This window comes from Notolepis coatsorum, assembly GCF_963971535.1.
Source record: "Notolepis coatsorum genome assembly, chromosome: 9".
NCBI lineage: Eukaryota > Metazoa > Chordata > Actinopteri > Aulopiformes > Paralepididae > Notolepis > Notolepis coatsorum.
Genome location: NC_140173.1, coordinates 12,756,099 through 12,889,398, shown reverse-complemented (window position 1 = coordinate 12,889,398; position 133,300 = coordinate 12,756,099). Strand labels below are relative to the sequence as shown.

Genomic DNA, 133,300 nt, shown 5'->3' with positions numbered 1-133,300 from the left:
CTTGGGATTGAGGAACATACTACTAGCCAAAGGAGGAAGCAGAAAAGGATGGATGAGTATGTAGTTAAGTCATCTTGTGGCACAAGCTCAGACCTCAGCTCAGGAGATCAGCTGAGACAGAGACTATCCAGTCCTCGACAGAATGCTGCAAGAGCTTGAGAGCAGGTTCTCATGAGTTGGAGAACAACGCATGCAGACATGTTATCCAGCCTCAGACAAGTTTCTCTCAGTGGAATTGCTGCAACCCCTCGCCACACATTACAATATCCAACTACTGCCAGAGGAGATCACAGTTGCAAAGTGTTTCCTGGCCAGGACAGGCAGAGATGCAGTCCCTACTATCCAAAGTGTCTTTTCCCTCCTGGATGATAATAATAATAATAATAAAATTATTATTTTCAAATCTGTGAATGAAAAAATTATATAGGATCAAATGAAAACTACTTGCTAAAAATCGATGTTTAAAAGTACTAACAACCAAAGAAAAATACCAAACACTAACAAACATTCAGCAAAGACAATGGGGATGCTGCCACCAAAAGAAAAAAAAAAGAAAAAAAAATGTAAATTTTTTTTATTTTTAATTTTTTTACATCCGGGGCTAGGAGAAAAACATCCGGGGCTAAAGCCCCGGAAGCCCAGGGCTAACGACGCCACTGGAGCTAAACCAATCAGAGAGGGTCTTCGCTGTACGAGGGCTAGCCAATCAGAGAGCGTCTTCGCAAACTGCGGCTACGGAAAAAAATCACGCATTCTCTCCCCTAATCTCTCTCCCTGTATCTCTATTGACATCTAGTGGTGGATGCCAGTCGGAGCAGGTCCTTCAGGAATGGCAGCAGCTGAAGACCCTCATCAGGACCACTTTCACAGACAAGTCATACCTAGGGCTGTGGCACAGTGCTCACCAAGGAGCCATATTGTTCAGAGGTTTGTGGGGAATATTTAATATTCTTCAGAATTTACAAAGTCGTGTGTACTCTACAGAATAAATTAATTGAGTTTTACTCCTAGTTACTTGTATGTCAGAACTTCCTGCACTTGGCTGAAATACTGCTTGTGATGCCGATCTCCTCCGCTCAGTGAGAGCGTGGATTTTCAGCCCAGAATGGTATTAAGAACAGCAGCAGCCTCCACTGCTGAAGACTTGATCCGTATCAGGAAGGCTGGAGCAAGTCAACCCGAGCCATGTGGAGCCAAATGGTCTTCGTCTTCTAAGAGGGCCAGGAAGACAAATATGAAAAAGTGGCGCGCACACAGTTTGTTGTTTTTGTTCTATTAGTGATTTACACACTTTCTCAATAAAAAAGATTGTATGACAGATTTAAACAGATTTGCACTGCTAATTTGAAGTGTAACTTAATTAGTTTTATATACAGTTATGTCCCTGCAATTTACCATTATGGGCAAATAAAGAAAAATGTTTGTCTGAAGACATTTCTTGTTAAGGTTTGGATTTTGTGTGCCCTGTATACAATATTAATGTCCTTTGCCAGTCACATACCTATTTAAGTGATGAACTGCACTACTTGTGGTTGTTTTTAGATTTTAAGAGACGTTTTATACTTTAAATTATTATTATATTCATCATACATCATTATTTTGTCTTTTTTTTTATCCACTTTTTCTGTGTTTTTTCTCCCATCCCAATTTTAGTCGTTATGCCAATTCCCCCTCCCCTTCCTGGTCGTTGCTCACATGTGCCCCCCACTGGCCGGTCTAGGGAGCCCTGAAGTCTATCAGATGCTTCCTCCGAGACATAGGAGACAGCCAGCAGCCTCTTTTCACCTGACAGCGCGGACTCTCATTGGTGATGTTGGTGAGTATGACGGCCGGCGAAGCCGGAGGCAACGCTGACAGCCGGATTCGATACCAGAGTATCTTGCGTTGGTGACAAGCATCTAGTCCGCTGCGCCACCCAGCCGCCCATTATTTTAAATTTTTTTATAAAATCTCCTGTGGCCGAGAGGGCGACGCACAAATCACCATCAGTCAGCCTGATGATAACGTTACTTCCACACCTACCATACTGCTTGGCCTTACTCTTAAAACCCACCTTACCCCTGCCCACCTACGGGTGGCTGCAATTAGAAACTGGCCCCGGTAAATGTCAAAATCCCCCCCCCCCCCCTGTACAGTTTATTCCCCTTCGGATGTATATTTTTTAATTATCTCTTTTTCTTACACAGTACCGTATATTTGTATGTCATAAATGTCTTGATGAATTGAAAATGGAGGAGCCTTATGTAAACAAGACGAAAAAGTATTTTTCTGGTCTTCATCCTCATGGCAGTTGTTAGTATTGAGCTGTACTGTATTGTACCCATTCTGCAATCCGTTAATACAGTTTTAAATCAATCAATCAACCCCTAAAGAAAGAACGATGACCCGTAATTCTAGCTTCTTGGAAAGAGACGGAGCCAAAATATCCGGCTCCCTTCAAAGAGCCGTAACCTCCATCACTCCAGATAACATACGAGGCTGGGGCTGAAGTGCACAGGACAGGGGGCCACAACAGCAGACCACTGAGCCAACGACGCTAATGATCTATTATTCTACTGTAGAAAATATCAACTTTGATGGCAAGAGAAATACCTAAATATACTGTCTTACCATATTTGAGTTACTGTGTGGAGATATGGGGGAATGCATACATAAGCACTTTAAAACCATTAATTATACTACAGAAAAAAGCTATGAGAAAATTGTACACAAGGTCAGATCTCGGGATCACACAAATAACTTGCTGGTCAAATGCCTTAAAGCTAATGGACTTATTCAAATGTAAACTGGCAGAGATAATGTATCGAGCAAAGACTCAAGAACTCCCAGGTAACATATATACTCCCAGGTAACATATAATTTTAGAGGTAACTGCAACTTTGATAGACTTTATGCTCGCACCAATCTCAGGAGCAGGTGCATATCATCCTATGGAGTAACTGTGGAATGGGCTAGAACAGGGGTGGCCAACCAGTCAGAGACTAAGAGCCACAAAATGACTGTGGTACCACAAAGAGCCACACCATATACCAGCGTTTCTCAACCTTTTTTTTCAGTCACGGCACCCTTCATGTGTTTATAGGTCTCACCCTCTGAAGTTGCTAATGTCTTTTTTATTTGGGCCTCACAGGGTTAAAAGTACCCTGAGACCCACGGTTGCAAAATTACTTTTAACCATTTAAAAAAAGAACGTTTATTTAAAAAAATTTAAGCACATGTATAGTCAATTGGTCCTGTTGTTCAGCCTCACATTGCTATTTGATAGTAAATGTGTTTATATGTCCCACCCTCTGGCCTCTGAAGTTGCTAAAGTCTTTTTAATTTGGGCCTCACAGGGTTAACCTCTTAAGCCCGAGATATACAGTAAAAGTGTATATTTTCAGCATTATGTTTGTTTACCAATTATTTTAACTGTTATTAGTGAAATATAAGATTATAGAAATCTCAGGGCATTGAGTCGGAAACCGGTGCATATTGACAGGAGGAAGTGGCACAGCCAAAAGTGAGTGTAGTCTTTTGAAGGAAGAGACTCAGGGCTTTCGAATTTCGAAAAACTACCCTACCCAGCTCACACCAGTCCCTGTCAATCATCTGACTTCTGGATTTACTTTTTTATTTCTCTTATTTTTTGGGATTATCTCCCACAAACCTGAACGTCATTGCCATAAAACAGAACACAGTTAGTTTCTCTACCTTTCTGTGAACGTGTTGCAAAAAACGGTGTTGCAATACGATGAAAAATGGTGGAGAAATGTACATTATAAAAAAGATGGCAGAATTCAGTACTGTATCTACAAAACCTTCTGTTTAATCATCTTCCCTTTATTCATTTGCTTAGATTTTTCAGGTCTGGTCAATTTTAGCATGGTGTTATTCACAGTCAAAGATAATTTTATCTTTTTTTAATAGAATTGATATTCTCCTTTGGTTCATTACAATTTACTCAAGCCTAGTAACAGACACACTATTTCTGACACTGATCCATATATGTCCCTAGATTCAGATACCAAGAACATGCAAATGGACCATTTAAAAAAAGAAATTGTAAATGTTTATTCTACGTCCTTATGGAACGACATTAAAAAAATTAAAATAAATTTATAATTTTTCTTTTTTTTTTATGTATGGAAGAGCCGCACATTGACGGGCAAAGAGCCGCATGCGGCTCGCGAGCCGTGGGTTGGCCACCCCTGGGCTAGAAGATAAAATGAAGGAAAGCATCACAGTGGTGGGTATCATATATATCATAAAGGACACAGTGGTGAGTATCATATATATCATAAACGACACAGTGGTGGGTATCATATATATCATAAAGGACAGTGGTGGGTATCATATATCATAAAGGACACAGTGGTGGGTATCATATATATCATAAAGGACACAGTGGTGAGTATCATATATATCATAAAGGACACAGTGGTGGGTATCATATATATCATAAAGGACACTGGTGAGTATCATATATATCATAAAGGACACAGTGGTGGGTATCATATATATCATAAAGGACACAGTGGTGAGTATCATATATATCATAAAGGACACAGTGGTGGGTATCATATATATCATAAAGGACACAGTGGTGAGTATCATATATATCATAAAGGACAGTGGTGGGTATCATATATATCATAAAGGACACAGTGGTGAGTATCATATATATCATAAAGGACAGTGGTGGGTATCATATATATCATAAAGGACAGTGGTGGGTATCATATATATCATAAAGGACAGTGGTGGGTATCATATATATCATAAAGGACAGTGGTGGGTATCATATATCATAAAGGACACAGTGGTGGGTATCATAATATCATAAAGGACACAGTGGTGGTATCATATATATCATAAAGGACACAGTGGTGGGTATCATATATATCATAAAGGACACAGTGGTGGGTATCATATATATCATAAAGGACACAGTGGTGGGTATCATATATATCATAAAGGACACAGTGGTGAGTATCATATATATCATAAAGGACACAGTGGTGGGTATCATATACACTGCTAAAAAAAATAAAGGGAACACAAACAGACAGAGTGGGAGGGGAGGAGGAATAGCAGCCATCATCTCCACTCAATTTGTGTGCAGTGATATTGACCTGGGAAAATTTTCATCATTTGAATACCTTGCTATTGTATTGAAAACAGAACTGCCAGTAGTATGTGTGACATTGTATCGACCACCAAGGTACTCGCCACTCTTCATACAGGAATTTTCAGAACTCATATCGATCTGCATTACCAGGTATGATCGAATCATTCTTAATGGAGATCTAAACATTCATATCAACAAAAAGGATGACCCCAGGGGTTGCGAGTTTCTGAACCTACTGGACAGTTTTGGACTGATGCAACATGTTCACGAGGCCACCCACCAACATGGCAACACTCTGGACCTACTAATAACAACAGGGCTAAACATTGAGAATGTATCAGTAAAACAAATTCCAATTTCTGACCATTATTGTGTGTTCTATGGTACAAGCCTAATATTACATAGGAAATAGCAAATTCCTAGTTCACAGAAGGCTTCTGGACGCTAGAGCTGAAGCAAAATTCTCTAGTATGATGCAATCATATGACCAATGCTGTGAATCCTCCTCCTTAAATCATGTATATAACCTAGTTATATTAGTATTGGCTGAGCGTCCCTCTCTGAGCCTTATGAGATACCCCTTATCTCCTATGATACCTACTGTATCCTCAACGAACAAACTACATGCACCCAACACCTGTATGGGGCCCCGCCCCTAAGGAGGCGTAGCCTACATAACCATGACTCTGGTCACAAAACACTCTTCCTCGCCAAATCTCGTTCCAGGAAAAGATTCCTCAAGAGGGAACTCATGGCCGCGCAGAGCGGGACGCTCAGCCAATACTAATATAACTAGGTTATATACATAACCTATCGTTATATATCGTATTTGCTTATCGCGTCCCGCTCTGAGCCTTATGAGATATGGGTTAGAGCGGACGCGAGACCCGACAGATGTACCCCCTGAGGACCCGTAAGCCCACATCAAGGGGTGCAGGGAGCCCTGTCACCCCATCCTCCCTAACGAAGGGGGGGCGCAGTCAACTCCACCTGAATGCGAACAAGAGGGAACCAGAACCCCTTGAACACACCGTACAGGCGGAACCACGTGTGACTCAACACACTGTGGCCCATACCCATACACTCCTGCTACCCGACCAAAGGACGGGAAGCAGGAAAGGCCACAGACCCCAGAACCGCCTGGGAGACAGAACCCCCGGTCATGTCCATGAGGTAAAACCTTACAAAGGGACCCGGGGAGGACCACGAAGCTGCAGCACAGATGTCCTCCACCGAGGCCCCACCCAGGAGAGCGGCAGAAGCAGCCACCCCACGAGTGGAGTGCGCCCTGACGCCCCCAGGGGGATCCTGCCCAGCCAACGCGTAGCAGAGGGTAATGCCCTCGCACAACCAATGGGACAGGCGCTGCTTCGACAGTGCCTTACCAGCACGAGCCCCACCGTAACAGACAAAAAGCTGGTCGGTAACCCTGAAGTCCTGAGTACGGCTGAGGTAAATCCCCAAAGCACGGACTGGACATGACAGGTGAAGGCCCGCATCCAACTCACTAGTGTGAGGAGGAGGTCGAAACGCCTAAACCACAATATCCCGGGAGCGGAAGGAACTCCGGATATTCTTAGGCACGAAAGCAGGATTAGGTCGCAGAGTGGCACCGCAATCGGTCCGAAAAGACAGGCACTCTGGACGTACCGAGAGAGCACAGAGCTCACCTACGCGTTTAGCGGAAGTGACAGCCAGTAGGAACGCGGTCTTGAAGGACAGCTGTCCCAACGGCGCCTGCTCGAGCGGCTCAAACGGGGCCAAGGACAACCGACCGAGGACCAATTGAAGATCCCAAGTCGGAGCCAAGGAGCGTTGCACCGGCTTAACGCATCGAGCGCCAAGCAGGAAACGCTTCACAAGAGGGTGGCTGAACAAAACAGTCCCCTCAAAACCCTCATGATAGGAGGATATAGCTGCCGCATATACCCTCACCGTCGAAGCCGACAGTCTACCAAGAAGAGACTGGAGATAACTCAGAACAGCATCCAGGGGGCAGGAGACTGGGTCCCAGCCCCCCCCCTTACACCACTCTTGGAACGCACGCCATCTGCCCGCGTAAACCGCGACAGTAGAGGGAGCATGCGCACACCGGATGGTATCAACCACCGAGGGATCCATCCCCTCCAGACTCACCCTCCCACCAGCCACACCACCAGGCGTTGACCCAACACCGGAGGCTGGAACAACAATCCGTTGCGCTGTGAGAGGGCCGTCGCTGACCACGGAATGACCCAAGGAGGAGCGACCAGAAGCTGGATTAAGACCGGGAACCACACTGACGTGCCCCGGTCCGGTGCGACCAGGATCACCGTCCTGCGCTCCCTCCGTATCCGCTCCAACAGCTGACTCAACAGCTGTACAGGAGGGAAGGCGTACAGAAGACCGGGCGGCCACGGAAAGGTCGAGAAGGCATCCACCCCCAAGGAGGGACGATCTGCCCGACTGAGCGAGAACCACAAGGGGCACTTGTGAGAGCGTCGACACGCAAACAGATCCACCGAGGCCTCCCCGAACCGATCCCAGATCTGTCTGACTATGTCGGGGCGGAGTTCCCACTCGTCGTGACGAAGACCGCCCGAGACATTATATCCGCCCCGACATTCTCCGTTTCAGGAATGTGGAGCGCCCTCAGACCGCGCAGTCTGCGGGATGCCCACAGCCACAGATCGCGCGCCGCCCGGAGCAGGCGGGCGGAACGAGTCCCACCCTGCCTGTTGATATACGCCGCCGCCGTCATACTGTCTGTCCTGACCAAAACGTGTTTGCCTACCACCAGGTGGTCGAACCGTTTGAGGACCAGGAAGACCGCCTTCAACTCCAACACATTGATATGCAGGGCAGCCGAGCCAGCATGACCTGTCCAGCTGCCCCCCACTGCATGGGTCCGACACGTCCCTCCCCAACCCGTGAGAGAGGCGTCGGTGAAGACCATGACGTGTGAGCCCCTGCTGCCCATGGGGACCCCAATGGTGAGGGTACCCAGCCTCCTCCAGTGGGCGAGATCCCCCCATATCGACAAAGGAACCGTCAACCGTTTCCTTTTGTCCCTCACCGGATCTATTCTCAAAGAGAAAAACCACCTCTGTACCCTCCTCATAAAGAGGAGGCCAAGAGGAACCACTGTGTGAGCAGCCGACATAAGGCCCAGCAGACGCATCACCTGCAGCGCCGTAACCGCCCCTCCCAGACGGAAACCCCCGAGCGCGCGACGGAGAACCCCCCGACGCTGCTCCGAGAGGGTCGCATTCATGGGCCTCGACCTCAATGTCAAGCCCAAGTACTCCACCTGTTGACTGGGAAGAGGGGTACTCTTCTCCCAATTCACAGCAAAACCCAGGCTGGTGAGGAATTCCACCACCAGCCGAGTATGAGACCTGGCAACCTCCTCTGAACGGCTGAGGAGTAGAATGTCGTCGAGATAGAACAGGACTTGTATCCCCCGACGACGTAATGGCCCCAGAGCAGCCGCCACGCACTTGGTGAATGTGCGAGGAGCCAGAGAATAACCGAACGGCATTCTGTGGTACTCGTACGCTACGCCCTGAAACAGGAACCGTAGGAACTTCCTGTGAGGAGGGAAAATGGGAATGTGAAAATACGCATCCTTCAGGTCTATGGAGGTGAACCAGTCCCCCCTCCTGACAGCAAGCAGAAGGAGTCGGACGGTCAACATCCTGAATGGTCTCGCTACAATCAACCGATTGAACGCGGACAGATCCAGTATAGGTCTGACCCACCCTGTTTTCTTGGGTACCAGAAAATAACGGGAGTAGACGCCTGACATTGCGTCCTCTCTCGGGACCACAACGACGGCCTGCTTCGCCAACAGAGATTGGATCTCGTCGGCCAGGGCTGTCACTGCGTCTAACCCTAACAATAGGGTCGGCACCAAACCCGAGAACGGAGGATGGGGCTGGGCGAACTGCAAAACCAGCCCCGCCTCTAACATTCTCCGCATCCACCGATTCAAAGGGCATTCCTGTCGCCATATGTGAATATAATCCCACAGCGCCCCCGCCGTCAACTGACGCTGGGCCGCAAGGAACAGTAGATAGTTGGCCCGGTCCCCCCCGTTGTGCAAAGCATCCAAGGGGCGACCCCGACAGAAAGGGCCGGTTTGATACGGGAGGAGCTGTCATCAAACTTGTGGACACACACTCGCCCCCTGAACACCCCTCCAGCGCATGCTGAGGAGTTGTTCCGCAGCTAGACACACAAGGCATGAGGACCCCATGGGCTCCTACACGCCGAAGCCCTGCAGTGATATTGCTACCACTCAAATCACGCTCGCCTCTCCTTTGCAGACCACTGCCGGTTTGACGGGAGTGGGAGGCAACAGCGCGATACCCCGCCTGGCGAAGGCGAAGCCGGGGCAACCCCTGCTGAGCATTCAACAGAAGAGGCAACGAGTCCCCCTGCTGACCACTGGAGCTAGTGGCAGCTGTAACACCAGGTTCCTCCCACCCACAACCTGCGGTGTAGGAACCACGCAACGACGGAACATTCTCACGGACAGACCCAGGCTCAGCCATCAACTGGGTGTCAGCCCCTGCCCCCATGAGAAGTGAAGAATGGGGTCGCATACGCTTCAATGAAGGTTCATGGCCCGCAGCCAAAGGAGAACGATCAGAGCCCCGCTTCTGTGGGTAACAGAGAGAGGATTGAACGGGGAGCGGGCTGCTCGCGGCAAAATGACAACGGCTTGTTTTACCAAACTCGAATTCACCCAAAATGGCCGATCCCTCGGCCGCCAAGGCTGTCGGCCTCGCGATACCCTGTTGACTCTCCAACCAGGGCACCACTGGCGGGGGAAACATGGCCGCCTGTCGAGGATCTCGCCACAGTCGTTGACGAGACCGTGCTCCCACCTCTGGCTGCACAGCGTGAGGCGGTGTAGGACCGCCTGCGCCTCCACAGAACGCCCAAAAAGACTATCTGTGGAAAAAGGAGTTGTGAGGAGAGAAAACCTATCCTCTTCCCCAAGAGAAGACTGCTCCAACCAAACATGCCTAACAACCAAAGTCGATAGCATCCTAATCCTCCCCGCAGTTATAGCTTGCGACAGAGTCAAGATCTCCATAACACCACAAACATGAATCATGTTTACAATGCCGGTTGGACCCAAAGTCCTACTACCCGACGCCATTGAGGATAGGAAAGTAGCCAGCTGAGCCATAACACTGGCCGCCGCTAAATGCCATCCTGCAGCAATATACCACTCATCCGTCCATACTGCCACCCTCCGAGCCGATATGCTATCAAGCATCGGCCAGGCGGAACGTCGTTCATCCCCGCCTGGGCACAGAAAAGAAGCTACCTGGCTGCTTAGCCAAGGTACCCCCGGCCTGCACCCCGTTGTTAGCCCCTCCACCCATAAAAAAGGTAAATAGAGCTCAGCGAACCCCCCCACATCCACCACCGACTGACCTTCATCAATGAAGCTGGTAAGAGGAGGGAAAAGCGGTATCCCGCGGCGGGGATTATTAGACATTCCAGCGTCAACATCAGCATCAGCAGAAAAAACAGCAGTAGCATTAGCGTTAACAGCATGTTCCAGGATCGCCAGGACATCGTCCACTGTAGTGGAACGATCGCCAAGCCGCCCCGGCCCTGGTGCCGAAACATACTCCACAGCACGACCAACACCGACATTGATGCCTACTGACACAGACCTCACCTTTGTACAAGCCGACCCGCTAGTCAAACCTTGCACGCTGCCCCTCGGTCCGTCGTCGTCAGCCGAGGAACCATCAGCACAGGTCTCATGTGTCGCCGAAACAAGCTCCGGAGAATCCAGGGAAAAACAATCCTCCGGTAAGCGTTCAACATTACGAATCTTCCTTAATCTTTTCATCATGCTAGTTTACGTATGGTGCACGCAGCCGATACGCTGGAACGAAAATCGAGGAAGAGTGTTTGGTGACCAGAGTCATGGTTATGTAGGCTACGCCTCCTTAGGGGCGGGGCCCCATACAGGTGTTGGGTGCATGTAGTTTGTTCGTTGAGGATAAAGTAGGTATCATAGGAGATAAGGGGTATCTCATAAGGCTCAGAGCGGGACGCGATAAGCAAATACGATATATAACTTCCACAGCACCTTGTCAACAGTGTTAGATACTGTCGCCCCTCTGAAGGTTAAAAAGGTAAAAACTGATAGAATCTCTCCATGGTTAAATAAAACCAATGTTAAAGATAACAAGAGAAAATGTAGGATAGCCGAGCGAAAATGGAGGAAATTCAAACTCACAGCTCACTTTAATTTATACATGGGCGCATACAATAAGGCAATACAACTTGCGAGAAAGGAATATTTTTCCAAAATGATCTCAGAAAATATGGGTAATTCCAGGGTTACGACCGGCTGATTAACATGCCACCCCCCCATATACCGCAGCAATCAGCCACAAAATGTGAAGAGTTCGCAGTTTTCTTTAATGAAAAGATATCTTTGATTAGAGCAAGCATTGCCTCTGATATAGATCTGGCTGTGAGTGGAAACCCACCTGAGATAACTATGGGGGAATTCACATGTATTACATTACCTGACCTCTGTAAGATTGTCTCTGAGTGTAATTCCGCCACCTCCTGCCTTGATCCTATACCAACAGCATTTCTCAAGCGGGTGTTCCATAGTGTCTCAAATCATGTCCTTGAAATCATAAATATGTCGCTTCAAACAGGCACTTTTCCAGATGCATTGAAAACGGCTGTAGTAAAACCACTACTAAAGAAAACAAACTTAGATGTAAACAAACTAAAAAGCTATAGGCCAATATCGAACCTTCCATTTATCAGCAAGATATTAGAAAATATAGTCTCAGTACAAATAAACTCCTTTCTCAAAGATAATAACATCATGGAGGAATTACAATCAGGTTTCAGAACAAATCACAGCACTGAAACTGCCCTTACTAAAATAGTTAGCGACCTCAGGCTAAACTCCAATGCTGGCAAAGTCTCAATTCTTGTCCTATTGGACCTTAGTGCAGCGTTTGATACGATTGACCATAATATCCTGATCAGTCGTCTTGAAAGACTGGTTGGCTTTTCCGATCATGTACTAAATTGGCTCATAACATACATTAAGGGGAGAAAGTTCTATGTTAAGCTTGGAGACAATGTATCCGAGAAACATGACAGCAACTTTGGAGTTGCACAAGGAAGCTGCCTTGGTCCATTACTCTTCTCACTATATATGCTGCCCCTCTGGGACGCGTGTTACTTTTTAACAGCGGAGCAGTGCAAGAATGTGACAATTTGACCATGTGACCGCGGCAACGCGGGAGAGCGGCAGTGCGCCTGCCGCGGGGCGTGTCGCAGCCAATCAGGGAAAATGCGGAAGCAACGGCAGCACTGCTCCGCTGTTATTAAGCAATAAGCCTCTGGGACATCATTCGAGACCACAATGTATGCTTCCATAGTTATGCTGATGATACACAACTATATATCTCCGCAGAACCAAATAACACTACAGCCATACAGTCCATTACAAACGGTCTGTTAGCAATAAACAAGTGGATGAACAATAACTTCCTAAAATTAAACGAAAGCAAGACCGAAATCCTATTGATCGGCCCAAAAGCGAAAAGGGAATTGCTGTGTGAAAACCTGGGGAGTCTGTCATCCTATGTAAAGACTGAGGTTACAAGCCTAGGTGTCATCTTGGACTCAGACCTGACCTTTAAGTCTCATATTAATAAGGCCATGAAAACGTCATTCTTCCACCTAAGAAACATAGCGAAAGTAAGACCTTTCGTAAATAAAAAGGATGCCGAGACACCGATTCATGCTTTTGTCTCAAGCCGGCTTGACTATTGTAATGCACTGTTCACTGGTCTTCCCAAAGCAACCATTGGGAAGCTTCAGCTTATCCAAAACTCTGCAGCTCGATTACTAACTCATACAAAGATAAGAGAACATATCACTCCAGTCCTAGCCACTCTGCACTGGCTTCCAATAACTCATAGAATTGATTTTAATGTCCTTTTCCTGACATATAAAGCTCTTAATGAGCAAGGCCCAAAATACATAGCAAATTCCCTAGTTAGTTATCTGCCCTCAAGAACGCTACGGTCATCCACTACAGGTTTACTAGACACACCCAGAAACCAAAAGAGGATAGGAAATATGGCATTTGCCAACTATGCCCCAAGACTATGGAACACACTACCAACACACATCAGAAACGCCAGCTCCATACACATTTTTAAAGGAAAATGAAAAACGTACCTATACAGTCTAGATTACAAATAGTGTACCATGCCTTAGGGAAAGCGAGTATCTTATTGAAATGTTTTTATTATTATGTTTTTATTTTTTATGTATTGATCTTTTACTGAAATGTTATTTTACTGTACTTTGCCTATTGCCGTACTTTTATTACTGTTGTCTTATTAATGTGATGCTTTATTTTTAGTACCCGGAGCTGCTAACTGGCTAACGTTGCTACCTGCTGTACCCGGAGCTGCTAGCTAGCTGACGTTATGAGAGCCAACGTTGCTACCTACTGTACAAGTGCATTGGTTTAGTGCACTTCCTACTTCCGGTTGCTGCTAAACAAGTACAAGTGCATTGGTTTAGTGCACGTTATGAGAGCTAACGTTGCTACCTACTAGATATTGGTTTAGCATTGGTTTAGTGCACGTTATGAGAGCTAACGTTGCTACCTACTAGTTATTGGTCTAGTGCACTTCCTACTTCCAGTTGCTGCTAAACAAGTACAAGTGCATTGGTTTAGTGCATTTCCTACTTCCTAACTGGCTAACGTTATGAGAGCTAACGTTGCTACCTACTAGATATTGGTTTAGTGCACTTCCTACTTCCAGTTGCTGCTAAACAAGTACAAGTGCATTGGTTTAGTGCATTTCCTACTTCCTAACCGGTTAACGTTATGAGACATAACACAAAGACGCTATGGTTTGGAAAAGCCTTATGGACCCAACTCTTTAGATGAGGGAACGGGTACATACAATACGTGACCTAACGTTATGAGAGCTAACATTGCTACCTACTGTACAAGTGCATTGGTTTAGTGCATTTGCTACTTCCGGTTGCTACTGAACGGACCTGTTCTCCCAAACTGGTCCGCAAATGACTTTTTATTTTTACGTTATTATTATTATTTTTTTTAAACATTGATCTTAACTGATCACTGTGACTTTATTGCTTTTATCGTTATATATGCCTATGTTTGTGTACAGCACTTTGAGCTACATGACATATATGAAAGGTGCTTTATAAATACTTACTTACTTAAACAACACATCCTAGATCTCGATGAATGAAATATTCCAGTTGAAAATCTTTATTCATTACATAGTGGAATGCGTTGAGAACAAAATAACATAAGAATGATCAATGGAAATCAAAATCATTAACCCATGGAGGTCTGGATTCAGAACTAAAAGTGGAAAAATCAGATCACAGGCTGATCCAACTTCTGTGGAAATTCCTCAAGACAATTCTAAATGAGGCTCAGTAGTGTGTGGCCTCCACGTGCCTGTATGCACTCCCTACAACGTCTGGGCATGCTCCTGATGAGACGACGGATGTTCTCCTGAGGGATCTCCTCCCAGACCTGGATCAGGGCATCAGTCAACTCCTGGACAGTCTGTGGTGAGACGTGGCGTCAGTGGATGGAGCGAGACATAATGTCCCAGAGGTGCTGGATTGGATTCAGGTCTGGGGAACGGGCAGGTCAGTCCATAGCATCAATGCCTTCGTCATGCAGGAACTGCTGACACACTCCAGCCACATGAGGCCGAGCGTTGTTCAGTTCAGTTTTTATTTGCCACATGGAATCATACAATCAGAGTTTCTTCATTACACAATCATAAATATCATTCCATGAACAAAAGGAGCAGGAAGAAGAATAACTCTTATAGTTACCTGCCCCTTATTCCTAAACTAAACAAGTATTTACTTAACACAATAGGGACCGGCCACGAGTTTATACGGGTTTCGGTGCCATGCGTTGTGGACCAGAGCCACGTATATAGCCGTGGCAAGTTGTTATTGTTTTATTCCATATTTATAACCGGATCATCATCCCCGATCGACTCTGCAGATATACCCTCGGCAACATGCAATACCTGCCAGATCCTCTTAGGGGCGCCATCGCTCCACTGCAGTATCATTGTGGGCGAATGAAATTTTAATTTTTTTCACCCTCCAACGGAGCCTGATATTAAAGCCACACTATACACAGTGGATCACGTTTCGAATCGCAAATTTCGCCATGGAATAAGAGGATTTATCATCAACCAATGGACATATCGATCTACCAGATGCCGATCGATAACGGGGAAAAGCTGGAGGGGAACCCACCGGGTGACGGTAGGAGCCTTTTCACCTAATTTATAGCCGGATCGGAGCTTGTTGTGCAACGTAAGCAATCGATCTGTGAATGTGGCTACTTACACGACCACTGTATTGGTAATCAATAATACTAATCGACATCCCCCGCCGCCCCCCTTTCATCCATAGATGCTCTGGGACAGTCCGGACCATAAGCAGTTTGTGTTTTTTCATTATAATATATACAACGGAAATGCCGTTGAATATAACGTTAGTAGCCTTTAGCTCTATAACTAGCTTGCCAGAAAATAGATACAAAATATGCGATAAAGCTTATATTCACGGCGCTATAAAATGACAACCTACAGATGGATTTTTTTCTTCTTTAAGCCATTTTGAAGGGACGGTTTATGCACTCAAGTGACAATGAGAATGGACAGATAGCAATACTATAAAGCATAGATATAGCTGTTACAAAACCCACATGTTTGTTTACATTCCCCGGTCCTCTAGCCACTAATTAGACGGCGCCGAACGGTCGTCAGTGTTAATGGTCGGCGTACAACCTAATTTACACAAATAATAATTTATACCATTATACAAGAAACACACAATCCACAGTTAAACAAGAACAAATTTAATAAGAATAAAGAATAAAAGAAAGAGAAAAAAAATATCTCACTATTAAGATCACATTTGATTTTCATACTGACTAAATATATTTTTTTTAGTTTTTTTTTTATTATTGATAAACACTATTACATCCCTTAAGCTCGCTATGGAGAGAATTCCACAACTTTACACCAATAACTGAAGGACACATCTGTTTAAGTGTGGTATGTGCAAACTGATGTTTAAAATTGTATTTTCTCCTACTAAACTCACTTTCTAAATGAAAAAGATTTTGTAGTTTTTCTGGCAGTGTATTATTTCTTGCCCTAAACATAATTAACATTGTTTGAAACTTAACCATGTCTTCAAGTTTAATTATTCTAGATTTAATAAATAATGTATTTGTGTGTTCTCGATAACTCACTTTGTGTGATTCTTACAGCCCTCTTCTGTAGTATATAAAATGGTTTTATGTTGGTCCCATAAGTATTCCCCCATACTTCAACACAATAACATATAAGGTGAGATGAGTGAACAGTAGTGTTCTCATTGCCTCATACTCTAACACATCCTTTACTTTATTCATAACAAAAATACTCTTGGACATCTTTTTTTTAACGTGTGCTATGTGCGATTTCCATGTTAATTTATCATCCATAATCACACCAAGAAAACGAAATTCATTGACTCTCTCTATATCAACTCCATCTATTGTCAGTACTATATTTTCATCTAGTTTTCGATTGCCAAAAATCATAAATTTAGTTTTTCAGATTCAGTGATAGCTTATTTACATCAAACCATTTCTTTAGCTTTGTCATTTCATACACAATATATTCAGCTAGTTCCTTTAAATTATTTCCAGAGCAAAAAAAATCATCAGCAAACAAGACAAACTGTAATAGTTTTGAAACATCACAAATATCATTAATATATAAAAGAAAGAGTTTGGGCCCCAAAACCGAACCTTGCGGTACCCCACATTCAATTTTCATGAGCTCAGATTTGATATCTGCCAACTGCACATATTGTTGCCTATTGTGGAGATAACTACTCAACCATTCTAGAACAATTCCTCTCACACCATATGAGCGTAATTTAGAAATTAGAATATTATGATCTAAGGTATCAAATGCCTTTTTTAAATCAATAAACACCCCTATTGTTAATTTCCTTTTATCTGTTGCCGTTGTTATTTCTTCATCAACTCCATCTATGGTCAGTACTATATTTTCATCTAGTTTGAGTTAGTTTTTTTTGTCATGCATGAGAAGGAACCCACGTCGGTCACATGTGCTCAGTGTGAACCTGCTCTCATCCGTGAAGAGCACAGGGTGCCAATGGCAAATCTGCCAATCCTGGTGATCTCTGGCAAATGCCAATCTTGAAACATGCACATTGGTGGCCTGCTGGAGGTCGTTTTGTAGGGCTCTGGCAGTGCTCCTCCTGTTCCTCCTTGCACAAATGCAAAAGTAGTAAGTTTGACATTTCACTGAATCTTTTCTCCCAAGTGGATTTTCGCATGTTCTCTCGAATATTCTAATTTACTGAATCTCTTCTCACACAGATCACAATGATGTGGCTTCTCTGCTGTATGGATTTGCTGATGAATCAGAAGATGTGTACTTGTCCTAAAGCTCTTCCCACACTGGTCACAGAAGGAGGCTTCCATCCTGTGTGAAATCTCTGGTGTGATTTCAGATGACTAAAGCTCTTCACACACTAGTCGCAGGAGTAGGGCTTCTCTCCTGTGTGAATTCTCTGGTGTCTTTTCAAATTACTCAGATGACGAAAGCTCTTTCCACACTGGCCACAGGAGTAGGGCTTCTCTCCTGTGTGAATTATCTGGTGTGATTTCAGATGACCCAGAAGACTAAAGCTCTTCCCACACTGGCCACAGGAGTAGGGCTTCTCTCCTGTGTGACTTTTCTGGTGTATTTTCAGACTCTGTTGCCGAGTAAAGCTCTTTCCACACTGATCACAGGAATAGGGCTTCTCTCCTGTGTGAATTCTCTGGTGTGTTTGCAGACTAATCAGATGACTAAAGCTCTTTCCACACTGGCCACAGGAGTAGGGCTTCTCTCCTGTGTGAATTCTCTGGTGTCTTTTCAGATGATGTTGCTGAATAAAGCTCTTTCCACACTTGCCACAGGAGTAGGGCTTCTCTCCTGTGTGAATTCTATGGTGCATTCTCAGACTCCGTTGATGAGTAAAGCCCTGTCCACACTGGTCACAGGAGTAGGGCTTCTCTCCTGTGTGAATTCTCTGGTGTATTTGCAGATTATGTTGCCTGGTAAAGCTCTTTCCACACTGATCACAGGAATAGGGCTTCTCTCCTGTGTGAATTCTCTGGTGTGATTGCAGACTAATCAGATGACTAAAGCTCTTTTCACAGTGGTCGCAAAAGTAGGGCTTCCATCCTGTGTGAATTCTCTGGTGTAATTGCAGATTATGTTGAAGACTAAAGCTCTTTCCACACTGGCCACAGGAGTAGGGCTTCTCTCCTGTGTGAATTCTCTGGTGTGATTGCAGATGATGTTGATGACTAAAGCTCTTTCCACACTGGCCACAGGAGTAGGGCTTCTCTCCTGTGTGAATTCTCTGGTGTGATTGCAGATTATCTTGCCGAGTAAAGCCCTGTCCACACTGGACGCAGGAGTAGGGCTTCTCTCCTGTGTGAATTCTCTGGTGCATTTTCAGATTGTGTTGCTGAGTAAAGCCCTGTCCACACTGGTCACAGGAGTAGGGCTTCTCTCCTGTGTGAATTCTCTGGTGTATTTTCAGATACTGTTGCTGAGCAAAGCCCTGTCCACACTGGTCACAGGAGTACGGCTTCTCTCCTGTGTGAATTCTCTGGTGTGTTTTCAGACCACTTCGACGACTAAATCGCTTTCCACACTGGTCACAGCAGAGACCTTTTCTTCCATCCAAGCCTCTTGGTTTCTTCCCAAGCCTGACAGGACAGCTATCTGGATGGAGATAGTGATGGAGAAGAGTGTCAGAGGAAGGAGAGAAAGATAATTTTTTTTATCCACTTTTTCTCCCATTTTCTATATTTTTTCTCCCATCCCAATTTCGTATCATCCAATTCAACCCTCCCCTGTCACGAACGCTGTTTCTTGCCTCCCACAAGCCGGCTGCAATGTGGACTAAGTCATACACAGCACAAGTCCCCTCCGGTACTTGAGGTAACAGCAGTCGCATCCTTTCACCTGCGCAGCTCGATCTCTGTGGCGAGGAGTAACGCGTGGGAGGCTCACGCTGCCCCCGACACTTCCTGATTCCACTGCGCAGGCGCACCAACCGACCTGTAGGAGTCACTGTCCACAACGCCCGATCCCCACCCATCAGTTTCCCACCCCCTAATACGGCCAATGTGTATTAGTGCGGACGACCAGCTAAACTGAAAGCAAATGTGGAGCGCTGGGCTCGAACAGCCGAGCCGAGCGTCTCCAGATTTCGTGGCGAGTGCCTTGCCCACTACGCCACGTAGCCGCGCCTTTAGTTTCTGTATCTTGGTTTTATAGTTTAAGAACAGTGTAGTCCAGAGTAATCTACAGTTATAGACTTAAACCACTTTGTTTCAAGCACCAGTTAGTCAACAGTTTCTGGAGCAGAAGTGGTTATCGTGGCTATGGTTAAGGTCAGTTTAATTTAGTCCAGGACTAAAGCCCCTTTAGTCTCAGGTTATGACAGATTTAAGTGTCACCTTATGGATAAAATATTACATCACACTATGGGAAATTTCATATCGATCACGATATAGTATGTTTTCTGTAAATTGGATGAAACATTTGTCTACAAAATAACCACATAATCCATGACTACTTTTGAATAATCCTGAGTTTAAACTAAATACAAATGAAAGGCATTTTCTCTTTTTATTTGGAAGCAATGTTGAACAGAACGTGATGCTCATGTTTCGTACTACAGACCCAGAACCATGTACTGAATACCTCTTCACCTACGACTGAACTCCTGTACACGGCACCAACACTAGGGCTGCAACTAATCATTATTTTGTTATCGATTCATCTAAACTATACATTTTCCAGAAAAACAACAATTGATTCTATTTCAACAATTGATTCTATTTGCTATTTAATATTTTAAAATGTTTTACTAGTATCCTTATGCCGGCCCGCCTGGCATTTAGCGTTGTCAGTCATCTGTTTTCACTCGACCCAAGTCGTGGTTATTCGTTTTCATCCAATTTTACTTTATCAAGTGGATTATTGTTCATTCATCAGCCTACACTGTAAGAAAAAGTGTGTTAAGTGTAAATGCCATATAAATACAGTAAATTACTTTTGATCAAAATATTAACCACCAGGACCAGTTTAACCTAGAATTGCTAATCAGGTGACCAAAACGTCCTCTTTTGCCTGGACGAGTCTATTCTTATCCTGACGGATTTATGCTTCCACGTTCGCGTTCTGATTGGCCACTGACGTTTATGGTCGCTCCAATCGTGTGACGGTAAGTTCTTTCGCCGGTTAAGCTTAGGCACTCTTTCGAAGTTGGTTAAGGTTAGAGTTTGTCTTAGAGCAGGGCGATAGAACGCCAGCCCTGATTCCAAACTCTAACCTTAACCAACTTCGAAAGAGTCGCCTAAGCTTAACCAGTGATAAACTAGGCGTTAGGTAGTTTGCTGCTGTTCGAGGCGGAAATGGGCGCGTCACGCGATTGGGCGCACATGTCACATGACCAGAAACGTCAGTGGCCAATCAGATCGCACCAGAAACGTCAGTGGCCAATCAGATTCGCAGAACGCGAAAACATAAATCCGTTAGGATAAGAATAGACGCTGCCCGGACACGTCCACTATTCACACCCTGTCCGGGGCGTCCGGTGGGGTTTTCTAAATTCATGAAAATGTCCATCACATGCAAACAGAGGAAGCGGACAGATTTGATTCTGCTCACAAAGCAAAAGCGCAAGTGTACATTTACATTTTGAACTGCAGAGGGAATTCCCAATGTACCGCCCCGGTCGGGACAAGAAGCGGTGTGCAACGCTTGACCATATGTTTCCGTGTCTAATAAAGGTGCCGGAGATCTCAAAGCTCACATGGACACAGAAAAACATGAAAACGCATGATAAGACATTTTAAAAGCTGTGCGAGGCTGGGGGCAGTCAGGTGGCGTAGCGGAGATTGCGTTCGTCACCAACGCCGGAGATGCTGGGTTCGCGTGTTCGAATCCAGCTTGGCTGGCCGTTCACACTAATACAATTGGCAGTATTAGAGGGTGGGAAAGCTGGCGGGTGGGTCCTGGGCGTTGTGGACAGCGACCCCTACAGTTCGGTCGGGGCGCCTGCTCAGCAAGGGTAGGATCTGGAGAGAGGTAGTGCGGCCTCCCACACGTTACACTCTCCCAGTGAGAATCTGCACGGCCAGGCTGGCTGCACATGCGTCGGAGGAAAGCATGCAACAGTCTCCGGCCTCTCGGACCAACAGTAGGGGAAAGTGCGCAACAACCAGGAAGGGTGGGATGGGAGAAAAATCGGAAAAAGGAGGGGGAAAAAAAGATAATAAAAAAAAAAAAAAAAAAAAAAAACTGTGCGAGGCGAGATTTTGACGGCAAAGTTGACATCATGTATGCAGAGAGAAATTTTATTATTGAAAATTATTCATATGTTTTCATAACTGAATAAGCAAACTGGGACCCTGGAACTCTGAAGCTAGAAATCTGAATGAAAAGTTGCTGTTTAACTGCGGACAGGGCCAATTCTCCACTTGCACAATGTGGAGGCGGCATATCCGGTTATGTCACTGTATGCCCTGGTATGTATGTGGCAAATAATAAACCTCTTGAATCTTCAGCGTGTAGGCTTCTTCCGGTCTCATCACAATACATGGACTTTAGCAACTTTTCTCCCGTCAATTAAACAACTTTATCGTAACTTTTTTCTTTTTTAATTACTTTTTTTAAGCAAACATTTGTAAAGTGTTTCTCAGCGGGGTCTTTTAAGGTTTTTGGGCTGTATTTCATGTACAAAAGTGTACTGTTAGTTAGCCACATTAGCATTTAGCTCCGCAATACAACCAACAGTTTACCAGATTAACAGAAAGCGTTCACAAGTTTCCAGAATATCAAACGTGGGTCTAACAGGTGCCACGTCGATACTAATTGAGTAGGGATGCGCCAAATATTCGGCCACCAAAACATATCGGCCGAAAGTAGTTAAAAAAGGCCCTTTCGGCTTTCGGCAAAGAACGTCAAAGAACAGGGTTACGTTCGTAACCTAACGTGTTGTTGTGATGACGTAATCAAAACTTGGCTACAAGCACGCGATACTCCCCAATATTCAGAAGTAAATTAACGTAGATGCTGTTATGCTTAACACCCAGTACTATTCACTTTACTTAATTTCTAAGATTAGATTGGATAATTTAGTCCGGAGTCCGGACTTTGAGAATGCCTGTGTTAGACCTACAGTATAATACTGCCAGCTGCTATAACAAAACCAAAAACTATCGGTATCGGCAGTGTATGGCTCATAGACGATCGGTGGCAAAAAAACGTGATTGGAGCATCCCTAACGCCTAATGATATTGTCTCCGATATTGTCAGGATCATCTCTATGCGGATGACACTATGGTCTATTGTGTTGTTGACTCTGTACAACTACCCATTAAAAATGTACAACTCTCATTTAATACTTTGCAGGATACGCCGTTAATCTTAAACTGGTACTCAAACCAAACAAAGTTCATGCTCTTCTCTAAAGCATACCCTCCAGTTTTTCCCAGCAATACCTACGTATAATAAACAAGCAAAATGAAGAGGATTTATCCATCTGGAGCAGAAAAAATATGGAGGATAATAAACTATGTTTTTATATTTTTATAACAACTGACTCCATCTCAATTTCTACAGCTTACTGTCATGGCTCTTTTAAAAATATTCAACAGAACTATTCGGTACAGCCCTAGCATGTTTTGATATTGTCAATTATCTCACGTTTACTAGGTGACTAACTCAAATATGCGACCAGAAAGGGAAAAAAAGGAAAATGGACATAGGGACGTTTTTTAGTCAAAGGGCAGCAGAGACAAGTGATACAGGGACACAGGTAAGGTCTTACAATGGCTTAGCAGGGCTGTACGCTAAGATTTTTCACTAGGGGCACATTTGCCCCTAAATGAGAAACTTAGGGGCACAGAATATTTTTTTTGTTACCTTAAATTTGTCAAATCACCTAAAAAACGTAAGTATCGTTGTACACGACAGCGACGCCACACAAATCTATGCCAATTAATGTTTTATGTATATCCAGGACTTTTTTTTACAAGAATTGAGAGGCCTACTACGGTATTTGTTAGGTTACCTTTATTTTGAAAACCGTGTTGTGACGCAACCTTGTTTAAATTTGCGCTTTTGACAATGAAATGTTCAGTTCAACTTAGCTCGAAGGAAAGACTAATCAAAAAGGTTTATTTGATCCGTATGAGGCTCTTATGGTGGGACTTTGATTGTTTATAGAAGATGAATGTAATACTATGCAAAACGAGAAATAAACAGTGATTTTACCAGCAGTAAGTTGCAAGCCACTTTCATACGGGGAACGGTGACAATTATTAGTATCATCTTATTTGCATATTGTCTCAGTATTAGATAGATAGGTTGATACTTTATTGATCCCTGGAGGGAAATTTAAGTAGACAGTATTTCATGTCCTAATAGTGGGCTACTCACGGCTGAACGTTAGAAGTGTCCGTGTCCGACTCCCCGTCAATCATCACTGCCAGATCAGACTTAATTTCACCGGCTATGGTCTCTTATCATCTCTCCACATCGGACGTGGTCATAAGATGGACTGATATCCGCTCTGTTCTTCTTGCAGAGCAAAATTAGCGGCTTAAACTTATTGAAAGGAAGTTCACATTCAGTTTTGTTTCGAATGTTCGCTAGGAATTCTGGGATTTGGTGTTGGATGTAATGACTCTACCAGACAGGGACATGGTATTTAATCGCACGATAGACTACAACTACCAAGTATATAGCGTGACCCAGATTCACTTCACACGCAAATCTTTTTTTTCCACACACGGGCTATCGCTATCGGTAAATTCATTCATTGCCGACAGATTTTTTCATAGCACCGTCCGCGGCATTATGTCGCACTGTACAGCCCTGGTTGTAGGCTAATGTTTTACTATTTAATTTTATTAATTTAGGAGTGAAATGCGAATGAAGAGTTGAAATCACTACTCGCAAGGTTGCTCCCAAATATTATTTACCACTCGCACGGGCCAAATTAAGGGGCAATTTGCGATAATCTCGTTGCAGAGTACAGCCCTGCTTAGTGATTATAACAGTGCAGTTCATCATTCAGTAACCCATACTTTTTGTGAACGTGTTTTTGATACTACATTCTGTTGAACACGCACCTCAAAACCATACCTAATGAAAATTGGCTCAATTGCAAGAAAAATAATAGACAGTTATGATATTACATTCTGCTCAGCAAATTTGTATGCAAAATATTGTGGTTCCCTGCTTTAGTCTGTTGACAAATTTGTTTTGTTTTTCATCCACTTTTTCTCCTTATTTTCCATTTTTCTCCCATCCCAATTTCGTATTTCCAATTCTCCCCTCCCCCGTCTTGTACGTTGCTCGACTATGCCTCCCACTGGTCGGTCGTAGGGAGGATAGAAGCCTTGCATCACGTGTCCCCTCCGGTACACGAGGAGGCAGCCTGTGGCATCTTTTCACCAGACAGCGCGGACTCTCAGTGGCGAGGTGTAACGCATGGGAGGCTGACACTACCCCCGCTACTTCCTGTCTCTGCTGTGCAGGCATCCCCCAACCGACCTGTAGGAGTCGCAGTCCACAACGTCCAATCCCCACCCATCGACTTCCACCCGCTACCTCTGCCAATTGAGATAGTATGACGACTGGCCCAAGCCGGAGGCAATGTTGACACCGGGATTCGAGACCGGAGTCTCTTGCATTGGTGACGGGCGCAATCTCCCCTGCGCCATCCAGCCGCCTTCCTGTTGACACATTTCTATACTAAATGCTTTTGTAGTCCTGTGTCATACCTAAATGTCATAAGTGAATGTATATAAACAACTCACCAAAAGTGACTATCACACAACTGATTTGACCAAAAACATCCACCAAAGGGGGGGAAACACCCCCTTTACCCCCCCTCCCTCCCTCTCTGGCAAATCTCCCTTATTTTAATATCCCAATGTTGACAGCTATGCTCTAAAGGTACTGTCTGAACATTTGCATATACTGTATCTACTGTGAATGAGTATTATTGAGAGTTAAAGAATATAAATACTTCCTATTTTCCTATGCTTAGCAGAGGGAGGGTTTAAACTCAACACTTGAGTATCCATTGGTCAGTTTGAATCTATAATAGCCGACCATTTGTTTTAATTAATTAAAATTGTTTAAATGATTTACTTTTATGTTTCTATATTATTTTTGTATTATGTATTGTACCTCTCGACATCATTGTAAATGTTCTTTCGAGATTAAAGATTGAAATAGAAATTATGTGCACCATTGTGGATCGGCGGAAGTCTTTCATCTCTGTGTGTACAACTAAACACAGCCTATTAGTTAGGCCTACTTCAAGGATTACCAAGGATTGGTTGGATACATTTATGTTAATTACTCATTAATTAATATTATAATAATGTTTAGTAGTTGAAGGAATTCAATTGCGATAGATAGACCTTTTTGTCATCAACATCATCACAAAGATGCACACACATTTTGGCAACAGCAGTATTGTTTTTCCACAGCCAATTTAAAGGGAATACGCCAGGTTAGTGAGCTCAAACATGGGATGGGCATTTTAATGGGTTTTAATCTTCAAATATTCTATAAAAGAAAAATTGGTTAATGGTTTAACTGATCGTTTAACAAGAAAACAAAAAGAATAGTGTGCAGCGCACTGATAATTTAGCTACTGTGATCCTCACCTTCACTCAACTAATTATCATAATTGCTACAAATTATCATAATTGTTTTCCATTTAGTCATCAAATAATATGCGACTGTGACCTCAAATCCCCAAAATAATGTCACCACTGGAACCCCCGACCCCATACAACCCTATGAAGTGGTATTGCAAGATGGCTTATGTCAATTATTTTCCACATTTTTGGGATGCATGGAAAAGACCAGGGAGAGGGTTCCGTTTGATGATCTCCTAAAGACCCACAAATCACTCTAAAATCAATCTTAGCATAACATTTGCACAGAATGACAGAAAGTATAACCGCAAAGAACAATGATATACGGCAATGATTATTCACAAATGTGCAAGGATCTACCATGTAGCTTCGCCTTACTCACCATGGCTCTTTGCATGTTTGGGTCGGTCAACATATGCCGTTGGTGACGATCAAAGCATCAAAAAACGACGGCAACAGTTATAGTATAATACACGCATAAGGCTATTCCTTAGCATTACCCCAGACCGATCTAAAAACATACTTATATGCACCACGGTATAATGCGCGAATGTATGCATGGACAAATTATTGACCGGAAGAAAGTCACTGTCAAATGACCATAGTATTGTATCCATAGCTATAATATAGAATATAGTTATAGCTCTACAAACAAGGTGATGGACTCCTTTCTTTTAAAGCGTGGCAGTGCTTAGACGGGGCCCGAAAACAGCAGTCAATGAGTTAATGCTAGTAACACAATATTTATGTTGTTTTCAAGAGCCAGAAATATTGACTTTTAATGTGCAGGTATCTACTGTCAGAGTCACTGAGTATAAATATCTTGGCCTGTGGCTCTACGGGAAATTTACATTTAAGTTCCATGTGGATAATCTTGCCTCTAAACTGCGACAGAAAATTGGTTTCCTGTACAAGAAATTTGGTTTCCTGTACAGAAACAGATAAAAATGTTCCTCTAATTAGGAAAATAATTGTTGTTCTTATCAGTTTTGGAATATGATAATGTAATTTATAGTCATGCTGCAGCATCAGCTCTTAAACCTCTGGATTCTGCATATCAGTCAGCTCTTAGCACATTGGGTGCCACGCCCCTTTGCCCAGATAACCCCTTGAGTGCCAGCGCTTTAGTCAATGGGAGGTCGGGGATATTTGCGAACGCTTAAACTATATCTTAAATTATGGGTCTAAAACAACCCTCGCTTATCAATGACTTGCTTGCAGTCAACATGTACGAAACAGTTTGTTTTTTCATTGGCACATTTCCGTTTTATACCGTTTTGAATAAGAGTATAGTTTCGGAGAGTTCTAGTAATTTCAGAGAAATTCCGCGATAATAGCCCTTTAGTGGAATACACAAAACACGTCGTAATTTTCCGGCTGATTTATGAATCGTTTTCAAATAAACGCTAGATTATCGATAGTATATGTGTACTTATGGACGCTAGAGAAGCGGGCTGAAAAATCTATTATCCATGACCTGGTCAGCGCTAACGTCATACACGCACACACACACACACACAGACACGTTGTGATCGCTATGAAATAAACATCCGATTAACCCAATACTGGTAAAATAGAGTCCTTACCTCACATCAGATGTTCTGCAAAAAGATTAATCCAATTACTGATCGCCATTCCAAATATTGATTGCGTTTATTGATCCAAAGTTATAGTCCGAAACACATAATCGACGCTGCTCTGAGGGTCCTCAGTCAATCTGGTAACACGATACTGCATGCTAGAGATAGGAAAACCCTGAACCGGACTTTTTTTCTGATGCACATGGCCAGCCAATCCAATCCAATGATGTGCATTACCATCCGGGAGACGATAGACGGCGGTATTTGCCCTTTTCGAGCTCAGACCCATTCACAATGATAACGTCAGGCTGGATGGATGAAAAATTAATGGATATCGCTAATAAAAGAACGCATGGCGAGTTAGGACGACTAATCTTGTCGTTAATCTTTAATCTTCCTTCCCACTTCTTGCAGAGACAAGTCGCATTTCTTTCCTCTCTCCCTAGGCCTTCAAGGCTGTTCCTACCGCCGCCTCTACTGCTCCATGGAGCCCGACGCTGCTATGCTCTGCTTCGTGCCGGTGGCCGGACTATACTCAAATCAACTCTAAATGGATCTAATCAGTGGATTGCATATTTTCTTCAAGAAGCAGAATAAGGCTAACCCTCTCTGCCTATTGGGACATCATAATCGGGCTACAAACTTGAAGACGGTCATTTTTGGATTATCGAAGCTTTTGGACTGCAATAAGAAGATTTTGGATCCGTTTACCGCGCACAGGATCTACCAAAATGAACTGATTAAGACACTTGGACTAATAATGCATTCAGTCATTTGGACGGAGTTGTTAAAACTCACTCCACTCAAATCAATAGTTATATTTCACTCTATTCAAATCAAATTTAAAGTGACGTGGCTGGGATAAATTGTGCCAGTCAGCCAAAACAAATTCCTGGACCAAGGTCGAACCAGAGAGCTGTGGAGTCGAAGGCCCTCTGGGAGATAAGAGTGGCGAGCGGCTTCCCCCACCCCCAATCCCTACCTCCCCCACCCAGGACTGTCAAAAAGATCTCAATGTGAATTATTTTTTAAATAAGAGAGAATTTATAGCCTTACCTCCTCCTTCATTCACAGTTCCTTTAAGTCCTGGTGTTTTAATGCAGTCCACCAAGTAGACAGATAGTTCCTTTAGTTCCAACAGAGAGCGGTGACTGCAAGACGCCATCTCCTCCACTGTACTGGATATCAGTGGGGCTGTGGCCTAAAAATACCAGATAAAAAAACAGTAACAATAAGAGTCTTGCAAAGTACAACGTTCACCGTCCGCAGAGTAATTGTAGATGGACAGGTTTGGCTTTTTTTTTTTTTTTTTTTTTTTTACTTAAATTTTTATTGAACACTTATAGACATACAACACAACATATACAATAACATCAATAACACAACAGTACAATGATGTAGGCCCCTTGAACTCGGCTGCGCTCATCTTCCCAGACCCCCGCAAGAGGAACCTCCCACCCTCCCCCCCTAGAAACCGGGCTCCCCCGCATCCCAGGTCCGTCCCACACGGGGTCCAGCACTCAGCGACACGGGCATCTTGAATCTGATTGGGCCCGACCCAGTAGAGGGGCGAGGGGCAATACTCCCCCCCCACCGAGCCAAGCCCGCTACCTCCCATGCCACCAAGCCCCCCACCCCACGCACAACCAACCCACAACCCACGGGATCCCACTCTCCCGGGTCAAACCGCCTAAACGCTGACCCCCACCCCCCTGAGTTGAGCCCATTGGCGCCCCCCATATCTTAGGCCGCTGCGCCCGTAGCCGGGCCCCCATCGACACGGGTCCCTTGAATCAATTGGGCCAGGCCCAGTAGAGGAAAGGATAGGGGACTCCCCCCCACCGAGCCAAGCCCGCTATTCCCCATGCCCCCGAGAGCCCCACCCCACGCCCATCGGCCCCCCAACACACAGGGCCCCGCCGGGCAAAGCCCAGCCTCTCTAATCCCCCTGTGAGAGACCTCTCCCTCCTCCCCGAGAGATAGAACACCCCCATATCCTGGTCCACCATGCACAGAGCCGAGCGCCCACCCACCCCCGCCCGACCGCCAGGCCCACTAGAGCCCCAAGCCCAGGTCCGCAGAAGGTCTAAGCACAGGGAGCGAAATTAACTTTGACTCACCCGGCAAGTGGCGGGTAGATGGGAAGAGTCTACCCGTCAAGCATATTTCTTACCTGCCAACATTTTTTTGATTAAAGGGGAACTATCTTATAAATGGCCTTTGAGTGTTTAGCATTGTTTCCTAGCTATGTGAACTTATATTAATATGATCTATGTCTAAAAATTCTCATATTGGCGCATTCTTCCAATTCTCCTCTCACAATATTCACCCTCACTGAACTGAGTCGTTTGAAAATGTGCCTATATGTGATGTCATATAGTCACTGCTGCATGTTAATGTTCAGGTGACGCCGACGACCCGCAGTGGTTTAGGTGGCACCTGCAGCCCAGACTCAAAACAGCTCGAAATCTTGAGGTAGAAAAATGCTGTTTTTGAGGACTTGATTAGAAATACAAAACAATGAATAAAAAATATATATATATTACAGAGGTGTTCCATAGACTCACAGGAATTGTGTAAAAGTGCCCAAATAGTGAAAGAAATAGTAAAATAGTTCCCCTTTAAAAAAAAAATATATATATATTTTATATAAAAAAAAAATTGAAATAAAATATATATTATATAATCATACTTGTAGTTGTATTATCTGCGAGACATCGCCACCACGCAATAAGTCAAAATGCTTGCTATCTGCAAACAGCTCCACTGTCTGTGTGTATACTTGAGTAGCCTCCAGCTCCAGCAAGGATTCTCCGGCCCTGCAGCTAGACCCTATATTCAGCTAGACCCTACATTCAGCATGCAAGGATTCTCCGGCGATGCAGCTGGACCCTATTTATAACGTTACGGTTCTATTGTCAAATCACATTCAACATGCCCTCAGCTAGAATACGCATTCAATCAATGTTATAAGACATTGATATCAGGAGCTATCTGTAGCTACTGCTAGCCCGGTAGATAACGTTAAGACAATTTAGTTTACTGGGATAGATAAGATCTAACGTGAGCTAGCTAAGCTAGCTAACGAGGGAACGGAGGTATTATGCACTCGAGTCGACTATTGCTGGAGCATTTGTTGATATCAGCAGCTATCAGTAGCTAGCCAGCTAGATACCGTTAGACAATGCCTCGTCATGTATTAAACTAAAAGTGAATAGTTGACTGGGTCATTGTTTAAACAGTAACGTTAGCTCAGCCCGCATATCGCAATGGTGGCGTTTCAGGAAGTAAACAAGCCAAATGAGAGCTTCCGATTGGTCATTTGCTTTCTTTCTCATGAAACCAGTCACGTCACTCTACTGTGATTGGACCGTTGACTTGAGTGCAATGTGGGACTTGTAGTTTAACGATCTCGCGGCGGAGAAAAAAAAGACGAGAGCGGCTATAATCGGTACTCGCACAATCAAAATAAGAGTATCGTTATGAACTACACGTCTACACGCCACACGGCGGGCAGCCCTCGAAGTGTCAAGCGCCAAAGGTAAAAACTGACCGCCCCTTTAGTTTCGGTCCCTGTCTAAGCACCACGCCTCAATGGCCCCCCGACGCCAAGCCCGGTGCCCCCCCGGCCCGACACCTGACCGCCCAGGCACGACGGCCGAGGACCCCAGGAAACCCACTGTACCTCCCATGTCACCGACATCACCGCACACAAATAAAACTAACAATACAATAAGCACACTCTTTCCCTGGTTGGCGGTTTGGAGGGGGATCAGCCCTCCTACTGGAGAAGCCCCCCCCCCCCCCCAGAGACGAAGATACCCCCCGCAGGAGGCTCTCCCAGCCTCTCTTCATGTCCAACATTTTGAATTTTTGTCCTTCATATTTGTCCATGTGCACATTTAAAACATATATACTTTACATAAATCGCCCCCAAGGTGCACGGGGGATCCATAAGTCTCCCCCTCTCCCCTGCTGGTAGGTGCAGAGTATTGGCTCTCTTGTTGAGGGCTCTGCCTAGTGGCGAGGGGTGCCTGATGTCTTGGCCCCCCTTCATCTCACTATAATTGTCCAACATTCGTGTTGTCTATTGTGCTAGAACTCCTGGTCAAAGTTCTCAGTCTGCTTTTCCTCCTGTTCCGAGACCCCCACCTTCCAGTCCTCCCGTGATTCGAGTCTCATGTTCCATTGACTCTCCTTCATCCCAGTCCAATGTGTGTAAACCTCTGTGATTATAGTTCTCCATTCTCTGTGTGTAGCATGTTTACTCCTCCAATTATTCTATGTGTTGTATATTTACCCTCCTAATTATTTCCATCTGCAGTGATTATAGTGCGCATTCGTGTATGTGTTCCATTGGGCATTATTGTCTATAGCTGGGGTGGTTAATCCGTTCTTTATGTACTCCTCTCGTTCGCCTCCCCGTGTCTCACCTCGTCTCTTCCTTCACGTCTCCTTATCATTTCCTTCACCTCGAATCTCAAAAAGTTAATAGTAACCGCTCTCGGGCGCCCCGTGGGCTCTCTGAATCTCCATCACCACATACAGGGCCATAGACTCCCTTTCCACTCCGTCCTCGAATCCCCATAACCGGATATTATTTCTCCGCGGTCTCCCTTCCATGTCAGACAGCTTTTCCTTAATTTTTTCTTGTTGTAGAATTGCAATTGTCAGTACTTCGTGTATCTTTGTTTCCCATTCCTCCGCCTCTGCCGTTCTCCCTTCCAACGCCGCCACGCTCTCACCCTGTTCCACCATCTTTTCATTGACCGCTTCGAGTCCCGCATCCATTTCTCCCCCGATATCCTCCTGCTCAGTCTTCAATTCCTCCCCCAGCCTCCCGACATCGGTCCTTATCGTGTCCGTAATTGTCTGCATATCCGCCAATATTGCGTCCGTCATTGTTTTCATATATGCCAATATCTCGGCCTGCATGCAGACCGCCCATCCTGGCACTTCCCTCGGCTTTGTTTTTTTTTATGTTAGACATGTCTTGTCACTGGTACTTGATGATGAGACACCTTAAAGGGATAGTTCAGAGTTGTGGACATCAAGTGGTATGAAATACTATAGTAGTATTGTAACTGAGGGGTACAATTCCCTGACTGTATTAATCAAGTACTGATATCATTGAATCACTACCGTCTATGTACTCCTGGCCAATACTGTACATAAGTATTTTAGATTAGAACACTCCAACAATAACACGGTTTTCCACACAAAATACTCGGTTAGAATATTTATTACATCAAAGGGAATATTGTTACATAATATACTTTGCTTAGATCGCGCTTATAAGGCAAATAGAATGTGCAGGCAAATCAAATGGTGAATATTAAGGATTATCTCTATGGTTATTCTGGGAAAAGGGGTACTACCGGTTGTAAGCCAGCAGAGGGGGGCAAAGCTCTAGGCAAGTCCAGGGTTCAAGGAGGCGATCATGTCACCCCTGTGTGGTCAGCGGGGAGAGGCAGCCTGATCCCAGGGTGCGCGCCTTGCAGGTGAAGGTAGAAGCCGTGGAGTCTCTGGTACGACAGAAACGGGCTTGAGTGATGTCTCCACGGGCACGTGGCTCCCACAGCAGTGGGTGTAGGCGGTTCTCTGCTTCCAGCAGCTTAGTGAAGAATGAAGAATAATAATCCTTGCCCGGAGAAGTGGCACTGCGGGCGGGGTGTAAATCCTCCGTGGTGCTGCTGCTGCTCCGGTGTAAATCCTCCGGTGCGGTAATGCACGGCTGAACTTGACGTTACTATACTATTAGCACGGGCAATAAGTGCTCTATGTCGACGCACAATTACTCACTCCACGTGGTCTTTGACTCGTAATGAAGGTTTACTAATAAACAGCGAACGATACGACAAACAGACGTATTAGGATAACACGAGACTATCTTGGGGCAATGCGAGCCCTGCTCTGCCCACGTTGCGTAGTGGGTGAGACGTTGCTTGGGTAACTGAACCAGACTGAACTGAAGGCGAACTGAAAGAGGAACTGCAAGGGGGGTTCTGTATTCGCCGCGCCGTATTTATGTGCGGGGGGTAAACGATGGTGCCAGCCTGCTCACTGTCTCGTAGCCTTGGGCGAAAGCGGGCATGTTTGGGCAAGTCCTGGCGGTAGCTTTCAAGTCAGCTCGAGGGGGGTATGGCGCTGGCGCCTAGGGGGTCGCTTCCAATAGGAGAACGAATATTATGGTCTGTCCTGCTACCAGGTAAAGGGATATTCCGTATATATTGTACAAGGAATATACAGGGGATATCAAACGATATACAAATATTATACATGGGATCTCAGGCAATAAATATATATATTCGGTTTAATCTGACCCTTTGTAACAAGTATAGTTGATGCAGTGCCCTCAGTTTACACACCGAGTCTCGTGGTCGGAGTTCTGACAGAAGTTGTAATCACCCACAGCAGAAAACAGCATGCCTCATTTTCTATGCTTCAAGACCCAGCATTTAGTGACTACCTCACACTGAGACTAGTTCAACACATCATGTCACTCTGAAGCATTTAGTGACTACCGTCTACCTCACACTGAGACTAGTTCAACACATCATGTCACTCTGAAGCATTTAGTGACTACCTCACACTGAGACTAGTTCAACACATCATGTCACTCTGAAGCATTTAGTGACTACCTCACACTGAGACTAGTTCAACACATCATGTCACTCTGAAGCATTTAGTGACTACCTCACACTGAGACTAGTTCAACACATGTCACTCTGAAGCATTTAGTGACTACCAGTACCTCACACTGAGACTAGTTCAACACATCATGTCACTCTGAAGCATTTAGTGACTACCTCACACTGAGACTAGTTCAACACATCATGTCACTCTGAAGCATTTAGTGACTACCTCACACTGAGACTAGTTCCAACACATCATGTCACTCTGAAGCATAGGAAATGTTTTCTGCTGTGGATGATTACAACTTTTGCCTGCAGGTTGTTGTGTGGTGGAATAACACTTTTTTGTCTCATGACGTCGTTTGCTGCCTGTCTGAAGCTTCCCGGTTCACTCAGAACGAGGCCAGAACTCGGACCACGGTACTCTGCGAGTTAAGCTAATGGCATCGCATCAACTATACTACTAGCAAGTATTTCATACCACTTAAGAGTCCAACAATCCAAACTATCCCTTTAACTCACAAGTCAGACTCAGTGTTTGGCCATGCCAAGTTTCCCCACATGCTGGGATACAAGATGGGCCAAACAGGGTATTTAAACAGGGGAGTTTAATCAAATCACACTCTCTTGGTGTCAGATTTTAGCATTGGGGAAATCCCCCCCCCCCAATCCCGCTACTCTGTTTTAGCCTGGCATGGCCCGATACCCGTATCAATACATCCCTGGAAGACAATCGTTCACTAGGTCAAACTTTTAATTTGTTCATAACATATTCACTTATGCTCAACCAATGTATTGAAGAGTATACTCTTGGTTTGGGTTGTAATAAGGGGGGGGGGGTGGACAGATAACTGGTTTGCCAGCTAACCACTTATTTAAAATCAACCAGATATTCATAACGGTTCACTTGGAAATAATTTTGATACTGATATCAAATAGATGTCATATCACATTGTAACTGGTATTGGAAAACTCAATACCATAATAATGTCAAAACTAGCAAAGAGTCTACCCAAAAAGAGTAGATTCCTGAATTCCTACAGTCTAAGGTCGCTTTCACACCTGAGCTCTTTGGTCCGCCTTAATCGAACCCTGGTTCGTTTTCCTCAGATAGTCCGGTTGGTTTTGGGTGGTGTGAAAGCTCATTCGAACTCTGGTGTGGACCAAACAAGTTAACTCCGATGTAGCTCTGTAGCCAAAATGGCCAATATGTGCCCACTTCTATCATTGGAGTGGATGCGTGAACTCTGCTTGACTCCAATGGTAGGTGTCTCCAGAAACCCTGAAGTCCTGCATCCACTAGTCAAACCTAAGACATATGTGCTGTATTTTGTTCATCCACTAGTCAAACCTAAGAAAGATATGTGATGTATTTTGTTCATCCACTAGTCAAACCTAAGAAAGATATGTGATGTATTTTGTTCATCCACTAGTCAAACCTAAAAAAGATCTGGTGACATGATATTTTGTTCATCCACTAGTCAAACCTAAGTAAGATCTGGTGATATGCGATTTTGTTCATCCACTAGTCAAACATAAGACGGATATGGTGATATATTTTGTTCATCCACTAGTCAAACCTAAGAAAGATCTGGTGATATGAGATTTTGTTCATATAGCCCAACCCTAAGCATAACAACTGAAGCATAATACCACCTTGGAGAGCATATGGTGTTGGCTAGGACCGGCTATGTGGTCATCTTTCTTGTCTGTACCCGGGGAAACAGCTCCGACACGTTTGTTACAAGATACAAGAGTTTTGTTTGTCACGGCATACAGGTATACAGTGAAATGCGGGGGGTCTCGCCCGCAACGATGTGCATAATACAAGTAATAATATAATATAAGAGTCCAACCAATAGAGCGACATAGTGCAATAAACAAGTAAACAAAGTAGGCATATCGGTATCTGTACATGAGCTATTTACAGAGCATGCCACAGGTCCTGTGGCAGTGCAGTACACTGTTAGCTACAGATGAGGCATTGGGTCTTTATGTACACTGCTATACAATGCTATATTATACAATCTCAAGCTATACTATCAGGGACCGAAACTAAAGCCTGCCGCCCGCCAGGGGCGCTCAGTTTTTACCTTTGGCGCTTGACACTTAGAGGGCTGCCCGCCGTGTGGCGTGTAATCAATCAAGTTCATAACGATACTCTTATTTTGAAAATCTGTGCGGGTCTCATTTCCGCCCCAAGCGCATCTCCAGTCATAATATCGATGGCTCCGGCAGTTAGCAACAATTAGGTTCGTATGATACTCTTATTTTGAAAGAAAACGTGGCAACGACGAGTCATATCCGCCCAGCCCTGCAGCGGGATACTATTGGCTAAGGGCTTCTGCTCGCAGTGCTCGTGTCAACACAGGCAGTCTGCTCTAGTCTAGAAGAGCGGCCCTCCATGAGCTACCGTTACTGTTTAAACAATGACCCAGTCAACTATTCACTTTTAGTTTAATACATGACGAGGCATTGTCTAACGGTATCTAGCTGGATAGCTGCTGATATCAACAAATGCTCCAGCAATAGTCGACTCGAGTGCATAATACCTCCGTTCCCTCGTTAGCTAACACGTTAGCTAGCTCACGTTAGATCTGTCTGTCCCAGTAAACTAAATTGTCTTAACGTTATCTACCGGGCTAGCAGTAGCTACAGATAGCACCTGATATCAATGTCTTATAACATTGATTGAATGCGTATTCTAGCTGAGGGCATGTTGAATGTGATTTGACAAAAGAACCGTAACGTTATACCAATACTATTGGCAATAGGGTCCAGCTGCATCGCCGGAGAATCCTTGCATGCTGAATGTAGGGTCTAGCTGAATATAGGGTTTAGCTGCAGGGCCGAAGAATCCTTGCTGGAGCTGGAGGCTACTCAAGTATACACACAGACAGTGGAGCTGTTTGCAGATAGCGAGCATTTTGACTTATTGCGTGGTGGCGATGTCTCGCAGATAATACAACTACAAGTATGATTATATAATATATATTTTATTTAAAAAAAAATTATATAAAATATATATATATATATATATTTTTTGTAATCAAAAAAAAATTGGCAGGTAAGAAATATGCTTGGCGGGTAGATTCTTCCCATCTACCCGCCACTGGCCGGTGAGTCAAAAAGTTAATTTCGCTCCCTGTATACTATTCTTAAAGGGGCTATGTATTATAAATGTCATTTTTCAGTCTCTAGCATTGTATTATAGTAATAGGAGTTAGTATCAATGTGTTTTAGGGTCTAAATACCATATTGGCGGATTGCTCAGATTCAGCCCAGCCCCTTTCGTCCTCCAGTAAATCAGGTCATATTTTTTTTGAGCGGCCAATATGCGTCATACACGTCGATACACGTCATACGGCCGCTGGGTAGCACACAGTGATGCGATTGGCTCTGTGGTTGGAGCTAATGCCCGCCCCCCTAATGCCCGCCCCCATTCTACCGAGAATACAGAGGTACCGAGAAACCGGAGTGCGGTCACTTGCATATCTTCCACGATGAGCAAACCCAGCAAACCCGCAGGCCTTACAGGACATGTTCTGTTCCTGGCTGTAAAGCTAGTACTACTAATACGTCTTTGCACGCTTTTCCCGTGGATGCCGAACTTCGCCAGCAATGGACAAAGTTCGTTTTTGGGGACCCTCCTAGTTCTGTCGCAACGTCTCACTCTGGTTTGTACTGCACATTTTTCCGCCGAAGACGTTGTCAATCAAGGTCTTTTTGATGCTGGGGCGGCATCCTGGATTCTTCTAAAGAAAGGAGTTGTGCCTACTATTCGGGACACGACAGAAGTAGTAAGTAGATATGTCGTAATTAGTGAGCTAACTAACTACGTTCACTGTTCACGTGTGTGTGTGTGGGGAACCATTGTTTGGGGGGTGAGTACAATCTAACGTTAGTGTGTCTGTGTTCGACGGTGGGGTATATAATAAATCTTTTGATGCTGGGGTGGCATCCTGGATGGTGCTAAACAAAGGATTTGTACCTACTATTTGGGACGCGACAGAAGTACACTGTATATAACGGTATGCTGCTCTTTATAAAGTAACGTTATAGCAAACTATTGAAGCAAGCTAGTCATAATTAAAAACTGCTCAATACAAACACAACTAGTCAGAGGTAAACAAGGTAACGTTACTTATAGCAAGCTATCGAAGCCAGCTGGTCAAGTAAGTAACGTTACTCGCTCTTTTCGGCAAGCCATTATACTAACGTTACATACATACAAGATAAACTTACCAATCGGAAACTATTTGCAAGCCTCGCTGTTGCAACTCGACTTCTTCTTCTGAATCATACTGTGGGTCGCTCTCTGGATCCCAAACATAATGTACAGCCATGTTGTATTAGTTAGTAAAATCGGTATACGTTTTGTGTCGAAATAAAAACCTGAAACCTGAGACCTTCACCTGGAAGGAAGGACGGGGAGATGGGCGGAGCTATTTGGTGGGTGGCTGTCACTCAAAGCATTCTGCTAGTATGGGTGGAGCCAAGCCAATAACTAAGAAATCCTAAGACAGAAAAATGCTGGTTTTGAGTACTTGATTAGAAATATAAAACAATGGTTATTTTTGGAATAAACCTTACAGATGTGTTACATAGACTCACAGGAATTGTGTAAAGTTGCCCAAATAGTGCTAGGAATAGCAATACATAGCCCCTTTAAAGTGATCTTTCCTTCTGTAAAGTGTCCGTAGTGTGACCGTGTGCAGCATGAGTGTGTGTGTGCTCATGTTAAAGTGGCTGCTAGTGTGTGAGCGTGTACAGTGTGTGTGTTGTGTGTGTGCTCATGTGTGCTTGTGCATGGAGAGTTCAGTGTTCAAGGCTCTGATGGCCTGTGGGAAGAAACTGAGCCTATGAACAGGCTGTTGTTGGGGTGGTGAGGATCTTTCATTATCCTGCAGGCTCTGGATTTGCACCTCTTGTTGTATAGGACCTGCAGGGTTTGTAGTGCAATACCCGTGGTACGCTCGTCAAACCCGATCTCACTCGCTGTCGCTGAGTTCTGTCTCAGACACCGGGTGGTGCGGCGTCTGCTCATCCCTCCAGCCCCTCCCGCACTCATGTAAACACAGGTCTAGTCTAGTGAGACAGGACACGGGAGGACGGCGTCTCCCTGAGCTAACGTTAGCTTAGCTACCGTTACAAAATGACCCAGTCAACTATTCACTTTTAGTTTAATACATGATGAGGCATTGTCTAACCGAACGGTATCTAGCCGGCCAGCTACCGATAGCTCCTGACATCAACAAACGCTCCAGCAAGTATAGTAGAGATGTGTATGATACCCGTTAGCTCACGTTAGTGCAAGTTAGTTCACTGTTCAAAACGAAATGTCCCATTGAACTAAATAATTCACTGAGGCGTTGTATTAACGTTATATATCCGGCTAGCAGTAGGTACAGATAACTCCTGATATCAATGTCTTATAACACTGATTCGATGCGTATTCGAGCTGAGGGCTTGCTAACGTTATACCAATAGGGTCCAGGTGCAGCGCCGGAGAATCCTGGCCGTAGCTCGAGGCTACTCGAGTATAGGTTCAGCTGCAGCTCCGGAGAATCCTGGCCGTAGCTGGAGGCTACTAGAGTACACACATACAGTGGAGCTTGTTGCGTAGTGGCGATGTCTCGCAGATAATACAAGTACAAGTCTAATTATATAATATATATATTTTATACAAAAAATAAAATAATGTATATAAAATTATTGTTATTTTTTTTTGTATCAAAAACGATCTGTATCGGCCGATATGGCTCACGACGATCGGTGGCAAAAAACGTGATCGGGGCATCCCTAGACACTAGGCTTGGGCGGTATCCTTATTTTCAAACCGGCAAACCTTTATGTTATAATACCCCGGTGCACGGTATTTGACGGTATGACTTTCATTTTCATCCGCGGGGGGGGGGGGTTACGTGTTACCAAGTAAACAAATCATCGTCAGCTCTCAGAACGGTAGTCCCGCACCGGTAGAAGCCCGCACCGTTTTAGCGTTAGCATCTAGCCTATAGCCATGGCAGACTATTTGATTCCTTAAGGGCTAGAAATTGCCTGGGTTTTGGTCATATGCTCCCGAAATGCTCCCGTTGTTTGGCTACTTCTATGTGCAGTGAAAACTACTCGAATGCTTTATAACCTAGTCATTGATTTAGTTCAGGGTAATCTAAGATTAGCCGCAGAGCTAACGCTACTTAACGTAGTTATTCAAGCTCAGTAGCTCACAGAGAGAGATAAACAGCTGACAGCGGATAGTACAGGACGGTACAAATACAATAAAAAGGCGGGTGGGGCCTGTTGTGTAAACCTTGTACTCTTTAGTTCACATATAATAATTTAGTTCACATATAATAAGAGACGGATTGCGCCACAACAAGACTGCTCTCGTCACAACGCTTTACGGTATTTTCACAGCACTGTCGCAACATTACCGTAAAACGTGAACACCGTTGTGACCCACTCGCTCCACTAGAGCGGTCTCGCCCTCTGCTGGCGCGTGTGTGCACTACACTCAGTGTGTACACTACACTCAAAACTCCGTTTCACTGTTATAGAAACTGAAGCGCATCTGTGATTTTGACGGTGACGGACGGTATTGAAAATCAATACCGTAGGTATTTCTAAATACCCTGGTATACCTTAATACCGTCATACCGCCCAAGCCTACTAGACACGGCTCTGTAAAGTCCATATACAGACAAAATCATAATTTAAAGCAGATGAAACATTTCAGTTAGGCTGTATGGTTATAGCAATTGTACACTAGAAATGTAGTAATGTCATATTACTTTTGCAAAAATATGTAATTTCATAAAGTCTGTAAACTAGGGCTGCAACGATTAGTAGATTATGAAAAATCGTCGACGAGATATTGTTGCGTCGATTAGTCATTAAAAAAAATAAAAAAATATTACCTATCTTTGTGAAAGTGGCTTCTCAGCTCTGGTCCAGCCAGCTGAAGACTTCTTAGCTTAACATAACAGACCGACAGTAAGTTTGGGGGAACTAATGGGATAACTGGGGATGTTGTTTGGTCCTGACAAGAGTCTCAAAGCAACTCTGAGGTCATGCTCAATGTCCAATCTGTTCCTCTGCTCTGTCTTCAGCTGGACCAGAGCTGAGAAGCCACTTTCACAAAGATAGGTAGTTTAAAAAATAAAAAATCTGTAGGTGTGGCGGGGGGGGGCAAATACATTTGTATGCTCCTATCTTACACATCTTTGTAAACAAACTGCTTTTTAGCGTTGCCTCCTTAGAGCTGCTTGTCTGATCATAGTATGGCGAACGTGTGGGTAGTTTTGTTTACTAAAAGGATATAGAATATTAGATAAGGGAAAAGAGTTCAACAATATGTCTTGTATTTATTGAAAGGATCAGAATGACATATTTACGTAGGGTGGTCCATGGAACACTTAAACAGACATTAATGACATGATAGAAGAACAACCAGGAAGGGGATAGAGAAATATAGTAGCAGGGCTGTACGTTAACTTTTTTTGCACATAGCACTGGTGCTACAGAGGTTGATCGTTTTGTAGCACAGGCCAAAATCTTGTAGCACAAGTATAAAATGTGTTATATTTGTAACAGTCACAAATGTGCCTATTGTATTTGTGTTATTTAGTTGCAGTGCCATGTTTGGCTGTCATTTTCATGCTGACAAGTTGACGTCACACAGCCAGACACGTTACGTGTAAGCAATTATGGGATTTGGTGTTGGGTGTATGGACTCTACTAGGGGTGGGAATCACCAGTTTCATCACGATACGATACGATATAGATTCTTTGGACAACAATACGATATTTGCTGATATATGCCACGATATGAGACGATATCATAACATAAGCCCATTTAACACAATCAGTAACATTTAGATCAACTCAAAAAAGGCAACGGAAATATCATTTGACATTTTTATTTTTGACCTCTTCCAGACTTTTAAAGGAAAAACAATCTATTGTTTTTAATACACATAGACCTCCTGTTCACTGTAAAGTGCCACGTTTTGATATATTGAGCTTTAAACTTTAAGTTAAATGTTTTGGAACTCACAACACACAACCGTTTTATGTTGCATGATCATGAATACATTTATTTTGTATTGTATTTTTTATGTTTAAATATCAACATTATCTGTCCACCCTCAGTACATTTACATCAATATAATATACTCGTCTGACTTCATCTGATCTTTCCAAACGCACACACACACACAGAGAAGGGAGAATGTCTGCCCCCTCCTCCTCACTCTGCCCGTCTGCTGTTCTCTCTATATGGCTCTGAACAGCTTGTTGTTAGCTTATGCTAACGTAACGTTCATTTCGGACTTTAACACGACGTGGTCATAAAGGAATGGCGAGGATTGCAAAGCATGTTATATGCATTTGACCCGTTGCCGAATAAAACAGCAGGGATTTGTTTTGGGTTGCGAAAACACTATCCACTAGCTCTGTTTCAATGTCCGCATTCCAAACGCTACTGCTGCTGAGACGAGTCCTGCCGTGTTGTGAGCTGAGCCGAGCGGATATGAGTCACTGTACATTGAGCTCGCAACTTGCGGGGATATTGTTCGCTAGGGATTATGGGATTTGGTGTTTGATATATGGAGTCTTACGCAGAAGGGACATTGTATTTAATCGCACAAGACTACAAGTACCAAGTGGATAGCGTGGCGCCGTGGCCCATTCAATTTACTGCGTCACTTTTTTTTTCTTTTTTCCGCCAGGCACGGGCCATTGCACCAGTGCTACTGAAGTCAATCCTTTCATCGCACAGACTGACGTCAGTGTCGCACTGTACAGCCCTGAGTAGGAAATAAGAGACTAGATGGTGAAAAGAGAGATTAAAGATAGAAGTCCAGAAAGAGAGCATCTGACTCCAGACCAAGAGTGGAGTCCAGCCAGAAAGGACACACCAGAAAGAGAGAGATCGAGCAAATGTCCTAGCCCTCCTTACTTATTATGCTCTGCTCTGTCCATAGGCGTATGTGGTCGGTGGCCAATCCCAAACAAAGCATCTGTGCATTTTCCCGCCAAACCTAGGTTCAAATGCATAGCTTTTATGTTTTTGCTGAAGTGTTTTCTCCCCTAGCCCATTTAGCTACACGTTGGCCCAGAGATAACTAGGGAAATGCACAGGTGCTTGGCCTTGACACTTACAATATGTCATAACTCACTCAATATTCTATATTGATAATGATTGTACCTAATAACATTTAATAATAACTTTTAACTTGAATCAATGTCCCCAATAAGGTAAATAATAAGTACAAAGTCACTGAATATTCTCAAGCCTGATAATAATTTCCCACAAACACAAACGGCAAGTCAGAGCTATAAGACCTACCAGAGGAAGACAGCCGGGGCTATTTTTTTCACAATCCAATATACATTTTGACAATTTTCACTACTGGGGAACCAGGGGAGAAAATTAGGCCCTTTTACTCGCCAAATGCGAGTATTATTTATGTTTGGTGAGTGATTCATGAAGAGCACTCGCCACACTTTTTGTTTGTAGTAAACAAAACAAAAATAATCATTCTGCAATCTGCTGATCGCTCACTGGCACAAGCCGAACTCTGACTCCCCCCTTATGATTCCTCCCATTTGCGCCTCATAATAATCCATAACCAATGAACATCATCGTTGCGCTCTAAGCTCCTCCAATGAACACTTGTTTTCTAGAAGATGCCGCCCATCTAGGGGAAGTGGACAGACCACTGCGGCCCTACAGACTCCTGTCACCGGCTTGACAACGTAGACAAAAACACATCAGTGGATGAAAATAATTGCATGTAGAGTCGTCGCTTTCGGATATCAGTACGGTCTGACATGGGGGCGAACAAAAGCACGCGACGAGTCTCCTTCGAGTCGGATGAGAATGACAAGTGGGCGTGAGGCTAACGATTCTATAGCCCCTTTCGTGACTGCGATACACAGTCACTGGCTCCCACGTTACTAGCCATGTTAATGTGCACATCAAGCACTGGTTAAAGACGAGCGGTGGGTCCAAAATATATCAGATATAAATTTCAAAAGGTACTCACCGTTGCATTAGGGTTTCACACACACGCGCGGCGGGGTTTGAAAGCTCGGCGTTGCTAATAAACATTTTAAATAATTTTTATAAACAAGTAAGAAAATCACTGAGCTAGCCTTGGCTAAAATGGCTGCTACCGCATTTTCACGCAGGAGCGCTGTGATTGCTGGGCGCACCAGGCACGTGACAAAGCAGCCAGCAATCACAGCGCTCCTGCGTTCCACATGAAGGAACCCGGACCATCAACAAATCAATCTTAACTATATTCACAGGACATACTCGACTCCTATAAGACTGAAAAAAATGGGTCTTATACAAGACTCCAAATGCTCCTTATGTACAAATGGGGACGAGGGGACATTTATGCACATGTACTGGGACTGCCCACCAGTTAAGATATTCTGGAAAGAGGTGACCCAGCAACTATCAAATCTCTTAACTTGGAATATACCTGTACACCCCTCTGTACTACTGCTGAATGATGTTTTTGAGTGTGCAGTACATCCACAGCTAAAGAGATTGGTTTTATCGGGTATCACAGTGGCTAAAAAGCTGATAGCATCACGATGGTTCCAACCGGAAAAAATTTGCCGAAAGGTCTGGATTATTACATATCTCGATGTGATCTATCAAGAAATATCTACAGCAAGAATTTTGGGTCTCAATGAATCCAAAATGACATTGTGGTTAGAAGTGGTGGAGAAAGGGCGGTTAGGTGGTCGAGCGGAGATTGCGTTCGTCACCAACCCCGGAGCTGTGAGCTGGATTCGCCTGTTCGAATCCAGCTCACAGCTCCGGGGTTGTCACCAGCTTGGCTGGCCGTCTGCACTAATACAATTGGCTGTATTAGAGGGTGGGAGAAGCTGGCGGGGTGGGTCCGGGTCGTTGTAAACAGCGACTCCTACAGTTCGGTCGGGGCGCCTGCTAAGCGCGGATAGGACTTGAGGGGGATAGTGTGATCCTCCCACACGCTACGCCCTCTCGATGAGAATCCGCGCTGCCAGGTGAAAAGAAGCGGTGATTGGCTGGACGTGTGTCGGAGGAAGCACGTGGTAGCCTCCACTCTCCCAGATGATCTGACTGTGGGGGGTAAGTGCGCAGCGACCAGGAAGGGGACTGGGAATTGGCATACGACTAACATTGGGATGGGAGAAAATCGGAGGAAAATGGAGGGGGAAATAGACCAATAAAAAAAAAAAAAAAATAAGTGGTGGAGAAAATAAAAGCTAGCATATAATGGTAATGTCTGGTTAGGAGCGAGGGAAAATTGATAGATTATCCAATGGGGGGTCCGGAAGGGGGGGGGTACGAGCTAGAGCATATGTGTGTAGGTTTTTAGATAACAGGTATTAAGGGTATATCCTATATAAGACAATTAACTAAAATGTGATTTCATTGGATGTGCACTGACAACTAATGCTTGTATATCTTATCGTGTGTTGTAATGTTTGTTTATGTGTTTGTTTAAAAAATAATCAAAAAAAATACAAAAAAATAAAAAGGTTTTTAATGTTTATTAGCAACGCCGAGCTTTCAATGCAGCCAAGTGACATTTTATTATTACCAAATTATTACCGGGTTTCCCCCATATCACCACTCGCCCATATGCCCTTCACAACGGTGATGTTGTCATACTTGTCATTCAGAATACACCTGCTGAACCCCTAGCGTTGACATGAGATTCGATTCCAATGTATTGTCATCATACAGCACAAGTACAGTACAACCAGAATACGTTTGGCATCCAACCAGAGTGCAAATGTAACAAGTCATGTTCAAGTTGTTTTATTTAGCTATTACATTACAGTGAAATGCTTGGTTCTTTCACTGCCCAGCCCAGTCCAACCTAGACCAGCCCAACTTTCCCTGCCCAGCCCAGCATCTTTCACTGCCCAGTTCAGCCCAACCCAGTCCAGAATAGTTCCCTCTTTCATGTTAATATGTGATATCCTAATATTTTGAAGAGTAGAGACTGTGTGATTAATATATGTTTTATGCTAATATTGTGAAGAGTAGACACTTAATGTTTTATGGTAATAAATATTTTAAAGAGTAGAGACACGGTGTGATTATTACTATGATTGAAAATCTATTTAGACGAAGACATACAAAGAAGTAATTATCACAATTAGCGATTTATTTATGGCTGGTAAAAAATCTGTATGGCTGGTAAAAAAAATCATATACTCGCCAGTTGGCTGGTAAGCCAAAAAGTTCGTTTCCTCCCCTGGGTGGAACGGTACGTATTCGAACCGTACACCGTTCGGCACGACCTCCCCGGTTCGGGGCGTGTGTGTATTGTTCGGTTCACGGGATGAGCAAAAATAATATCCGTGACGCTAAAATGTCCGTGCAGTCCCCCAACCCATAGATAGTTCCAACTCACCGAATTACGTTAATCCACCACAGTTGCACTCAATATTTAAATAATGTCAGTCTAAATAAATGTAGACAGATAATGTACGTATTTTTTAAATAGAATGAACAGAGCAGTGTTGTTTTGAAACAGTACAGTGTGTGTGTTAGTTTATTTATTTTAAATAACTGACACTTTTCCTTTCGATAAGAAATCCAGCCATATTCCTTTCATTGTATTTTAAATACTGCACTTTAATTTCAAGCAGATAACTAATTGTTCCATTAAGAACTGACAATCAGGGAATTTAAACATTGTTGACATTGTTTTTTTGTGTTTATTTTAAAGAAAGGAAAGTCTAGTGCTGGCTGAGCATATTGTTTGTTTGCACTAAGTTAATACTTTGACAAATGTACCCTATATTTTTCAGTCAGTTCGATCTTTGTGTGCCAAACATTATTTAAGGCAAACCACTATAAACCTTTTTTATTTTTTTTATAAATGAGCAGCATGTTTACATTTTTGGAGTGTTACATTTTTCTTTTAATAAAAAACAACGTATATCGAACCAAACCGAAAACAGTTAGCCCAAAACCGCGATACGAACCGAACCGTCGATTTTGTGAACCGTTACCATGCACCCCCTCCTAATGTCCCCTCCCCCTCATATGTATATATTTACCGTTAAGATCTGTTTAACAGTACTGTATATTTGCATATCTTGTATGTCACAAATGTAACAGTACTGTATATCTGTATGTCATGTATAGGGATGGGAATCGCGAACCGGTTCCCGTTGGGAGCCGGTTCCTAATTGTCAGATTCCTGGAATCGCATGCCTCCGTAACTTTCGATTCCTGTATCGATACCATGTGTTTCCGACGTATGACGTAACGCCAGTTTGTTTGGGACCGAAGCCACCATGGCTGGCAGAAAAAGACGTTCGAAAGCGTGGCTGCACTTTACCAAAGTTGATGAAAACAGTGCAAGTTGCAGCATTTGCAAAATGTCTATTTCATCGAAGGGGGGAAATACGAGGGGTACAATTCCCTGACTGTATTAATCAAGTATTGGTATCATTAAACCACTACCGTCTTATGTACATTACTGGCCATACCGTACACAAGTATATGATGAGAACTTCTCCACAATAACACGGTTTCCACACAAGTACTCGTTTAGAATATTTATTACAGCAAATATTATTACATAATATACTTTACTTATTGAATGCACTTGTAAGGCAAAGAATGTGCGTAGGTAAATCAATAATGAATGTTAGGAATTAGATCTCTGGTACTCTGGGAAGGGGGTGTACTACCGGTTGTAAGCCAGCAGGGGGAGGCAATGCTCTATGAAAAGTCAATGGTTCCACAGGGAGCTTCAATAGGCACCTGGAGACGGTATATTGCTCCCTGGCTCAGCGGGGAAAGGCAGCGGTACTCCCAGTGTGCGCGTCGCACAGGTGAAGCCGTGGAGTCTCTGCTCCGACAGAGACGGGCTCGAGTGATGTCCTCACGGGCATGTGTAGATCCCACAGCAGTGGGTGTAGACGGTTCTCTGCTCCAGCAGCTTGGTCAAAGCAATGAAGAATAATAATCCTGCCGAAAGTGGCTCTGCTGGCGCCGGGGAGATCCTCCGGTGCGCGGTGGTCCACGGTTGAACTTGACGTTACTATCCTATTAGCACGCGGCAATAAGTGCTCTATGTAGACACACAGGGAGCGAAATTAACTTTTTGACTCACCGGCCAGTGGCGGGTAGATGGGAAGAGTCTACCCGCCAAGCATATTTCTTACCTGCCAATATATATTTTATATATAAAAAATTTTTTTAAATAAAATATATATTATATAATCATACTTGTAGTTGTATTATCTGCGAGACATCGCCACCACGCAATAAGTCAAAATGCTTGCTATCTGCAAACAGCTCCACTGTCTGTTTTGGCTGTGTTGCTCTTCTAGAAAAATAATCCTTTCAGGGTTGCCTATTGAAATACTGTACACTTTCCTACTGTACACTTTCCTGATTAATTGAAATGGGGGACCCTGATGTAAACAAGACGAAAGTCTTTCTCTGGTCTGCATCCCCTTAACAATTGTGTGTATTGAGCTGTACTGTATTGTACCCATTCTGCAATCTGTTAATAAAGTTTTCAATCAATCAATCAATCACACCTCCAGTACAGAAACATTGTTTGAGTTTGCGTGTCAGGTAGACCATTGATTGACAGTCGAGTATGCCAATTACATCACATCGCTTGCACTCCGGTGCTGCAGCTGGACCCATTGCCCACCTCTGCTGTTGATAACGCTAGCCAAGTTATACACACAGATACACAGTGGGCCAGTGACTTTGGTGTAGGGGTGTAACAATGCATCGATCCTAAGGGGGAAATTCAACTGCATCGATTTGAAAATGTTAGAATAGATTATCGCAATTTTAATGTGTACACGTTATGTTATTGTCATGTCCGTTACAGCCAACACACCGACATACGCTACTGCATCAACGTTATGATTAACAAAGCAAGGCATTCGTTTAGTTGCATTAACGTTATATTACTATTGCTATCGATAAATCTAGGTGTTCTAAAATCTATTGCTATTGGTAAGAGAGACTATAATAAGTTGGTGTCTCGGAAAACGAGAGCCCTGATCGCGGAGTTTCAGGAAGTAAACAAGAAAAATTAGAGCTTCCGATTGGTCATTTGCTTTATTTCCCATGAAACCAGTCACTTCACTCTACTGTGATTGGACCGTTGGCTTGAGTGCAATGTGGGACTTGTAGTTTAACGATCTCGCAGCGGAGGAAAAAAAAGACGAGAGAGGCTATAATCTGTATTCGCACAGCGTGCGCGTAATTGATTTTTACCGTTCGCATACAAATATTTTTAGGGGCCTGCTTATGAACTACACGTCTACACGCCACACGGCGGGCAGCCCTCTAAGTGTCATGCGCCAAAGGTAAAAACAGACCGCCCCTGGCGGGCGGCGGGCTTTAGTTTCGGTCCCTGTAGACACACAATTACCCACTTCACGTGGTCTTTGACTCGTAATGAAGGCTTACTAATAAATAGCGAACGATACGTTGAACAAACGTAGTAGGATAACACGACTATTTGGGGCAATACGAGCCCTACTCTGCCGCACGTTGCATAGTGGGGTGAGGCGTCGCTTGGATAACTGGAACTGAACGAGACTGAACGGGACAAGGGACTTCACGTGTTCGCCTGCGCCATATTTATATGTACGGGGGATAAACGAGTGCCAGCCTGCTCACTGTCTCGTAGCCCTGGGCAGAAGCGGGCATGTTGAGACAAGTCCTGGCGGTAACTTTCAAGTCGGCTCTAGGGGTAAGTCACTGGCGCCTGGTGGCACGCCATCCAATAGGAGAATGAAATATTATGGGCTGTGTAACTACTAGGTTAAAGGGACATTCAGTGTATATGTACAAGTAATATACAAGGGATATCAAACGATATACAAATACTATTCAATATATATCAATCAATAAATACATATATTCGGTTTAATCTGACCCTTTGTAACACTAAAGCATTTATGAACACGGCATGCCCTTAACACATTCCCTGCCATGCAATTTGAGCATCTTATACCACCCTCTGCTAGAGCCATATGGAATCCGCGATCACGGAAGGAATCGCAGAATTGAGCAATAAAAATGGAATAAACTATAAAAAAAAAAAAAAATTACTTTTTTTTTTATGTTGTGGGACTTGTACAGCACTTTGTTCAACTTTGTCAGTGCTGTAAAGTTTAAACCTTTTTAAATCTTAGACAAACAAAACACTTTGCTTTCATGAAATATTGTAAGCAGTCATTTGAGGCTTTATAAAAGCAGCACAATGAACACAAATCTGTCAGTGCCGAGTCCGACCTCATCTTAAATAACAAACAGCATTGCTTGTTGTAGTTAACAAAGAGAGGCAGAGTTGATTTAGCAAAAAAATATATATATATCATTTATATTTTTATATTTTTTAATAATCAAAATTTCTTTTCATATTCGAATCCCATGCCCATCGAACGAAGCTTCGAAGTATTTAAGACAGCCCTATTAAATGGACTGTTATATCTTATTAAATTGTGGACATTTATTCATTCCCACTTATTAGACACTATTTCTGATGGTAAAATGAGCGTACAAAGCAAAATACAGAATTCTGAAATATTAAAACGAAAAAAAACAGAATTTGGGAAAAAATTAAATGGAATTTGGAAAAAAATAAAACGGATTTCATATGGCTCTACTCTCTGGGCTCTGGCTCTGTGGTACTTAAATGGTGAATTTCTTATCAAGCTATCAGAGCAAGAGACACAGACACACAGTGATGAGGAAGAAGAGGAGGAGAAAGAAGAAGAAGACGACTATGTAATAGGGATGTCCCGATCCGATCACGTGATCGGCGCCGATCACGTGCTTTTCAGAGGATCGGGATCGGGAAAGAAAATTAAATAAAAATCGGCAGTCAATAAAAGATTTTTTTTCTTCTTTTTTTTTCCAACAAACATGACCATGTTCACGTCTTAAACTCATACGGAGGCCTTAGTCTTGGTTTTAAATTACATATAATATATCATTAATGTATTTATTGTCACACAGAGCAGAATAATTGTCCACAACAAACACATTCCCTTTCATTTACACCGTTGCAACAAACACTTTCCCTTTAATTTAGACCGGTGTTCTGGCTACACGCTCACATCACAACAACAGTACAACACGTCGCTCCCGAAACACTGTTATCCACTCACTTGAGCAGCTAGAGGTTTGGAAGTTGGAACTAAGCATTTTAAAATAGAAAGTGAAGCCAGTCCAACAGCAATTGCAATGTTTGCAAGGACGACATTCCGTGTGGAGGAAAAATTCAGCAGGCTGGAGCCTGGAGGCGGACTTTTCAGACTAACTTTTCACCTGGATAACGTCAATTATTTGCTGTGACTAAAAGCAGCTAGAGGTTTGGAAGTTGGAACTAAGCATTTTAAAATAGAAAGTCAAGCCAGTCCAGCAATTGCAATGTTTGCAAGGACGACATTCCGTGTGGAGGAACAACTCATGAAGCAGCAGACTGGAGCCTGTAGGCGGACTTTTCAGACTAACTTTTCACCTGGATAACGTCATTTATTTGCTGTGACTAAGGATTATCGTCGGCGTTTCAGACCGTAAGTCGAACACTGAATGTATACTAATGTGCAAACATATATTGAAACTTTTAATATTTCTCATGAAGCACATTTCTCAGGGTGAATGTAATAAGAGCCGCCTCGCTCGCGCCCCTCCAGGGACTATAGCCAACAGAGGGACTTGTCTTGCTCCACCAGTTTCTGACAAAAATGCGTAAAAATGTATTACTAATGTGAAAGATCGGATCGGGAACGATCGGAATCGGTAGATATTTAAAATCACATGATCGGAATCGGATCGGGAGCAAAAAAAGGCGATCGGGACATCCCTACTATGTAAGCTTAGCTCATTGTGATGATCATAGATGGCATGGATTAAAATATTAAACTTCAAACTAAATCATTTGGTTATGGTCCATTTAATTTCAGACTCCACCCGTAAAGCAATACAAGACAGCCTTGGCGGAACTGTTTGCAGAGGAGGACAGAGAGCTGCAGACAACAGTACAACAGCACACCCTGTCCATCACAGAGAGAGTGGATCAAGAAGTCCAGCTGTACAAATGCCTGCCTTCCATCCCCATATCAAGTGACGCTGCTCTCTGGTGGTGGCAAAAGAGAGACACTCTGCCCCTGCTGTCAAATCTGTGTTCAGGAGTCTTCCACCCCGTCTGAGAGGGTGTTCTCCACGGCTGGAGACACCATTAGCCCAGAAAGATCAAGAATCCTCCCAGAGAAAGCGGACATGCTTATTTTTTTGCAGAATAATTGTTAATTTTATTTGCCCATTTTATTTTTGGTTCCATCTTATACCCTTTTTAAAAAAGGAGCACTGTGTGATTTAACATGTTCAAATGTTATTACCTATTTTTTTTCGTTTTGTTCTTAGGTTATTTAAAATGTTGTGTGGTTTACTGTATATGCTGTATGTTCTGTTCATTATTTATTTAGATTATTTAAGAAATAAAAGTAAGTTATTAACACTAATACACCTGTATGTACTCTTTTTTTTCCACCCAACACAATTTATCAGGAATCGATAAGGGAATCGATAAAGAATCGTATCGATAAGCAGAATCGATAATGGAACCGTATAGATAAAATCTTATCAATTCCCATCCCTATGTATGTCATAAATGTCATGATTCGATTCGATTTTTATATCTGTATATCTGTTTGTTGTGTATGTCATAAATGTTATTATGAATTGAAAATGGGGGACCCTGATGTAAACAAGACGAAAGTCTTTCTCTGGTCTGCAACCCCTTAACAATTGTGTGTATTGAGCTGTACTGCACCCATTCTGCAATCTGTTAATTAAAGTTTTCAATCAATCAGCCTAGTTTAACTTGGCGTAGCCATCACTAGCTTAGCCGCCTAGCCCCATAATTGGACATTACCCGAGTAGGATAAATCTGCAGTGCCGCAGCCCGGGGCCTGTACTGTGCGTCGGGGCCTGTACTGTGCGGTGCACTACTGCGCATGCGAGAAACAAAGTAACATATAATATAGGACACTAGAAACATAAAGTAACATACGGAAAATAGGACCTAATGTCCAAAATAGCGAAATAGGTACTTACATTTTCACTGAAAGACATCTTTGGTTCATTTTCAATGAAGAATAATGAATGCTTAAAGTAATACTATATAGGTTAATTAAACCAGAGCTAGAAAAAAAGACTTTTATACCCTCACCTGCCTCCAATGTAGTTTCACCCCCCCCCCCACCCACCCAACCACCTCCAATGTACAGTTTCCCCCCACCTACTTACAGGATTTGTAATTAATTAATCTAATTAATCGCATTTTAATCGGATAACCATTTTATGCCTGATATTCTATAATCATATTTCAAATTGCATGTGTCCAGATGGCAGAATTCAATACTGTATCTACAAAACCTTCTGTTTAATCATCTTCCCTATTAATTTGCTTCGATTTTTCAGGTCCGGTCAATTTGAGCATGGTGTTATTCACAGTCAAAGATAATAAAAAAATTGATTGATATTCTCATTTGGTTCATTACAATTTACTCAAAATAAAATTTTCATTCAATCAATCACCGCGCAGATTGATTGAATGAAAATGTTATTAACAGATTTCAGAATGGGTACAATACAGTACGGCTCAATACACACAATTGTTAAGGGGATGCAGACCAGAGGAAGACTTTCGTATTGTTTACATCAGGGTCCCCCATTTTCAATTCATAATGAATTGTAAGTAAGGGTGCAACTTGCTCCGTGCAATCCATTCTTTGTGGATCTAGCCCACAGTATTTCTCATAGATGTGAAAGATGTCATAGATGTCCCTAGAATCAGATACCAAGAACATGCAAATGGACCATATTAAAAAAAAAAAATCTGTAAATGTGTATTCTACATTCTTATGGAATGAATGAGATACAAAAAGAATATTATAACAAAAAAAACAAAAAAAATTGTAATTAATTTTGAGTTAATTTTCATAACGCGATAATTTGCTGTGTAATTAATTAATCTAATTAACGCGATAAACTGACAGCCCTATTTAGAACCTAGTCATTGATTTAGTTCAGGGTACGGTAATATTAGCCGCAGAGCTAACGTGAGCTAGCGCTAGCTAATCAAGCTCACAGAGAGAGATAAACAGCTGACAGCAGCAGGTAGTGCAGGTACAAATACAACAAAACAGCGGGTGGGGGCTGTTGTGTAAACCTTGTACTCTTTAGTTCACATATAATAAAGAGACGGAGTGTTTGTTTACTAGTCTGTAAGCCAGGCAGTACCGTGGTGCAACATACAAATGTGTCCGTGTAGCAACACAAGCCAATACCTTACAGGACAGGGGCCCGGGGAGGGAGCTCTGTGTGTGTGTGTGTGTGTTAAGGCTGAGCCCGAACCCTGTTTTTAGGGTTCGAACGTTCGCCAGGGTTTATCGAACGAACGTTCGTTTTTTGTAGATTTTTTAATAAAAGTTTTTATTAAAATCTTTTTTTTTTTATATAATTTTTTATTTTTTTTGCATCAAAGTTCCTACTTATGATAAACAATAGCCCTTGCACACCGCAGTCACGTAAGGGGCTAGATAAACAAAGGCATTCGTTTTGTGGCATTAACGTTATATAGTTAGTGTTACACGTTCAATAACAGGCATCACTCTTGGTCGACGGGAAGGAGAGAGGCGCGCGCCTCGGCTCCTTCCACCGTCTACCTCGGAACGGGGGACGGCAGAGAGACAGAGAGACACCGGCGCGGGGGTCCCGCCGGGCTCCCACCTGCCGCCTCGGCCAGAGTTGTTTCCAACGCAACCACCTCCCGCCATGAAGCTCGCGCTCCGTGGCCGAAAAAGGCTGGTATTCATTAATGATCCTTCCGCAGGTTCACCTATGGAAACCTTGTTACGACTTTTACTTCCTCGGCGGGGAGCTAACGCTACGTTAATGCTTCTCTCAAGCAGATCAATGGCGGCATTGCCGGAAGTAAAAAATAATAATAAACGCTTGCCGATTGGTGGTAACAGCAGAGGCGGGTGCAAGCGGTGTGACGTAATTGGCAGAATCGCCTGTCATTCAATCAAAATTGTTCTATTGCATTGGTTGAGACTAGAGCTCTGGTTGAGTATCCAGCAACAGCCCGGCAGAGACCATACTGGTTGAGCCGAGCGACTCGGGGGACGCGCCGCTTCACATCGCCTCACCGTCGTTGCGCCTGCTTTATTTTTTTTCACCGAACATTCGAACCCATTAATTAAAGTCCGAATGTCAGCTTAACGAACGAACGTTCGAACGTTCGGGCTCAGCCTTAGTGTGTGTGTGTGTGTGTGTGTGTGCGTGTGTGTTTGTGAGACAGAAGTCAGAGGAATAACGACCTGTTATCCAATAGATTAAATGAGTTTAAGAATAAAAAAATAAATACATTTTAAGAGAATCTCAAATACATTATTTTATTTAAGTGTAGGCTATAGTTAATGTTTTATTTTTTACAGTTTTTGTATTTTTCTGACATGGGGGCTCAACAATAAATGACAATCAGAAATGTCAAGTTGCATGTTGTTATTCTAACCAGCTTAGTTCTGTTGCATTTCCAATTTATTTATTTAAACTATAAATTGAGCAGGTATCGATAAGCAGAATCGATAATGGAATCGTATCGATAAAATCCTATCAATTTCCATCCCTACTTGCTAACTATCAGTAGCTAGCCAGCTAGGTAACGTTAGACAATGCCTCATGTATTAAACTAAAGTGAATAGTTTACTGGGTTATTTTAAACAGTAACGTTAGCTAGGTAGCTAACGTTAGCTCACAGAACAATGATAGCTAGTTCGCCAACGATAGCCAACAACTGCGAAAAACGCCAAACTGATGATATCAGACGTTGATATAAGGAGCCATCAGTAGCTAGATAACATTAGACAACGCCTCATGCATTAAACTAAAGTGATAGTTGACTGGGCCATTTTGTTTAATGCTTGTTATGTTGAAAGAGGAGCTGCACTCGACTCTTGCCGGAGCAAGAGCATTGTTGACATGGGTCTGTGAGGGGGAGGGGCAAGGCGTGCAGCAGCAGCTGTGTGTGCCTCAGAAGACAGCAAGCTAGAACAGCGCTGATAATTGGATCATGTTTTTCATGCGTATCATCGATCGGCGAAAATAAACCATTATCGGAATTCACCGATCTCATATTTATACTAAAGTTAGTTTAGGTTCGTGTTAACGTTAGATAATGTACAAAATAAACGTATTTCCGCTGCTATAGACGTGGCTCTTTTATTTTGGAACCCCCCCGACCGGAAGTTATTACCCTTACTCTGCTTGAGTGTCCGGTTGTTGGTTTTCGTTAGCTACAGTAGCAGCATATCAACACCAGCCATGGGAATACTGTTTTCTAAATTGGAGAGGCTTTTAATCGTCAAGGTAAGAGGATTTTAAGTCATGGTATCCATAAACTTCAATCGGTTCGGATCATTTCGCGACTGTAGGGAACTTGAGGGTACAAGTCTGACCCACTTCCAGTGATGAAGCTAAGCTAACGGAGCGGGTAGGGGTGCACCGATATGAAAATTGGCCACCGATACCGATACCGATTGTTCAACTAACACAATCGGCCGATACCGATACCGATAATTGTGGCAAAAAATAAGTATTTTTAATTTTTTTTAATTTTTTTTTTAATTTTTTTTTTATTTTTTTAATGAAACTACTGTATATTTGTATGTGTGTTTGTATTTGTAGGCCTCTTTACTTACTTAAAAAAGGAAACATCAAGAAATATGTTTATGGTATCACTGATCCCTCTCCCAGTATCGTCTGGCGGCCTGCAGAGGGATACTATTTTCTCAACCAGAGCTTTCAACCAATGCAATGGAACCATTCTGGCGGCCTGCAGCGGGATACTATTCTCTCAACCAGAGCTTTCAACCAATGCAATGGAACCATTTTGATTGACAGTCGATTCGGCCAATTACGCCACACCGCTAGCACCCACCTCCTGCTTACCACCAAGCGTTTATTCATTTTTCTACTTCCGGGCATGCCGCCATTGATCTGCTTGCGAGAATGCGAGTCAAACTTAGAACCACAACAAGCTAATACGTTAGCTGCCCGGCAGTGCCCGCCGACCAGCGCGCTCCACAGGATGGCCAAACGAGACACAATGATTTTACTGCAACAAATTTTATAATAAAACAAAGCCTTTCTATACATTTGTCTGGTTGAAAACTTTATTAACAGATTGCAGAATGTGTAGTTGGGTACGGAATGAGCAACGGAATGTAACCGAGCTATGCACGGCTTGCTTGCTATCTTCGGGTAAATACTATGCTGATGTAATTGAACGTGTAACTAACTATAATAACGTTAATGCCACAAAACGAATGTTTGTGTCATTTTAACAGCAGATACTTTCTTAAATGCCATCCTCCCGACAGAGCGGTGTTGATGGGGAGCTCTGATGGATTCGCTTGGTTGTGTTATTAACATTGAACAGCTAACCGAAAGCTAGGGTTAACTAATGTTAAAGGTTTAGCCATAACGTTACGTTGGCTAAAGTTGGGGCTATTCTTAATCCAGTAATAATGGCTGCAGAGCTGCAAGCAAAGTACAGCAAGTTGGCAAAGGAGTATTCCAACGTAAATCACATTTTCACCAGTAACGTTAGTCTTCTGCCTCCCGGCTATGAACGGACTCGGAGTAATGCCTTGCTGCTATGGGTAATAATAATATGCTGATGTTATTGTCCGTGTAACACTAACTATATAACGTTAATGCCACAAAACGAATGCCTTGTTAATCATAAATAGTAACTTTGATGCAGTAGCTTGTGTGTGTGTGGGGGGGACGGCGGGCGTTGTGCAGGTAGGTCGCGAGTGAATTATTTTTTTTTGCCTTTTGACGCTACACAAATGGATGGTTAGTTATCGGCGACTGCTATCGGCACATTTGAGCTTATCGGCCGATAGGCCGATAGCAGTCAACAAGGCACTTATCGGCCGATACCGATACCCGACCGATATATCGGTGCACCCCTAGGAGCGGGCGTTCACCAAGCGCACGCACAGAGACAACAAAGGTATGCATCTTCTTGTCTAACTCCAGGGAAGATGGCAAATAAGCTAATTTCCCAAAATGTTGGCGTTTTCCTTTAAGCAATCATTATTCTTTGTTGAAAAAGAACCAAAGATATCTTTCAGTGAAAATGTAAGTACCTATTTAGCTATTTTGGACATTAGGTCCTATTTTCCGTATGTTACTTTATGTTTCTAGTGTCCTATATTATATGTTACTTTGTTTCTCGCATGCGCAGTAGTGCACTCAGCTCGGAACTAGGCAAAATCTGCACATGGCTCACTGACAACAAACTATCATTACACCTGGCCAAAACAGAGTCCATTCTCTTCGGTTCAAATAACAAACTCAGCGAGGCCGACGGCTTCTCAGTAGTAGTGTTGTCACGATACTGGAATTTCGACTTCGATACGATACCTTGAAAAGTATCGATACTTTCGATACCAAAAAAAAAGAAATTTATAATTTTTTTTTTTTTTTTTTTATAATAATTTTTATTTTTATTTTAACAAATTTTGCTTTTGTTGCTGGTTGATTCTCCTCAGCTTCTCTCTGGTACTATACGAGAAGATAAATAGACTTTGAAAACCCTTTGTTTATCTTTAGATCAGAGAGAGAGAGAGAGAGAGAGAGAGAGAGAGAGAGAGAGAGAGAGAGAGAGAGAGAGAGAGATTTCTCCGGAGCTATGCACTTCATGGAGGCGGGGTAACGTTGTGTCGAGTTCATGCGTGTACTGGTGTAGGATGGGCTCCGGCTCCGCTCGACCTAACGTTGGAAACGGGGTAGTTGTGTCGAGTTCATGCGTGTACTGGTGTAGTGGGCTCGGCTTGACGTTACTCCGTTTCCATGAAGTAATAGGTGGCCAGCTAGCTAGCATTAAGCTAACGGAGGAACGACAGCTAACGTTAGCTAATAATAGCGTTGTTTACAAACTGAAGACAGGGCTGCGCTGCCCGGCTGTGAGGGGGAGGAGGCTGCAGCAGCTTGTGTCTGTTGCTCTGAGCGAGGAGGAGGAGGAGGCGGAAGGGCAAGGCTCTGGCAGCGCGTCTGTCTGTCAACAACTTGCGGGAGCAAGCCAGCTGGTACCGATACTGCAGAAAGTATCGGTACTTCGGGAAATTAGTATCGAAGCCGTTTTAAATATTCAGTATCGATATTTATCGATACTTCGATATTTTTGACAACACTACTCAGTAGGGCTGACCTTCGAATTTTTTTTTGGCAATCGAAGCTTCGGGGCCGAGCTTCGATTTTAATTCGAAGCTTCGAATTTAAAAAAAATTATTTTAATATATATATTTTCTTTTGTATCTTATGTTGTGGGACTTGTACAGCACTTTGGTAAACGTTGTTGTTTTTAAATGTGCTCTATAAATAAAGTGGATTGGATTAATGAATTAAGTAGCCCCTTTCGTGACTGTGACGCAGCCAACACGGCTGTGTGATTTAATTCAAGGTGGATCGCTGTTGTCGTTTGAACAACTTCAGATTTCATGGGAACTACCAATCCCCCAAATCAAGAATGTTTAAGATGAATGAAGTAAGATTTTGATTATTTGAAATATGGCCTGTGTAGACTAAACTATGCACAGAATTATGTCAGTCTACAAGGTCCGGATTCTACATTGTCCGGCAATGTAGACCTTGTAGACTCCACTACAGACCAATTATCAGTGAATGTTCATGCATTTTTAAGAAGGGCTACTTCCACAAAAAAACAAAGAACTCACCAAAACATCTCCATAGCACCTTATCTAAATGTTCTATTTCATATATGGAGATTCATATTTATTTATGTATTGCATGCATTTCTACATTTTATTTCCTATTTTGTTTATTCATCCCAGTATCTTTCTTTCTTATGTGTGGAATTCTACAAGGCATTTACATTCACATTTAGTCATTTAGCTGACGCTTTTATCCAAAGCGACTTACAAGTTCTGTATGACAGGTCATCAGGAAGGATACAACTCTATCAGCTGAGTAACAATATTCATCAAAGTGTTGCGTGTTACAGTGTAGGTTAGTTTATTAGGACAAGTGCATGACAGTAAGGTTAGTTAGTGTAACTGAGGGGTACAATTCCCTGACTGTATTGTTAGATATGATACTTACTACCACTACCTCTTGTACTTTAGACTCTGGCCACCCAGTACTAGGTATAAATAATTATGATAAACACTCCCACCTGATGAAACGGATCCAACACAAATGTACCAAGTCGAAAGTCTGCGTTTAATAATAATACATAGCAAAGGGTATGTACAACGATCACTTAATTACATTTATGATTTGAAATAGTATGCACTTTTATGGCAAATGAGTATTCGTAGGTAGATCAATATCGAATGTCCAATCTCTGATTGCGCAGGAAGCAAATATACAACCTGGAATATTTAGGGAACAATAGCAATGATACTTGAATGATTATATAGCTGGATACACTAGGGGGAGGTTCCGACTGCTTGTAGGACAGCTGGAGGGGGGGGGGGGTAGAGTCTGGCTGTATCCCGTCTGGCCGAGGGTATCCTGGGAGAGCCCACAGTCGTGCGACCCGGTGCCCAGCGATCCTCGATCCACAGATGAAAGCAGTTGGACTCTCTGTGGCCGGCGTCCTCCGGTCCACGATGGAGAGACGTGAGGCGACCTCGTCGTGTAGAGCGTCTTCTCACCTGTCGTCCTCTCCGGGGGGGGTATTTCCAACACACCGCAGTGTTGGCCTTTATCCATAGAATAATCAAAGTACTCAAAGCATAATCCAAGCCGGGGAAGGCTAGCCGTCGTCGGTAGAATAATCCAATATACAGGTCCACTCGCTCTTTGGCCTGGAGCTCCTCGGGTGCAGCTTCACGTGGGGTCAACCACCCTGGATAAGCGTCCAGCTGATGCCCGAAACGATGGGGGTGCTGATTACTATAGAACTCTTACCGCACGAGGCACTACATATGAATAGACTATTATTAGCTTAATAGAATACGTCCAACTCGACGATATAGTGCCAAATATGACTATTCAAATATTAATATACACGATGTCTCAATGCCGATACTGGGCCGAATTGGCCTTACTGCCCACACGTGGTTCGCGGGGAGGCTTTTGCGTCTGTCACTCTGTTGGAGGGTAAGGAACTGGACTAAAAGAAAGCTCTACTTTAATAGCGCAGTATATATACGCACTATGAACAAATAGTACCATTAGTGGTGCGGTAGACATATTCCTACGCGGAACTAGGACTTGTCCATACATGTTGAGCGGTACGATTGAACCTGGTCTGAGGGGTATGGCGACCTGGCACCAAGGTCTCGTCCAATGGTAGAATGGAGACTATTATGGGATGTTCAGTAGACTAGAAGGGATATTCAATGCATATTGTACAAGGAATATACAAGGGATATCAGGGGATATACAAATACAATTAAATATATATATATAAATAAATATATATATTCGGTTTAATCTGATCCTTCAGAACAGTTAGGGTTAGATTTTTTATTTTATTTTTTAAATTTTATTTCAGATAATGGTTGAAGAAGTGCATCTTTAATCGACGGCAAAAGATTGGACGGGATTCGGCTGTCCTAACTGGGGTGGGTAGTTCATTCCACCATTGTGGGGCAAGGACTGAGAATAGGCGTGTAGGTGGTGTATATGTGTTTGAGGATGATATCCTTCAAACAGGCAATAGTGATGATATAATTTGGGCAGTGCTGAGCTGGGTTCCTTTCCTCCAGTGTATTTGTCCCCCGGCCCCACCCAATGGCCCCATGCACACACACACCGAAGTAAAAATAAAAATAAAAAATAAAAATGTGAAGAAAAAAAAAACTCAATTTTTTTTTAATGTTCGAAGCTTGTGCCATCGAACGAAGCTTCGAAGTATTTAAGACAGCCCTACTTCTCAGTTACAGTGGGTGACAATATTGTCACAAGGAAAGATGAAATTACATACCTATAGGCCGTGAGCCAGGGCCCCAAATTTGGGCCACGGCTACCATCTTGGGGGACTAACTTTCATAGTGATTTTTGGGAAGGTATACACCCCTGCTGTTAGAAAATATGTGATAGCAATGCAGAAGTTGCCTCCAAATGTGTGCTATCATATCTTTTATAACACTACCAAGCATATTTTTCAGGCCTCCTGTCTGAAATTACATGCCCCAAATGAATCATGATAGCTCCTGAACCATAAGGCCTATATGCATGTGTCTGGTCTCCTTTGATAGGTAACAAGCTAGGACATATGCATCCAGTGTAAGTAAACCCACATATATTACCATTCCAGAGTAAATGGAGATACAATGAAGGAAAACATCATATTTATATCCTCGCCTGGTACATAATCTTGACTACAAATGTAACTCTGGATCTGATGAAAATACACAAAATACAACATTTATGATACAATTTATAAAGATATCCCATTTGATCCATGGACATGACTTTTAAAGGCTGTCTAGATCTATAATTATTATTATTATTATCTGACTCCACCCACCCATATGAACAAACATTTTATTGGATGTCTATAAGCCAACCACTGTTCCACATCATCTAAAGTGGACTGCATTAGAGCCACACCCCTCTTTCAGCAAGCATGGCCGATCGTGATGCTAGGAGAAAGCGTAAGGAACATTTTAATCAAGTAATCATGTTTACATTTTTAACACAAACCACCTTCTACTTCCTTATGCAGTAAAAACATTGACGGGTAATACTGAGCTCATCCAAACACTGAACAAGCTTGGGCATGGGATGCTAGATCCTAATGTGAAACACTGTGATTCTACCTGTCTATCTTTTTATGCTCGCTTATGCCTGTATTTTTTACTGTTGTGAAGCACTTTGAACTGCAACCACTGTATGAAAAGTGCTATACAAATAAAGTTATTATTATTATTATGGGGTCTATTACTCCCAACTTGAAGAGAAGGACACTGCTCTGTGTATCCAAAAGCTAGCAACAGCCTCAACTCAAAGAGTTGTACTTCCACCATCAATCTTGCATGGGACAATATTGATAGACTTGAGGAAACTCACTGGAAAGGGCACATCACATAGAGTCAATGGTATAGTTGTACAGGCCAATGTCTATGGACCACAACTACCAAGAGCTGAGCTTCCACACATTGAGAAACTGAAGCAGAGATCTGTCACCATTGAGGACCAAGAACTGGGAGTATATGTAGCAGGTGCGCGTGTGGGCCCACAGCCTCTCCCAACCAGGGAACACTGTGTCCAGGAAACCAAGGAAGCTGCTCTTCTTGCCTGCAAGAAGAACCTGGTGTGGGCACTTGCAAGGCAAACAGATACAGAGAATCAGACAATCCCAAGCTGGACTGGTTTTAATATCAGCACCAGGGACCAAGAACCAATCTCACAAGATATAGTTGGGTATCTGCCAACCATCAATTCACCAGCCACACAGTTGACCAGTGTTTGAAATCCTGAATCAATCAGAGATAATCAGAAAGGAACTGCATCTAGAATCAATTGTGGTAGTCATGGATCAAGCACTATATGCGAAAGCCACTGAAATTGCCTGGAAGCACAAAGAGCGCTTCTCCAACATTCTTCTCAGAATGGGGACATTCCATACCATACTGTATGTCCTTGATGGTAAACACTATAACCGTGCTGTCAGGGTCCACATGTACATCTATGAAGCACTGATGAGACTCGCATGGGCAGAGTTCAGAGTTCACACTGTGGGTTGAGGACAGCATTCCAGAGAAGAGTGGGATGATCAAATCATTCTTGGACAATGTGAAAGACATGGCCAGTGACTTGAACCAACAGACGGCGAACAATCTGCTGCAAAGTCCACTCTTAGCTGAGCTGATAACCCTGTGGACAGACTTTCTGGAACACCTCCGTCACAACAATGGAGAGCTTTCTGCATTCTGGATGTCATACATTGACATGGTAGATAACGTAATACTTGGCCTTCTGCGTGCCTCTCATGAGGGGGACTGGGAGTTGCACCTCCATGCTATAATAAGCATGATCCCATGGTGCTTTGCCTATGATAAGATACATTATGCCAGGTACCTGTCCCCTTACTTCTCTCAGATGAAAAACCGCCCAGAGAAGCATCCTACTGTGTATGAGGCCTTCAAGACAGGCCAATTCTTGGTGCAGCTGTCAAGTAACAACCCCTTTGGACGGATCCCTGTGGACCAGGCTACTGAAGTCACAGTTAACAAAGACACACAGACTCCTGGAGGCACAACAAGGTTCAGCCTGAATGCTGGAGCTGTCAAGCGTCACTACATAACAGCTGAGCACCGCAGTGCATTCCTGGGACAGTTAAGGGAGATGGTGCAAGGTAACAAATCAGAGGTTTGTCATACAGAGCTACAGCGGCCAAGAATCCAGAAAGATGAGGAAGCAGTTTCAGCAGTGGTTAGCCTCATACAGGAATGGGTCAACCCATTTGCAAAGAAGCAGGACCTCATTAGCATCTCTACAGCAAAGACAGCCCCCAAGGAGATTGCCTCTGACCTGATGAATGCATATGAGATTGGTGAGCAATACAATCTTCAAGGATGAGAGACTGGAGAAAGACCCACCAGCAAAGAAATTCCATGACCCAATGAAAACCAACAGGCTAAACACATTCAGTGATATGTGTAAGAAGAGAAGTGAAATCAAGTGGGAGGGCAATCATCTTAAAAGCAAACAGGTCTTTGTTTGGACACATCAAAGTGATGGCACAAGGGCGCATTCTATATATGGAAGATATCCTTTCCCCACCCCTTGGGCGATTTTCCTGGGCCCTGTCCACAGTCCACACCAGGCGGATTGCTGAGAAAGACAAATAAAGCTACTTTGGCCACGACCTTACAGAAAAATGTAGCAGTAGCAGAGCAACTCCCAGAGAACTCTGCTACAGTGGTTGATGGAATGAACTTGGTCCAAAGAGTGAAAGGTGATCAAGTTACTTTCAGAGATGCTGCCACAACAGTTCTGGGTATGGCTCTGAGGGAAGGCAGTCAGAGTAGCAGAATAGATGTTGTGTTTGACACATACAAGGAGAACTCTATCAAGAACAGTGAAAGATCTCTACGGGGTGAAGAGACTGGTCATGAGTTGCAAGGTATCACAGGTACACAGATGGTGAGGCAGTGGAGGAGCTTCCTGACCAAAGTCAGTAACAAAACTAGTCTCATTAGCTGTATAGTCGATAAATGGAGGAAGGCAGAGTACAGAGCAAAGCTACAAGACAAGATTCTGTATGAAACTGTGAATGACAAATGTTACAGAATCTCATCTCAGGACAGTGAGGAGGTGTCAGCTCTTCAATGCCAACAAGAAGCAGATGGCCGCCTACTTCTCCATGCTGCCCATGCCACAAAGAGAGGGATACCCATCTGTAGTTATCTGCTCAGAAGACACAGATGTCTTTATCATGTCTTTAGCGTTCTGTGACAAGATTGAGGCCCCATTGTTCCAGATGTGTGGCAGTAAATCCTGTGCAAGGCTTGTGGACACCAGGAAGGTTGCTGCCACTGTTCGCGTAGAGGTGTGTAGGGCTCTCATCGGGTTGCATGCATATACAGGATGTGACACTGTAAGTGCTTTTGCAGGCAAAGGGAAGACAAGTGCCCTAAAAATTCTGACCAGCAATAGACAAAATCAGGACACATTCTCAGAGTTGGGTCAGGAATGGGATCTCTCCCCAGAGCTGAGGGACAAACTAGAGGCATTTACATGTCTCCTGTATGCCCCAAAAGCATCAACCACCAAGGTCAATCAGCTCAGATATCACATTTTCTATACCAAAAAAGGTGAACTTGAAAGTGATCAACTCCCACCATGCAAGGACTGCTTAACAAAACATGCACAGAAAGCCAACTACCAGGCTGGTATATGGAGAAGATGTTTGGAGAAGGACCCACAAGTGCCAAGCCCTGTTGGCAGAAGCCTGAAGATAGAGAGAGAAGAGGAAGCTGAACAGTTGGTGGTGGACTGGACGGAAGGCCAGCCAGCACCCGATGCCGTCCTGGATCTACTGGCCTGTAACGGTCCAAATAAATGTTCACTCCCAAGATGTATGTGTTGCAAATGGCCTCAGGTGAAATGACATGTGTAGACTGGCAGACTGTGAGAACCAGGCATCCACCTCAGAGAGTGTGGAAAGTTCTGATGAAGATGTGGAAGACATGGAAGACTTGGGAAATTATTATGATTACTAGGTTATTAACAGTAAACCAATTGTAGAGTGCCACCAACAGCGCCACGGATAGAGACTGAGAACTGTCTGTACTTTCCAAAATAAACAAATATTTTTCTGAAAACATTATATATTATATCATTGTATAGGTCTAACTGGGCTGAAAACATTGATAGGTGACATGGCATGACACTCTGTGGCCCTATATGAATGTTGAATATGCATATTGATCAATATTCAGTGTTTTTTATTATTTCAATGTTTTGGGGAGATTTATGTTTTTGTAACATGGCAGTATTGAAAGAAATAGTGTTTGAGTAAAATTACCAGCAAACAGTCAACATGTAAACGGTAACCATGGCCAAAACATTTACATCATCTGAGTATACCTTTTTAAACTGTATCATAAATGTTGTATTTTTTGTGTATTTTCATCTCATCCAGAGTTAGATTTGTAGTCAAGGAGTAGGAGAACACATTCAGTTGCATTATTATCCATGGGTTATTGGTTATAATGGTCATATTGCCTTTTAAATTAAGATTATGTACCAGGCGAGGGTAAAACATGATGTTTTCCTTCATTGTATCTCCATTTACTCTGGAATGGTAATAGATGTGGGTTTACTTACACTGGATTCATATGTCCTAGCTTGTTACCTATCAAAGGAGACCAGAAACATGCATATAGGCCTTATGGTTCAGGAGCTATCATGATTAATTTGGGGCATGTAATTTCGGACAGGAGGCCTGAAAGATATGCTTGGTAGTGTTATAAAAGCTGTGATAGCACACATTTGGAGGCTGCTGCTGCATTGCTATCACATATTTTCTAGCAGTAGGGGTGTATACCTTCCCAAAAATCACTATGAAAGTTAGTCCCCCAAGATGGTAACGACCAACCCTACTGGCTCACGGCCTACTAGGTTCCATGCTAGAGGAAAATCTTTCCTGTGACAAAATGGCATCCAATGTAATAAAAAAAGTCAACCAACGAGAAAAAGTCAACCAACGAACTCGATTCTTGTACCGGATCTCCTCTCTGGTAAACAAGAATACCCTGAAGACTCTGGCAGGCAGGAGCACTCATTCAAGGGTACTACGACTATGCTTGCAGTGCACCTCATGGTACCAAAGCACCTCAAAGGCACAAAAAGATTAGAACAGTTTTTGCCAGACCTAATAAGCACGGACCAAACTGGATTTATATCTGGTCGCCAAACCCAGGATAACTTAAGACGAACACTACATATTATGAATCAGATTAAACAAACCAACGTTTATTCGGCCTTATTAAGTCTGGACGCGGGAAAAGCGTTTGATTGTGTGAGCTGGGACTATTTATTCTTGGTACTAGAAAGGTTAGGATTCAAGGAAGATGCAATTAGGTGTTTTAAAACACTATATACAAGACCCACAGCGAGAATAAAAGTAAACGGTCGGTTAACAAATCCGATCGCCCTAGAACGCGGTACACGCCAAGGTTGTCCATGTAGCCCCGCCCTGTTCGCGATTTTCATTGAACCGCTAGCCCAAGCAATTAGGGAAGACCCCAATATAACAGGTATTAATATAAAAGAAACGGAGCATAAGATAGCATTATACGCGGATGATGTCTTAATTTACTTAAAAAACCCCAGTCTGAGCCTCCCTAGACTAATGGACCTTATTGAAACCTATGGTCAACATTCGGGATACAAACTAAATATAGGAAAAACACAGATACTTACATATAACTATACCCCCCCAAGAGAAATAAAAGAAAACTACAATTTAAATTGGAACATGAAGTCCATAAAATATCTGGGAGTAAGGCTGACTAAGGACTTAACAAAATTGTATGAAGCAAATTACCAGCCCCTAAACACACAAATTAAAAAAGATATAGAAAGATGGTCATTAGCCCCCCTGGATTTCACCTCCAGAATAGACTCAGTAAAAATGAACGTAGTCCCTAGACTACTATATCTTTTCCAGTCCTTGCCGGTGGAAATCCCTGCTAAACAGTTTAACGAGTGGGACAGGATGATTTCTAGATTCATATGGAGCGGGAAAAAACCGAGAATTAGGTTCCGGACACTCCAACTCCCTAAAGAGAAGGGAGGCATGTCCCTCCCAAATCTGAAGGAGTATTACTATGCAGCGCAAATAAGACCTTTGGTCTGTTGGTGTGAAAGGGACTACGAAGCGAAGTGGAAGGACATTGAAGTGAAATCACTTGATATACCACTCCAGACAGTAATTGGTGATAGACAGCAGGCCAAGACCCTATATAGAAACGTAAACCCATTTATTGTACACACCCTACAGACATGGTTCAAAATTGTGAAACAATTCAAGTTAGAAAAAAGGATTAAGATCTTGAGGTGGTTTGCCTTCGATTTAGGATTTAAACCAAGAATGTATGATCAAACATTTAAGGAATGGGCTCTCCGAGGTATTACCTCATTCAGCACAATGGTAGAGAATGGAGAACTTGTGAGCTTTCAAACCTTGAAAGATACATACGGTTTGGATAAACACGACTTCTTCAGATACCTACAACTTCGCCAGTACTTTCTAAAAGAGGTAAAGGGGTCTGAGCCCAATACCCCAATAGACAGTGTTATTCAGATATTCATTCAGGCATACAGGGACAAGATGAGTAAAACTGTGTCAAAATTGTATAATAGCTTTGTTCAGGCCAGAACTGACTCCACAAGTTACATTAAGACAAATTGGGAAAAGGAATCAAACATTGAAATAACCGAAGACGAATGGGAGAACATGTGCAGAACTCAATGTAGCTCGACTAATTCAAAAACATGGAGAGAATTCTGCTGGAAAAACTTGACTAGATTCTTCATAACTCCCAAAATCAAATCCCGACAAGTAGGCATAGAGCAACCATGTTGGAGACAGTGCGGCCAGAGGGAGGCAAACCACTCTCATATCTTTTGGAATTGTCCAGGAATTCAACGTTATTGGCAAGATGTTCACTCCACCATGCAGGTTATATTGAATTTTAAGATACCGGAGACCTTCTCCTATTTATACCTGGGTAACTTACCTGAGGAATTGGTAGGAGGAGACAGATATTTGATGAAAATATTTTTAGCAGCAAGTAAGAAAGCGATCACGCGTCTCTGGTATCAACAAGAACCTCCAACAAAAGAAAAATGGTTGGCCATTATAGGCGAAATATACACAATGGAAAGACTTACTTTTACTCTCAGATTACAGGAAGAGAAAGGTTTGAAGTACTGGGAAAAGTGGGACTTTTATATGGTAATGATGACAACCAGTGGATGATGTATTGATGTATAGTTGTAAAGAATATTCGCCATACCTATAGGGAAAGTAAGAGAATTGAGAACTCATGTGAAAAGTATATTTTTGTAAAGTGACACTAATAATGCAGCCCGGGATTGTGTTTTTGTTATGTCTTGTTGTTTGTGATTGTTTGCTTATTGTGAAAAACAATAAAAAGAAAGTAAAAAAAAAAAGAAGCACCTCAAAGGCGCTAAAAACTAAATTACAAACATCACAAAACAAACTGGTCAGACTACTGCTTGACCTTACTCCTAGAACCCGCCTCACCCCTGCCCACTTTGTCGTCTACTCTAAGCCATCCTAGGTTGTCAGAGTACAGCAACTTGCAATGGGCCTGGTCTACAAGATACACTACACGACCAAGGTACTAGGGATGGGTACCTTTCACATTTCGGTACCTGTGAATCGATACCGGTACCCAACAGTAACTTTTTTCGGTACTTTAGTCTCAATTTTTTATTTACCTACCTCAGTTGTGAAAAAAATTATCCAAACTTCAAATAACTACAATTTCGACCGTTTTCAGCTTGCCATTGCTCCGACTGCTTTGTTGTTTTTTTTGGTATCTCACTTGAATCGATACTCGGTAGTACAGACGACATCCGACGTGTTTCGGAATTCGGTACCCATCCCTACAAGGTACCCATGTACATGTCAAAATACTTCCCAAAGGTCAGTGAATACCACGATCACAACACCAGAGGGAGCTCCACAAATCATGTTAAACCCAGATTCGGCTCAAACAAGGGACTAAACTAGGGATGCACGATAATTATCGGGCCGATATCAGCAATTATGACGTCATCCCGAGAAACCCGATAACGTTATTGATAGCTCCGATAATATATAATACATTTTTTGGTTAAAAGAAATCCGGTGTGGGTGGATTTGGATGAAGGGCGCTTGTTTTTATTATAGCCTCCTCCCGTTTTGCCAGTACTGTGGTACGATTGATAGCGTGTGGTTTAGGAACGGAGTTTTTCAGAAATCCAGCGCTCCCTTTCTTGGCTGTGACGTAGTCACGTTACATTCGGAGGCAGACAGTCGTTCTGCCAATTACGTCCCACCGCTTGCGTCCCACCTCTTCTTCTTACCACCAATCAGAAGCTCTCGTTCGTTTATTTACCTCCGGATTGTCAGCCATTACTCTACTCGGAGCTCAGGCTAATAATGTTAGATCCCCGCCAGCCACATTGACAAGTACCAGCGCTTATACATTACTGGCAAATGTCTTGTTGCACTTGTGGCAACGAGCGTTGTCAGCATCGACTTTAGTAAAATAGACCCAGACTTTTGAACGTTTCGTTCTGTCCGCCATGATGAGAGCAGAGCTGTCTGTACTCGGCAGCACCCGTGTGTGTGTGTGTGTGTGAGTGAGTGTGTGTGTGTGAGCACAGCCCGCTGCTCGCGCAGGCAGAGACACCGAGGCAGGAGAGATATAGAAAACGGCCAACAAGATTAGTTTGCGACGTTTAAATTCCTCAAAAAAAATCCATAATTTCTCGAGTACCGATAGCAGTACCGATGACGTCAGAGCTTATAAATACTAAAAAAAAATTAAAAAAAATTTGATCAAAAAAATATATAGGATATATATATACATTTAAAAAAAAGTATTATAATACAATAAATATCGGTTATCGATATCGGTTATCGGCTTGAGGAGCATAAAGTTATCGGTATCAAAAAATCAATATCGTGCATCCCTAGACTAAACACGTTTCGCAATTATGCCACATGATTGATTGATTGAAAACTTTATTAACAGATTGCAGAATGGGTACAGTACAGTACAGCTCAATACATACAATTGTTAAGGGGATGCAGACCAGAGAAAGACTTTCGTCTTGTTTACATCAGGGTCCCCCATTTTCAATTCATCGTAACATATATGACATACATGACATACAGATAGACAGTACTGCTACATCTATATATTTATGACATACCATATTTGTAAATACAGTACTGTTTGTGATACAAAGAGCCCAAAAAAAAAAGTATATACATTTGCCGTAGAAACTGTACATTGGATTGGGTAGGTGGGGGGGACTGTACATTGGAGGTGGTTGGGTGGGGGGGGGTTGGGTAGGAGTGGGGGGGGGTGGTTGGGTAGGAGGGGTGGGTGGGGGACACTGTACAACTGTACAAACAAAACTGTACATTGGAATATTGACAAGACCATACTTGGTAATTTACTGTACATTGGAGGGGGTTGTGTTAGGACATTTACAGGGGCCAGTTTCGAATTGCAGTCTCCCGTAGGTGTTTTGAGTGTTTTTGAAAGTGGGTAGTGATTCACATTCCTTTACAGCTTTGGGTAGGGCGTTCCACATTGATGTGGCATAATTGCGAAACGTGTTTAGTCCCTTGTTTGAGCCGAATCTGGGTTTAACATGATTAGTGGAGGTCCCTCTGGTGTTGTGATCGTGGTGTTCACAAGACCTAAAATCTAGTTTTGCTTATATGCTTATATATTTCACATTAGACACGTTCCTGGCTCTGAGGCTCTGCAGGCAGCAGAATTGGTTTCAATGAGGGGAGGGGTTACAGCAGGGTTCGAAATTAACGGGGGCTTGGGGCATAATGCCCTTGAAAATGGACAAAATGCCCTCGAAACTCAGTTAAGGGGGGCACTTAATGCCCCCGACAGTTTACTAATTATATATATTTATCCGGTAATGGATCGTCTGTGTAGCGTACGGTTCAGATGACGCGCAAATAAAAAAAATCATTTGGCGGAGCCCGGGGAGCCGGTGTTCTGCACTGGCTGCAGGCAGCAGCAGCCCGTTGCTAGTCAGTTTGTGTAAAAATGGCACGCACAATATAAATCAATCTTCATTACGACTTTAAAAACATAGCCATTAACATTACATAGGCCTACACACATCTTGCCATATCGTTAGCAGTTTGTAAACACAACGCACGTTTTAACTATTGTAGCCCGACGCAGCCCGCAAGCTACTACTGTACAGTCAATGAAATGTTACCGTAGCTACTAGCTAGCATAGGAGGAAATGGGGGTCGGAGAGGCGGGGTGTTTAAAGACAATGATAGGCGTTTATTCAACATCCAAGAAGGCTAACATACAACTGTGTTTTACTAACTCCTGCTTGTTGATGTCCTAACGTGACCGGAGCTGAAGATGCCACACGCTAAAATGTCCGTGGGGACCCGGCGCCAACCCATAGATAGTTCCAACTCACCGAATTACGCAATCGATTGATTGATTGATTGATTGATTGATTGATTGAAAAGTTTATTAACAGATTGCAGAATGGGTACAGTACAGCTCAATACATACAATTGTTAAGGGGATGCAGACCAGAGAAAGACTTTCGTCTTGTTTACATCAGGGTCCCCCATTTTCAATTCATCATAACATAATGACATACATGACATACAGATAGACACTGACAGTACTGCTACATCTATACATTTATGACATATCAGATTTGTAAATACAGTACTGTTTGTGATACAAAAAGAGTCCAGAAAAAGAGTGTATATACATTTGGCGTAGAAACTGTACATTGGATCCACCACAGTTGCACTCAATATTTAAATAATGTTAGTCTAAATAAATGTAGACAGAAACATAATAATTTCAAGCAGAAAACGAATCTTTCCATTAAGAACTGACAATCAGGGAATTTAAACATGGTTGACATTGTTTTTGTGTGTTTATATTAATTAAAGAAAGGAAAGTCTAGTGCTGGCTGAGCATATTGTTTGTTTGCACTAAGTTAATTAATACTTTGACAAATGTAGCCTATATTTTTCAGTCAGTTCGGTCTTTGTGTGCCAAACATTATTTAAGGCTGTAAACACTGTGAACCTTTTATTTTATTTTTAATAAATGAGAAGCATGTTTAGATTTGAGTGTAATAAAAATGTACGTATATCGAACTGAAAACCGTGACCCCAAAATCGTGATACGAACCAAACCGTCCATTTTGTGAACCGTCCCACCCCTACCGTTTATCATAAAAATTCAGTGCCCCCGAAATACAAAAAAAAGCCCCCGAAAATCAATTAAGGGGGGCAAAAAAATCCCTTGAAAAAAAATGTTAATTTCTAACCCTGGGTTACAGCCAGGTAGCATCTGTTGAGTTCATTGTGTTCATTGTGGGTAAAAAATCTGCCTGGCTGGTAGTTTTAAAAATCTACCAGCCAAATGGCTGGTAAGTCAAAAAGTTAATTTTGTTCCCACTCTGACTATTTCGCGCGTGCAGCATCGGAGCTTATGCCAGCCAAGATGAAGAGGACATCGTTCGGCAGATGGACTGAAGATGAAAGTTGTTGCATGTTAGACAGTTCAGTCAGGCTAGCCATCCCGGCTAAAGACAGGGACAGCTAGTTAGCTTTAGGGATGCACGATATTTATTTTTTGACACCGATACCGATATCTTTATGCTCCTCAAGCCGATAACCGATATTTATTGTATTATAATTTTTTTTAAATGTATATATATATATAATTTTTTTTTTTTTTTGTATTTATAAGCTCCGACGTCATCGGTACTGCTATCGGTACTCGAGAAATTATGGAGTTTTTTTTTTGAGGAATTTAAACGTCGCAAACTAATCTTGTTGGCCGTTTTCTATCTCTCCTCCCTGGGCCTCTCTCTGCCTACGCGAGCCAGCCGGCTGTGCTCTTACACACACTCACTCACTCACTCACACACACACACACACAGCTCTGCTCTCGACAGCACCCGTGTGTGTGTGTATGTGTGTGTGTGAGTGTGTGTAAGAGCACGGCTCGCGCAGGCAGAGAGAGACCCAGGGAGGAGAGATAGAAAACGGCCAACAAGATTAGTTTGCGACGTTTAAATTCCTCAAAAAAAGTCTGGGTCTATTTTTACTAAAGTCGATGCTGACAACGCTCGTTGGCACAAGTGCAACAAGACATTTGCCAGTAATGTATAAGCGCTGGTACTTGTCAATGTGGCTGGCGGGGAGCAGCTAACGTTATAGCTCCGAGTAGAATAATGGCCGACAATCCGGAGGTAAATAAACGAACGAGAGCTTCTGATTGGTGGTAAGAAGAAGAGGTGGGTGCAAGCGGAGGGACGTAATTGGCAGATCGACTGTCTGTCTCCGAATGTAACGTGACTACGTCACAGCCAAGAAGGGGAGCGCTGGATTTGTGAAAAACTCCCTGTTCCTAAACCACACGCTATCAGTTTTACCACAGTACTGGCAAAACGGGAGGAGGCTATAATAAAAACAAGCGCCCTTCATCCAAATCCACCCACACCGGATTTCTTTTAACCAAAAAATTTATTATGTTATCGGAGCTATCAATAACGTTATCGAGTTTATCGGGATGACGTCATAATTGCTGATATCGGCCCGATAATTATCGTGCATCCCTAGTTAGCTTTAGCTACGTTATAATATTAAGTGTGGTTCAATCGGGATATAGCCATGATGATGTCGGCTAGTAGCTAGCTTAGCTAAATGCTAACTAGCGTTAGCTAACCTAGAGACAGCGCGTGCAGCCAAGATGAAGAGGATGGTCGTTCGGCAGATGAACTTCGTCAACTCCACGCGGTTGTCTCCATCCTCTTGGACGTTTGGTGAGTTTTTAATGCACTCTATTCTATTCCCGCCGTGGATCTCTCTCTCTCTCTCTCTCTCTCTCTCTGGAGCCAAACTGGCCGACTAGCTGTTGTAGTACTAGTAGCTAACGGTGTGTGGCCTGGTGTCAGCACCTGTATTGCTTTTCTCACGTTACAGTTTTTCAGTTGTAGCCGCATAGCTTGCTTCTGCGTTAGCTAATGGTTAGCGATAGCCGGGTTGAGCTAACTGTTAGCCAGTTAGCTGTTTAGCTACGACGTTAGCTGCCGGCTGCGCTCGGCTGGGAACGTTAGTTTGATGCCATCAGTTAGCCTAGAGTTAGCTGTTAGCTTGTGCTACGACCATTGACATTAGCCGTGAGAATAGCAGGGGGTTCTGGCACTCTGACTACGACATCATCTTTGACAGAAGATGTAGTCGGGCCTGCACCATGACAAGGCTCCGGCCATAGCTTCTTTTTGTCCCGCCAGCGAGAGGCCTTTCGTCAACGTGGAGACCTGTGTTGCGGCCTTTCGCCCTGCGTTCCTTGGTGCAGGTTAAGGCTGAGCCCGAACCCTGTTTTTAGGGTTCGAACGTTCGCCAGGGTTTATCGAACGAACGTTCGAACGTTCGTTTTTTGTAAATTTTTTAATAAAAGATTTTTTTTATTACTTTTTTTTTTTTTTTATATGATTTTTTTTTTTTTTTTATTATTATAGATCCTACGGAGGGCGGCATTGCATAATCTATTGGTGAAAAAACATGTTTACAGTGGTGGCTGTTCATGTAAACATGTAATTAAACAAAGCACTCAGAAGAAAATAAACAAGCTACTGAGTACTGCATAAAGTTCCTACTTATGATAAACAATAGCCCTTGCACACCGCAGTCACGTAAGGGGCTAGATAAACAAATGCATTCGTTTTGTGGCATTTTAACGTTATATAGTTAGTGTTACACGTTCAATAACAGGTATTCACTCTTGGTCGACGGGAAGGAGAGAGGCGCGCGCCTCGGCTCCTTCCACAGTCTACCTCTGAACGGGGGACGGCAGAGAGACAGAGAGACACCGGCGCGGGGGTCCCGCCGGGCTCCCAACACGCCTGCCGCCTCGGCCAGAGTTGTTTCCAACGCAACCACCTCCCGCCATGAAGCTCGCGCTCCGTGGCCGAAAAAGGCTGGTTCACCTATGGAAAGTTGTTACGACTTTTACTTCCTCTGCGGGGAGCTAACGCTACGTTAATGCTTCTCTCAAGCAGATCAATGGCGGCATTGCCGGAAGTAAAAAAAAATAATAAACGCTTGCCGATTGGTGGTAACAGCAGAGGCGGGTGCAAGCGGTGTGACGTAATTGGCAGAATCGCCTGTCATTCAATCAAAATTGTTCTATTGCATTGGTTGAGACTAGAGCTCTGGTTGAGTATCCAGCAACAGCCCGGCAGAGACCATACTGGTTGAGCCGAGCGACTCGGGGGACGCGCCGCTTCACATCGCCTCACCGTCGTTGCGCCTGCTTTATTTTTTTTCACCGAACGTTCGAACCCATTAATTAAAGTCCGAATGTCAGCTTAACGAACGAACGTTCGAACGTTCGAACGTTCGGGCTCAGCCTTAGTGCAGGTAAGATGAATGAAAATGTAATGACATTACCCCACTCTTCCTTCCTTCCCCTCCCGAATGTTTTGTTAATAACGATGTTTTTTTTCAGGCAAAACATGTTACTTCACAACATTTGGAGATACGACATGTGCTGTGTGTGAATTGTCTTGGTCGTTTGTGTAGCTTGGGTAGCGTTGGGCCGTTGGCCAAAGCTGTGTGTGGCCTGGTGTCAGTACCTGGCTAGCCTATTTAGCTGATGTCGGCCATTGGCTCCTTGCTGCTTTGTTTTCTCTGGTATAGACCCTCTTCTCTTTGGATTTAAGTGTTGATCTTTGTCCTTTTGGATCTCTCATACATGCTCTCTCTAACACACACACACACGACAAACACACATGCTCTCTCTCTCTCTCTCTCTCTCTTTCTAACACACACAGTCTGGCCTTTCTCGATGGCTAGGCTGTGCTCGCTGAGTCTGTACCTAGTCAAGGATCTTCAGTCACAGTGCTCAGGTATTCTGCCATGTGTACTCTCTGTTTAAATCTCGCACAGGGCCTCGCATTTCTCCCAGGCGGCGCTGTTGACATGTACATGGGTACCTTGGTCGTGTAGTGGGCAGGGGTGAGGTGGGTTCTAGGAGTAAGGTCAATGTGGAATGTAACATCAATGTGGAACGCCCTACCCAAAGCTGTAAAGGATGTGAATCACTACCCACTTTCAAAACCACTCTCAAAGAACACCTACGGGAGACTGCAATTCGAAACTGGCCACTGTAAATGTCCTAACCCAACCCCCTCCAATGTACAGTAAATGACCAAGTATGGCTTTGTCAATATTCCAATGTACAGTTTTGCTTGTACAGTTGTACAGTGTCCCCCACCCACCCTCCCCTCCTACCCACCCCCCCCCCCCCCCCCCCAACCCCAATGTACAGTCCGTCCTGTCCCGTCCCCAGCCACTCAACCCCACCCCACCTACCTCCTGATGAATTGAAAATGGGGGACCCTGATGTAAACAAGACGAAAGTCTTTCTCTGGTCTGCATCCCCTTAACAATTGTGTGTATTGAGCTGTACTGTATTGTACCCATTCTGCAAATACAAAATCTGCGGCACTGATAAACAGGAGCAGTTGAAACGAGAGAGAGCTAATGGCTGGCTATGCTAACTAGGCCAACATCAACCACCACGAGTGATAAGAAGCAGCTGTGGACGCTGCTAACAACACAGTAAGAGGAGAACTCCCCTCAAACACTGAAGACATGCAGCTAGAAAACACATTTCAGTCACTACCTGACGAGCCTCCATCAGCAGGAGGACGGGGCTCAGACGTCAGTCCCACTACACGACCAGGACCGAGGAGCAGCAGCAGGAGGACCGCGTGTAGTCTTCTTCTTCAATGGGTGTATGTAATGGCCGACGGCGACGGCTGCCTCTTCTTTAGTCTTTTACCAACGGAGTTGCAGTTCCGCGTTCGGGTTCCGCGATCTGATTGGCCACTGACGTTTCTCTCAGCGCCAATCGCGTTAAGGCCGATCATGAGACCACCGCAACACTTCCGGGATTCTGAAATCGGGGAGGAGATAGCGGGGGGATGAGAGCCGTGATGTAAGTGGTTGCAGATACGACTGTGGGGGGCGCTAGAGACATGATCCAATAGACTTTTATGCGCCTGAGTTTCCTGAACAAGGCAAGACCCCTAATCGATCAGAACTAAATCGGCCGGGATCAAGTCCCTTTTCCAGCACCTACTTTGTTTGCATACAGAAAATACTGTACGACGTGGGATTGATTGATCGGAAACTGTTTGCAACTAAACAGATTGCAGAATGGGTACAATACAGTACGGCTCAATACACACAATTGTTAAGGGAATGCAGACCAGAGAACGACGTTTGTCTTGTTTACATCAGGGTCCCCCGTGTTCAATTCATAATGACATTTATGACATACACGACATACAGATATACAGTACTGTTACATTTGTGACATACAAGATATGCAAATATTAAGTACTGTTAAACAGAGATCCTAACAGAAAATATATACATACGAGGGGGAGGAAACTGTACATTAGGAGGGGGTGGGTGGGAGGGGGGGTTTGGACATTTTACGGGGGCCAGTTTAGAATGGCAGCCTCCCGTAGGTGCTCTTTGAGAGCTCTTTGAGAGCACCTATACGGGAGGTGTCGATGTATAGATGTCACTGTCTTCTCTCTCTTGATGTTTCATATAGTTCTGTGGTTTTTTTCTACAGTAAGGAGTGACAGCTGCTGTTACCTGTCTGTAGCCAAGGTTTATAATGAACTTCAACTGTTTTACTATGTGGCGCTGTGTGTGTGTATATGTACAGTATGTGTCGGCTTTCAATGATCTTTCAAGATTAAATAAAGATTGAATGTTTGCCTGTCTGACAGTCTCTCTCTGTCTCTCTCTCTCTCTCTCTGTCTCTCTCTGACTATCTCTCTGTCTCTCTCTCTGACACTCTGTCTATGTCTCTCTCTCTCTCTGTCTCTCTCTCAGGTAGTCATGACAGTATGAGTTACTGTCTGGATGTTCAGTCTCCAGTCTTGGGTTCAGAGTCTTGTTTCCTGAGGCTGTTAGATGCTCTGTTCCCGTCCTGCACCAGAACCTGTGTATCCTGCTGGGCCACCACTCAGGTGAGATGTTCCTTTATTAACCACTCAGGTGAGATGTTCCTTTATTAACCACTGAGGTGAGATGTTCCTTTATTAACCACTCAGGTGAGATGTTCCTTTATTAACCACTGAGGTGAGATGTTCCTTTATTACAGTAACCACTGAGGTGAGATGTTCCTTTATTAACCACTGAGGTGAGATGTTCCTTTATTAACCACTGAGGTGAGATGTTCCTTTATTAACCACTGAGGTGAGATGTTCCTTTATTAACCACTGAGGTGAGATGTTCCTTTATTAACCACTGAGGTGAGATGTTCCTTTATTAACCACTGAGGTGAGATGTTCCTTTATTAACCACTGAGGTGAGATGTTCCTTTATTAACCACTGAGGTGAGATGTTCCTTTATTAACCACTGAGGTGAGATGTTCCTTTATTAACCACTGAGGTGAGATGTTCCTTTATTAACCACTGAGGTGAGATGTTCCTTTATTAACCACTGAGGTGAGATGTTCCTTTATTAACCACTGAGGTGAGATGTTCCTTTATTAACCACTGAGGTGAGATGTTCCTTTATTAACCACTGAGGTGAGATGTTCCTTTATTAACCACTGAGGTGAGATGTCCCTTTATTAACCACTGAGGTGAGATGTTCCTTTATTAACCACTGAGGTGAGATGTTCCTTTATTAACCACTGAGGTGAGATGTTCCTTTATTACAGTTTTTCTCAATTGCTTTGGTGCATTTATCTGATCAGAATTAAAGTTCTCATAACTGTTAGTGCATTTCTCAAAACAATTAGTACAAACTGTAAAACCTAGTTGATAACCTGCAGAAGCGTGTCACTTGCACGAAATGGATAGTTCATTCCTCAAAAGCAAGTATTCATGTCAATGAAAGTGTCACTGTCATCAAAATGAAAAGTCCTGACACCATTGTTTATGAACAAGATAGTCAAATGGCTTTGCCATGTTTTCGTTATGACAGTTCACTCTGTAAGTGTTTTCCAATGCAAAAAAGTCAGATCTTGGTGACACTTTCTGAAAATTCTCAAGACAGCACTATACACTATTTACACAGCCATTCAAAATCTACAGTTACACATTACTGTACACACTGTACACATTGTAATATTCCCTCCTTGTTGGTCTGGGACATCAATGGTTGCTCTCTGTCCAATGTGATTTCTTCCACGCCGTCTACCTTTTGCCAGATTGAAACCCGCCTCATCAACGTATAATGTGTGCAGCGGTTCCCTGGTACACGCTTTATCCGAGAAGAAAGAGAGATAAAAACTATAAACTTTTCCTGTGTAACATAATGTATTTTGGACAACATATTGTACAGTATGAACTGTCATGTAAGTGTAGTATACTGCATGGCACTACACAAAGTAACCAGTTTACAGCACTGAACATTAGAGTATGCATAGAACACATAAATGTTTTACTTGTGCATACTGGTGGCGGATCTCCTTCACTCTGTTCCAGTCAAATGGCTACTCATTTGTCAATTGTACTACAATTGTTTCATGCACATTTAATTTCCACTGAGCACTCTGTCAATTGTAGCGATTGAAACGGATTCAATATTCCCAAAGATATTGTCATCCTCTATAACAGCGCTTTGTATCTCTCTCAACCTTATGGCATTATTTGCAATCACCATTGCACAAATGGCTTCCTCTTGTTGCGGAGTAAAAAGGGGCCCTCTTCCACCTCTGCAAGGTTGTCTTGCAATCCTATGTGGTACAGAGTAATATTACAGTAATGTACAGCAAACATGAGATATACTGCTTTACAGTAACCCATATTACTATAGTGTACAATAACAGTGCTTCCCACTTGTAAAATAATGCTGTACAGTACCACTGTAAATATGGCAAATATTTACTGTAACACTACTGTACACTACAATACAGTAAATTTGTGCTGCAGTAAAGCTGTCTAAATGTAAAATGTAAAAAGTGACAAGTTCTTGTCCCACTGCAAGCTTCATGTATGACACAATGGCAGTAGTGCAGTGCAGATTGTTTAGTGCTGAATTACTGTCCAGTATACACACCTGCTCTCCCGACGAAATGTTTGAATACAGTAATTTAATTTACAGTGGTTCTCTCAACATTTGGCTGCACCCTTCGACCATCCTCAGCCATTGTGAGGCCGTGATTGATAGATTTTGACAACTAGTTCAACATTTTTGTATGTAATGACTCAATCAATGAAATGAGGACTATTAGTTTTATAGGGAATGACTATTCAGCAGTCATAAGTATAGTTAATTTTGACTGACATGACATAAGCAAATGATAATGTTATAAAACAGCAGAGAATTGTATGAAAGCAATTGATGCATGTCCAAAAACATTTGCAATTTGTTCGGAGGAATGAGAAACTGCTACTATGATGTGCACAAATGACAAAATGTTGTGGAGGTTGAACTAACAGTTATGAGAACTTTAATTCTGATCAGAGAAATGCACCAAAGCAATTGAGAAAAACTGTAACCACTCAGGTGAGATGTTCCTTTATTAACCACTGAGGTGAGATGTTCCTTTATTAACCACTGAGGTGAGATGTTCCTTTATTAACCACTGAGATGAGATGTTCCTTTATTAACCACTGAGGTGAGATGTTCCTTTATTAACCACTGAGGTGAGATGTTCCTTTATTAACCACTGAGGTAAGATAAGATAAGATAGTTACACACAGTCCTCATATCTCTCCTAGTTACACACAGTCATCATATCTCTCCTAGTTACACAAACAGTCCTCATATCTCTCCTAGTTACACGCAGTCCTCATATCCCTCCTGAAGTTTGCAGACGACACGGTGGTGGTGGGGCTGATCTCGGACAACGACGAGAAGGCCTACCGGGAGGAGGTTGAGGTACTGGAACGCTGGTGCCAGGACAACAGCCTGCTCCTGAACATTGGTAAAACCAAGGAGCTGATCGTGGATTATAGGAGAGGACAGCAGGAGACACACACACCACTGAGGATAAACAGGGCCACCGTGGACAGGGTGAGCAGCTTTAAGTACCTGGGGGCAGGGCCGCCTCAGGGGGTGTGCGAGCAGTGCGGTCGCACAGGGCCTCGCGGGAAGGGGGGCCTCAAAAAAAAAAAAAAAAAAAAAATTATTATTTTTTTTATTATTTTTTTTTATTATTTTTTTATTTTTTTGCGAGGCCCCCCTTCCCGCGAGGCCCTTTTTCATCACAGACCTAAAATCTAGTTTTGCTTATATGCTTATATATTTCACATTAGACACGTTTGTAGAATGTGTCTGACTTGTTCCTGGGTCTGCAGTCCTGCAGACATACTCACTATTGGAGCTCAGCCTCTGGGGTTCTGCAGCAGACATACTATTGGTTTCAACGAAGGGAGTGGTTTTACTTACATCATGTGTAGTACGCCGGCGTGGAAGAAGAAGAAGAAGAAGAAGAGTCAGCTGCGTTTGACTATTTCGCGCGTGCAGCTTTTGACTATGCTTAGTTATGCCAGCCAAGACGAAGAAAGAGGTCGGTCATTATCAGTCGGTCGGTCACCAAGGAACGTTGACGAAAGGCCTCTCGCTAGCGGGACAAATGGCCGGAGCCTTGTCATGGTATAGCCATGATGATGTCGGCTAGTAGCTAGCTTAGCTAAAGGCTAACTAGCGTTAGCTAACCTATTCAGAGGAGCGAGGCGAGGCGAGTGGATGTCTTTTCAAAAGAAGGAGAAGAGAACTTGTGAGCAGATAAATCTGTTAGGCAGCAATACGCCGAAAGGTGTCCAGTCTGCCGGAAAGTACTCGAAGAAGAAGAAGAAGAAATTACACCGTGGGCCAACTTTACCATTGGCGCCGCCGCGTTGATACTGCGTTATGGTGAGTCAACCTATGATTATATACCCGCCGTGGACCTGACCTATCTCTCTTTCTCTCTCTCTGGAGCCAAACTGGTCGACTAGCTAATACTACTAGTAGCTAACGGTGTGTGCCTGGTGAGAGCACCTGGCTGTATGCAGCTACATACAGCCAGCCCAGGTGCCTGATTGAGCTAACTGTTAGCCAGTTAGCTGTTTAGCGTCAGCTGGGAACGCTCGTTTGATGCTATCAGTTAGCCTTGAGAATAGCAGGCCCTTTGACAGAAGATGTAGTCGGGCCTGCACCATGACAAGGCTCTGGCCATAGCTTATTTGTCCCGACAGCGAGAGGCCTTTCGTCAACGTGGAGACCTGTGTTGCGGCCTTTCGCCCTGCGTTCCTCGTGCAGGTAAGATTAATGAAAATGTCATGACATTACCCCACTCTTCCTTCCTTCCCCTCCCGAATGTTTTGTTAATAACGATGTTTTTTTCCAGGCAAAACATATGCTACTTCACAACATTTGGAGATACGACATGTGCTGTGTGTGAATTCATTGTCTTGGTCGTTTGTGTAGCTTGGGTAGCGTTGGGCCGTTGGCCAAAGCTGTGTGTGGCCTGGTGTCAGTAGCCTACCTGGCTAGCCTTTAGCTGATGTCGGCCATTGGCTCCTTGCTGCTTTGTTTTCTCTGGTATAGACCCTCTTCTCTTTGGATTTAAGTGTTGATACATGCTCTCTCTCTAACACACACACACATGACAAACACACATGTTCTCTCTCTCTCTCTCTCTCTCTTTCTAACACACACAGTCTGCCTATGGCGGCCTTTCTCGATGGCTAGGCTGTGCTCAAGGATCTTCAGTCACAGTGCTCAGGTATTCTGCCACTGTGTACTCTCTGTTTAGGGCCAAATAGCATTTCAATTTCTTTCCAATGTTTCAAGTTCAAGTTTCAAGTTTCTTTAATAGTTGTCATACAGAAGTACAGAATACTTTTGTACAAAATGCTTCTTACTGTTGCGCTCCAGAGACTGTGCATGACAAGATAAGTATGAAATAAAAACATAGTAAAAATTAGAAGAAAAAAAGAGGTCACAGTGTTCAGTTTAGACATATGTACAATGTTCGTAGACGTAGTTACCATACAATATACAATACTGTGCAGTGTACTAATATACAATACTATATAGTGCAAGGCATAAATGGACAAGGTGCAGTTTAGGTACAATTCACAGTAGGTGTACGAGTTGTAGTGCAAATCCTTTATCAATAAATATAAAGTGTAAGTGTGTTTGTGTGATCTAAAGTGTGGAGAGTGGGTGCTGCAGTGTGTTGTTTGTTTGAGTGAGTGTGTGTGTGCGTGTGGGTGTGTGTGCTGTGTGCATTTGATGGTTGTTGCATAGTGATTATTGTTCGTTTAGCGATTATTGTTCGTTTAGCAGCCTGATGGCCTGGGGATAGAAGCTCCTTCTGAGTCTTTCTGTGCTCGCCATAAGACTCCGGTATCGCTTGCCTGACGGCAGCAGTTCAAAGAGGCAGTTGTTCGGGTGGCTCGAGTCCTTAATAATTCTCTTAGCCTTCCCCTTGCACCGCTTGTTGTAAATGTTCTGGAGGGTGGGAAGCCCCCCTCTAATTGTGCGTTCGGCTGAATGTGTCTCTCTCTCTCTCTCTCTCTGTACACTGTATATTGACTGTAGAACGGGAGCTCTCTCTCGCTCTCTCTTTTGCTATATGTTGACTGTATCATGCCCCGCCTCGGGCAGCGCTATTATTTAAGAATATGTTGACTGTATAAAAAAAAAAAAAAAAAAAATATATATATATATATATATATATATATATATATTTTTTTTTTTTTTTTTTTACCTTTGGGGGGGGGGGGGGGGGGGGCTCGCGTTAAATCTCGCACAGGGCCTCGCATTTCTCCCAGGCGGCCCTGCCTGGGGGTCCACATCTCAGAGGATCTGACATGGTGCAAATCCAGAGCCTGCAGAATAATGAAAGACCCTCACCACCCCAATAACAGCCTGTTCCAGCTGCTGAGGTCAGGCAGACGCCTGCGAACACCAGCTACTAGGACAGAGAGGCTTCGGCTCAGCTTCTTCCCCCAGGCCATCAGAGCCTTGAACAATGAACACTGAGGGTCACAGAACACTGAACCCTACACACACAAGCACACATTAGCACACACACGACACACACGCTGTGCACGCTCGCACACTAGCAGCCACTTTAACATGAGAAAGCACTCACTCATGCTGCACACGCCCACACTTATGGCCACAAAGGAAAGGTCACTTTAAAAATAGAATAGTAACAGTGTATTGCACTACCAAGGGACCTAGCATGTCCTTCATGCTCTGTAAATAACTATGTACAAATACCGTGATGTCCCACTATGTTACCTGTTTATTGCACAATGTTGTCTATTGGATTCTATTATATGTTGTACTACTGTATTGCACATCGTTGCGGGCAAGACCACCCGCATTTCATTGTATACTTGTATGCCGTGACAAATAAAACTCTTGACTTGACTTCCTCCTAGTTACACACACAAACAGTCCTCATATCTCTCCTAGTTGCACACAATCCTCATATCCCTCCTAGTTACACACAGTCCTCATATCTCTCCTAGTTACACACACACACAGTCCTCATATCTCTCGTATTTACACACACAAACAGTCCTCATATCTCTCCTAGTTACACACAGTCCTCATATCCCTCCTAGTTACACACAGTCCTCATATCCCTCCTAGTTACACAAACAGTCCTCATATCCCTCCTAGTTACACACAAACAGTCCTCACATCTCTCCTAGTTACACACACAGTCCTCATATCTCTCCTAGTTACACACAGTCCTCATATCCCTCCTAGTTACACACAGTCCTCATATGCCTCCTAGTTACACACAGTCCTCATATCCCTCCTAGTTACACACAGTCCTCATATCCCTCCTAGTTACACAAACAGTCCTCATATCCCTCCTAGTTACACAAACAGTCCTCATATCCCTCCTAGTTACACACAGTCCTCATATCCCTCCTAGTTACACACAGTCCTCATATCCCTCATAGTTACACACAGTCCTCATATCCCTCCTAGTTACACAAACAGTCCTCATATCCCTCCTAGTTACACAAACAGTCCTCATATCCCTCCTAGTTACACACACAAACAGTCCTCATATCTCTCCTAGTTACACACAGTCCTCATATCCCTCCTAGTTACACACAGTCCTCATATCCCTCCTAGTTACACACAGTCCTCATATCCCTCCTAGTTACACAAACAGTCCTCATATCCCTCCTAGTTACACACAAACAGTCCTCATATCTCTCCTAGTTACACACACAGTCCTCATATCCCTCCTAGTTACACAAAGTCCTTATATCTCTCCTAGTTACACACAGTCCTCATATCCCTCCTAGTTACACACAGTCCTCATATCTCTCCTAGTTACACACAGTCCTCATATCCGTCCTAGTTACACACACAGTCCTTGTTGTTAAGGGCCAGATTAAACTGAGAATCTACCTTTATTGTTTGATATACTTTGTATATTATTTATATATATACACGGAATATCCCTTTACCTGCGTTCAGACCAGAGTAATATTCACTCTCCTATTGGACAGCGCCCCCAGGCGCCAGCGCGCAAGCCCCCAACGGCAAGTTCAAAGACAACTGCAGGCATGTCGGAACAGACATACCAGACAAGGACTGAGGTTGGGACTAGATATTCACTTAAGTATAAATACAGCGCAAGGTGCGCACACCGTGCTTAGCTCGCTTAGTTCAATTCAGTTACGTTCAGTACCTTACCCACCTTCACCACGAGTCAACGTGCAGTGAAGTGAGCAACCTTGCGTCTAACAGAGCATTGAGAACCGCGTGCGAATAGAATGGTAAAAGTGTCAGAGTTTAATGAAGTAACGTTGAGTTCGACTTAATCTAATGTGAAGTAAATAGTCGCTCATTTATTGTATATCGTGCGGCCACAGTTCTTTCGTGTGTAGCATTACCCAGCGGTTCGTCGTGTCTTTAGCTAGTGTACTTAACCAGGCTGTGTGGCCTAAATACGTCGCCCACACCCGAGGAGTCCTAGGCGGAGAACCGTTGGACATGTACACAGGAGAATCGGCGTCGGCGATTGCAGAACCATTCCTGGTTGGATTATATTGATTTGGAACGTGGTACCCGGAGAAGAGCATCGTTGATTTCCACTATCGTTTGGGATTCAACCTCGTGAGGATTACAACTCGGGCCGGCCTCGTGGACGGGGCTGGCTAGCTGTCATCAATGCTGTCGAGCATCTGGATTACAATTATTACTTTGCTGCTGATCAAGGGAGTTTACAAGGACCGACTCCTGTACCTGGAGTCTCTTTATTCCTCATTGAATCAGACGGAGTACCCGAACATTCCTCTACCCTCCAGGCCTTACACCCCCGGAGGGAACCCATTGTCTCCAGTCGGTACCAGTGTTGCCCTATATAGTTGCTACTATACGACAGGTGGTGTCAACTTAGACCCATCGTAGGATTCCTGCTATTCTTAGTGACTCATGCTATTGACTGACTTTACGTATATTCTTCGTCATACAAGCGCGACCCTAATTCTCATTCTGTAACCTAACGTTGCCTAATAATAAATTACCCTCAAATACTATTTCTTTGTCAATGCCGTGTTCTTGTGGGTGTTCACCATCTATATTTGATGTACTGTCTGGCCAGTAATTAAAGTACATAACTAGCAGTGGTTTAATCTATCACAATCTTTAATACAGTCAGGGTTTTGTAACCCCTCAGTTACAGTCCTCATATTCCTCCTAGTTACATACACACAGTCCTCATGTTCCTCCTAGTTACATACACACAGTCCTCATATCCCTCCTAGTTACACACAGTCCTCATATCTCTCCTAGTTACACACAGTCCTCATATCCCTCCTAGTTGCACACAATCCTCATATCCCTCCTAGTTACACACAGTCCTCATATCTCTCCTAGTTACACACACACACAGTCCTCATATTCGATTAATCGATCCCTAAAGGAGTCAGTGGTCCCTACCTGCTTCAAGATGTCTACCATTATCCCGGTACCAAAGAAACCCTCCCCAGCAGGTCTCAATGACTACAGACCGGTGGCACTCACCTCTGTGGCCATGAAATGTTTCGAGAGACTGGTCAAGGATTACATTTGTGCCTCCCTCCCCAGCGATATGGACCCTATGCAATTTGCATACAGGCCAAACAGGTCCACTGACGATGCGGTCTCCCAAGTACTGCACAGCACCCTCTCTCACCTGGACCGTCAGAAGGGGGGCTATGTGAGACTGTTGTTCATTGACTACAGCTCAGCGTTCAACACCATAGTCCCCACCAGACTGGTGGACAAGCTGATCGAGCTGGGTCTGAGCTCCGCTCTGAGCGCCTGGGTACTGGACTTTCTGAGTGAAAGACCCCAGGCGGTCAGGGTGGGGGGTCAGACCTCCAACACCATCACCCTGAGCATCGGGTCCCCCCAGGGCTATGTTCTGAGCTCCCTGCTGTACTCACTATACACACACGACTGTGTGGCCAAGTTCAGCTCCAACTCCATAGTGAAGTTTGCAGACGACACGGTGGTGGTGGGGCTGATCTCGGACAACGACGAGAAGGCCTACCGGGAGGAGGTTGAGGTACTGGAACGCTGGTGCCAGGACAACAGCCTGCTCCTGAACATTGGTAAAACCAAGGAGCTGATCGTGGATTATAGGAGAGGACAGCAGGAGACGCACACACCACTGAGGATAAACGGGGCCACCGTGGACAGGGTGAGCAGCTTTAAGTACCTGGGGGTCCACATCTCAGAGGATCTGACATGGTCAACACACATAGACAAAGTCGTAAAAAAGGCGAAGCAGCGCCTCTACCACCTGAGACAGTTAAGGAAGTTCAGAGTATCGGGGAAGATACTCCAGTCCTTCTACTCCGGAGCTGTAGAGAGCATCTTGACTGGAAACATCACTGCCTAGTATGGCAACAGCACGGCACAGGACAAGAAGGCCCTACAGAGAGTGGTGCGCTCTGCCGAGCGTACCACGGGTATTGCACTACCTCCCCTGCAGGTTCTATACAACAAGAGGTGCAAATCCAGAGCCTGCAGAATAATGAAAGACCCTCACCACCCCAATAACAGCCTGTTCCAGCTGCTGAGGTCAGGCAGACGCCTGCGAACACCAGCTACTAGGACAGAGAGGCTTCGGCTCAGCTTCTTCCCCCAGGCCATCAGAGCCTTGAACAATGAACACTGAGGGTCACAGAACACTGAACCCTACACACACAAGCACACATTAGCACACACACGACACACACGCTGTGCACGCTCGCACACTAGCAGCCACTTTAACATGAGAAAGCACTCACTCATGCTGCACACGCCCACACTTATGGCCACAAAGGAAAGGTCACTTTAAAAATAGAATAGTAACAGTGTATTGCACTACCAAGGGACCTAGCATGTCCTTCATGCTCTGTAAATAACTATGTACAAATACCGTGATGTCCCACTATGTTACCTGTTTATTGCACAATGTTGTCTATTGGATTCTATTATATGTTGTACTACTGTATTGCACATCGTTGCGGGCAAGACCACCCGCATTTCATTGTATACTTGTATGCCGTGACAAATACAACTCTTGACTTGACTTCCTCCTAGTTACACACACAAACAGTCCTCATATCTCTCCTAGTTGCACACAATCCTCATATCCCTCCTAGTTACACACAGTCCTCATATCTCTCCTAGTTACACAAACAGTCCTCATATCCCTCCTAGTTACACACAAACAGTCCTCACATCTCCTAGTTACACACAGTGTCCTCATATCTCTCCTATTTACACACACAAACAGTCCTCATATCTCTCCTAGTTACACACAGTCCTCATATCCCTCCTAGTTACACAAACAGTCCTCATATCCCTCCTAGTTACACACAAACAGTCCTCACATCTCCTAGTTACACACACAGTCCTCATATCTCTCCTAGTTACACACAGTCCTCATATCCCTCCTAGTTACACACAGTCCTCATATCCCTCCTAGTTACACACAGTCCTCATATCCCTCCTAGTTACACACAGTCCTCATATCCCTCCTAGTTACACAAACAGTCCTCATATCCCTCCTAGTTACACAAACAGTCCTCATATCCCTCCTAGTTACAAACAGTTCTCATATCCCTCCTAGTTACACACAGTCCTCATATCCCTCATAGTTACACACAGTCCTCATATCCCTCCTAGTTACACAAACAGTCCTCATATCCCTCCTAGTTACACAAACAGTCCTCATATCCCTCCTAGTTACACACACAAACAGTCCTCATATCTCTCCTAGTTACACACAGTCCTCATATCCCTCCTAGTTACACACAGTCCTCATATCCCTCCTAGTTACACACAGTCCTCATATCCCTCCTAGTTACACACAGTCCTCATATCCCTCCTAGTTACAAAAACAGTCCTCATATCCCTCCTAGTTACACACACAAACAGTCCTCATATCTCTCCTAGTTACACACAGTCCTCATATCCCTCCTAGTTACACACAGTCCTCATATCTCTCCTAGTTACACACACACAGTCCTCATATCTCTCCGTTACACACAGTCATCATATCTCTCCTAGTTACACACAGTCCTCATATCTCTCCTAGTTACACACAGTCCTCATATCCCTCCTAGTTACACACAGTCCTCATGTCCCTCCTAGTTACACACAAACAGTCCTCATATCTCTCCTAGTTACACACAGTCCTCATATCCCTCCTAGTTACACACAGTCCTCATATCTCTCCTAGTTACACACAGTCCTCATATCTCTCCTAGTTACACACAGTCCTCATATCCCTCCTAGTTACACACACAGTCCTCATATCCCTCCTAGTTACACACAGTCCTCATATCCCTCCTAGTTACACACAGTCCTCATATCCCTCATAGTTACACACAGTCCTCATATCCCTCCTAGTTACACAAACAGTCCTCATATCCCTCCTAGTTACACAAACAGTCCTCATATCCCTCCTAGTTACACACACAAACAGTCCTCATATCTCTCCTAGTTACACACAGTCCTCATATCCCTCCTAGTTACACACAGTCCTCATATCCCTCCTAGTTACACACAGTCCTCATATCCCTCCTAGTTACACAAACAGTCCTCATATCCCTCCTAGTTACACACACAAACAGTCCTCATATCTCTCCTAGTTACACACAGTCCTCATATCCCTCCTAGTTACACAAACAGTCCTCATATCCCTCCTAGTTACACACAAACAGTCCTCACATCTCTCCTAGTTACACACACAGTCCTCATATTTCTCCTAGTTACACACAGTCCTCATATCCCTCCTAGTTACACACAGTCCTCATATCCCTCCTAGTTACACACAGTCCTCATATCCCTCCTAGTTACACACAGTCCTCATATCCCTCCTAGTTACACAAACAGTCCTCATATCCCTCCTAGTTACACAAACAGTCCTCATATCCCTCCTAGTTACACACAGTCCTCATATCCCTCCTAGTTACACACAGTCCTCATATCCCTCCTAGTTACACACAGTCCTCATATCCCTCCTAGTTACAAAAACAGTCCTCATATCCCTCCTAGTTACACACACAAACAGTCCTCATATCTCTCCTAGTTACACACAGTCCTCATATCCCTCCTAGTTACACACAGTTCTCATATCTCTCCTAGTTACACACACACAGTCCTCATATCTCTCCTAGTTACACACAGTCATCATATCTCTCCTAGTTACACACAGTCCTCATATCTCTCCTAGTTACACACAGTCCTCATATCCCTCCTAGTTACACACAGTCCTCATATCCCTCCTAGTTACACACACAAACAGTCCTCATATCTCTCCTAGTTACACACAGTCCTCATATCCCTCCTAGTTACACACAGTCCTCATATCTCTCCTAGTTACACACAGTCCTCATATCTCTCCTAGTTACACACAGTCCTCATATCCCTCCTAGTTACACACACAGTCCTCACATCCCTCCTAGTTACACACAGTCCTCATATCCCTCCTAGTTACACACAGTCCTCATATCCCTCATAGTTACACACAGTCCTCATATCCCTCCTAGTTACACAAACAGTCCTCATATCCCTCCTAGTTACACAAACAGTCCTCATATTCCTCCTAGTTACACACACACAAACAGTCCTCATATCTCTCCTAGTTACACACAGTCCTCATATCCCTCCTAGTTACACACAGTCCTCATATCCCTCCTAGTTACACACAGTCCTCATATCCCTCCTAGTTACACAAACAGTCCTCATATCCCTCCTAGTTACACACACAAACAGTCCTCATATCTCTCCTAGTTACACACAGTCCTCATATCCCTCCTAGTTACACACAGTCCTCATATCTCTCCTAGTTACACACAGTCCTCATATCTCTCCTAGTTACACACAGTCATCATATCTCTCCTAGTTACACACAGTCCTCATATCTCTCCTAGTTACACACAGTCATCATATCCCTCCTAGTTACACACAGTCCTCATATCCCTCCTAGTTACACACACAAACAGTCCTCATATCTCTCCTAGTTACACACAGTCCTCATATCTCTCCTAGTTACACACAGTCCTCATATCCCTCCTAGTTACACACAGTCCTCATATCCCTCCTAGTTACACACAGTCCTCATATCTCTCCTAGTTGATTGATTGATTGAAAACTTTATTAACAGATTGCAGAATGGGTACAATACAGTACAGCTCAATACACACAATTGTTAAGGGGATGCAGACCAGAGAAAGACGTTCGTCTTGTTTACATCAGGGTCCCCCATTTTCAATTCATCAGGACATATATGACATACATCAGCGGTTCTCAACAGGGGTTCCCCGGCACACAGGGGTTCCGCGGAGAGCTGCCAGGGGTTCCGCGAGATGCCTGGCAATGTTCTTTAAAAATATAGAATGACAACAGTCTTATTTTGAAAATGCTATAGCGGGTCTCATTTCTGCCCACGCGCAGCTCCAGCTAAATAACTAGGCTCCGAAAGCTAGCAACATTTAGGTCATTATGATACTCTTATTTTGAAACTCCGTGGTGTCGTGACTCATATCCGCTCTACAGCACACAGCCAATAAGGATGCATCTCAACACAGCAGGCTGAGCAGTGAGCTTAGCGTCTCTCAGCTCAGCAGTAGTAGCGTACTCTGGATCTGGAACGCGGACATTGAAACACAGCAAGGATAGTGTTTTTGCGACCCAAAACAAATCCCTGCTGTTTTATTCCGCAACGGGTCAAATGCATATAACATGCTTTGCAATCCTTGCCATTCCTTTGTGGCCACGTTGTGTTTAAGACCGGAATTAATGTCCCTTCAGCATAAGCTAACAACAAGCCCTGTTCAGAGCGACAGAGAACAGCAGGGTGGGGACTTGGAAGGAGGACTGGGAAGGAGGGGGGGGGGGGGGCATTCTCCCTCTATGTGTGTGCGTTTGAAAATATATGATGAAGTCAGACTACTATATTATATTGATAGTAAATGTACTGAGGGTGGACAGACAGATTATGCTTCCTGAAAAAGCTTCCTGACACATCTCCATCCAAACTCTTGGAAGAACTCATTGAAATCTCATCTGATACCACCTGGAGAGCTAGTTTCAGAGTGTGGTGCTGAGTACCAAGTATCTCATGATGCTGCAGTTAAGGTGTTGATACCATTCAGCCCCACATATCTGTGTGAAGCTGGCTTTTCATCCATGACAGCTCTGAAAACAAAATATAGGGCCAAGTTGAGCCTTGATGATGACATGCGTGTTGCCTTGTCAAAGATCTCCCCACGTATTGACCGTATTATTAGCCAGCAGCAGCGGACCTCGCATTGAGCTAGAAATGTCCACTGAGTGAACGAGTGCTTATTTTCTGTATTTATTTATATTTTTTGAGAAATGGTAACTTGGTGATCCTTTTCTGTATTTAAAAAAAATACATGATTTTCTGTTTTTGAGAAATTGTCAAACTTATCCAAATATGCTATTTTTATGGAGAACAGTGCAGCTGCAACAGATAGCACTTTAGTGATCCTTTTCTGTATTAAAAAAAAAATACATGATTTTCAGTTTTTTCTTAAATAAACATTATTTTGAAAGCAAGCACTTTTGTCATCAGATTCAGACAACTTTATTGATCCCGTGTGGGGCAATTCATATTTGCAGATTCACCAACAAGCAACAAAGACAAACAAACAACAAAACATCTCAACGACAGCACGGCAAATAAAGAATCATTGTATCATCATTGTAGCAAAAAAGACAGGACCGAAAAAGTCTTTATCGTATGTAGGGGTGCCCTGGAATATTTTATTGAACACAGGGGTGCCTTGGCAGCAGAAAGGTTGAGAACCCCTGACATACATGACATACAGATAGTCAGTACTGCTACATCTATACATTTATGACATACCAGATTTGCAAATACAGTACTGTTTGTGATACAGAAGGAGTCAAGAAAAGGGAGTATATACATTTGACGTAGAAACTGTACATTGGAGGAGGTTGGGTGGGGGGGTTGGGTACATTGGGATATTGACAACCATACTGGGTAATTTACATTGGAGGTGGTTGGGGGGGGGGGGGCACACTGTATAAACAAGTAAAACTGTACATTGAGGGGGGGGGGAGACACTGTACAAACAAACAAAATTGTACATTGGACTATTGACAAAACCATACTAGGTAAATGACTGTACATTGGAGGGGGTTGGGTTAGGATATTTACAGGGGCCAGTGTTGAATTGCAGTCTCCCGTAGGTGTCCCTTGAGAGAGGTTTTGAAAGTGGGTAGTGATCCACATTCCTTTACAGCTTTGGGTAGGGCGTTCCACATTGATGTGGCATAATTGCGAAATGTGTCTAGTCCCTTATTTGAGCCGAATCTGGGTTTAACATGATTTGTGGAGCTCCCTCTGGTGTTGTGATCGTGGTATTCACTGACCTTTGGGAAGTATTTTGACATGTACATGGGTACCTTGGTCGTGTAGTGTATCTTGTAGACCAGGCCCATTGCAAGTTGCTGTACTCTGTCGTCTACTCTAAGCCATCCTAGGTTGTCAAAGTGGGCAGGGGTGAGGTGGGTTCTAGGAGTAAGGTCAAGCAGTAGTCTGACCAGTTTGTTTTGAGATGTTTGTAATTTTGTTTTTAGCGCCTTTGAGGTGCTTTGGTACCATGAGGTGCAAGCATAGTCGTAGTACCCCTGAATGAGTGCTCCTGCCAGAGTCTTCAGGGTATTCTTGTTTACCAGAGAGGAGATCCGGTACAAGAATCGAGTTCGTTGGTTGACTTTTTTTATTACATTGGATGCCATTTTGTCACAGGAGAGATTAGCCTCTAGGATGGAACCCAGGTAGGTAATTTCATCTTTCCTTGTGACAATATTGTCACCCACTGTAACTGAGAAGCTGTCGGTCTTGCTGAGTTTGTTATTTGAACCGAAGAGAATGGACTCTGTTTTGCCCATGTGTAATGATAGTTTGTTATCAGCGAGCCATATGCAGATTCTGCCTAGTTCCGAGCTGAGGGTTTTTTCAACCTGTAACTTGTTCTTGTCAGAGACCAGCAGGGCTGAGTCGTCCGCAAACAGGAACAAGTTGCAGTCACAAGCTGACGACATGTCATTTGCATAAATTAGGAACAGTAGCGGTCCTAGTATGCTTCCTTGTGGAACACCACAGCTCACTGTGAGGGGGGGGGGATAGGGTACCGTTTACCTCCACCATCTGTTCCCTCCCCTCAAGGTAGGATTGCATCCAGCTCACTGATAGACTATCAAAACCAATTGCTTTTAGCTTGTCAATCAGAATGGAGTGATTGACCGTGTCAAAGGCCTTTTGTAGGTCCAGCATGACCATGCCGCAGTATTTGCCTGCGTCCACCTCTTGTTTGATGTGGTCATTCAAATAGAGAAGGCATGTGTCAGTGGAGTGGGATGTTCTGAAGCCAGATTGGAATTCGTAGATTAGATTTCTTTCCGCTAGGTACTTTTCGACCTGTTCGTAGACTATTTTTTCCATGACTTTCGAGATGGAGGTGAGAATTGAAACAGGGCGGTAGTTGCCTGGGTCTAATTTGCTGCCCTTTTTGTGCAGAGGGGTCACCCTCGCAATTTTGAAGTCCTTGGGGACGTGTCCCTGTTTTATGGAGAGGTTTATTATGTGTGTGATGATTGGGGTGATGGCGGCTGCTGAGTCTCTGAGGAATTTGGAGGGGATGTTGTCATGGCCAGTGGCCTTGTTAGGTTGGAGGGCGCTCAGTTTATTGAGTACCTCATCTGTTGTTACCATTTCCAGCTTGAAGTCGTCCTTGCGGACCCCTAGGTTTTTGTAGTAAGCTACTATGTGTTCTACCCCATAAAGCCCTGAGTGGGAGGGTAGTTTGTTTACCAGTGTTGTGGCTATGTTTGTGAAGAAAATGTTTAAGTAATTGGCTACATCCAGCTTGTCTGTGATGAGCGTGTTGTCCGTTTTTATGTTTATGTTTGAGAATCTGGTTTTAAGTTTTTTACTGCATCCTAGTTGATTATTGAGTAATTTCCAAAGTTCACGTGGTTTGTTTTTGTTTTCCTCAGTTTTGTCATTGATGAAATTCTTTTTTGCAGTTTTGATCATGGAGTTTACGTCGTTTCTTAGTCTGTTTCTTTCTAGTTTGAGTTCAGTCACGTGGGCTTGGAGTTCACTGCTCGTGCTTTTAGTAAGCTTTGACTGACTTTTACGAAACTCTGAGCATTTTTTGTCTCTGGTTTTCATAGCGGCCAGTATTTCGGAGTGCATCCACGGCTCAGCGCGATTTTTTACCCTGGTGGTTCTTAGGGGGGCCATGTCGTTTAGTATTGTTGAGAATTTGGTTTTGAAACCAAGCCATGTTTCTTCAACCAGTGTACCATTGAGTTCATCTGACCAGTCCAGACTCTCCAGTTCAAGGTTGAAGGCCTCGCTAGAGTAGGTTTTGAGGTCTCTAGATGTGACTGTTTTGTGGCAGCCAGCCTTTTGTTTTAGTTTTTTTCGGGTACAGAATATCATATAATGATCACTTACACACAGTCCTCATATCTCTCCTAGTTACACAAACAGTCCTCATATCCCTCCTAGTTACACACAGTCCTCATATCCCTCCTAGTTACACACAGTTCTCATATCTCTCCTAGTTACACACAGTCCTGCTATCTCTCCTAGTTACATACAGTCCTCATATCCCTCCTAGTTACACACACAGTCCTCATATCCCTCCTAGTTACACAGTCCTCATATCCCTCCTAGTTACACAAACAGTCCTCATATCCCTCCTAGTTACACACACAAACAGTCCTCATATCTCTCCTAGTTACACACAGTCCTCATATCCCTCCTAGTTACACACAGTCCTCATATCTCTCCTAGTTACACACACACAGTCCTCATATCTCTCCTAGTTACACACAGTCATCATATCCCTCCTAGTTACACACAGTCCTCATATCCCTCCTAGTTACACACACAAACAGTCCTCATATCTCTCCTAGTTACACACTGTCCTCATATCTCTCCTAGTTACACACAGTCCTCATATCCCTCCTAGTTACACACAGTCCTCATATCCCTCCTAGTTACACACACAAACAGTCCTCATATCTCTCCTAGTTACACACAGTCCTCATATCCCTCCTAGTTACACACAGTCCTCATATCTCTCCTAGTTACACACAGTCCTCATATCCCTCCTAGTTACACACAGTCCTCATATCCCTCCTAGTTACACACACAAACAGTCCTCATATCTCTCCTAGTTACACACAGTCCTCATATCCCTCCTAGTTACACACAGTCCTCATATCTCTCCTAGTTACACACAGTCCTCATATCCCTCCTAGTTACACACAGTTCTCATATCTCTCCTAGTTACATACAGTCCTCATATCCCTCCTAGTTACACACACAGTCCTCATATCCCTCCTAGTTACACAAACAGTCCTCATATCCCTCCTAGTTACACACAGTCCTCATATCCCTCCTAGTTACACACAGTCATCATATCCCTCCTAGTTACACACAGTCCTCATATCCCTCCTAGTTACACAAACAGTCCTCATATCCCTCCTAGTTAGACACAGTCCTCATATCTCTCCTAGTTACACACATACAGTCCTCATATCCCTCATAGTTACACAAACAGTCCTCATATCCCTCCTAGTTACACAAAGTCCTTATATCTCTCCTAATTACACACAGTCCTCATATCCCTCCTAGTTACACACAGTCCTCATATCTCTCCTAGTTACACACAGTCCTCATATCCCTCCTAGTTACACACAGTCCTCATATCCCTCCTAGTTACACACAGTTCTCATATCTCTCCTAGTTACACACAGTCCTGCTATCTCTCCTAGTTACATACAGTCCTCATATCCCTCCTAGTTACACACACAGTCCTCATATCCCTCCTAGTTACACACAGTCCTCATATCCCTCCTAGTTACACAAACAGTCCTCATATCCCTCCTAGTTACACACACAAACAGTCCTCATATCTCTCCTAGTTACACACAGTCCTCACATCCCTCCTAGTTACACACAGTCCTCATATCTCTCCTAGTTACACACACACAGTCCTCATATCTCTCCTAGTTACACACAGTCATCATATCCCTCCTAGTTACACACAGTCCTCATATCCCTCCTAGTTACACACACAAACAGTCCTCATATCTCTCCTAGTTACACACAGTCCTCATATCTCTCCTAGTTACACACAGTCCTCATATCCCTCCTAGTTACACACAGTCCTCATATCCCTCCTAGTTACACACACAAACAGTCCTCATATCTCTCCTAGTTACACACAGTCCTCATATCCCTCCTAGTTACACACAGTCCTCATATCTCTCCTAGTTACACACAGTCCTCATATCCCTCCTAGTTACACACAGTCCTCATATCCCTCCTAGTTACACACACAAACAGTCCTCATATCTCTCCTAGTTACACACAGTCCTCATATCCCTCCTAGTTACACACAGTCCTCATATCTCTCCTAGTTACACACAGTCCTCATATCCCTCCTAGTTACACACAGTTCTCATATCTCTCCTAGTTACATACAGTCCTCATATCCCTCCTAGTTACACAATCAGTCCTCATATCCCTCCTAGTTACACACAGTCCTCATATCCCTCCTAGTTACACACAGTCATCATATCCCTCCTAGTTACACACAGTCCTCATATCCCTCCTAGTTACACAAACAGTCCTCATATCCCTCCTAGTTAGACACAGTCCTCATATCTCTCCTAGTTACACACATACAGTCCTCATATCCCTCATAGTTACACAAACAGTCCTCATATCCCTCCTAGTTACACAAAGTCCTTATATCTCTCCTAGTTACACACAGTCCTCATATCCCTCCTAGTTACACACAGTCCTCATATCTCTCCTAGTTACACACAGTCCTCATATCCGTCCTAGTTACACACACAGTCCTCATATTCCTCCTAGTTACACACAGTCCTCATATCTCTCCTAGTTACACACAGTCCTCATATCTCTCCTAGTTACACACAGTCCTCATATCTCTCCTAGTTACACACACACACACACACACAGTCCTCATATTCCTCCTAGTTACACACACACAGTCCTCATATCTTTCCTATTTACACACAAACTGTCCTCATATCCCTCCTAGTTACACACAGTCCTCATATCCCTCCTAGTTACACAAACAGTCCTCATATGCCTCCTAGTTACACACAAACAGTCCTCACATCTCTCCTAGTTACACACACAGTCCTCATATATCTCCTAGTTACACACAGTCCTCATATCCCTCCTAGTTACACACAGTCCTCATATCCCTCCTAGTTACACACAGTCCTCATATCCCTCCTAGTTACACACAGTCCTCATATCCCTCCTAGTTACACAAACAGTCCTCATATCCCTCCTAGTTACACACAAATAGTCATCATATCTCCTAGTTACACACACAGTCCTCATATCCCTCCTAGTTACACACAGTCCTCATATCCCTCCTAGTTACACACAGTCCTCATATCTCTCCTAGTTACACAAACAGTCCTCATATCCCTCCTAGTTACACACAGTCCTCATATCCCTCCTAGTTACACACAGTCCTCATATCCCTCCTAGTTACACACAGTCCTCATATCCCTCCTAGTTACACAAACAGTCCTCATATCCCTCCTAGTTACACAAACAGTCCTCATATCCCTCCTAGTTACACACACAAACAGTCCTCATATCTCTCCTAGTTACACACAGTCCTCATATCCCTCCTAGTTACACAAACAGTCCTCATATCCCTCCTAGTTACACACAAACAGTCCTCACATCTCTCCTAGTTACACACACAGTCCTCATATCTCTCCTAGTTACACACAGTCCTCATATCCATCCTAGTTACACACAGTCCTCATATCCCTCCTAGTTACACAAACAGTCCTCATATCCCTCCTAGTTACACACACAAACAGTCCTCATATCTCTCCTAGTTACACACAGTCCTCATATCCCTCCTAGTTACACACAGTCCTCATATCTCTCCTAGTTACACACACACAGTCCTCATATCTCTCCTAGTTACACACAGTCATCATATCCCTCCTAGTTACACACAGTCCTCATATCCCTCCTAGTTACACACACAAACAGTCCTCATATCTCTCCTAGTTACACACTGTCCTCATATCTCTCCTAGTTACACACAGTCCTCATATCCCTCCTAGTTACACACAGTCCTCATATCCCTCCTAGTTACACACACAAACAGTCCTCATATCTCTCCTAGTTACACACAGTCCTCATATCCCTCCTAGTTACACACAGTCCTCATATCTCTCCTAGTTACACACAGTCCTCATATCCCTCCTAGTTACACACAGTCCTCATATCCCTCCTAGTTACACACACAAACAGTCCTCATATCTCTCCTAGTTACACACAGTCCTCATATCCCTCCTAGTTACACACAGTCCTCATATCTCTCCTAGTTACACACAGTCCTCATATCCCTCCTAGTTACACACAGTTCTCATATCTCTCCTAGTTACATACAGTCCTCATATCCCTCCTAGTTACACACACAGTCCTCATATCCCTCCTAGTTACACAAACAGTCCTCATATCCCTCCTAGTTACACACAGTCCTCATATCCCTCCTAGTTACACACAGTCATCATATCCCTCCTAGTTACACACAGTCCTCATATCCCTCCTAGTTACACAAACAGTCCTCATATCCCTCCTAGTTAGACACAGTCCTCATATCTCTCCTAGTTACACACATACAGTCCTCATATCCCTCATAGTTACACAAACAGTCCTCATATCCCTCCTAGTTACACAAAGTCCTTATATCTCTCCTAGTTACACACAGTCCTCATATCCCTCCTAGTTACACACAGTCCTCATATCTCTCCTAGTTACACACAGTCCTCATATCCCTCCTAGTTACACACAGTCCTCATATCCCTCCTAGTTACACACAGTTCTCATATCTCTCCTAGTTACACACAGTCCTGCTATCTCTCCTAGTTACATACAGTCCTCATATCCCTCCTAGTTACACACACAGTCCTCATATCCCTCCTAGTTACACACAGTCCTCATATCCCTCCTAGTTACACAAACAGTCCTCATATCCCTCCTAGTTACACACACAAACAGTCCTCATATCTCTCCTAGTTACACACAGTCCTCACATCCCTCCTAGTTACACACAGTCCTCATATCTCTCCTAGTTACACACACACAGTCCTCATATCTCTCCTAGTTACACACAGTCATCATATCCCTCCTAGTTACACACAGTCCTCATATCCCTCCTAGTTACACACACAAACAGTCCTCATATCTCTCCTAGTTACACACAGTCCTCATATCTCTCCTAGTTACACACAGTCCTCATATCCCTCCTAGTTACACACAGTCCTCATATCCCTCCTAGTTACACACACAAACAGTCCTCATATCTCTCCTAGTTACACACAGTCCTCATATCCCTCCTAGTTACACACAGTCCTCATATCTCTCCTAGTTACACACAGTCCTCATATCCCTCCTAGTTACACACAGTCCTCATATCCCTCCTAGTTACACACACAAACAGTCCTCATATCTCTCCTAGTTACACACAGTCCTCATATCCCTCCTAGTTACACACAGTCCTCATATCTCTCCTAGTTACACACAGTCCTCATATCCCTCCTAGTTACACACAGTTCTCATATCTCTCCTAGTTACATACAGTCCTCATATCCCTCCTAGTTACACAATCAGTCCTCATATCCCTCCTAGTTACACACAGTCCTCATATCCCTCCTAGTTACACACAGTCATCATATCCCTCCTAGTTACACACAGTCCTCATATCCCTCCTAGTTACACAAACAGTCCTCATATCCCTCCTAGTTAGACACAGTCCTCATATCTCTCCTAGTTACACACATACAGTCCTCATATCCCTCATAGTTACACAAACAGTCCTCATATCCCTCCTAGTTACACAAAGTCCTTATATCTCTCCTAGTTACACACAGTCCTCATATCCCTCCTAGTTACACACAGTCCTCATATCTCTCCTAGTTACACACAGTCCTCATATCCGTCCTAGTTACACACACAGTCCTCATATTCCTCCTAGTTACACACAGTCCTCATATCTCTCCTAGTTACACACAGTCCTCATATCTCTCCTAGTTACACACAGTCCTCATATCTCTCCTAGTTACACACACACACACACACACAGTCCTCATATTCCTCCTAGTTACACACACACAGTCCTCATATCTTTCCTATTTACACACAAACTGTCCTCATATCCCTCCTAGTTACACACAGTCCTCATATCCCTCCTAGTTACACAAACAGTCCTCATATGCCTCCTAGTTACACACAAACAGTCCTCACATCTCTCCTAGTTACACACACAGTCCTCATATATCTCCTAGTTACACACAGTCCTCATATCCCTCCTAGTTACACACAGTCCTCATATCCCTCCTAGTTACACACAGTCCTCATATCCCTCCTAGTTACACACAGTCCTCATATCCCTCCTAGTTACACAAACAGTCCTCATATCCCTCCTAGTTACACACAAATAGTCATCATATCTCCTAGTTACACACACAGTCCTCATATCCCTCCTAGTTACACACAGTCCTCATATCCCTCCTAGTTACACACAGTCCTCATATCTCTCCTAGTTACACAAACAGTCCTCATATCCCTCCTAGTTACACACAGTCCTCATATCCCTCCTAGTTACACACAGTCCTCATATCCCTCCTAGTTACACACAGTCCTCATATCCCTCCTAGTTACACAAACAGTCCTCATATCCCTCCTAGTTACACAAACAGTCCTCATATCCCTCCTAGTTACACACACAAACAGTCCTCATATCTCTCCTAGTTACACACAGTCCTCATATCCCTCCTAGTTACACAAACAGTCCTCATATCCCTCCTAGTTACACACAAACAGTCCTCACATCTCTCCTAGTTACACACACAGTCCTCATATCTCTCCTAGTTACACACAGTCCTCATATCCATCCTAGTTACACACAGTCCTCATATCCCTCCTAGTTACACACAGTCCGCATATCCCTCCTAGTTACACACAGTCCTCATATCCCTCCTTGTAGCTGAGGGGTACAATTCCCTGACTGTATTGTTAGATATGATATTTAATACCACTACCTCATGTACTTTAACTTCTGGCCACCCAGTACAAGATATAAGTATGATGAACACTTTCCCACCTGATGAAACGAACCAACACAAATGGACCAAATCGAATATTTAATACAGCAAAGGGTGTACACAATATTCACTTAATTACATTTATGATTTGAAATGTTAAGTATGCACTTTTATGGCAAATGTAGGTAAATCAACATTGAATGTCCAATCTCTGGTTGCGCAGGGAGTAAGTATACAACCTGGAATATTTAGGAAACGATAGCGATAGTACTGACGTGGTGCGACCTCACGTGTAGAGCGCCGCCTCACCTGTAGTCCTCTCCGGGGGGTAATTCCAACACTCGACAGTGTTGGCCTTTATCCATGGAATAATCAAAGCACATAAAGCATAATCCAAGAGCCGTGGAAGGCTCGCCGTCGTCGGGTAGAGTAATCCAATATACAGGTCCAGTCGCTCTTGACCCGGAGCTCCTCGGATGCAATCACCACTAGGGGTCTGACCAGCCTGGATAAGCGTCCAGATAACGTCAGGAACGATGGGGGTTAGGCTTGGGCGGTATGACGGTATTAAGGTATACCAGGGTATTTAGAAATACCTACGGTATTGATTTTCAATACCGTCCGTCACCGTCAAAATCACAGATGCGCTTCAGTTTCTATAACAGTGAAACGGAGTTTTGAGTGTAGTGTACACACTGAGTGTAGTGCACACACGCGCCAGCAGAGGGCGAGACCGCTCTAGTGGAGCGAGTGGGTCACAACGGTGTTCACGTTTTACGGTAATGTTGCGACAGTGCTGTGAAAATACCGTAAAGCGTTGTGACGAGAGCAGTCTTGTTGTGGCGCAATCCGTCTCTTATTATATGTGAACTAAATTATTATATGTGAACTAAAGAGTACAAGGTTTACACAACAGGCCCCACCCGCCTTTTTATTGTATTTGTACCGTCCTGTACTATCCGCTGTCAGCTGTTTATCTCTCTCTGTGAGCTACTGAGCTTGAATAACTACGTTAAGTAGCGTTAGCTCTGCGGCTAATCTTAGATTACCCTGAACTAAATCAATGACTAGGTTATAAAGCATTCGAGTAGTTTTCACTGCACATAGAAGTAGCCAAACAACGGGAGCATTTCGGGAGCATATGACCAAAACCCAGGCAATTTCTAGCCCTTAAGGAATCAAATAGTCTGCCATGGCTATAGGCTAGATGCTAACGCTAAAACGGTGCGGGCTTCTACCGGTGCGGGACTACCGTTCTGAGAGCTGACGATGATTTGTTTACTTGGTAACACGTAACCCCCCCCCCCCCCCCCCCCCGCGGATGAAAATGAAAGTCATACCGTCAAATACCGTGCACCGGGGTATTATAACATAAAGGTTTGCCGGTTTGAAAATAAGGATACCGCCCAAGCCTAATGGGGGTACTGATAACTGTAGAACTCGAACCGAACGATGCACCATACATAAATAGACTATTATTAGCTTAATAGAATACGTCCAACTCGACGGTATGGTGCCAAACTATGACCATTCAACTATTAATCTACACGATATCTCAATGCCTATTCTGGGCCAAGTAGGCCCTACTACACCGCACGTGCTTCGTGGGGAGGCTTTTGCGTCTGTCACTCTGTTGGAGGGTAAAGAACTGGACTAAAAGAAAGTTCTACTTTACGAGCGTCATATATATATGCGCTATGAACAAATAGTACCACACGTATTTCGCCCGGCATATTACTGCGCGGAACCGGGGGCTGCCTCGACATGTTAGGCGGCACGATTGAACTTGAACCTAGGGGTATGGCAACCTGGCGCCAGGTTCTAGTCCAATGGTAGAATGAAACTATTATGGGCTGTTTAGTAGAAACGGGGATATTCAATGCATATTGTACAAGGAATATACAGGGGATATCAAACGATATACAAATACAATTGAATATATATATATAAATAAATATACATATTCGGTTTAATCTGATCCTTCACAACAGCCGCCCCCTAATTAGTCCCACCTAATTAGCTAAGCAGAGACAGATTAACCGCACTGTCTTCCACTCAAGGTCCGCTGTAAGGTCAGTCAACTCACAAAGTCATAGGGTCATGGTCATCATCGATAGTATCTGGGAGTCGGGGCAGTTCTATGAGCCTCGCCACGGGCCGTGTGTAGGTGCGCCCTTGGACGAGTACTTCAGCTGCTCGGACCTTGCCATCGGCACCGGTGATCACTTTGCTTACGCGGCCAGCCGGCCACATAGCTCTGGGGAGTGACTGGTCAACTATCATGACGACTGTTCCTTCTGTCAAATTGTCTCTCTCTTTTACCCACTTCTGGCGGGTCTGTAGAGACGGTAGGTAGTGAAGTAGGAAGCTGCTCCAAAACTTGTCAGCTAGTACTTGGCTGTACCTCCACATTCTTCGGCCGTTCGCTTCTTCGGGCCTGTACATTGTCTGGGGTAGCGCGGGGTCCAGCCGCCCCATCAGGAGTGTGTTGGGGGTGACTGGGTCGACATCTGCTACATCACTGGAGACGTAACCGAGGGGTTTGGAGTTCAATACTCCCTCGATCTCCGTGAGGACTGTCATTAGGACTTCCTCTGCCACAGTCTGGGCTCCGAGTACGGCATACAGGGCTGTCTTTATAGAACGTACTTCTCGTTCCCAGGTTCCACCGAAGTGGGGTGCGTTCGGGGGATTAAACTGGAAGTCAACCTGGGCTGGAGCGAGGTGGGTCTTAAGTTCTGGGCCCATAGCTTGGAAGCTCTCTCTCAGCTCTCTTTCTCCGCCTTTGAAGTTGGTCCCGTGATCAGACAACAATGTAGACGGTTGTCCTTTCCGTGATATGAATCTCCGGAAGGCCATAAGGAATGAGTCTGTGCTCATGGTCGGAAGGAGCTCGATATGTATCGCTCTGGTGGTCATGCATTTGAATACAATACCCCACCGCTTCTCGGTGCCTCTTCCTCTTTTTATATACAACGGGCCAAAACAGTCCATGCCTGTGGAGTGGAATGGCTTGTCGCCGATTCGGAGGCGACAGGGGGGTAGGTCAGCCATCCGTGGTATGCTGGGCTGCGCGCGCCACTTACGGCAGTCTAGACAGGTTCGCTGGAAGCGCCGTACTGCTTCTCTCCCTTGTAATATCCAATAACGACGTCTGATCTCCGCGAAGACTCTCTCTGCTCCGGCGTGGTGCACATCCTCGTCGTATTTCTTTATGATCAGCTCTGTGACCTTGTGTCGGCTGTTCAAGACGATCGGGTGCTTAATGTCATCTGGTAGATCGGGGGCTCTCCGCAGGCGACCACCCACTCTGATGAGATTATGTGCGTCACTCTCTGGTGCCAGGTGAATCAGTCTGCTGTCTGATGGGACGGGGTTTCCTCCCTGTAGACAGTCTAGCTCATCGGGGAACGAGTCTCTCTGGGCTCGTTGTAGTAGAAGAAGTTCTGCTTCTTCGTAGTCAGCTGCTGACATGTCAGTGGTGGACTGAATCTCTGGGTGGTGCCGCAGGAATGTCCTTTGTTGCGCACTCTCTAGGGTAATGCAGTCATCTATGTTCGGGTCTGTGGAGGCGACAGTGCTCAGTCCACAGAACATAGGCTTCTTGTTCTCAGCCTCCTCTCTACTTGCTTCCCTCGGGGTGGGCGTAGGCCAATCTCCTTCCGGGAGCTGGAGGAATGCTGGTCCGTCACTGTAGATGTTGTGACGGGTTAGGTCATCCAGGGACATTCCCCGGGTGATGACGTCAGCTGGGTTGTGTTTGGTATCCACATATCTCCAGCTTGCTTCTTCTGTTAGTTCCTGAATCTCGGTGACTCTGACTCCCACGAAGACTTTGTATCTGCATGAATCAGACTTAATCCATGTGAGTACTGTCGTGGAATCTGACCACAAGATTGTTCTATGCACCGGAATGGTGAGTTCACGTTGGATTAACGTGGCTAGATGCGCTCCTGCGAGGGCTGCGCAGAGCTCTAGACGTGGGATAGATTGTTGCTTACGTGGGGCTATCCTTGAGCGGGCCAGTATGAAAGCAGTGTGTATCTCTCCTCCCATCTCTTGGGCACGCAAATAAGCAACCGATCCGTAGGCTACTTCGGAGGCATCGCTGAAGACGTGTAGCTCAATCTCGCATGTCTCTGGCCTCACTGTGGATGGGAAGTAGCTGCGGCGTATGTTGACACCTGGGAGTGAGCGGAGTTCCGTCTCCCACTCTCTCCATGTTGAGGCAAGGTGTGCGGGTATTGGGTCGTCCCAGCCCTGGTCCTTGTCCCATAGTGCTCGTACAATCATCTTTGCCCTGGTGGTGTAAGGTAGAATACATCCCAGCGGGTCATATTGTCTGGCGAGTGTTCTGTACACACTCCGTCTGGTGGTCGGTATCGCCGCCGACCTTCCTTGCTCTGGAGCCAAGGGTTTGTGTCTATAGTGGAGCGAGTCTGTTTTGAAGCGCCAGACTAATCCTAGTGTCATTTCTTGGGCTTCTCCTGGGATTGTCGCCATCCAGGTCTCGCTGCTGGCAGCCTTGTCTGCGGAGGAGAGGCTGCGCAATACGTGCAGGTCACTGCTGGCCCACTGCCTGAGATCAAAGCCTCCTTTGATTAGGGAGGCGCGTAACTTGATTAGGAGAGCCTCGGCTTCTTCTTGAGTCGAGACGCTTTGTAGACAGTTGTCTACGTAGAAACTGTTCTTCACACTGTGTTGGACCTCTTCATCTGCTGCTGGGTCCTCTGTGACGTGTTTCTGTAGTGCAAATGTAGCACAACACGGGCTGCATGTGGTTCCGAAGGGGAGTACTTCCCACTGGTAGATGGATGGGTTCTCATCTCCGATCTTCTCTCTCCATAGGAACCGTAGCAGAGGCTTGTCCTCCTCTACTAGTCTCACTTGCAAGAACATCCCTTTGATATCCCCGCTTATAGCCACCTTGTCCTGGCGGAAGCGCAGTAGCACGCCTAGTAGGGAGGGGCCGAGTGTGGGGCCGGGCAAGAGCTCTTTATTCAGATTTTGGGATCCGATCTGGTAGCTGCAGTTAAACACAATGCGATCCTTGCCATTGTGATGGACATTGTGATGCGGCACGTACCATGATTCGGTCGTCTGATCGGCCTCTTTAATGTCAATCTTTGTTACGTGTCCCGCTGTGATTAGCTTCTCAATCTCAGCTCGGTACACACTCTGTTGAGCGGGGTCTTTGGCTAGGCGCCGCTCTGTGTTCAGTAGATAGCGCTCCGTGGCGTCTTTCTTTGCGTGAAAGGGGGGCATTCCCTCTCTCCTCAGGAGTGGAGTTGCGTATCTCATCACTCCGCCGACTGTGACTCTCTTTGTCCCCTGCTCGAGTAGGTGGATGGCGTAAATGTCTTCTTTAGAGCGAATGTCTTTCTTTTCGTTCTTAAAGGGCATTGTCTCTAGGGTCCATAGCCTCTCGACATGCTGCAGGAGAGTGGTGTCTTCTTCTGTCGTTCGGGAGTGGAAGCAGCTAGTGGCTGCGGTTCGGTTGAGAGATTTAGCGAGGGGGCCTTGTAATGTCCATCCTAAGCGGGTCTCGACTGCGGCAGGACAGCCTCGGGGACCTGTATGGACCCGGTCAATCGGGACTATGAGTTCTGCATGGTCGGAGCCTATCAACAGGGTCGGGGTAGCGCCGTTTATGAGCGGGATAGGTAATTGGCGCAGGTGCACATATTTATCCATCAACTTGGTGACAGGGTAGGTGTACTGCGAGAGTCCTATTTCTTGGCTGGTGAAAGCATTTGTGATCTTGTACTGTCGCTCTGGCTGCCCGTTGGCTGCGATAGTGAAGGAGACATTCTCGCCCTTTATCGTCTTTAAGTCTCTTCTTATTGTCCGAATCGTCATTTCGTTCTTGCTCCCCCGCAGTCCCAGTTGAGTCGCAGCGGAGGCGAGCAGAAGGGTCTTCTCTGACCCGTCATCAAGGACGGCGTAAGTGTCCATGACTTTATCCTGGTAGCTCAATGTCACACGGACTACCTTTAAGAGCACTTGAGCTCCGTTGCTGCTGGCGGGGTCAATGTACATGACACTTGCCTTGGTGCCGCTCCGTGGTGCAGGTGTAGGCCGTCTTCCGTTACTATCGTGTAGTATATCTAGATGGGCTCCATCGCACCGGCTGCACCTTTTCTTTAGGCGGCATTCGGCTGCCATGTGGGGCCGCGCACATCGATAACAGCGCCGGTTGGACTTTATCCATTGGCTCACTTCTTCTGCATTCATCTTTGTGAATGTGTCACATTGTGACAGCCAGTGTTCTTTCTCACAGTAGGGACACGCTATCTTCCACTTCTCCTTCCTCGAGGGGGTGCTGTGACTTTTACTGCTCGGTACTGACTCTGATTGGTGCATGACAGTCACCGATCTTCTTCCATCATTTATTCTCCTGGGTTCCTCTCTGGAGCTTGGCGTGCTCCGCCCGAAGGTGTCCAGTCGTAAGCTGCTGACCTCTCTCGCCAGGAAGTCGGCCAGATCAAGGAGGGATGGCTCGGGGCCGTCGGGATCTCGGTAGTCCCTCTGCCGCCGAAAGCGCTCCTGTCTTGCGGGTGGCAGCTTCTCCAAAATCCTCTCAACGTTAGAGTTGGCGTACAGCTCATGCCTGCCCTTCTCCCGTTGAGCTCCCAGCATCCCCACCAGGGACTGCACTTTGATTGACAGGTCATCTAGTGAGCGATTGTCTGTGGCTGGGGGTAGGCGGTCAATATGCCTTATCTCCTGGATTACGTAATCCCATATACGTCCATATCTTTGATCCAGCGCTGCAAGGGCCGCTGTGTATGGGGTCGAGGAGGTAGCATAGGCTAGCGCTATATTGTGTGCTCGCTGTACTTTCAGGTGCTTCAATAATATTGCATACTTGTGGCGTTCATCAATGACATCCGCCAGCATTGTCTCTAAGCACATCCGGAGCTCCGTGTACTGTGCTCGACTCTCATAGGCGAAGTCTGGGATTGATGGCGTGGCGTTGTATGACGCCGTGGATGGCGAATACATCGGCGAGCGTTGGGGGAGAGACCTCCTGGGCGAGTCCCCTCTTGCGCCTCGCTGTGGGCCGGTACTGGCAGGGTACCATGGCCCGCTGGTCCAGGTACTGTTCCTCGGGACTGGTCGTGCGTCGTGCTCACCCGTAAATAGAGTCGGGGGTCTGTAGCGCAGCACCGCGGGGGTATAGCCTGGACTGTATGGGACCTCCTGGTCCGGTGGAGTACTGTGCTGTCGTCGGGCTTGGTTCTCCTCTTCTCCCTCTTCTTCTTCTATCAAATCTTCCAGATCTTGTAATCGTTTATTTAGCTTCTCCGCGGTGTAGGCCGCTCCTTCCTTGTAGCTGGGTCTCGCTTGGACCGGTATGGGAAGGGGGTCTGCGGGGGGTCTAGACTCGGTCTGTTGGTCAAGTTCAGGGTCGCTTGCTCGTTGCGGTGACGCTGCTCTTGACTGCTGTCTCGACGAGTTCCTTGAGCCCCTGGCGGAGGGAGAGGGAGTTGTCCTTTTGATCAGCTGCTCTATTAGTTGCGCTTGTAGTCTGTCGCGCTCTGCGTCTCTTTGGGCACCGGCAGCGGTGCGCTGGGCGTCGGCGCGGTCTCTTGCCATATTCTCTTCCATCTGGAAGCGTCTCATCTCCAGACTTGTGCGCTGTTCTTCGCTCCGTTGCTGTGCTTGGAGGTGTTCGCGCTCGCTGGTCGCCTGGGCTTGGAGACGTTCGCGCTCGCTAAGCGTCTGTGCTTGGAGCCGATCGCGTTCGGTAGAGGCTGTCAGGCTGACGAGGAACGCCTGTTGTAGTATCCTCTCCGCTTCGCTGGGGGAAGGCGGTAGTGGAGGTGAGCCGCTCCTGCGTGAACCGCTCCTGGGGGTACTCGTTGGGGAGTCCTGGAGCTCTAGTTCCTCGGCGCTCTCCTCTTCTTCTTCCGTGCAGAGTTCTCTCTCTGTAGGGTTGTCTTCCTCCCGGGGCGTGTCGGGGACTACTTCTTTAGTAGTGGCGGGGGGTAAAGGCATGTCAATTCCCTCCTGGTCTCCACCGTGGGCTTGGTCAATTACATTAGGACCTACTAGGGCCTCTGTGGTCGGGGAAACCTGGTCGTTAAGGTCAGACATAATTTTACTTTCTACTTTTACCACGTTTACCGTTTGTCGAAGGCTAGGTAGTTGACTGACAGTGTAAGCCTCTAAGTACTGAGGTGTCTGTCGTCTGCGCCGCGGGCGTTCTAGGTTAGGAGGATCGTTTCGTGGAGTGTTCATCATAGGCCATTTCGATATTAATAACACTATATTAATATTACACTAGTTACCATCCGGCTCGAAGGACCAATTGTAGCTGAGGGGTACAATTCCCTGACTGTATTGTTAGATATGATATTTAATACCACTACCTCATGTACTTTAACTTCTGGCCACCCAGTACAAGATATAAGTATGATGAACACTTTCCCACCTGATGAAACGAACCAACACAAATGGACCAAATCGAATATTTAATACAGCAAAGGGTGTACACAATATTCACTTAATTACATTTATGATTTGAAATGTTAAGTATGCACTTTTATGGCAAATGAGTATTCGTAGGTAAATCAACATTGAATGTCCAATCTCTGGTTGCGCAGGGAGTAAGTATACAACCTGGAATATTTAGGAAACGATAGCGATAGTACTTAAATAATTATAGCTGGATACACTAAGGGGGGGGGGGGGTCCCGCTGGTTGTAAGACAGTAGGAGGGGGGGGTTAGAGAAGTCGCTGGCGGTATCCCATCTGGCCGACGGTGTCTTGGGAGAATCCAAAGTCTTAGACCCAGTGCCCACAGAACCTCGGGCCGTAGACGAACACAGCTGGACCCTCTGTGGAACGGTATCTGCCGGTCCACAACGGAGAGACGTGGTGCGACCTCACGTGTAGAGCGCCGCCTCACCTGTAGTCCTCTCCGGGGGGTAATTCCAACACTCGACAGTGTTGGCCTTTATCCATGGAATAATCAAAGCACATAAAGCATAATCCAAGAGCCGTGGAAGGCTCGCCGTCGTCGGGTAGAGTAATCCAATATACAGGTCCAGTCGCTCTTGACCCGGAGCTCCTCGGATGCAATCACCACTAGGGGTCTGACCAGCCTGGATAAGCGTCCAGATAACGTCAGGAACGATGGGGGTACTGATAACTGTAGAACTCGAACCGAACGATGCACCATACATAAATAGACTATTATTAGCTTAATAGAATACGTCCAACTCGACGGTATGGTGCCAAACTATGACCATTCAACTATTAATCTACACGATATCTCAATGCCTATTCTGGGCCAAGTAGGCCCTACTACACCGCACGTGCTTCGTGGGGAGGCTTTTGCGTCTGTCACTCTGTTGGAGGGTAAAGAACTGGACTAAAAGAAAGTTCTACTTTACGAGCGTCATATATATATGCGCTATGGACAAATAGTACCACACGTATTTCGCCCGGCATATTACTGCGCGGAACCGGGGGCTGCCTCGACATGTTAGGCGGCACGATTGAACTTGAACCTAGGGGTATGGCAACCTGGCGCCAGGTTCTAGTCCAATGGTAGAATGAAACTATTATGGGCTGTTTAGTAGAAACGGGGATATTCAATGCATATTGTACAAGGAATATACAGGGGATATCAAACGATATACAAATACAATTGAATATATATATATAAATAAATATACATATTCGGTTTAATCTGATCCTTCACAACACTCCTAGTTACACAAACAGTCCTCATATCCCTCCTAGTTACACACAAATAGTCATCATATCTCCTAGTTACACACACAGTCCTCATATCCCTCCTAGTTACACACAGTCCTCATATCCCTCCTAGTTACACAAACAGTCCTCACATATCTCCTAGTTACACACACAGTCCTCATATATCTCCTAGTTACACACAGTCCTCATATCCCTCCTAGTTACACACAGTCCTCATATCCCTCCTAGTTACACACAGTCCTCATATCCCTCCTAGTTACACACAGTCCTCATATCCCTCCTAGTTACACAAACAGTCCTCATATCCCTCCTAGTTACACACAAATAGTCATCATATCTCCTAGTTACACACACAGTCCTCATATCCCTCCTAGTTACACACAGTCCTCATATCCCTCCTAGTTACACACAGTCCGCATATCTCTCCTAGTTACACAAACAGTCCTCATATCCCTCCTAGTTACACACAGTCCTCATATCCCTCCTAGTTACACACAGTCCTCATATCCCTCCTAGTTACACACAGTCCTCATATCCCTCCTAGTTACACAAACAGTCCTCATATCCCTCCTAGTTACACACACAAACAGTCCTCATATCTCTCCTAGTTACACACAGTCCTCATATCCCTCCTAGTTACACACAGTCCTCATATCCCTCCTAGTTACACAAACAGTCCTCATATCCCTCCTAGTTACACACAAACAGTCCTCACATCTCTCCTAGTTACACACACAGTCCTCATATCTCTCCTAGTTACACACAGTCCTCATATCCATCCTAGTTACACACAGTCCTCATATCCCTCCTAGTTACACACAGTCCTCATATCCCTCCTAGTTACACACAGTCCTCATATCCCTCCTAGTTACACAAACAGTCCTCACATCCCTCCTAGTTACACACAAATAGTCATCATATCTCCTAGTTACACACACAGTCCTCATATCCCTCCTAGTTACACACAGTCCTCATATCCCTCCTAGTTACACACAGTCCTCATATCTCTCCTAGTTACACAAACAGTCCTCATATCCCTCCTAGTTACACACAGTCCTCATATCCCTCCTAGTTACACACAGTCCTCATATCCCTCCTAGTTACACACAGTCCTCATATCCCTCCTAGTTACACAAACAGTCCTTATATCCCTCCTAGTTACACAAACAGTCCTCATATCCCTCCTAGTTACACACACAAACAGTCCTCATATCCCTCCTAGTTACACACAGTCCTCATATCTCTCCTAGTTACACACACACAGTCCTCATATCCCTCCTAGTTACACACAGTCCTCATATCCCTCCTAGTTACACAAACAGTCCTCATATCCTTCCTAGTTACACAGACAAACAGTCCTCATATCTCTCCTAGTTACACACAGTCCTCATATCCCTCCTAGTTACACACATTTCTCATATCTCTCCTAGTTACACACACACAGTCCTCATATCTCTCCTAGTTACACACAGTCATCATATCCCTCCTAGTTACACACAGTCCTCATATCCCTCCTAGTTACACACACAAACAGTCCTCATATCTCTCCTAGTTACACACAGTCCTCATATCCCTCCTAGTTACACACAGTCCTCATATCCCTCTTAGTTACACACACAAACAGTCCTCATATCTCTCCTAGTTACACACAGTCCTCATATCCCTCCTAGTTACACACAGTCCTCATATCCCTCTTAGTTACACACACAAACAGTCCTCATATCTCTTCTAGTTACACACAGTCCTCATATCTCTCCTAGTTACAAACAGTCCTCATATCCCTTCTAGTTACACAAACAGTCCTCATATCCCTCCTAGTTACACACACAAACAGTCCTCATATCTTTCCTAGTTACACACAGTCCTCATATCCCTCCTAGTTACACACAGTCCTCATATCTCTCCTAGTTACACACAGTCCTCATATCCCTCCTAGTTACACACAGTCCTCATATCCCTCCTAGTTACACACACAAACAGTCCTCATATCTCTCCTAGTTACACACAGTCCTCATATCCCTCCTAGTTACACACAGTCCTCATATCCCTCCTAGTTACACACAGTCCTCATATCCCTCCTAGTTACACATACAGTCCTCATATCCCTCCTAGTTACACACAGTCCTCATATCTCTCCTAGTTACACACAGTCCTCATATCCCTCCTAGTTACACACAGTCCTCATATCTCTCCTAGTTACCCACACAGTCCTCATATCTCTCCTAGTTACCCATACAGTCCTCATATCCCTCCTAGTTGCACACAGTCCTCATATCCCTCCTAGTTACACACACAAACTGTGAGGTCGCCTGTTCCCTGGACCTTTAATTCCCTGTCTCCTCACCTCACTAGCCCCCACCCTCGCGTTATTTTTCTCTCCTCTGCTCTTCAACAGCCCACCCACTCGCTCTGTTCCTTTAAGGTACTTTGTTGATTTATTGCATTCCCTGCCTCGCTCCGTTCCTTTAAGGTACTGTGAGGATTCTGTGTTGATTGGTCCGTGCCGAACACACACTTCTAAGTCAAGTATCAATTACCATCACGCACCTGATGTGTGTTCTAATTAGCGCTCCAGAGGGCTTTAAATACCTGGACTTCCCCTCCAGTCCTCGTCGGGTCGTTCCGTATCTTATCTGTATCTGTATGCTGGTTCTTCTCCGGCGTGAGACGAGGTGCCAGCCATCGCCACCTGTCGCCGTTTGCCTGGAGTGGGACACAGCCGGTGCGCTCTCTAATTCTCTACGGGAGGTTTTCCAGTGTCCCACTCCAGACGTCTAGCCGGCGCGCTCTCCGAGCCGGCGCGCTCTTCAAGCCGACGCGCTCCACTCCAGACCCCGAGCCGGCGCGCTCTTCAAGCCGACGCGCATCGCTTCCTAATCCTCTACGGGAGGATGCGTCTCTCCGAGCCGGCGCGCTCCACTCCAGACCCCGAGCCGGCGCGCTCTTCAAGCCGACGCGCATCGCTTCCTAATCCTCTACGGGAGGATGCGTCTCTCCGAGCCGGCGCGCTCCACTCCAGACCCCGAGCCGGCGCGCTCTTCAAGCCGATGCGCATCGCTTCCTAATCCTCTACGGGAGGATGTGTCTCTCCGAGCCGGCGCGCTCCACTCCAGACCCCGAGCCGGCGCGCTCTTCAAGCCGACGCGCATCGCTTCCTAATCCTCTACGGGAGGATGCGTCTCTCCGAGCTGGCGCGCTCCACTCCAGACCCCGAGCCGGCGCGCTCTTCAAGCCGACGCGCTCCACTCCAGACCCCGAGCCGGCGCGCTCTCCAAGCCGGCGCACATCGCTTCCTATCCTACGGGAGGATGCGCGCTCTTCAAGCCGACGAGCTCCACTCCAGACCCCGAGCCGGCGCGCTCTTCAAGCCGACGCGCATCGCTTCCTAATCCTCTACGGGAGGATGCGTCTCTCCGAGCCGGCGCGCTCCACTCCAGACCCCGAGCCGGCGCGCTCTTCAAGCCGACGCGCATCGCTTCCTAATCCTCTACGGGAGGATGCGTCTCTCCGAGCCGGCGCGCTCCACTCCAGACCCCGAGCCGGCGCGCTCTTCAAGCCGACGCGCATCGCTTCCTAATCCTCTACGGGACGATGCGTCTCTCCGAGCCGGCGCGCTCCACTCCAGACCCCGAGCCGGCGCGCTCTTCAAGCCGACGCGCATCGCTTCCCAATCCTCTACGGGAGGATGCGTCTCTCCGAGCCGGCGCGCTCCACTCCAGACCCCGAGCCGGCGCGCTCTTCAAGCCGACGCGCTCCACTCCAGACCCCGAGCCGGCGCACTCTCTTCGAGCCGGCGCGCTCCTACTCCATCCCTGTAAGCAGCTCTGGCCCTCGCCCTGTCCAAGGCCCTTACCCTGTTTTCTCTGTCCCTGTCTCCAGCCCGCCTCCCCGGGCCTCTGTCCCTGTTCCCCTCTCCAGTGCCCCTGTTCCTGCCCTGTCCTTTGCCCTGGCCCTGTCCTTTAGCCTTAGCCCCTTAGCCTGCTCGCCTCTTAAAGGCACAGTGCCTTTTTCCCTATTTCTTTGTTTCCAGTATTTTTGTGTTCTCCCTTAATGGGACAGTGCCGCTTTTTGTTCTGTATTCAATAAATGCCCTGTTCTTGGCTTACTCTCATACCTGTCTTGTGTTGTGCGATTGGGGTCGGTTACAAACCATAACAGTACGACCCGACCAGTCGACGACCCCAGCCAGCACAGACAGTGTATGTTGAGTTTGCCCTTTTTAGTTCCCTCTAACCCACTCTAGCTCCCTCAAGCTCCCGTTAGCTCCCCTGTTAGTCTGTTAGTCTCCCCTGTCAGCTCCCCTGTTAGCCTTTGTTAGCTCCCCTGTTAGCTTCCCTGTTGGCCTCGTTAGCTCCCCTGCAGCTTGCCAGGCCTCTACTGCCAGCATGGCCCCAGTCTGCTAGCTTAGCCCCGGCTGCTAGCACAGCCTCTATGTTAATGCAGCCCTTGCAGCTAGCATAGGCCCTGTAGCTAGCCATGCCCAGGCAGCTAACCCGGTCCCTCTGCATGGCCTCCACTTTTTGTGTAGTTTTCCCCACTGCTAGGACTGCCCCTTCAGCTAGCATGGTCAGTTTCCCCGCTGCTAGGACTGCCCTTTCAGCTAGCAAGGTCAGTTTTCCCCACAGCTAGGACTGTCCTTCCAGCTAGCTTGTTCTCTCATGCTGGTCCAGCCCTGTCTGCTAGCCTAGCTCCGGCAGCTAGCGCAGCCTCTATGTTAATGTAGCAGTACAGCTAGCATAGGCCCTGTAGCTAGCAGTGCCCTGGCAGCTTCCCTGTCCCTCTGCTAGCCCCACTTTTGGTGTAGCTTCCCCTGCTTGCATGGCCCATTTTTTTTGTTTGTTGCCTTGTCATGTCCCCTGCCCCTCTGTCTGTATTTTTGGGTCGCCCGGTGGCTCCCGTGGAGGGGGGGGTACTGTGAGGTTCGCCTGTTCCCTGGACCTTTAATTCCCTGTCTCCTCACCTCACCAGCCCCCACCCTCGCGTTATTTTTCTCTCCTCTGCTCTTCAACAGCCCACCCACTCGCTCCGTTCCTTTAAGGTACTTTGTTGATTTATTGCATTCCCTGCCTCGCTCCGTTCCTTTAAGGTACTGTGAGGATTCTGTGTTGATTGGTCCGTGCCGAACACACACTTCTAAGTCAAGTATCAATTACCATCACACACCTGATGTGTGTTCTAATTAGCGCCCCAGAGGGCTTTAATTACCTGGACTTCCCCTCCAGTCCTCGTCGGGTCGTTCCGTATCTTATCTGTATCTGTATGCTGGTTCTTCTCCGGCGTGAGACGAGGTGCCAGCCATCGCCACCTGTCGCTGTTTGCCTGGAATGGGACACAGCCGGTGCGCTCTCTAATTCTCTACGGGAGGTTTTCCAGTGTCCCACTCCAGACGTCTAGCCGGCGCGCTCTCCGAGCCGGCGCGCTCTTCAAGCCGACGCGCCCCACTCCAGACCCCGAGCCGGCGCACTCTCCAAGCCGGCGCACATCGCTTCCTATCCTACGGGAGGATGCGCGCTCTTCAAGCCGACGCGCTCCACTCCAGACCCCGAGCCGGCGCGCTCTTCAAGCCGACGCGCATCGCTTCCTAATCCTCTACGGGAGGATGCGTCTCTCCGAGCCGGCGCGCTCCACTCCAGACCCCGAGCCGGCGCGCTCTTCAAGCCGACGCGCATCGCTTCCTAATCCTCTACGGGAGGATGCGTCTCTCCGAGCCGGCGCGCTCCACTCCAGACCCCGAGCCGGCGCGCTCTTCAAGCCGACGCGCATCGCTTCCTAATCCTCTACGGGAGGATGCGTCTCTCCGAGCCGGCGCGCTCCACTCCAGACCCCGAACCGGCGCGCTCTTCAAGCCGACGCGCATCGCTTCCTAATCCTCTACGGGGGAATGCGTCTCTCCGAGCCGGCGCGCTCCACTCCAGACCCCGAGCCGGCGCGCTCTTCAAGCCGACGCGCTCCACTCCAGACCCCGAGCCGGCGCGCTCTCCAAGCCGGCGCACATCGCTTCCTATCCTACGGGAGGATGCGCGCTCTTCAAGCCGACGCGCTCCACTCCAGACCCCGAGCCGGCGCGCTCTTCAAGCCGACGCGCATCGCTTCCTAATCCTCTACGGGAGGATGCGTCTCTCCGAGCCGGCGCGCTCCACTCCAGACCCCGAGCCGGCGCGCTCTTCAAGCCGACGCGCATCGCTTCCTAATCCTCTACGGGAGGATGCGTCTCTCCGAGCCGGCGCGCTCCACTCCAGACCCCGAGCCGGCGCGCTCTTCAAGCCGACGCGCATCGCTTCCTAATCCTCTACGGGAGGATGCGTCTCTCCGAGCCGGCGCACTCCACTCCAGACCCCGAGCCGGCGCGCTCTTCAAGCCGACGCGCATCGCTTCCTAATCCTCTACGGGAGGATGCGTCTCTCCGAGCCGGCGCGCTCCACTCCAGACCCCGAGCCGGCGCGCTCTTCAAGCCGACGCGCATCGCTTCCTAATCCTCTACGGGGGAATGCGTCTCTCCGAGCCGGCGCGCTCCACTCCAGACCCCGAGCCGGCGCGCTCTTCAAGCCGACGCGCTCCACTCCAGACCCCGAGCCGGCGCGCTCTCCAAGCCGGCGCACATCGCTTCCTATCCTACGGGAGGATGCGCGCTCTTCAAGCCGACACGCTCCACTCCAGACCCCGAGCCGGCGCGCTCTTCAAGCCGACGCGCATCGCTTCCTAATCCTCTACGGGAGGATGCGTCTCTCCGAGCCGGCGCGCTCCACTCCAGACCCCGAGCCGGCGCGCTCTTCAAGCCGACGCGCATTACTTCCTAATCCTCTACGGGAGGATGCGTCTCTCCGAGCCGGCGCGCTCCACTCCAGACCCCGAGCCGGCGCGCTCTTCAAGCCGACGCGCATCGCTTCCTAATCCTCTACGGGGGAATGCGTCTCTCCGAGCCGGCGCGCTCCACTCCAGACCCCGAGCCGGCGCGCTCTTCAAGCCGACGCGCTCCACTCCAGACCCCGAGCCGGCGCGCTCTCCAAGCCGGCGCACATCGCTTCCTATCCTACGGGAGGATGCGCGCTCTTCAAGCCGACGCGCTCCACTCCAGACCCAGAGCCGGCGCGCTCTTCAAGCCGACGCGCATCGCTTCCTAATCCTCTACGGGAGGATGCGTCTCTCCGAGCCGGCGCGCTCCACTCCAGACCCCGAGCCGGCGCGCTCTTCAAGCCGACGCGCATCGCTTCCTAATCCTCTACGGGAGGATGCGTCTCTCCGAGCCGGCGCGCTCCACTCCAGACCCAGAGCCGGCGCGTTCTTCAAGCCGACGCGCATCGCTTCCTAATCCTCTACGGGAGGATGCGTCTCTCCGAGCCGGCGCGCTCCACTCCAGACCCCGAGCCGGCGCGCTCTTCAAGCCGACGCGCATCGCTTCCTAATCCTCTACGGGAGGATGCGTCTCTCCGAGCCGGCGCGCTCCACTCCAGACCCAGAGCCGGCGCGCTCTTCAAGCCGACGCGCTCCACTCCAGACCCCGAGCCGGCGCACTCTCTTCGAGCCGGCGCGCTCCTACTCCATCCCTGTAAGCAGCTCTGGCCCTCGCCCTGTCCAAGGCCCTTACCCTGTTTTCTCTGTCCCTGTCTCCAGCCCGCCTCCCCGGGCCTCTGTCCCTGTTCCCCTCTCCAGTGCCCCTGTTCCTGCCCTGTCCTTTGCCCTGGCCCTGTCCTTTAGCCTTAGCCCCTTAGCCTGCTCGCCTCTTAAAGGCACAGTGCCTTTTTCCCTATTTCTTTGTTTCCAGTATGTTCTCCCTTAATGGGACAGTGCCGCTTTTTGTTTTGTATTCAATAAATGCCCTGTTCTTGGCTTACTCTCATACCTGTCTTGTGTTGTGCGATTGGGGTCGGTTACAAACCATAACACAAACAGTCCTCATATCTCTCCTAGTTACACACACAAACAGTCCTCATATCTCTCCTAGTTACACATACAGTCCTCGTATCCCTCCTAGTTACACAGTCCTCATATCCCTCCTAGTTACACACAGTCCTCATATCCCTCCTAGTTACACACAGTCCTCATATCCCTCCTAGTTACACACAGTCCTCATATCTCCCCTAGTTACACATACAGTCCTCATATCTCTCCTAGTTACAGTGTTTCATCATCAGGTATGTATATATAGTAAGTGGAAAACTGGTATTGTTGCATCTTCAGACGACTCTTGTGTGTGTGTGTGTGTGTGTCTCCCTCAGTGAACAGTGTGATACGGGCGTTCGATTCTTTGACCTGCGGATCGCTAATAAATAATAATAACAGAGGACACAATATACTTCGCCCATGCCATCTACACACTACTTACTGTGAAGGTACACACACACACATACTGTACACAAACACACATACTGTGTACACACACACACATACTGTATACATACACACACAGTATACTACGGAAGCCCTAAGAGGCCATTCATTCATAAATTTTATTTACTCCGTTTTCCCGTGATAACGACTTATTATTTCGTTATCTTGGGATAACAAAGTCCGTTTTCTCGTGATAACGACTTATTATTTCGTTATCTTGACATAACAAAGATTGTTTTCTCGTGATAACGGATACATTTATCTCGTTATCTCGAGATAACAAAGTCCGTTTTCTCATGATAACGACTTATTATTCCGTTATCTCGACATAACAAAGATCGTTTTCTCGTGATAGCGGATTCATTAATTTCATGGGGGTACATGACATACAGGTACCTCTTAGTCGGATAAAAAAAAAATTGTATCATTCTTTCCAAAAGAAAAGAGGCCTAGAAGCGTGGCTAACGCTAATCGCACGCATACCAGAGGCTAACTGCCTACGAAAACAGGCACAGAGGCACTGAAAGAGGATTTCACCCATCTAATGCAGGGGTTCCCAAAGTCGGGGTCGCGACCCACAGGAGCCGCCGCCGCGGAGGGGGGTGGGGGGGGGGGGGGTGGGGGGTGCGGGGTCGCCAGATGATTAAAAAAAATTTAAAGATTATTTTTTTTGTTGCAGTCAGGCCTTCGCGCTATCATCTGAACAGTCAAACCGCATAAAACTATGACGAAAGGGTTCTCAAGGCTCTCGTTGCGTACTGCTTACATCACAGGCATGCGCCAGACGCCAGTAGCCTAGAAGCGTAAAAGCATGTCTGATTCTATCCATGGCGATCACCTGAAGGCTACATTGGCAGTACTTTTAAATACACAAGAATCTGTCCCGCGGCTATCGCAACTATTAGTGACTGGAGCCACTGTCTGTGAGTGACTCTGCTTTGGTCCAATCACATTCCCCCACCCACAGTCTGCGAATCAGAGGCAGAGTAGGGCGGGTCTTCACAGCACGTCTGGTTGTCTCAACGACCTGAGGCGATCTGATTGGCCACTGACGTTTCTGGTCATGTGACATCTGCGCCAATCGTGTGACAGCGGGGCTCCGTCGTCTCGAGTCTTTACAGCCTCGTCTGCATGCAGAATTACATCCCAAAACACTAGTCTAAACGCAACATTTAAAGTGAGACCGCAAGACGACTTTTGCGGTTTCTGTTCAGACTCTCTCCGTCTAAACATGGCCTTAGAAGCAGGCCAGGACAGTGTTTCTAGTTGCAGCAGCGCAATAGTTAGATAATCTAGGTGGGGAACAACCAGGAGATCACTGCAACTCACACAAGTTGGAGAACTATCTCTCTCTCTCTCTCTTTGTGAGGATTCGCCTGTTCCCTGGACCTTTGTTCCCTGTCTCCTCACCTCACCAGCCCCCACCTTTGGACTTTCCCTGTCTACTCTCCTCAACAGCCCCCACCCTTGCAATGTTTTACTCTCCTCTACTCTTCACCAGCCCCCACCCTTGGACTACCTTTCACAGCTGTCGTAGTTCATGATTAGCGCCCCAGAGGGCTTTAAATACCTGGACCTCCCCTCCAGTCCTTGTCGGGTCGTTCTGTATGCTGGTTCTGTGTTCTGGACTCTGTATCTTTATCTGTGTTCAGTGTTCATGGAGTCCTGGACGTTACCATCACCTGCCGCGTCTCCGGCGTGAGACGACGTGCCAGCCATCACCACCTGTCGCCGTTTGCCTGGAGTGGGACACCGTCTGCGCTCTCTAATTCTCTACGGGAGGTTTTCCAGTGTTCCCACTCCAGACGTCAAGCCGGCGCGCATCGCTTCCTATTTCCACAGGAGGATGCGTCTCTTCGCCCCGGTCCCCTGGGACCCCGGTGTTCTGCGCTGCCCGTCTACAGCTTCCGAGGAAGATCTCCGTGCCAGGCCTGGAGTGGTGTTCCCACTCCAGACGTCAAGCCGGCGCGCTCCCACTCCAGACGTCAAGCCGGCGCGCTCCCACTCCAGACGTCAAGCCGGCGCGCATCGCTTCCTAGTTCCACGGGAGGATGCGTCTCTTCGCCCCGGTCCCCTGGGACCCCTGTGTTCTGCGCTGCCCGTCTGCAGCATCCGAGGAAGATCTCCGTGCCAGGCCTCCGCCGTCGGGCCCCTGGTTCCCATGCCAGGCCTCCGCCGTCGGAACCCTTTCCTCATCCCATTGACTGCACTGCACTAGTCCGTACTGGATCTCTGCACACTTCACTTTATATATATATATGTATTTTATTTATTGATTAATCCCCCACTGCACTGTTTTCGTTTCTTGTCTGTGTTGGTGTTTGTTTACTGTGAAAAAAGAAAGAATGCATACACTGTATTGCTGCAACAATTACCAATGTGTTTTACACAAATGGCTCAATAAAGGAATCTGAATCTGAATCTGAATCTGAATCTGAATCTGTAAGCAGCTCTGGCCCTCGCCCTGTCCAAGGCCTTAACCCTGTTCTCTGTCCCTGTCTCCAGCCCGCCTCTCCGGGCCTCTGTCCCTGTCCCCCTCTCCAGTGCCCCTGGTCCTGGTCCTTGACATTTTGCCCTGGCCCTGTCCCTTAGCCTTAGCCCCTTAGCCTGTTCACCTCTTAAAGGCACAGTGCCGCATTTTCCCTATTTTCTTTGACTCCAGTGTTTTTGTGTTCTCCCTTAAAGGGACAGTGCCGCCTTTTGTTATGTAATGAATAAATGCCCTGTTTTGGCTTACTCTCATACCTGTCTTGTGTTGTGCGATTGGGGTCGGTTACAAACCATAACACTCTTGCTCTCACACACACACACACACACAAAAGGAGCCGCATGTGATTGGTGGAGGCGGGACCCTTACAAAAAACTGTTGTTGCTAATCATTGACACATGCTAGCCTGTAATAATCCCCCCCAGAAAAATCTACTTTGCATTTGATATATTGCAAATATATGCCATCACACACACTGGCATTTAAAGGGTTAGAATTATAAAATGAATATGTGGTGTTATGATCAGGGCTGAAGTTGAATGCTGTTGTTACTAATCATACATATGCTAGTCTGTTTTTTAACAATAATTTGTGATGCCATCACAAACACTGGCATTTAAAGGGTACAAATAAAAAAATGCCTGCACCAGAATGCAGGAAATGAAGTCTTTGTAACAAGAAATGTCCTGGTGGGGGACCCCCAGACCCCCTGCTTAAAAAGTGGCCTGACTGGGGCTATATTTTGCACTATATTTCCTGGCCTGAATGATTTCCCCAGTCCGGCCCTGGTTAAAAGCCTCCAATGCTTATTAGTGTGTGTGCGTTTGAATGTGTGCATGTTCCAACCATACATTTCCATTTATTAAAAAAAATTACCTCCTATAATAGTGGGGGTCGCGGCTCTCTGACCCCGTTATTTTTGGGTTGCGGCCTGAAAAGTTTGGGAACCCCTGATCTAATGAACACACTAGACTAGACAAATATCAAGATGTATCCATCAGTGGACCAATTGCATGCTTTTGCAGAGGAGAAGAAGCCTTCAGTCGACTCCTTCAGACATTAAGCACCCCCCACAGCCCAAATGGAATGATACAAAATTAAAATTAAAAGAAAAAAAAAAAAAAAGAAAAGAAATAAAAAATATTATATATATATATATATTTTTTTTTTTGTCGACCAATATTCGACTAACGGCAAATGTTGGCCAATCATAGTCGACCATCCAAATCCTTAGTCGGGGACAGCCCTAGTATCTACAAGTGTGTTAAGTGTGTATCTACAGGTATGTTTATGTGTGTATCATACAGGTGTGTTTATGTGTGTATCTACAGGTGTGTGTATCTACAGGTGTGTTAACAGTGTGTATCTACAAGTGTGTTAACAGTGTGTATCTACAGGTGTGTTTATGTGTGTATCTACAGGTGTGTTAACAGTGTGTATCTACAGGTGTGTTTATGTGTGTATCTACAGGTGTGTTTATGTGTGTATCTACAGGTGTGTTTATGTGTGTATCTACAAGTGTGTTAACAGTGTGTATCTACAGGTGTGTTTATGTGTGTATCATACAGGTGTGTTTATGTGTGTATCTACAGGTATGCTAACACTATGAGTGCTGAAGGGATCATCTCATACCTGGAGAAGGAAAAGACTAAGGGACGGCCAGGTTAGTTCCTGTGTGTAGCGGCTAACCTAGCTTAGCACAAATGAATGCAAGCAGATGCGTAGCGGCTAGCTTAGCACAAATGAATGCAAGCAGATGCGTAGCGGCTAGCCTAGCTTAGCACTAGGGCTGGGCGATATAACGATAATGATAATTAATAATCGATATCGGGGGGGGGAAATATAATTTCTTTTCTTTTTTGACCTGCAACAGGGCAGTTTTAAAACCAGAGACAGTGGACAGACTTGTCTTTCTTGCCTGCAACTTAAAGTAATGGCTTTGCTTGTCCAAATGACAATACTGACCAAATTGAGATTTATTTTTCTCTTGTCCATTTATTTTGTTTGCTTTCTAATTTAAAATACAGTTTGAAACCGTCTGTACACAGTAGGCTATGTGTGCTAGCAGAGCTAGTCTCCAGTCACGAGTCACGGTGCACATGTGCGGTGGTTTGTCCACCAAAAAAGCGCCAAAATATAGAAAAGAAACTTGCAGAGCCAGAACTGTTCAACTCCCCTGGAGCCACAGCCAGCAGAGAAGCCGGTTTACTTTCGCATTCAAACCAGCTGCAGCCTGATAACTGGAGTGTGAGGGGCTGTAACACTAAAGATGGCGGCAACGACAAAGAATTGCTGCAAAATAAGCTGACCGAGCTGGGTCTGAGCTCCGCTCTGAGCGCCTGGATACTGGACTTTGAGTGAAAGGCCCCATGTGGTTAGGGTGGGGGGTCAGACCTCCAACACCATCACCCTGAGTATCGGGTCCCCCCAGGGCTGTGTTCTGAGCCCCCTGCTGTACTCACTATACACACATGATTGTGTGGCCAAGTTCAGCTCCAACTCCATAGTGAAGTTTGCGGCCGACACAGTGGTGGTGGGGCTGATCTCTGACAACAACAAGAAGGCCTACCGGGAGAAGGTTGAGGTACTGGAACGCTGGTGCCAGGACAACAGCCTGCTCCTGAACATTGGTAAAACCAAGGAGCTGATCGTGGATTTTAGGAGAACACAGCAGGACACACACACACCACTGAGGATAAACGGGGATACCGTGGACAGGGTGAGCAGCTTCAAGTACCTGGGGGTCCACATCTCAGAGGAGCTGACATGGACAACACACATAGACTCAGTCGTAAAGAAGGCGAAGCAGCGCCTCTACCACCTGAGACAGTTAAGGAAGTTCAGAGTATCGGGGAAGATACTCCAGTCCTTCTACTCCGGAGCTGTAGAGAGCATCTTGACTGGAAACATCACTGCCTGGTATGGAAACAGCACGGTACAGGACAAGAAGGCCCTACAGAGAGTGGTGCGCTCAGCTGAGCGTACTACGGGTATTGCACTACCACCCCTGCAGGTCTTATATAACAAGAGGTGCAAATCCAGAGCCTGCAGAATAATGAAAGACCCTCACCACCCCAACAACAGCCTGTTCAAGCTGCTGCGGTCAGGCAAACGCCTGCGAACACCAGCAACTAGGACAGAGAGACTTCGGCTCAACTTCTTCCCCCAGGCCATCAGAGTCTTGAACACTGAACTCTCCACACACAAGCACACATGAGCACACACACACAACACACACACACTGTATACGCTCACACACTAGCAGTCACTTTAGCATGAACACACACAGACACATGCTGCACATGCTCACAATCATGGTCACTTTACAAATGAAAGGTCACTTTAAAACCAAGAACGGGAGTGGTTCTTGTATAGTAAACAGATGGATATACCAAGCTAGCATAAGGAAGGACACATAGTATAACTGTAGATTGTATAGTATAGCATTGTATAGTAGTGTACATAAGACCCAGTGCCTCATCCGTAGCTAACAGTGTATTGCACTATCGCAGGACCTTAGCATGTCTTACCATGCTTTTTGTAAACTTTATGTACATATACCTGTTATGTCTTATTCTTACTACTTGTATTATTGCACAAATGTCTATTCTCATCCTATTGGATTCTTATTATTGTATTATTATATTACTGCATTATTGTACTATTGCACAATCGTTGCGGGCAAGGCCCCCCGCATTTCACTGTATGCTTGTATGCTGTGACAAATAAAACTATTGACTTGACTTGACTTGATACATCTGTTGTTAAATATTTTTTTTTATACTTATAACAATATCGATAATTATCGATATCGAGTGATATGATATTGTTATCGATATTGTTATCGCGATATAATTTTTGGCCATATCGCCCAACCCTACTTAGCACAAATGAATGGAAGCAGATGCGTAGCGGCTAGCCTAGCTTAGCACAAATAAATGGAAGCAGGTACGTAGTAGCTAGCCTAGGCGGCTAACTAACTATTATTAATTAATTTAACCTGAATCTTTTCTCGTGGCCAGCCGGGTTCTTTGCCAGCGGTCTGAACCTGACGGAGCACACAGCCTTCGTCCTCTCCCACCCCTGTATGACGATGAGGAAGATGACCCTGGAAGTGACCAGAGAGATAAGAGGAGAGAGGAGAGAAATCAGAGGTTGTGGAGGAGAGAGAGACCAGAGAGAGGAGAGAGACCAGAGAGGAGAAGAGATGAGAGAGAGGAGAGAAACCAGAGAGAGCAGAGAGGAGTGACCAGAGAGGAATGAGAGACCAGAGAGGAGAGAGAGACCAGAGAGAGGAGAGAGGAGAGAAACCAGAGGTTGTGGAGAAAAGAGGAGAGAGACCAGAGAGAGGAGAGAGACCAGAGGTAGTAGAGGAGAGAGAGACCAGAGAGAGGAGAGAAACCAGAGGTTGTGGAGAAGAGAGGAGAGAGACCAGAGAGAGGAGAGATACCAGAGAGAGGAGAAATACCAGAGAGGAGAGAGACCAGAGGTAGTAGAGGAGAGAGACCAGAGGTAGTAGAGGAGAGAGACCAGAGGTCGTGGAGGAGAGAGGAGAGATACCAGAGAGGAGAGAGACCAGAGAGGAGATAAAGACCAGAGATAGGAGAGAGACCAGAGAGGGGAGAGACCAGAGAGGAGATAAAGACCAGAGATAGGAGAGAGACCAGAGAGGGGAGAGAGAGCAGAGAGGAGAGAACCCAGAGAGAGCAGAGAGGAGAGAGAGACCAGATAGAGCAGAGAGAGCAGAGGGGAGAGAGAGACCAGAGAGAAACCAGAGGTTGTGGAGAAGAGAGGAGAGAGACCAGAGAGGAGAGAGACCAGAGAGGATAGAGAGACCAGAGAGGAGATAAATACCAGATATAGGAAAGAGACCAGAGAGGAGAGAGACCAGAGAGGGGAGAGACCAGAGAGGAGATAAAGACCAGAGATAGGAGAGATACCAGAGAGGAGAGAGACCAGAGAGAGGAGAGAGACCAGAGAGAGGAGAGATACCAGAGATGAGAGAGATACCAGAGAGAGGAGAGAAACCAGAGGTTGTGGAGAAGAGAGGAGAGAGACCAGAGAGGAGAGAGACCAGAGGTAGTAGAGGAGAGAGATACCAGAGAGAGGAGAGAGACCAGAGAGCAGAGAGGAGTGACCAGAGAGAGCAGAGAGGAGAGAGACCAGAGGTCATGGAGGAGAGAGAGACCAGAGAAAGGAGAGAGACCAGAGAGGAGAGAGAGACCAGAGAGAGGAGAGATCAGAGGTCGTGGAGGAGAAAGGAGAGAGAGGAGAGGTAGTGGAGGAGAGAGAGTAGAGGTAGTGGAGGAGAGAGTAGAGGTAGTGGAGGAGAGAGAGTAGAGGTAGTGGAGGAGAGAGGAGAGGTAGTGGAGGAGAGAGAGTAGAGGTAGTGGAGGAGAGAGGAGAGAGAGTAGAGGTAGTGGAGGAGAGAGAGTAGAGGTAGTGGAGGAGAGAGAGGAGAGGTAGTGGAGGAGAGAGGAGAGAGAGTAGAGGTAGTGGAGGAGAGAGGAGAGAGAGTAGAGGTAGTGGAGGAGAGAGAGTAGAGGTAGTGGAGGAGAGAGAGTAGAGGTAGTGGAGGAGAGAGAGGAGAGGTAGTGGAGGAGAGAGAGTAGAGGTAGTGGAGGAGAGAGAGTAGAGGTAGTGGAGGAGAGAGAGGAGAGGTAGTGGAGGAGAGAGAGTAAAGGTAGTGGAGGAGAGAGAGTAGAGGTAGTGGAGGAGAGAGAGCAGAGGTAGTGGAGGAGAGAGAGGAGAGGTAGTGGAGGAGAGAGAGTAGAGGTAGTGGAGGAGAGAGAGCAGAGGTAGTGGAGGAGAGAGAGCAGAGGTAGTGGAGGAGAGAGAGTAGAGGTAGTGGAGGAGAGAGGAGAGAGAGTAGAGGTAGTGGAGGAGAGAGAGTAGAGGTAGTGGAGGAGAGAGAGTGGAGGTAGTGGAGGAGAGAGAGTAGAGGTAGTGGAGGAGAGAGTAGAGGTAGTGGAGGAGAGAGAGTAGAGGTAGTGGAGGAGAGAGAGCAGAGGTAGTGGAGGAGAGAGGAGAGAGAGTAGAGGTAGTGGAGGAGAGAGAGTAGAGGTAGTGGAGGAGAGAGAGTAGAGGTAGTGGAGGAGAGAGAGTAGAGGTAGTGGAGGAGAGAGAGTAGAGGTAGTGGAGGAGAGAGAGTAGAGGTAGTGGAGAAGAGAGAGTAGAGGTAGTGGAGGAGAGAGGAGAGAGAGCAGAGGTAGTGGAGGAGAGAGAGTAGAGGTAGTGGAGGAGAGAGAGCAGAGGTAGTGGAGGAGAGAGAGTAGAGGTAGTGGAGGAGAGAGTAGAGGTAGTGGAGGAGAGAGAGCAGAGGTAGTGGAGGAGAGAGAGTAGAGGTAGTGGAGGAGAGAGAGTAGAGGTAGTGGAGGAGAGAGAGTAGAGGTAGTGGAGGAGAGAGAGCAGAGGTAGTGGAGGAGAGAGGAGAGAGGTAGTGGAGGAGAGAGAGTAGAGGTAGTGGAGGAGAGAGAGTAGAGGTAGTGGAGGAGAGAGAGCAGAGGTAGTGGAGGAGAGAGGAGAGAGAGTAGAGGTAGTGGAGGAGAGAGAGCAGAGGTAGTGGAGGAGAGAGAGTAGAGGTAGTGGAGGAGAGAGAGCAGAGGTAGTGGAGGAGAGAGAGCAGAGGTAGTGGAGGAGAGAGGAGAGAGAGCAGAGGTAGTGGAGGAGAGAGGAGAGAGAGCAGAGGTAGTGGAGGAGAGAGAGCAGAGGTAGTGGAGGAGAGAGAGTAGAGGTAGTGGAGGAGAGAGAGTAGAGGTAGTGGAGGAGAGAGAGTAGAGGTAGTGGAGGAGAGAGAGCAGAGGTAGTGGAGGAGAGAGAGCAGAGGTAGTGGAGGAGAGAGAGTAGAGGTAGTGGAGGAGAGAGAGGAGAGGTAGTGGAGGAGAGAGAGTAGAGGTAGTGGAGGAGAGAGAGCAGAGGTAGTGGAGGAGAGAGAGCAGAGGTAGTGGAGGAGAGAGAGTAGAGGTAGTGGAGGAGAGAGGAGAGAGAGTAGAGGTAGTGGAGGAGAGAGAGCAGAGGTAGTGGAGGAGAGAGAGTAGAGGTAGTGGAGGAGAGAGGAGAGAGGTAGTGGAGGAGAGAGAGTGGAGGTAGTGGAGGAGAGAGAGTAGAGGTAGTGGAGGAGAGAGAGTAGAGGTAGTGGAGGAGAGAGTAGAGGTAGTGGAGGAGAGAGAGTAGAGGTAGTGGAGGAGAGAGAGCAGAGGTAGTGGAGGAGAGAGGAGAGAGAGTAGAGGTAGTGGAGGAGAGAGAGTAGAGGTAGTGGAGGAGAGAGAGTAGAGGTAGTGGAGGAGAGAGAGTAGAGGTAGTGGAGGAGAGAGGAGAGAGAGCAGAGGTAGTGGAGGAGAGAGAGTAGAGGTAGTGGAGGAGAGAGAGTAGAGGTAGTGGAGGAGAGAGAGCAGAGGTAGTGGAGGAGAGAGAGTAGAGGTAGTGGAGGAGAGAGTAGAGGTAGTGGAGGAGAGAGAGCAGAGGTAGTGGAGGAGAGAGAGTAGAGGTAGTGGAGGAGAGAGAGTAGAGGTAGTGGAGGAGAGAGAGTAGAGGTAGTGGAGGAGAGAGAGTAGAGGTAGTGGAGGAGAGAGAGTAGAGATAGTGGAGGAGAGAGAGCAGAGGTAGTGGAGGAGAGAGAGTAGAGGTAGTGGAGGAGAGAGAGCAGAGGTAGTGGAGGAGAGAGGAGAGAGAGTAGAGGTAGTGGAGGAGAGAGAGTAGAGGTAGTGGAGGAGAGAGAGTAGAGGTAGTGGAGGAGAGAGAGTAGAGGTAGTGGAGGAGAGAGAGCAGAGGTAGTGGAGGAGAGAGAGTAGAGGTAGTGGAGGAGAGAGAGTAGAGGTAGTGGAGGAGAGAGAGTAGAGGTAGTGGAGGAGAGAGTAGAGGTAGTGGAGGAGAGAGTAGAGGTAGTGGAGGAGAGAGAGTAGAGGTAGTGGAGGAGAGAGGAGAGAGAGTAGAGGTAGTGGAGGAGAGAGGAGAGGTAGTGGAGGAGAGAGAGTAGAGGTAGTGGAGGAGAGAGGAGAGAGGAGAGAGAGTAGAGGTAGTGGAGGAGTGGAGGAGTGAGGAGTGAGGTAGTGGAGTGTGAGAGTGGTGGTTGTGGTGGAGTGAGAGAGAGTGGTAGTGGTGGTGTGAGTGTAGAGGTAGTGGTGGGGTGGTGTGGTGTGGTGGGGTGAGTGTGAGGTGTGGTGGGTGAGTGTGTGTGGTGGTGTGGAGTGAGAGTAGAGGTGTGGTGGGGTGAGTGTAGTGGTAGTGGAGGAGAGATGTGTAGTGGAGGTGGTGAGGTGTGTGGTAGTGGAGGTGGAGGGTGTGAGAGGTGGTAGTGGAGGAGAGAGAGTGAGGTAGTGGAGGTGAGTGAGTAGAGGTAGTGGAGGAGAGAGTGTGTGGTAGTGGAGGGAGAGGAGAGTAGAGGTAGTGGAGGTGAGTGTAGAGGTAGTGGAGGAGAGAGAGCAGAGGTAGTGGAGGAGAGAGTGTTGAGGTAGTGGAGGAGAGAGAGTAGAGGTAGTGGAGGGTGAGAGTAGAGGTAGTGGAGGAGAGAGAGTAGAGGTAGTGGAGGAGAGAGAGTAGAGTTTGTGGAGG

The 133,300-nt window shown here is 45.4% G+C and overlaps 1 protein-coding gene across 2 annotated transcripts; it reads right to left on the bottom strand.

Moving 5' to 3' along the window:
- Positions 1 to 16,225: 16,225 nt before the first annotated feature.
- Positions 16,226 to 78,314, bottom strand: LOC311234400 (uncharacterized protein). Of its 2 annotated transcripts, none has more exons than XM_084321574.1 (3): positions 78,211 to 78,314; positions 28,598 to 28,742; positions 16,226 to 18,990 (listed from the first exon to the last, which is right to left on the bottom strand). In XM_084321574.1, the coding sequence occupies exons 1-3, from the start codon at positions 78,223 to 78,225 to the stop codon at positions 17,744 to 17,746; spliced, it is 1,407 nt and encodes a 468-aa protein (XP_084177700.1). In that variant the 5' UTR covers positions 78,226 to 78,314; the 3' UTR covers positions 16,226 to 17,743. The 2 variants fall into 2 exon arrangements, with proteins under 2 accessions (XP_084177700.1, XP_084177701.1); XM_084321575.1 differs by lacking the exon at positions 78,211 to 78,314 and adding an exon at positions 35,833 to 35,863.
- Between the last annotated feature and the right edge of the window lie 54,986 nt (positions 78,315 to 133,300).

Excerpts from the sequence above, each read along its gene's own strand:
- LOC311234400 (XM_084321574.1), bottom strand. Across the intron at positions 18,991-28,597 it reads AACTGTGAATGAAGGAGGAG|ATAGCTGTCCTGTCAGGCTT; the intron begins GTAAGGCTATAA and ends ATCTCCATCCAG.